General features: G+C 44.7%; 3 protein-coding genes and 1 long non-coding RNA gene across 8 annotated transcripts; 2 read left to right on the forward strand and 2 right to left on the reverse strand.

The window, feature by feature from the left end:
- The first annotated feature begins 20,994 nt into the window (after positions 1 to 20,994).
- On the forward strand, positions 20,995 to 41,430 carry C2H4orf54 (chromosome 2 C4orf54 homolog). The gene is given in 4 exon segments (XM_055796748.1): positions 20,995 to 32,650; positions 32,652 to 35,888; positions 38,370 to 38,488; positions 39,792 to 41,430. Coding segments are annotated over 2 exon segments (4,563 nt in total). The 5' UTR covers positions 20,995 to 29,275; the 3' UTR covers positions 33,840 to 35,888; positions 38,370 to 38,488; positions 39,792 to 41,430.
- A 5,658-nt stretch (positions 41,431 to 47,088) lies between these two features.
- On the reverse strand, positions 47,089 to 75,411 carry MTTP (microsomal triglyceride transfer protein). Of its 2 annotated transcripts, XM_027787686.2 has the most exons (19): positions 75,244 to 75,358; positions 72,300 to 72,463; positions 70,341 to 70,528; positions 69,823 to 69,966; positions 67,714 to 67,821; positions 66,860 to 66,976; positions 65,405 to 65,544; positions 64,413 to 64,563; positions 60,890 to 61,047; positions 59,860 to 60,028; positions 59,208 to 59,315; positions 58,020 to 58,232; positions 56,793 to 57,004; positions 56,079 to 56,176; positions 55,856 to 55,977; positions 54,853 to 55,080; positions 49,845 to 49,969; positions 49,337 to 49,507; positions 47,089 to 48,713 (listed from the first exon to the last, which is right to left on the reverse strand). In XM_027787686.2, the coding sequence occupies exons 2-19, from the start codon at positions 72,364 to 72,366 to the stop codon at positions 48,545 to 48,547; spliced, it is 2,688 nt and encodes an 895-aa protein (XP_027643487.1). In that variant the 5' UTR covers positions 72,367 to 72,463; positions 75,244 to 75,358; the 3' UTR covers positions 47,089 to 48,544. The 2 variants fall into 2 exon arrangements, with proteins under 2 accessions (XP_027643487.1, XP_005238120.1); XM_005238063.4 differs by lacking the exon at positions 72,300 to 72,463 and having other exon boundaries at positions 75,244 to 75,411.
- Positions 75,412 to 79,738: 4,327 nt separating this feature from the next.
- On the forward strand, positions 79,739 to 96,480 carry TRMT10A (tRNA methyltransferase 10A). 4 transcript variants are annotated; one of them, XM_055797022.1, is made up of 8 exons: positions 79,739 to 79,859; positions 81,209 to 81,510; positions 82,524 to 82,686; positions 84,588 to 84,659; positions 85,181 to 85,255; positions 86,493 to 86,642; positions 87,862 to 87,967; positions 95,130 to 96,480. In XM_055797022.1, the coding sequence occupies exons 2-8, from the start codon at positions 81,236 to 81,238 to the stop codon at positions 95,360 to 95,362; spliced, it is 1,074 nt and encodes a 357-aa protein (XP_055652997.1). In that variant the 5' UTR covers positions 79,739 to 79,859; positions 81,209 to 81,235; the 3' UTR covers positions 95,363 to 96,480. The 4 variants fall into 4 exon arrangements, with proteins under 4 accessions (XP_055652997.1, XP_055652996.1, XP_055652998.1 ...); XM_055797021.1 differs by having other exon boundaries at positions 79,798 to 80,106; XM_055797023.1 differs by having other exon boundaries at positions 79,798 to 79,908.
- A 2,632-nt stretch (positions 96,481 to 99,112) lies between these two features.
- LOC129783897 (uncharacterized) lies at positions 99,113 to 100,279 on the reverse strand. The gene is made up of 3 exons (XR_008745988.1): positions 100,235 to 100,279; positions 99,640 to 99,721; positions 99,113 to 99,226 (listed from the first exon to the last, which is right to left on the reverse strand). It is a non-coding gene; the product is annotated as an uncharacterized LOC129783897 (long non-coding RNA).
- Positions 100,280 to 129,828: the final 29,549 nt, after the last annotated feature.

The following is a 129,828-nucleotide window of genomic DNA, read 5'->3' on the forward strand; positions in this document are numbered from 1 at the left end:
GCATCCTGCAATATAGATGACTGAAATATAAGCTGCAATTGAACAAAGAGAGAATTTTTGTGTGACCTAAGATTAAACTGGTCAGGACTTTCTGGTTGAAGAGGAAGAATTATGGAAATTGATATTTGAGACAGACCAAGTACTGTAAAGAAAACTGAGGAGACTTTTAGAAACATGGAGGTTGTATTGTTATTATGGCCTGGTTTGGTTTCAGGAAGTTAAGAGTCTCCTCTTTGAACTCAGAAATTCAATTTGCAAATGTAGTCAGTCAGTGAGTCTGCTTTCTTTCCCAGTCCTGACAGACTCTTAAGATGTGATACCTGGAATTGGAATTTGGGACCTTTTGTTGCCCACCTTCATTTCTTGGTATTTCTCAAATTTTTTACATTTAGTGCATGAATGGGTTGAAGAGGGAGTTGTTTATATGGGGGCTCCCAGGAAATCCTAAGTTTGAGACAAGGAGTTCATGAGGTGCTAACTCTCAGCATCATTATTTTTATGAATGTTAAAATTTAATGAACTTCTTCCTTGCTTTGAAAGCATTTGACAGTCCAGGGTTCTATTTGCCAGAGGTGGAATTAAACCAAAAACCCACGGTCTGTAATCTATTGAGAGGTGTAATCATATATAAAGGCAAAAAAAGCCCACTTATATCCAGGAAATTTTAGTTATTTAAACTATATGTATTTTCTATAATAATCCAGATCTTTGCAGCCTTAAAAAACCCCACAGACTGTCACTTCTGTCCAAAGTAAATATGCTATACCCACAGAAAGCATTTTACTAACAGATGTAAAAATTAAATATTGCACATGTGTGAGTTATTACAAAAAGCATACAAGCTTCATATACTAAGCAGAAGACTTCCCTGCCATGTTTCTGTAAGGACCAGAGGATCCTGCCCATGGGAATCATTCTTGCAGTCCTGAGAGCCAGCTGCAAGTCACACTCTAATATAAGCAACAAACATACACAGAAGCGAAGAGCTGCAGAGGCCCATAGCACTTTGTCACCTAAATGGTGCTGGTTTACTTGATAGACCCAGAAATGTGCCAGCTGAGAGTTTCACAGGATGTGCCATTGTCAGACTGAGATCTGTGAGCTTTCTTGCTTGTGGCACGGTTCAAAGCCACACACAACCACACCAGATACTGGAGATGATGCATAGTCAGAAGTCCAGATGAACTGTGTCGTTTGATAAGGCTGAGCAACCTGTACCATAGCTGGGAGCAGAACTCAGGTGCTTTTACAACTGAATCCATTTCTGTATCACTGATGGAAGTTTGCAAATCACTGACTTCTGGGAAGGAAATGGTATGGCAATGAAAAGTATTAATGAGATTGAAACTATTTTTAAACTGCTAAAATCAAGCTCATTTTTTTAGGAAATGCTGCTGGAATTCATAGTTGCTTTAGTGCAGGTTTAATAGCAGTTCTGAGGCTTACAGAAATAAATCGAAGCTCTGTAAATGAGAAGTCCATCGAACAAAAGCACTCTGAATAAATAGATGCAGAACTGATACAGAGATCTCAGAACAAAGCAAAACGTTTATCTGCTTCAGGTAGTGAGAATTATTTTGACTTCTGTATTGGTCACAAGTCATGTCAGAGTATTTCTGACAAAGCTGCAAAGAACTTACAGAAATTAAATCTGGAGGTAAAAAACAGTATAGCCCCGAGAAGCTGGACAGCATTTAATCTGTGGCATATTTTACAGGGGATAAAAATCCATTTTAATAACAGATGCATGTTCATAATCACATTTGTCAAAGGAGAGCTGCTCATCCAGAATACCTTGGAGATGTCTCACCAGTGCATAAATAGGGATCATACTCAGCATCTCCAGAAAAAAACCTGTGGAGTCAGATGCAGGGGTGGAGGTGGGGGCAGTTTAGTTGATGCCAAGAAGGAAAATGTCACTTTGATTCTTTGTTTGATATCAGGGTTACAAGAAATAACCTAGGCAGCAGCAGTCCCTGTTAACACTTTGAAAAACAAACTTCTACTTGTTTGGGATTCAAACTGAAAACTGCTTTTTGGGGTTATAAGCCATAGGTTCTGCTCACATTTTTGTGCTGCTCCACACTGTGGGGAGCAGGCTCAACTGGCTGCTCTGTGCTACCAGCACATATTGAAGTACTGAAAGCTTCCTTTAGGATCTACCCTCCTTGCAGCCTGACACCAGAAAACATCTTATTTTCCAGTCCTGCTCTTAAATTCCATTTTTCTTTAACATTATAAATGCATAGAAATACAATACATTGAAGCAGACCTGTCTCAGGGATGTCCAAGCACAAAGACATACCCTGTTGGCAAGTAAAAGCAGCAGGGGAGGAAAGAGGAAATCTTATCCAGAAGGAGCTGGCACATTCCTGTTACTGTCGGTACTGTCAGGGCCTTCAGACTGATACACAGCCACTATTATCTACAGGAGTGTACCTAAGGAAAACTGCAAGAAAAATAAAGGCTGCATCAGATCTTCCATGATCGAAACCAGGGAGAAAATGACTACGACTGAGACATTTTGAAAAGGTATCATGTACTTGCAGAATATAATTGAGCATGCATTGCAATCAAATCAAGGCAAGGCAAAGCAAGCTGGCGCTGCAGCGCATTACTCAGAGTAGTGGGCGAAGAAGGTATCCGTCAGAGAGCTCTTCCCAGAAGCTCTCTCACTGCTTGTATGCTGAGAAGTGAGGGCCTCACATAAAGCTGGGCTTGATTTTGCCTGCCTCGGTGACCTTCTACTGAAGAGCTTGGAGTGCCAAACTGGCAGGGAGAGAGGGTCCTTAACCAAGCTGTTAAGTGAATCAAGCCAGGAGACGCAGCTTGAAAAATGCTGTTCACAAGAAGTAGTGTCCGTGCGCCCTTCTGAATGAGTGGCCTTGCAAAGAGATGTGTAATGCTTTCCAGCACTACCCAAGTTGAATGTTTCTTTTGTAAGGGCAGAAATAGCCCGAATTAGTCAAATGGTAATAATTCCATAAACCGTAGGTAAGTTTTGCACTGTAAGTGCAGTCCAATCCACACCTCCATTTCCACTGCTGCAGGCAAAAAGGGGGTCTCAAATCTGATCTTACCCTCCCAAATCTGATTTTACCCTCAGAAGCAATTCATTCTAGCATTCCCAGCCATGCAAAGGGCTCTGAAGGCGTGAGAGAAGGTAGTTGCTGAGTATGTAATGTGCATGTTGGGTGCTGCTGAGAAGTCCAGCTCCCTGCAGAGTGGTGGAGTCAAACTGTTCTTGTAGGAATCACAGCAAGTAGGTAAGCTGCTGCATCCGTCACATTACTTCAGAAAAAATACAGTATCCTGAGTGGAAAAAATGGAACAAAGTGCCCTTGCTTCTCTAGCAAGGAGGGGTACTCAAGTATTGCTAGACTAGATGGGAAGAAGCTCCCCTAACCCAGCTATGTGTTTGCAAAGCTCTGTTGCAAATTGTCTGTTTGTATGAGGAATTCTTCCTTGCTTATATTTTATTTCAAAGGTTTCATCTGGGAATAGAAAATTTTGATTTATTTATAGAGAAGAAAGAAGTTAACAAGCAAAGCTTGGAATTCAAATTCTCACTGATTTTGCTGTGGAAAGGTCCTGTTCAGTCAGCTGAAAATATTTGCCTCTAATGTATGTTGGGAAGAAACTAAACATGTGACTGAAAGATTCACATCCAGGAGTTTTTCTTAAACAACCATTTCCGTTTCCCTTGCATTTAAACAGGAGTATGTTTGAAGCTGCCATCTTAAAAGCCCTGTGACTGGATTTTTGGGTAAGAACAGGAACCTCTCCTCTACTTCTGGCACAGCCTTGGGCCTGCTGGGACAGTGCAATTTCCCTTTGAATGGATGTCCCCATCTGTAAGACAGGGATGACAACTCCAACCTCATCTGCTGAGTGCTGCAGGTTGGTGGGCATGAGCAAAATCATCCCTTTAGAGGAAACAGTTTAGTATTTATTATATTTTATGTAGTAACACAAAGTGCTGTGGTCAGATACTCAGATGAAGAACCTCATGGGCTCATGCTTGGGGGAAGAAAAATCAGTTATTTTAACCTTCCCAACCTCTACTCCATGGCAACCTGCTGCTGAGGACAGCTGAAGGAGATACACTGAATCAGCATGTCTCCCAGCTGCTTTGGCCACTCGCCCTCGTCGCCCACTCCTTGGGCTTCCCTGGCTATCACTCGGTCTGTATTTATACTGCACTCCCCAGATACTGCAGTGGTTGCTGTGGTATAAATACTGCTAGACAGCTATATATCACTTCTGTCATTGAGAGGTCTGAGCATGGTATAAATATGATTTAGCAATGGGTTTCTGTGGTGGAAGGAAGGGTTTGGGGCTGCTTTCTGACACCGTGATTTCTTCCATCACTGAACTCCTGCCTTGCGACTTCATGTCTGCATGTATGTTGGGGGAGGTTGGGATAAACTTGGGGCAAACCACTTTCCTTAACAGCAGCATCGTTTTGAGCTATGCCTCGGTAGACATGAACTGTAAGGCACGCTGCTCCTATAGCATCTTTGCATTGCAGGAGAGCACAGGGCTTCATGGGCTTGCTAACATAGCTGTTTAGTTTTGGGGCCAAAACCAGAGCCCCTCCAGGTGGTGCAGAGTGCAGGCTTGAGACAGGCCTGCTTCATTCACCTCTGCTTTTGCAAGTGCACACCTGGGGTTGACCAGGGAAACCAGTCACAGCCCAGGAGGAAGGTCACAGGCTGCTGTAGGGGTGATGGCGGTGGTGATGGTCAGGGCAGAGGAGTTAAGCAGAGTGTGCTCTGCTTTTAGCTGCATTGACACTGCCTTTCTCACTTGGCAGGTTCAGGGTATGGAGAGATTAGTAGCACAGGAAAGTTTAAACAAGTATGGTGCACATTGCACATATGCTGAGCTTCTCATCTTATTTTGTTTCATTTTCCAGAAAAAAACCCTAGCATCTTTTTCCATTACGATATATGTGTGTAACTTGGAATAGCTTTTTCAAAATGCTTAGGCTACTTTAGGAGTCTCTACATAGGAAAACATGTGTAAAACTTGGAGTTACAGGAGAAGAAGTAACACGGGGTTCTGCTTTAAATCTCCAAAAGTGTCCCCAAGGGAGGTAAATATAAAACACTGATTTTATTTTGGAGAAAAATTTCAACATCAGAGCTGTCAAAGATGAGAATTCAGGAGGTTGATTCTTCTTTTACCATCTAAAAGTCTGACACTCTTCCCTCAAATGTCACTAAATTTGGTTGGTTGGTTTTGTTAGTTTAGTTGAGCAATTATGCAATTCAGGAAAGGAACAGAAGCTATATTTAGTGAAACTAATTTTGATGAAAAAGCTAAAATTTCTTTTAGCCTTTCAATTATGAAGCCAAATGCAAAATTGCAGGAGTAGATCATCCATTTGGTTTTGCATTGAGGCATCTGTGGGGGCAAGTTGGAGAATAGTATTTTAATTTCTGGTCTCTGAGCTCCTTTTTTGGGGGCACTAACCAGAAAGGCAAATACTGTATACACAAATGAAGGCACTTGTTATTTTATGAGTAATCCTGAATATAATTTTAATGTAGTTATATGGAATAAAAGAAGTCTAAAGGGAGAAAACCGAGAGTAGAGGTAACAGTGACTGTTTATAAGTTCTGTGAAGGTTATGAAAGAGTACTGAAACTCTTCCAGGCAATACTTAAAGGCATATCTACTAAGCAATTGTTCTGAACCCCCTCCCTTCCACTTGGGATAGCCTTGCAGCTGTCCAGATGAGCCATCAAGGTGGCCTGTCACCTAAATTTAAAGACCAGGTTTAAATTTCTGCAGCTGGGGTTAGCACACGATATCTGAAGCCAGAGGAGTGGAAAAATGGAATTGTCCTTGGTAGGGCTTTGTCCGGCAGCTATGGAGTTGCCCAGTTTTTCTCATCATCTAATCTGGATTTATTTTTGTTTGTTTGTTTGTTTTATGTTTTAAAAAGGAGAGAAACACAGATGGGATTTCAGCTAGCAGTTTAGCTCTTTGTGCAGTTGTCATATATCAGGATCCTCACCTCATCCTGGCATCATGTGATCAGGAAGAGAAAATAAAGGATGCATACTGCATATGCATATAATATATGTAATGTGGCTGACGTTACTCTTGACTGCATCCAGGCCTCAGAGCTGCCTTGCTTTGAAGTCTGGGAGATGAGTGAAAAGAATGAGAGGTTCAGATGGTCACATCCATGTGTTGAGGATTAGCCAGGGACTTCTGGTTTGCCTTTTTAATGAAAGGTGAGCAGCTCTGTTTGCACCAGGCTGTGCCCATACCTTTTCCCCAAAGGCAGGATAAAGTGTACCTTTCAAGTCAAGCCACCATAAGTCATTCATCAAAAACTGCACAAGCACCAGCTTTGTTGAGAAGGGGGTAATGCATTACTGTCTTGCTCTTGCACATCAATTTTCTTAGAAGAAACTACCTGACAGGCATTTCAAGAGTCCAGAAAAGAGCAGCAACTGGATGCCAGCACGGGATTCTCCATTGTTGCTTCCTGCCAGTCAGTGGGGCTCGAAGGAGCCTTTCTCTCTTTCCCTTGCTCCCTGTAAAGGTTGCATGGGTTGGCATCTACAGAGAGCCCAGGAGTTTTTGCTCCCTCAGCCCTGTGGAACTGAGTTGGCTGAAGGGGCACTGTTTAGAGAGAAAGAGCAGGAGGAACTGAATTCAGAAAGATTTTTCATCCCACTCACAGTTTACAGTAGCATACATCTTTTGATTTTTTAAAAAAAGGTGGTAACATTTTTACTTCTTCTAGCTTCCAGTTTTAGCTTTAAAAAACAGTCTTTCCCCCTAGCTGAAAAAAATGGAGACATTATTTTGCACTGAAAAACTTTCTTCCAAATGCCTTCTCACTGGTTCTGTTGCTTGCCCTGTGGGCTCACACTTTGTGAAGACCCTGCAAACATCTGCAGCCTCATGGGCTTATGGGTGGTGCTACTACCTTAAAAACCAACCGTGTTTTGAACCGTTAGCAGAGTCCAGGCCTTTTGAAGCCAAGAGTAAGGTGTTCTCCTCAGCTTGTGTAGATACACACCATAAAACAACAAAACCAAAACCTTTGAGCACGTCCGTGGCACTAAGAAAAGAAGCCTTTGGGATACCATATGGGGAAAGAGCCTTTAAATCACCAAAACATTCAGAGGTGAGGGGTGGCAATGAGGCTCTGGAGATGTGTTTCCATAATGCCAGCAGAGCAAAGATGGACCAGAGCAGCCCCAGGTGCTGAAGCAATGCACAAGCTTGCTCACGGAAGCAAGTTGTGAGTTGGGGCTTGCATAAGGGCAAAGGAAGGCTGAAGTGTTTTCTTCTAGAATAGGACATGCACTGTCAAACTTGCAAGCAAACGGGCAGGAGCCAGACAACCTAGGGAAAGAGTAATTACAGAGTAGATAGGAACTAAAAGTACTGAAGAAGGAATGATGGAAGAAAGAAAAAACCTGCAGTGGAGAGGTGAAAAGCAGGTTGCAATAGAAGAAAGCCCAGAATCTAGCTGTAGTCCTAGCAAGTACTTTGGACTATAATTAAATAGCTTTCACTATCTGTGGGTCATGATATAAACAGCTGGCTCCTCCTCAAGGCTAATGTTAATAAGAAGAACAAAATGGGAATTTGTAAACACATGTCAGTCTGGAGGTTTCTAGTGCACCTTGTATGTTAGGAATATCAAATGGATTTGCTTCTAGTTTTGAGTAGGGATTAGTATTACCACTTCCACAATGGCAATAGGGAATATATATTTTTGTTAGAATGAGAATAAAAATCTTCATTTTAGGATTAATTGGAATGAATTAGCTCTTTAATCTTAACAATAAGCGTCTCTGTAGCAGTATACTATCTGTGGCAGAGAAACTGGGCCTCCACTGCAAATTCATAGCTTACAAAATGATGTTGTATAACAAAGAAGTCCCCATGTGGGTGTGTACATGTACATGTATCCAAGTGGAGGAAAACACCAGTAGGCAAGGGCTATGGGAAGCTGTTTGAAGGTAGATACAGGCATACTGGTCTGCCTGCAAGGTGCTGCCTGAGTGCTGAGGCGGTAGTAAGCTGGTGGATATTTAGAACATGAGAATTTGCTATTTTTAGATTTTACATGCCAAAAATGGACTATGCCTTGGAAAACACAGGGACTACACAAAGCTTTATTGCTTGCATGGTTGGGAAGCAGGGCAGGGATGGCATTAGCTTAACACAACATGAAAATGGTGTCCATAATCCTCTGTGTCACACTGCAGAAGGGCACATCTGGGAGGAACATTCACTTTTAACAGATGGAAGCAACCCTCTTGCTTTTCTCAATAGCTGAAGTGCAAATGGCTTACCTCTGTTGTTTTATGGATCGGAGCAAAAGGATGAAGGATTACAGTAACGTGAGGGGGCCAGATGTACTTGGATTCTATCAGAAGTGTGGTCTGGAGGCCACTGACAGCTGTGGTGTGTGGGATGTGGAGTATGAACACAAGGTATACAATGGCAGGGGGCAAAGCAAGCTGGCAAGACCCTGCTCAACACTTGTTACCCCAAGCATCCACCCATGCTGGAGAATTGCATCACAGGTAGGTGTGATGATGCACAGCAGCACCTCAGCGAAGGTCCTTGCCCTGCAAGGAGAAAGCAAGGCTCAGTGTGTGGAGGACATGGTTCTCTCTGTGGGTCATTTCATCCCAATAGCTGCCAAATCTGTGTGTCCATCCTCCCAGATGCCACCGCTGCTGAGCTCCCCAAGGATGGGGCTTGTGTCATATTTAGAGAGCAGCATATCGCCTTTCCTTAGAGCTTGGTCTGGCAAGGCACAGGAGGTGATCTAGCAGAGGAATTTCAGCCTCCAAGGCCTGTCTGCCCTGTGGGGGTATTTCTGTTTGGGTGAACTGGCATGCAGAAGAGTAATATTAAGTGCTGGCATATAAGTGGACATAGTAAAATGTCATAGGAAAATTGAAGTTGGGAGTGGCCTCTGGAGATCATCTAGTCCAACCTCCATCCATAAGGCACCATCTGTGCAGCTACCAAGGGCTCTTATATGAGTTTTTCAAAACAGTTTTTGTCTGCAGTAATTACATCATACTTATCTCATTATGTATCCATAAAAAGCACAGATGATGATAAAAATTGGAAGGAATAAGAAGAAAAAATTACCTCAGAGCTCTTAACTCCTAATTCCCAGCAACACTTGAGTTAAACCAGAACTCTGAATCCTTAATGTTACCCACCGATGTGTGCAAGTTTGCATCTAGCCTTTTGGCTGAGTATTCAAAATATGCTATGTATTCAAAATCAGTTATGCAGTCAGAAAGCGTACTGCCTTAGTAAGCTAGTACTTGTTCACACTGAATTTGCAGACCTTTTTTCCAAAATAGTGAAGAGCATGTGGAAATTTTTTTGTGTGTGTGAGAATAGTGAAAGCGTAACTGCAGAACCTTGTACCATGAAAAATATTATTATTTTTGGAAAGAACTGAGGGTCAGTCTTTTAAGACAGGAAATGTGAGACAACAGATAACCAGTACTGTTATAGCATATGACAGAAGAACAAGAAAATATTATTAAGGAAGTTTTGCAGAAATGTCTTTCTTTTGACATAACCCTTTTGTTTGTATACACATATGTTCACACATGCTTTTCTAAGGCTCATGTGTTTGCTGTGTAGTACAAGCTTTGTTGCTGATATAGGAAGCTTTTGTTTGGGTTTTTTTTTATGATTTGTGCTCCATCGTCTGTCATGAATTCTATTAATCTGACTGGGATGCTGATACCTGAAGGAGCCTTTGTGTGTAGAGCAGCAGGCTGTGCAGGACCCGGGGGTGAATAACGTCACATGGCTTTTAATGCAGACATTAGTGTGGTGAGGAGCCAGAGCCCGGCAGCTGGAGCAGAAGAGGGCTCAGCATGGTGCAGTGCTGAAAGCAAACTAGAAATAAAAGAAGCCTCAGAAAATAACCTGAGCAACAACCAGATGTAATTCAGACAAGCCCAGTGCAGACCTTTGTGTCCCTCCAGTGGCTATTCCCCTACAGAGGTTAAAGAGAGCTGTCTGCTTGATTTTGCTGCATGACTAGCCAGAACTGCCGCAGCAGGATCAAGCATCCATCCACCTAAATCCCTAATACGGCCCCTGCACTGCATGCTTTGATAGCCCTGAGGCCAGTACATCAATTCCCTTCCCTTCTGCACAGTCCTATTCATCCAACAGGGAAAATGTTTAAAATAAACAAATAAATAAATAAATCATACCCTATCAGGGAGCACAGAGTACTCCCTGGGGAGCTGAAAGTGTGGGATAGGAATGTGCCGAGGAGCAGAGGGCTGCAGCCCCACTCCTCCATATTTGCTCTTCCCTGCCCAACACCTCTCTCCCAGTAAGTATTTTGATCCTTGAGAAAGCAGGTGGTTTGAGATGTAAATTAAAGTTCGGATACTTAATAGCACATCATAGCTCGCCATGTGGCAAGGAACAATGTAGCCTTGGATTTGGGTAGCTAGCCATTTGAAAAAGCACTGTAGTAAGCTCTGTGATGGTATCAGCAGGTAGCTCTGATTTATGTGTGACATAACCAGTTGTGGTTTCTTCCCAGAGGGGTATCTGTATCTAAAAATAAATGTGGCACAGTTTGTGTTTTTGGCAAGATGGCGCAAATGCTTTTCAAATTACTCTGTTCACTAGAAAACAATTGTGCTTCGTCCTCTGACAAGTGCCAGCACCTGCTGTCTGCTGAAGTTTATTTGTAGCATGAATCATCATCAAGGCCTTGAAGTGCCATCGGTCCATGTTAGGTCCTGGAGACCTGGAACACATGAAGACCTGGCCTTTTATGGACTCCACCTGGAAGCCCATCTTCTGCTGTAGCATCTGAATTTTTGTTTTGTTCCTTGCCCTACATCCCTGCCATGGGAAGGGAATATAACCTGCATATCCAAATGGTGGAGTGCATGCTTCTGTGATTGTAGTTTCTGTTCACTCAAGGGCAGCGAGGTGCTTCATTTGGCTCTACCTGTCTAGGTGCTGAGGACCTAGCTTTCCAGCTTGTCATCTCCCTGTGCAGAAGCCAAGCACCAAGCAAACTTTGCCACCCTGTTGTCTGTAAAGGAAATGAATGAAATGTGATCACATACACGATCTAAAGGAGTGAAAGAATGTTTCTGTACAAAGACCTACAAGCTTTTCTTATAAAAAACATGCTGAAAGCTGGACTATCCTGTTACTTTCAAAGGACTTGTATGTGTTACATTATTCCCTGAACTATGCCAGTGGCTTTGCAGCCATAATCTGGCCTTTAACTCTTTCTGCATGCATTTCACCATATTCAAAAATTATTTACAACATAGAGCTATGAGGATCATAAATAGCTCTACCTCAGAGCTGCAGAAAATCAATACTTCTAAATGCTTTTGATGTGAACAATGCTGTACAGTAGGCACTAAATGTTACTATAGTAGCATTTACTCAGCTAGGTTGACCTGCTGAACAAGGGGCATGTTAAGAAATATACTGGTACTATGAGTTCCTTAGAAAAGGGAGTGGAAGGCAAGTCATAATGTGGTATGGTTTTCCAGGCTGTAGGGAGAAAAGCTGCATAAACTCCACGTGTTTGTGTGCCTGTCTGTGGCTGTTTGCATTGGCAGTAAATTCAGGGTTTCCTACAAGCAAAGAGCACATGCAAGGGAACAGGGTGTTGAGCTACTGAGGTTAACACCAGATAAGCTAGCTCTGGAGTCAGAAGCAACATAGCCACTTCACCAAAGCACTGTGCTGGAGGTAACTGCCTCAAGTGAGATGCATGCGGTTACTGTCCAATGCGGTCCTCGCCTCTGGGGTCTGTGCTGCTGTACAGCAAGGTCATGAGGTGTAGAGACCTGTAGGGATTGGGGAGGGTCTCATCCTGCACTGCCTTGCACAGATTGGGCATGTTCTGCGTGTCCTTGCATACCTCTTGTTATGCACAGTGTTCCTGTGTCCAAAGCTGGAGCCTCTGAAATAGCTCCCTGAGAGCTGTACATGCACCCTGTGCTCCTGTGCTGAGACAAGACAGCTGCCACTTGTCTCTCTTCCCCTTTGCCACCTAAGGCAGTGAGGCACAGCTGGCAAGGGTTTAGCTCTCCTTAAAATTCCCAAATGTCCTCTGTCTTGAATGAACATGACCCATCTAGATCTCGATTAGGCATCTACCGCCCCTGATCCTCTCGTGCACAGCATTTCAATATGATTGACTTAAACCCTGAGGGCTTCAAACCTGCTCTTCCTGACATGAATTAGTGCTGCTAAAACATGGGCACAACAGATGTCTCTTCCATCCCACAGATGCCAGTTTGTCCCTTAGATGCCCCTAAGTGCATCTCCCTTCTTGTCATTTAGCAAGGGATTCTGCAAGGTCCCTCCAGACACTGGCCCCATCTTGGAGAACAGCTAAAACTCTGGGGTTAAGTGTTAGTTGATCTAAAATATGGTTACAGCACTCAATATTGCAAGAACTTGCCTGTGAAAGGCAAACACCTAAACTGAACATAAGCTGTAAATTTCAGATGGGAAACAAGACGGTGCTGGAGAAATCTGCAACAACCTGAATTTCTCTGGGAATTCTTATGGGGCTATCAGATCAGTTTGAAAAAGTTCAAATAAAGCAAGTTGCCATCCTTACCCAGCAAAAGCAAAAGGAGCCCCGCTTTGCCTCATTGTAGGCAAAAGTACCTGAGCTTTTGGGCAGAGGTCACTTTTAATCCCTCAGTGGGAAACGGTGCCCTCTGTCTTTTTGTACTGTATGGAAAGTTTTAAAGCAATCGAGCAAAGGACTCTAATTTAGCACCAGCACAGCAGGAGGATAGTGACTGGTTGATGAAGGTTGATGAAGCTCCACTGGGAGGGGCCTTCTTATCTAGAAATGTTTCATGTGCCTCTGCTCTGTGCCGCTGCATGAGCAGACCACACAAAGGACCCAAGTACAGCCTGGCTGTGTTCAGGTGAGAGAACAAGACCAGCCATGCTCACAGTCTTCATCAAAATCCACAACCAGTGGTAACTGTGCTAACTGCCCCACTGCTGGAGGTGCACAGGCAGTTCCCCTGTTCCTGTGCCTGCTGGTGTTCATACCAGAACAGGTCCTGCTACTGTTTATAGATGCAGATGGGGTTTTCTGGATGAAATTTTTGATCATGGAAATGTGCAGAAAGCTTCAGAATCTGAGAAAATTGTGTTTTGCCTGAACATAATATAAGTTATTGCGGTCTGCTGCTCAAACCAGCAGAATAGGTTTATTTACTTCCAATGGCTTAAACAAAACTATGTTTCTTTTTTCTTATAGACTTAACTGAAAATTTCAAAGGGAGGAACTGGGTCAGATAAGTTAAAGCCAAATTTAAAATGCAATGTCCTCAGAGCTGCCTGTTTGATATCTGCAGTCTAGCAGGACATGTGCCAGGTTTACTCTGATCACTTTCTCTCCTTGCTGCCTCCATTTTAGCCCCTCGAAGCTTTTGCTATAGCTCTTCTGTGAGGGAGGTTTGGACGCTGATTTTACAGCACCTCGTGCAGCTGGAACCCTGTCCTGAATGGACCCTTTGGCAGGGACCACAGTATGAGCAAGGACAGCTACAGCAAGGCACCTGTTCTGCTTAAAACAGCTAAGATGCTTAATTTTGGAGGTCTGCTAACTTGCCAGTGGTTCATCTCACGTGCAGAGATAGTACATGGGTTTGATGTGTTGCCATACAGGTAAATAACCTGTGGATAACCTATATAACACCTATAATAATAGGTGTTGACAAAAAAGGAACAGAAAATCCTATGTGGTGTTTTGCAAAAAGCCAAGTCTGCATTTTGGGCATCACAGAACCCAGAGCTATTTGGAGCCAGGATTTTAGTTGGGTCCCTTTAGTTTGGCAGTAAAATTCTTCTCATATTCCACTCCTGACCCGAGTCCTAGGAGGTGTTTCAAATTAAATCTTGAAATTCTGAAATTAGGTATCTTGTTCTAGGCTGCCTTCAAGTGCAGGAGGTTAATTTTATCAAGATTCTGGTAAAGTGAGTTGCTCCTAGCTCAGGGTTCTGCGAATGTCTAATGAAGGTCAGAATATTCTCCCTGATGGTTATCTGTGCTGCTCCTCAGATGTAATGAGAGATTAGCGAAAGCACAGACTCTGTTCTGCTCCACATGCTAAACTGAGAGCAGGGAAGGTATTGTACTGGATATTTCCTCCCATCTGGCAGCTCTGAGAGCACACTCTCTGTGGAGATCTCACTTTCCATATAGAAAGGTCACATGAACTTCACACTTACGAGATTTTATTAGCCAATTTTTTACATCCTTCCTGATGGCTGTACTGCATGGCTTGCTTGAGCTCTTCATCCTTCATTAGCGGTGATAATGATGTTCATTTTCACTCTTTGCTCCCAGTTGCTATGAAAAAACTTTGACCCTGTAGATGCCTGATGACTGCTCAGCCTGCAATGCTGATGCTTTTGTGCAAACATGGTACATATACTTATCCTGCAGATTAAAGCACTCTGAAATAACTTACTGCTTAGACAGTTCACCCTGAAAATTAGGTGTCTTCAGCACCTGTAGATACTAAACAGGACTGGGTAAAATAAACCCAACTTCAAAGATAAAACAAACAATTACACTTCTATACTGACTTAGCCAAAACTTGCTTTGGGAGTATTTTGCAGTCAGACTCTCACCAAAAAATGCCTTATTTTGAAAGGTATACTTTGTATTTCTACTTTGTGCTTAAGCAAAACCCCACAGCTGCTTTGTAACTTTGCCACAACAGTGGCAGAGTCGGTGTTCTGTCTTGATATGTGGGTTATTTTTCAGTGTCAGCTTTTACTAAAATATTAACTGTGATTTAATAGCAGAATTTGAGAGTGACCAATAGAGGCTCCAAAACAGTACATCTAGCTACACTGTTTTAAAAAATTTAATTAATTTTGAATTTTAAGTGTTGGGATTTGGAATACAATTAACTTTTAATCTAGTGCCAAGAATTTAACATGTATATTGTCTGAGGTGGTGTTGTGAATTATTGACAGCATCATGACCTTTGTCTTGCTTTTTCCACACTTCCACGTTTTAAATCGATACTGATCAAAGCTGGAAGCAGCCAGCAACAGTCATACTGGAACAACAATTAGCTTAATGACTGGTGGATCCTCTAGAAAACCTCAGCAATTCAGGGCTTTTATTTTTGGGTTTCTGCATTATAGTTCTTTCTAATGCTCCAGCTTCTTTCATTGAAATTTTTGCAAGTAACCATTGGAGTACATGGCTGTTCTGATGGCTGTTCTTAAAACATCTGTTGATCTTTATACAGTGCCTCTATAACTAGACAGTGCAGCTATCACATCCTTGTCTTAATGCTTATGTCAGCATTAATGTGACAAAACATAATAAAGTGTCTGTGGAAGATACCAGGTTCTTAAGGCAAAAAAATTCAGATGTTTAACTTCACCTTCCTGTTTTCTACTGGGAAGTGTTCTAGTCCTGTCCAGCTGACAAGGGAAGATTGCTATGGTACGCTGCACTTAAAATCAGGATGAGGAGAGCTGTTAAAATGCTACCTGATCAAATCAAAACCAGCTTGGTACATTGCCACACTCTTTTGTTTAGAAACTTGAAATCCTCTTCTGCTTTAAGGAGGTTAGATAATGTCCAGCTGGGAGGAAGTCTCCATCTTGTGCCTGGTGAAAGTGCTGGAGCAGTGCTGCAGGTTGTTTGGCAGGTGGAGTGAGCCTTTGATTCTGCTTTCATGCTGGTGTAAAACTGGAGATACGCTGTGAAGTCAACAGGCTATCCACTCCTCTGGTCAAAGGTTCACCTTACACTGATGTCAGGGGCACCTGATCAATGGGAAGTACCCAGATATGAGCCTAGGACCTAGTTTTATTTCTCTAGTTTTGCAAATAAAAAAATCAGACAAACTTTTTGTTAAAAGGATGTTGCCTTCTCCCTGTGTGTTTCACTTCTGTGCCTGCAGCCAACTGTATGTTATTTTAAATGTTAATTTTTATTAACAACTCAGCTCTTCTGCTCTGCCTTGCTGACCAGATGCTACAGCCATAAAGTACTGACAACCACTTTGCATTAAAGAAGATCAGATAATCCGTATTCTGGTAGGTCATCTGATCCATCAGGAAATTATAGCCTTATTCTCTCAGAGATTATTAATACTCATATCCAGGAAAACACTCTGCACAGGAACAGCAGCAAGGTTATACAATTTCAGAAAATTTTGTAAAGCATCATCAGGAACATTAATAGTGCTGCTGACTTTTCTTATTGCTAATGAGTTGTGTGTAGATGTGTGTCCCTAAAACAAAGCCACAGTATTTGACTTAAGTCATATACTATAGCATCCTCCGATAAGCACAAAAGAAAAAGCTATTTCTTGAATTTTCAGTGTTTTCCTTTTTGAGATGCTCTTTTAACACAGGTACATTTTAAATATGTTCTTACTAAGTATTTGTTCACTACTTCCAGCACATAAACTTGTAAACATGGTATCTGAAAATAAAACCTGTGCAGAATGTAGTAAAGGACAAACATGTCTTCATGCCTTGCAGCAGCATACCGTGACAGTATTGAATTTTCAGCTAGCTGGGCATTTCCTGAGTAACAAAGCTTGAGAACCAAACTAATTTGTTAAAAAGGAGAACGTAATGAACTTCCTCCACACTCATACACAGAGACCTTTCTGTGAAAGCCCAATGTGACTTGTCTTCCGAGGGCATTAATACATGTGGGGGTGAGAAAGCTTTTGTACATGTATCTATGTCTTGTCTGTTTGGCTTTTGTGCCAACTTCAAAGCCATCTGCTCTGAGGTGGAAAAGCCTGCCTAACAGACGAAGGCAGCTGCCATGGAAGTTTTTGCATGCTGATCTCTTAGCTACTTCTCCCATAACCTTGGATGACCATCTTTTCTAGGTAAAGAGAGAGAACATGAACCTCTGGGTTAGGATCTGATAAATCGTGCCTTTCCCCTCAACATACGTGATTAGTTATATTGCTCCTGGTAAGCAACAGACTAAATCATGTAACTTGAGAGCCTCGCCGCGTACCTTAGAGATCGGCATTGGTCTGCTCAGCTTGATCTAAGGGCTATACTCTCTCTGTCACTGCACAGCTCTTCTCAGGTTGCCATCATATCCCCGTAATTGTTTTTTTGCTGTATCTGATCACTAAAAACAACTGTACAGCCCAAACAGGATATGTGTTAACTAGGGCTTTATCATCAAGTGGTGCTTGACTTTAGTCTGGATCACTTTAAGTGCCCACCCTCTTCAACATACTCACAGGGCGAGATATGGAGGTTTCAGCTTAGAGCAGTGATTTGACCAAAAAGATCAGCATGTGCTTCCTTTTACCAGCCAGTGATATAAAATTGTTGTTCAGTGTTCTCTGCCTGCTTTATATTGATTTCATATGACTTACTGCATGGAAAGTCAACTGCCTTAGACTGCTGGTGTACCAGAATAAGACCTTGGCGCCTCAGCTTTTTCCAGCATGGAGATGAGCATGCACTAGTTGAACGCATTTGAACCAAGGCTCAGGAGTTCATTCAAGCTAAATATATCCCTGCAGCGCTGTTTGAGGTGTCAGGCGCTAAGCTTATATATAATTACTTTTTTTCCATACAAATCCACTTGAATGGTTTGACACCATTCACAAAGCCAGCCCAAAGCACAAACTGGTTTTTGGTTGCTTCCTCTTTAACTACACAGGCTTGGTGAGACCACTGATCCCAGTTCAGGTGGAGCTACCCATCTAGCAGATCTTTTTACTGAAACCCAGCAGTGGCTTCCTAGTACATCACGTACCTCTCTGATTGCTTAAAAAAAGACTTAGGGCAGCAGTCCCTCTGGAAAACCCCACCTACTTTTCCTTGTAAATGGGAGGCAAGGCAGTTATGTTACAGCTAGATGGGGAAGTTTGTGCTACATGCCTTTATGCACCAAAGTGACTCGGCTGAAGTAAGAAGCTGACTTGACTGTAGGCTAATGACAGAACAGCTGGGACTTTAGGTGAATTCCCTCTCTGCTAGCCGTACAAGGAGCCTATGCTTCGTATCGGAGCAGCTCGACCAAGTTCCTGGCATGAAGTGGGATGAATTACAGATCAGCGAACATCAACATTTGGCCAGAAAACCACTAAAGTGAGGGAGTCTCCCTGGAGTCTTTTCAGCCTTAAAAATTAGACTGGGAGATTTCTAAGGCCATGTTGCCTGTTGCCTGTTTGTTTTGTATCAGATGATTTTGGATTTAGGGTGTTGGAGAGGTTGCTGTTGGTTTTGGGTTTGTTTTCTGTTTTTTAAGGTTTGAGAAAAAGTCTTATTGTAGAAGCTTTTTCTCCCATCTGTGCCTAGTCCTGGTGAGGTCAGGAAACAGGAATGAAAATACGTATTTTTCAAGGGAAAAACTCAGATAAAGTTTCATTTTTCCAATCTTGTAAAGCACAGAGCAGCAGGTGAGAAGCAGCTTTTGTGAAAAAATCTAGGCTTTTTTTTTTTTCCTTGTTCACATTGCAAATGCTAAAACAAACAAAATGTCTCTGTTGAGGAGCACGTTCTCAGGTTTGGCCCATGAGGTTCTTCACTGTTGCAGAGGGGACTGTGATGCGGTGATGAGACAAAAAATGCTCACACAAGCACACCTAAAGGCAAAATATCCCAGCCCAACGTAACCTTTCTGCTTTTGCAGATGAACAAATTGCCAGCATCCCCGCTAGCCCATTTAAAGCTAGCTCAGCTATCTCTGTGCTACATGCTACCCTGCAGGCACAAACTAATATAGAATCATAGACTTGGTTAGGTTAGAAAAGACCTTTAAGATCGTTGAGTCCAACATTTAACCTAGCACTGCCAAGACCATCACTAAACCATGTCCCTAAGCACCACATCTATGTGTCTTTTAAACACCTCTAGGGACGGTGACTCAACCACTTCCCTAGGCAGCCTATTCTAATTCTTGACCACAATGTTTCACTTTCAGTGAAGAAATTTTGCCTAACATCCAATCTGAACCTCCCTTGGCACAACTTGAGGCCATTTCCTCTTGTCCTATTGCTTGCTACCTGGGAGAAGAGACTGACACACACCTCGCTACAACCTCCTTTCAGGTAGTTGTACAGAGTGGGAAGGTCTCCCCTGAGCTTCCTTTTCTCCAGGCTAAACCACCCCAGTTCCCTCAGCTGCTCCTCATAAGACTTGTGCTCCACACCCTTCAGCAGCTTTGTTGCCCTTCTCTGGGCACACTCCAGCACCTCAGTGTCCCTCTTGCAGTGAGGGGCCCGAAACTGAACACAGGATTCAAGGTGCAGCCTCACCAGCGCTGAGTACAGGGGGACAATCACTTCCCTAGTCCTGCTGGCCACAGAGTTTTGGATACAAGCCAGGATGCTATTGGCCTTCTTGGCCACACTGCTGGCTCATGTTCAACCAACTTTTGACCAGCACCCCCAGGTCCTTTTCTGCCAGGCAGCTTCCTAGCCACTCTCCCCGAGCCTGTAGCGTTGTGTGGGGTGGTTGTGACCCAAGTGCAGGACCTGGCACTTCTCCTTGTTGAACCTCATATGGCTGGCTTTAGCCCATTGGTCCAGCCTGTCCAGACCCCTCTGCAGAGCCTTCCTGCCCTCAAGCAGATCAACACTCCTGCCCAGCTTGGCATCATCTGCAAATTTACCGAGGGTGCACATGATCCCCTTGTCCAGATCATTAATAAAGATATTAAACAGGAGTGGCCCCAATACTGAGCCCTGGGGAACACCACCTGTGACCGGTCACCAACTGGATTTAACTCTATTCACCATCACGCTTTGGACTTGGCCATCCAGGCAGTTTTTTACCCAGAGTCCAACCATCCAAGCCATGAGCTGCCAGTTTCTCCAGGAGAATGCTGGGGGAAATGGTGTCAAAGGTTTTACTAAAGTCCAGGTAGACAACATCCACAGGCTTTCCCTCATCCACTAAGCAGGTCACCTTGTCATAGAAGGAGATCAGGTTAGTCAAGCAGGACCTGCCTTTCATAAGCCCGTGCTGACTGGGCCTGATCCCCCAGGGTTTTTTTTGCCCCAAATTTACCCTGCCTCCTTACCAGGATGAGCAATTTATTAACTGAGAACATCCATGAAGGCAACACTGGAGGATGAAGTTGGTGCATGCTGCAAAGGGAAGGATTCACAGGAGGGCGTTGGGGGAGATGTAGTCAATGTCTGCCTGGCCTGGGGATCTGAATTGCAGGGATTTCAGAGCTCATCGCTTCCTGGGAAGCACTCAACACCTCACAGGATCAGGCCTGTGTGCTGGATGCAGAGAGCCCTACTAAACCCCACGCTCCCGGGTGCTGAAACACCACCTGTGTTTTCAAAATACTGCAGTAAAGTGAATAGTAGACCTAGTCAGAGAACCTTGGACTGCTTTGAGAAAAGAGAGTAGTCAATATTTATAATTAATTTTTTCCTATTTTTCCTAAACTACTGTTGATTAAAGGAACTGTGGGAAACACAGAACTATATAAGCAAAAACCTAGCATAGCTGTACATAGATACTGTACGCTTTGAGGCTGAAGCTTGAAATTGCAGTTTAATGAAAACTGCATGACACTTCAGCATGACAAGAACTGCCCAGTTGAAGAATGTGTCCAGGGGCTTGCAGTCTTCTAGAGGTGAATTAACTCATTGCACAAGGATTAAGACAAAGAAAAAAAACAAACCCAAAACAAAAAACACCAACACCACAACAAACCAGGTGTTGGCACTGCTTTTTGAAGAAACAGTATTAAGATGAGAGAGGTTTTTACATTGCAAATGAAAAAGTACTTTTGCTGTGGTTAGATTCACAAGTGCCTATTCTTCAGGTGCAGAGCTAAGGTTGTGCAGGCTTCGCTTGTATGCATCTCTGTTAAAAGTATACATTTGACTATAAGCTTTTCTGGACAGGTTGTCCTCATGTACTACAACAGAGAAATGCAGTTAAAACTGTGTTAAAGATTGTGTAACAACTCTTACTATTTCTGTTTCTGAGGCTAGCTATTAAGAATTGATTTTTTAAATATTTTTTTCAAAGTATAGACATTACATTTTTATAACCTTAAATTATATATACTGCAGAAAAATATATAAAACTTTTGGAAGATAAGATTATAGAATAATGCTTCACTTACATAAATAACCTTTTCTTAACCTCAGTTGTTCAGCTGAATGTGGGGGGCTACTTACACAAGTAAGGATTTCTCATCTCAGTGAGATTTGGCAGGATCAAGGACAAAATTAAAAAAAAAAAAAAGTAGTCCAATTTAAATAAATCCCTTGCTCTAGTATTACTCAGCTTCAGCCAAGCTATCATTTTTCAGCCTCATAAAACTGTCATGTCATTAGCATTTTGGGATGGTCTCCTTATAAACCTGACCTTTACAATGGATTTTACACCTGGGTTTAAAAATCTTAATTCTTACTTTCCCCTAGAGTTGTTTCGTGTACTGACTAAAGGGGTTTGTCAGATGGGAGGGAGCTAGTTGGATTTATAACTCCTCATTACGTAGCCAGCTTCTCACCTGTAATTCTTTAATTTGTAAGCTAAGCGAGCCAGTGGAGAAACATATATAAAAGTATGTATGTGACCTTAATTCTGGGCAGGCGGATCACATGCGGTTCATAATGGTGTTTATTGAGTTCCCCTATATATAGAAACTCCAGCCTGAGAGAAGCTTCACTCAGAGGGCTGCTTGATCCTCCTCTTCATTGCCAGGCAGTGGGAGACACTTTAGCTGGCTTTTACAGTAAGCCCAGTGAGAAATACTCCCAAGATGTTTGCTGCACGAACTCCAGTTCAGTGACCAAACATAGGCCCCATGGCTGGAAGGTGTGCATAACGAACAGGGATCACTTTTCACGTGGCCCTCCGAACATTATTTATTGAACACTGTGAGCAAATTAATCCCAATCCAACACTGGCTGCTCTTCAAAGCATGGCAATTTCATGTTACAGTCTTGCAGTACCAGATGCACAGTTTATTGCTTGGGCACACATTCATCTGTAGGAGCTCTTCTATGTCAACAAATTGTTGCAAGAATTCAAAACCGCTCTGTGAAGCAGTTGATTGCATAAAGGGATGGTATTATCCAATATAAAATCCAACCCGTCTGTTTGCATTTCTAATTCTAAAGTACGTGAAAAGCAATGGTACTGTTTTGTGGTTTCATGTGATGGCCCCTGGCCAGTTAAAAATAAATAAATTAAAACCAGATTAAAATAATAAAACCAGATTTCATAAAATCTATTAATAAAAATAATAAGCTAATAAACTATGAGAAAAACAGTAAAAATAATTGAATATAAATAGCAAAATATATTGTAAAATATAAGACAAAACATAATAAAAATGTAATGAAAGATAATCCAGTTACATTCACATTGCTTCAAGTGATCATTCCTTGTTTTCCCATGTCCAAACACCCTGACCTATGAAGAAGACAGGTTTTGAGCCTGAACCTTTCAGCTCAAGCCTACCTCTATAAATAATCAGTTTCGTGTAATTTTAATGAATGGTCATAAATCAGCTCTCTTGTCCTGCCACCAGCTTGGCTGATAACACCTCAAGGAAAGGTCATGGTTTCGGGTTTTGTGGCAATCGTCTCCACAGTTCCAATAATCAGATACATCTGCAGTTCTTGGGTTACCTGATAATACTGTACAAAGAATAGCATCACTGTGGAAAGTTCATTGCCAATGGCAGGCCCATGATGGGAGGCTTGAACGGACCCAGTGACCTGGAAGAGGTGGTCTTGGGAAGAGGGACCTCAAGAGACCTGGAGGAAGGAGCAGCAAAGTTGAGATCAGTTGGTATAGCTTCCATTCCTGGAGGAATACTGGCATAGATGTACAATCTGTAGGCCCTTAAAAGATAATGAAGAGATAAATAACAGCCAGTGTGAGTTTGATAGGGTTTGTTCTTGCAAAGTCCCTCTAACTTCCTTCTAAAATAGGGCAACGGGCTTTGCAGAGAGAGCAAAAATGGCATTTGGCTTTGGTATAGCATGATACTCTTTTTTTAGCCAGCTAAGGAAGCACTGTGCAGGTGAAATTACAAGGTGAGAAATGGCTGCTTGGGTTGTGCTCGAAGGTCAATTACAAATACTGCATCATTTGTATTAGTAGTGAATTTATGGGGAGCAACAGAGTTGCATTTGTCCAGTATTTTCATACTGGAGGGTGAACGGAAAACATGCTCACAGTAGGGCCTGAGCTGAAGGACATGGTCATGCCAACATGAAAATAGCGAATGTTACTCAGGGGTTATAAGCTGGGCCCAAAGTCAGCCCTCCCTTCTTCTCACCAGGGGTGAGGCTCCACCTTGCACCTTGTGGCCACTTCTTTGCCCTGCACATACATATGTGCTAAAGAAAGTCTGAAGAGCGGTGATGGGAGATCTAGTAGTTATGTCCTAAGGGTGAAGGTTAAGTGAATTAGGGCTGTTAGGCCTAGTGAAAAGATGGAGTGAAGGAAACACACTGGTCATATGCAAAAAGCAACAGCACAGACTGTGGGAATCATCTCTTCTTCCACCCATGGCAGAGATAACAGCTTTACAGCAAGGAGGAGACAGATAGACCTGAGGACCATCTCTCTGTGGTATATGAATAATCAGGTAGCAGGGAAGGTGGCCTGGGGAAGCTGTGAGGTTTTTGCAAGCAGAAATTTGCCACAACAGGATGGACAGGCACCTGTAAGGATGTTTGTGAAAGCAGTAACATAGTCATAAATGGTTTTATCCAAAATGTTCCCGCAGTCTGCGTGTGCTATTGCTATCTATGTGTAATAGCCACCAGAATATCCTCTTGTACCAATGACATTGTAGACACTGTTTAACCTGATTTACAAAAAAATCAGCAAGTATTTATTTCGTCTGAGTAGCAGACTCCCCATATAAATACATGTACTCACATTTAGACTGTATTTGCAACATGACTGAAAAGCACCGAAGAAATCTAAGCTCGTTCTGGGATTACGTTCCTGCCTGTTTGTTTTGGCATGAGATTTTGGGGTCTGGAAAAGAAGGATGGGTAGTGAGGGGGAGGATCTGTTTTAAAAATATATGCATCTTTTGCATACCTTGTAAGGCATCCAGTGGGAGCTGCTTATAGCGAGGGCCATAGTGAGCTGTGGAGCACGGGTTGTTGTTTAACAAGCACTTCAGCCACCGATTCTCACAGGGGCTCAGTTACATGGGAGTGCGCTGGGGAAGTGTAAAGCAATGGCCAGAACATGATCCTGTCCCATCCTGGAAGGAAAAGTGGCCTCCCATTCGGAGGCTGTGCCAAGGCCTTTGAATCCTGCAAGCTCAAGCACTCAGGTTAGGCTCTTGAAATCCACTAAGCTCCAGAGTTTCTTTCCTTCGAAAGGTCTGGCTTTTACTAAAAGGGAGAGGTCTGCCAGCAAAGAGCCCACATATGGTTTACATTTGTAGGTTGAGTGTTTAGAAAAGCCCCTCAATCTCTCCAACAGGCTCAGGATGGAAAAGGAAAGATCCCTTCAGCTGGTGTAGTCTTCTCGGTGTAAGAAGGGATTGACCCATCCAGGAGTTGGTTTTTACTTAGGAGTCAGTACTTTGTCAGCAGGCCCTTGCTAAATCCCAGAAGACACACCGTTTTAGTGCAAGGCACAGAAATATCATTTTATTTCCACTTGGGTTTGTTTGGAAGCTTCCATACCAATGTGCATGTGTGGGTATTGTATTTCCTTCCAATGTATCTGGTAGCTCTTGGAGATTTATGATGTGTGCTGGGCCTCACTGTTATTGCTAAACCACAAGTCCCCTTCTCCTTCCCCAATATGGCTTTTGCTCCTTCTTTCTTGGCTACTAGTCCTGAGGGCAAATCAGGGTGCTGTTTTCAAGTTTCCTTTCTCCTTAACAAACATATCTAAGCTAAATATTTATTTGCTTTGATTTCAAAGACCATGTCTACCACAAAGCTCACTTTGACAATGTGCAATGTTATCAAAAAACTACTGAGAGAAAAATCAAATCTAACAGTATTCAAATATTGTTCAAAAGCAACTAATCAGCCAAAACTAAAGCTTTTTCCTATGACTGTATCATTCTTCATCTCTGTCTGAACCTATAGCGAAACAGTCTTTTGCTGTGTGCACAGAATGCAGCAGAATCCTTCTGCTGTTTCCTTATTTTCTGCAAAAAAAATCATTTCTTTCCATGTGAGAAGTATAACGTCTCCTGCAGGCCGTCTTAGTTACTGGAACCACATCTGTCTTCTTGTGCAAATAATATTTTGATTTCCCTTCTTAATGGCTTGATTTTATTAACTGTGATTTTTATTCCTACTTCAGTTTTTAAAAAATGTGACTCAACGTTGTAAGAACTAAAATGCATAATGCAGTATTAACATTTCTTACTGTTAGTTAACAAACTAATATTTTCCCTTTCCCTGGTCAGAGAAAGCTCAATCAAATCCTTTCCCTCCTGCTATTCCTCCACTAGTTGTTCACTTTTCTGTCCATGTCTCAGTTAAAGGAAAAACACCCTATGCCTTCTTCTGCATGGTCTCCTATGCAGAGTATAGTTGCAGTCTCCCTAACCTCATCCTTAATGTCTTTATTCTGCTTTTAAGTGCCTCTTCTCAAAACCCTTTTAAATCCCACCTCCCTGCTACTTCCATGAGTGATTATTTTAAGGTGCACAGATAATTCAGCCTATCTCTATTTTTCCCGTCACTGTTAACAGTCTGATCTAACCTTATATTAGCAAGGGGCAGAATGTGGCTAAACAGCATGTGTTATTTTTAACAGTTAGAGCTTATAAGTAGAGTACCTATTACATTACGAAAGGCATTAAACATACAGATTTTGTGTGGTTGTCAGGACAGCTTCAGTAACACTTCACGAGAGGTTAAGATGCAGAAATCTTAGACATCGGCAGCTTTAGTGAGTGAGAGATTTAAAGGTGGAAAACACAAAAAAGTAATCAGTGTTAATGAACACCTCAGCCAAGTATTGCTAGGATCATAAGGATGATGTGTTAGTCACTGATATCTGACAGTATTAAGTAAAATCACATTGATCTGATTATTAATCAATGGAGATGTCTTGCCAGCGTAGAGCGAGAAATTGTTATTTGCAAAGAAGGTGTGACGGAGCCACAGTTTTCCTGTGTACTTTTGATTAGGAGCAAACAGGTCTATCACTTTTTGCTTGCTGTAGAGTTCATCTAGCAACAGTAACAGATAATAGAAAAAATTGGGGAAAAAAAATTCTACACCCTTGCAAAGCTGTTGAAGAATTCTGATCCTTTGTAAGGCACCCCTACAGGGGAGCAGTCCTGGGGAGTCAGTCCTTGGGTTCAAGCTGTGTGCCCAAGCTTTGGATACGATACATGGGGGTTATTAGGCACCTCTGAAACAGGCTTTACAAAAGTTGACATTAAAGTATCTAAGAGGAAAGGCTGAGGAGAAGGAATTAAGCCTAAACCTCTGTGGAATTTTACACTTTGCTCAGGGCCAGACTTGCAGCAAAGCATCTCTGAGGGGCTGGCACCACATCAGTGCAGAAATTTCTGATACAAAAAAAAGAGGAAATCCTTCTCATTTTTTCCCCCTTCTCTAACATACAGCATATGCATACAGCAATTAAAGAACTTAAGCTGGATATTACAGATTCACTTTTTTCAAAAGGCATTAAGATTTGGGTGGCTCTGTATGCTGTAGCAACCTCTTAGTCCCATGGGAAATACACTGATCTGACTGCCTAAGGCATGCAGGCCTCCAGGGCTAGCCATAACTGAAAACGGAGAAGAACAGGTGTGGATTTTATGTATGTATTTTTGTCATCAGGGGCATAAATTCCCAGTGGTAGAGACATAGATATGTTATAAACATACATATATGAGTGTTCCATTATGGTGTCAGCCTCAGTTGTGAGAGTCATTGCCTGGTTTTGTAAGATTGAGCAGATTCAGTTCAAGATATCACCCAAGGGAAATAGCAGAAAAAAACATCTCTGGACCATAGCTGCAAGCTAGACTGTGGAAACAGATAAATAAAGAGTCAAGTTTCAATGCTCATTTTGGTGGGGTTCTTGTCTGGGGATCCTGGCAGGAGTATATGAACAACTGTTACAACTTAAAAACCCCAACAACACTTTTAATTGTGCATGTTTTGGGAGAAAAAAATTGATTTATTGTGTATTCTTAATGCAGGAAACCCAAATACTAGAGGAGAGCAAGGTGTGAGAGACTGACACCCAAGAGCCTGGTTTGGGGGATCAGAGGGTGGGGGCAGTGAGAATGTGGGGTGGAGACCTCATTTGAAAGGAGGCATGTGGTAGAAGAGAGGCAGAGCAGGAGGCAGGGATGCTGCCGCTGCCGGCACTCACCCAAGTACAATGAATGATCAGGGTTTAAAACCTAGTATCCCTCTGCATCCCAAGCGTTTGGAAAGGACTGTATTTGAGGATATACTCTTGTCCCACTGCCAATTAACACCAGAATGTCTCCTTAATAAGGTGCTAAAATATTATCTTTCTCTAGTTATGTCATGGTTTTGTTATGGCTGCTTGGGACAGAGGTGCAAGTCTAAAATGTGTGTGGAGGGGACACAAAATCTGGTGAAGTTGTGTTTAGGGAATGCTAATGCTATTTACCACAGTGGAGGTACTGCACAGTTGTAGCATGTACAAGGAGAGCTGAAGCCACATGAACGTGCGCTAAGGAAAGATCAAGGCTGAGTAAGCCTAGTACTCCTGAGGGCTGGTGCCCAGCTTCACACTAAAAACACACTGGAGGCAGGACAGCCTCAGCAGGGATTGGAACCAGTTATCCCTACTACACGGGGAAAGTCTCACTGCACATTGACCCGATTTGCTCCAAACCCTCCAAGTTTGGTGTGTCTTTCTGTTAAAATATCACCTGGTACTTCAGCAATGGTTTCCATGCAGTTAGTCTGCAGCCCAAGAAACTACCATGTATTTACATAGGTTACGCTGCAGCCACCTCATTCATTTTCTTCCAGGCAGTAAAGAGACCCTTCTCCAAAATAGGATATGAAACCTGCCATTGCTGCAGAGACCCTCACAAGCTGCCACTGGGGTTCAGTAAAGGATGGAGGATGCTTTTCCTGGAGGCTGAGGGAATGCTGCAACTCCACAGAGAGGATGGCAGCAGAGCAGCCTGGCTGTGTGGTGGGGTGAGGTGCTGGGAACGCTGGGAAACCCATGTTTTAATGTGGATGGTGCTGGAGATAGGTCTGGGATGGTGCCTGCTTCACTCTTGGTCCTGCATCTCCGGTAGAGCCACATATCACACCCCTCATGCCAGTGCATGCAGCTGTAAGGACAGAGATCCCAGTACTTGCTTTGGGGTGTCCACAGCCCTGCTCTGATGAATGTCTGATGTTACCAGCTCAAGGTCAGCTTGCTCACCCAAGCGTGCAGGTGCTTATTTGTTTTTTAACCTGTAAATTTAGGCTGTTATCTGCATTGCATACGTGAGGGCTGCTCCTCAACTTGCTTTCCTCCATGTCTACTCAGTATTTAACAGTTTGCCCTTTTCTTCCATGGCTCTGGAGTGGGTTTTGGTGTGTCATGTTGGGGACCGCTCAGTAAAGCCTTCAGCCACCAAAGGTCAGGCGTGCCATAGAAATGACTATTAATAGGTCTTAGGTGCTGGTTATGTCTAAACTGGCATCTCCTGGAAAAAGGTAGCTTGGGTACCCTGGCCAATGGCTCTCTGGACTGCTGCAAATGTGCAGGGCCAGGCCAGCACCCACGGGGTGCCCCTCCACAACACAAATCCTGCAAGCAGGAACATAGGATGCAGGGGGGTAGTTTAAGGAAGGAAAACGCTGTTTAGCCACTGCTGCGTGTGGAATGAGGGCGCATTTGGTGCAGGCAAGCCCGTGTGCTTAGCGGGTGCCCTGGGAGCTGCCTCTTCCAGCCGGGGGAGCCGGCGGCAGTAGCTCTGCAGGCAGGGGCGGCTCCCCCCTCCCAAGGGGTGTCCGGGCGCCTTTATTCCGGCAAACACTGGCATTTAAAATAGGACTTTGCTCAACCGGGGTAAGCGACTTCGGCTCTATTGTATAGTCCGCGCCGGCCAAGTGACGCCCCATCTTTGAAAACGCCCGAGCGACCCGGGCCCGTCCCGGGATCCCTCGCAGGGCGACCAGCCACCTCCTCCCGGTGGCCAAGCGGGCCTCCGCTGTCCCGCGGCTGGCTGCAGTGTGGGGAGCGCCGAGCCCAGCCCGGCCCGACCCGACCCCTCCGCCCCCCGGCGGTGATGCCCGCCCGGGCCGGGAGCCGGCGCGCCGGGCGGAGGAGGGGAGGGAAGGGGAGGGCAGGGGCTGGGGCTGGGCGGCCCGTTGCGCCCCCCCGTCCCCGCAGCGCTGCCCGTCCCTGCCGGCACATGCCTGCCCGCCCCCTGGGGCCACTGCCGCGCCCCGACGGCCCCGGCATGGACGCGCCCGGCCAGCCGCCCGGCGGCCCCCGAGCCGGCCCCGAGGGCGCGGCGGCGGCCACCGAAGAGGAGGCGGCGGCGTACGTGGAGATTCGCGGCTCGCCGCAGCGGCCCGGGGAGAGCCGGCTGCTCGGCGAGCTGGCCCCGGCCGGCGGCGCGGAGCGAGCGGCCGGTCCCGCACCGGGAAGTGGAGCCGGCGGGACCGGGGATGTTGGCGGGTCGGCGAACGGCGGGCCGCCGGGCGGGGCCGCGGGGCCAGCATCCTCGGACCGCGGGCGGGATCGCCTGCCTTCCCCGAGCGCAGCGGCTGAGGCGGGATGCGGCGCTGACTCCAGCCCCGGCTGCGGGGGGGCGGCAGGGAGCGGCGGGCCTCCGGAGGCGGGGGGCTGCCCGGAGTCCTCCTCCTCCTCCTGCCCTTCGCCGATGAGCAAGGCGAGTGGCTTTCCCGCAATGGGCGACCCGGTGTCGACGGAAGGCAAAACCTCCTCGTCCTCCTTCGGCTACGAAAGCGAGGAGGACGAGGATGCGGGACGCAAGGCAGCCGCCCCCGGCGCCCCCCCGGGCATCCCCTCCGGCGGCGGCCGCGACGAGGCGCACTATATCAGCACGCAGGAGATCCAGCTGAGCGAGGTGGACCACGACATGGATTTCGACGCGGGGCTGGCCGCCCGCTGGGACTTCGAGGACAACAACGTGATCTACTCCTTCGTGGACTACGCCTCCTTCGGGAGCGACGAGACCCCGGGGGACACACCGACGGAGGAGGAGAATAGCTGCTCACTCAGCACGACCACCAGCGACCCTAACAACCAGACGGACAGCATCGAGAACACCAGCAGCACGGAGATCGTCAGCCTTACCTCCGAATACGACACCCCCGGCGGGGCCAAGCGCGCCAGCTCGGGGGAAAGCCGGTCCAAGCAGCCTGGCCGCCCCGGCGGGAGCCCGGCCGCCCAGCTTCTCCTATCAATCAAAGCCGCTTCCCGGGCTATAAATGAGTCTAGCAACGTGCGCGGAAAGCAAAATACTATTTACGCTGCCAAGCATGAAGGCGACATGAGCCTCCGTGTCCCCGCGGCTCCTGAACGCAATGCGAGTTTAAAGACGGACGCGGTCCGCGACCACGCGAAAAAATTCATCGCGGTCCCCGCGCGGCTGCAGACCCGGTGCGGGGCGGCCAGGGCGGGGGAACACTCGAGCGGCGCCTCCAGCGCCGTCAGCGAGCTGGACGATGCCGACAAAGAAGTGCGAAACCTGACAGCCAGGGCGTTCCGCAGCCTGGCGTACCCCTACTTCGACACCCTGCGCCCCGGCTCCCGCGCCTCCTCCGCCTCCCTGCCCGACAATGCCCTGGGCATCAATCGCTGGTCCACCTACCTGGACCTCAAGTGCGGCAGCCTGGGGCCGAGAGCCGAGCCCAGCCTGCTGCGCTCCGGCCGGTCGCAAACCAAAGCCCTCGAGTTCGTGGTCAGCAAGCTCGACGGGGAGATCACCCACGTCGAGGCGCCGCGGCGGCTGCGGCCGGGCTCCCGGGTGGTGACTCTGCTGGACCTCGGCGATGCCCCCGAGGCCGGGCCGCGCCCCGAGGCGGGTGGCGGGGAGCCGCCGGCGGCGGAGGGCGGTGGGGGGGGCTCCAGCAAGAAGTCCAAGTTCGCCTCCAGCCTCCTCAAAAACGTAATCTCCAAGAAGATGCAGCTGGAGCACGAGTTCAAGATGGAGCGGGGCGAGATCACCGACACTTCCTACACCGGGCTGGGCGCCGGCCGGGACGCGGAGGCCGGCGGCGGCGGGCGGGAGCGGCAGGGGGAGGGTGGTGTGCAGCGGCAGAGCTCCCGGCACTCGGAGGGCGGCTCGGACTGCACCGCAGCGACGGCGGAGGAAGCGGGCGAGGGCGGCGGCGGCCGGTCGCCGGTCTCCAAGGCGTCGACGCCCCGTGAGGGGAGCCGCAGCCTGGACCGAGCGCTGTCGGAAGAGCTGTGCGAGGTGAAGCGCAGCGCCTCGGAGGCCATCAAGGCCACCTTCCTCCGCAGCCAGAACAGCGCCTTCAGGTCCTGGAAGGAGCGGGAGGCGGAAAGGAAGGAGGAGAGGGCGCCCGTCGGCAAGCTGAAGCTCTCCCCCAGGCTCGACTGGCGAGCCGACCTGGGCGAGATCTCCGCCGGCAAGTCCACCAAGATGTCCCGCCTGTTCGTCCCTGCCATCCAGCACACACCCCGGGAAAAGGAGACCGGCAAGCGGGCGACCAAGTGCTCTGCCGCCGCCGCCTCCTCCTCACCCACCGCCGCCAAGCCCAAAGCCCCCGAGATCAAGATCAGCCTGGGCAGCCTGCAGCAGCCCCGGGACGCCGCCTTCAGCATCGCCCAGCTGCTGACGCCGCAGATCGCGGGCCGGCCGCCGGAGGAGGGCAGGGGCCAGCATCCCAAGCCGCCCAAAGTCGGTGACGGCCCCGACAAGGTGCCGCAGTTCCTGGTGCGCGACGTGAGGGACGGCAAGCACAGAGCCCAGGGGCCGCTCCACCAGGTGCGGGACGTGCGGAAGCTCATCAAAAGCTCCTACAGCTGCGACTCGGGGGACAACAGCAGCGACAAGGGCAGTGTCGCCTCCGACCAGGGCGGCCCGGAGCAGAAGCCCCGGCAGCAGCTGGTCATCGCCGGCGTCCCCAGGTCCCTCTCCCCCGTGGTCATCACCTGTCAGTCGGTCGGGCACGCCAGCTCCAAGCCCACCGAGGCGGGGCCCAAGGCGGCGGGCAGGGCGCCGGCCTGTCCCCCGGAGGGCACCGTCCTGGTGCACCGCACCTCGGGGAGGCTGCCGGTGGCCACCATCGCCCCCAACAAGAGCGACCCGCGCCAGCCGGCCGTGCTGAAGATCGTCTCCAAATCCGCCGCGCCCTGGCGGCACCAGCCCCCGCCGCCGCCGGTCGAGAGGGGCCGGGGGCCGGAGGAGGACCCGCGGGAGGAGGGCAAGGCGGCGCCGGTGCAAAACGCGCTGGAGAAGCTGACGGCGGCGGTGCGGAGCATGGAGGAGCTGTACAGCTTCAACAAGCGCGAGTGGAAGCGCAAGAGCGACCCGCTGCCCATCACCGACAGCCACGTCCTCTCCCTCATCGCCAGCCAGGAGCGGGACGCCGGGCCCCGGCCGACCCCCCCCCGCCGCCGCCGCTGCGCCCCCGCCGCCGGCGGCAGATAAGGCGGAGGAGCCGTCGGGCAAAGGGGCGGGCAGCGAGCGGCTGTCCCGCCGCCCCTGCAGCAACGCCGCCGACAAGGTCTCGGCCAAGGCGGCCGCCTTCGAAAACCTGGCCCGGCAGCGGCAGCGCGGCCCGCCGCCTCCCCGCGCCGAGCCCCCCCCCGCCCCCCGCGCCCTCCTTACCCTCCGCGGAGCCGGAGGAGCCGGCGCCGGAGCCCCCGCGCCGGGCAAGCCCCGCTCCGAGGGCGGCCTGCGGGGCCAGGCAGCGCCGCGCTCCCCCCGGCTGCCTGCGGGCGGCGGCGATGCGGAGCGCGGGCCGGACTGCGGCAACTACCTGGCCCTGCCGCTGAAGGCGGCCGCCGAGCCCGGCTCCCCTCCCTCCCCGGTACCGGTGTCGGGGGCGGGCGGCGGCGTCCGCCCCAGCCCCGTGTCGGCGGCGGCGGCGGCGGCGGCGCTGTGCAGCCTGCAGCCCTTCGGCACCGCCAAGCGCCCCGGCAGCCCCGGACCCCCGCCCGCCCCCCCGCCCGCCGAGGAGCCCGCCGCCGCCGCTCCGCCGTCCGCCGAGGGTCCGCCCGCCGCCCTCTACCGCCCGCCGCTGCCCTACGCCACCCTGCCCGGCGCCGCGCCGCCGCCGCTGCTCTGCTTCTCGCCCTCCGTGCCCACCGCGGCGGCCGCGGCTGACCCCTTCCCGCAGACGCAGCGCAAGGTGCTGTTGGACGTGAGCACCGGGCAGTACTACCTGGTGGACACGCCAGTGCAGCAGCCCCTCAAGCGGCGCCTCTTCGACCCCGAGACCGGGCAGTACGTGGAGGTGCCAGTGCCCCAGCAGCCGACCGTCGCCCCCGTCCCGCTGCCTCTCCCGCCCCTGGCCCTCAACGCCGGGGCCTATGGCGCCACGTACATGCTCTACCCCGGCCTCCTGCCCGCCGCCGCCATGCTGCCGGCCGGCGCCCTGCCGCGCCCGCTCTCCCACCCGGGCAGCGACGCCAGCGCCCCGGCCGAGCCAGGCAGCCCGGCAGCGGCGGAGGCGGCGTTCGCCGACAGCCCCTACTACGTGGCTACCGGCAAGGGCCCGCCGCCCCCGCGGCGTGGGGCAGCCGAGTCGAAGCCGGTCATCAGCATCACAGCGCCGGCCGCCGGCCCGCGGATCGTCGCGCCGCCCTCCTTTGACGGCACCACCATGCGCTTCGTGGTGGAGCACCGGTGAAGAGCGCGGGTGAGTGGGTGCAGGCTGCCAGGCATGCCGGTCGCCAGCGAGGGGTGAGGGCCACCCGGGTTACCCTCCAGACGAGGGCTGTGCTACAGCTGCTCCTCGAGGGCGGGAAGTGACGGGCCGGGGGCCTGCAGGCAGGCCCTCACTGTGGCTTAAAATACAGGGATAAGACAGAAACGCAAAGGTTATGCAGGCCCATCGGTGCAGTTTGGTGTCCCTCGCAGCAGCTAAGTGCCCCCTTTTTTGTGGCCCAGAGGCAGTTTCAGTAGAAGCACACTATAGTTGCTCCTCATGCAGCCTGTATCTGTGCAGCCCTGTGGCTGGGGGCCCTGTCTCAGTGAGGTCCCCTCGCTTATGGGGAGGGGAGTGTGGCTGGGCATCTCCTCTGGACCCACCTTGCAAGCCGTGAGATGGCCCCTCCACCTCAGCAGCACACCTCCCCTTTCTCACCTCTTGCCTATTTCTCCCAAGGGGAGGCGAGTGCTGTCTGGCTGCCCTGAGCCCCTGTTTCTCTCCATCCTCGGAAAGTGTGGGAAAGGGGTCTGATGGAGGCAAACCCTTATTTCAGGTCCATGTCCTACTTGTTAGCAGGATGAGTGAACGGGGTACGTGGGGTGAACCCTGGTGTGCTCCCCTGGTGCCATGGGGCTGCTGGCAGGAGCAGCGGCACCCACAGCTGCCTGCACTGCAGGAGGGCTCCAGCAGAGCCTGCGGGCACCACTGCAAATCACGATTTCACACCGCTACCCTGAGCCTGGCCTGCCACAGTCCTGCCATGTCTGGTTACCTGGGCCTGTAACCCAGGGCCAGCCTCCCAACTAGAGGATGCACGTGCAGAGCCAGGAGCAGGGCATGGGACTGGATGTACAGCATGCGTCAAAAACGCAGTGCGGGATGTCTTGCACAAAATAATAAAGGAATGATGGCATTTTGTTTTAAAAAGTGCCTTCAGGATGGGTGTTGCTGGTCCTTTTGCCTCTTGCATAACAACATACATCTTTATCAAGTGCAGTATTGGGCAGAGCTACCAAAGTCTTTTCGTGACTTACCAAAGACTCATGAGGTTTGTTCTTGGTGTGTATCAAGAGGCAAAGAGAAAGAGTGGCAACAGTCAGAGGTTTGGGTTTGTCACTAGTTTGCACTGAGTTTTGTCCAGTTACATGTTTGAGGGTCAGTTTTTTCTTCCAGCATTTGGGTTGTCTATTTTTGCTTCCATAGTTCTTTTAGTTGGCATCACCTACTGCTGCATGGTAGATTATTTGTTGAATGAAACCTTACTGAAGTGATTTATATACTTACTTCTTCTCTGCTTGTAAATACTTTGTCGTGAAAGTGCCATTCTTTTGTCCTGGATATAAATGAAATTGTTGTCATTGGCCCTTATGGAGCCACTCAAGACAGTACTCATTGAAGTTGGGCTCTGCTGTGCTGCTTGAGTTGATTCTGTCAGTAAAGTCTTGATAGAATATCTAGATAAAATGGCAAAACATACATGTTTCCATTTGGTCTATAGGCTGAATTCAGACTGCTAGCACAAGGAATTTTTTAGATTTCAGTTTAGGGACTTGATGTTTTTGAAAAGGTGTGGTATATAGTGCATGTATTTCTATCTTACAGCAGCTATTTAAATTAAAAGCTCTAGCTACTATTATATTTCTCTTTAAAAGTGAAACCCATCATTTTTCCTAATGTGATTTACCCTTTGTTTCCCAGGGGGTTATCCTGCCGTGTCATGCAGCTGGTTTGCCTGTGATGCCTGGTGCATCGTTGAGATGGGCGATTCTCTCAGCAGATTGCTTTCTCATTGGTTAAGTTAATAACTGCATCAATGCTCTGTCTTTTTGTGTTATGTTGGAGCGCTACCATTGCAACACAGGTGTGAAAGCTGCCCCCAAAGACTAGTGATGCAAAAACTTGCATACTCGTTACAGAAAGTCATTCAGCAGTTTGAAGACTTTCACCTTTTACTGTTAATGATGCCAAGATGCGTGTTGTCTAACACAGACAGGGCTGCCCCCTCCCTGCCGTCTCAGACCCGCTGAGGTAGGTGTCCTGCTGGTGTATAATGGATGCAGTGTGAGGGGTTTCTCAATCTGTTCTGAGAGTCAGTAAACCAAATCATTTTAATTGCATGCTGCAAGACACGTCTAGCTTGTCATCAGACTTCGGTTATTCATATAGCTCTCAGTGGAAAATGAGGTATATGCCCGAGGGGAATTGCATCTGTAGGCTTCTTCCTGTTATTCTGTTCTCTCCTTGCATCTACTTAGCATTTTCATTTACCTACATAACTTTAATGATCCTGTGGATAATGTTTTCTCTTCTTTTATTATCTGCTTTTTTTTCTTTCCCCTTCTTTTGCTGTATCTCTTCTGTTTTTCTCTTTCTAATTTAAAGTGTTTGTTTGCTTGGGGTAGTTTTTCCCCTGCCAAGAACAGGAGTGTAATTTCATATGAACTGGAGGGTCAACTGTTGATCATTTTTTTAATTCCAATTGCTTTCACATCAGATCAGGGGTTTTTATTGATTGCAGCGATGCTGTGCAAATCCTAAAATGGATTTTAAACCAGCCAGATTACATCACACGACCATGGGATTTGAACAAAATACTGTCCTTTCAGGTCCCTTTTATTTACTAGCCAAAATAAACTGAATGAATGTTCTTTCTTTCCACTCCTGTATTTCTTTCTGCACTGCACATAATATCATCCTCCCTTCTTTATTCTTATTTTTTTTCACATCTTCATTCACAAACTGTGTCACCATGTCAAGAAGTTCTCCATCTTGGTCTCTGTCATCTCTTGGAGATAAGCATGATAGAGCTGACTTGAAGCTCTAGTGGTGGTGTGGTACCTGTGGCACTGTTGGTACTGAATCCTGTGCACATCTGCAGCTCTTCCATCTTTTCTTTCCTTGGCTGGTGCTGTTTTCTGCATGATCACTGAGTGAAATGGATCCTATCAATTTGGATTCTGGCAAAATCTAAGATGACATTTCTGAACAACTCTTAAATTTTTGATATACAGCAAGTATTGGAGAATATGTACGTACTTCTGAGAGATATCATGAGGTTGCTTTCCTCGCTCCTCTTCTTTGCTCACAGTAGTTGGTGAGCTTTTAGCAATGTAGTTCTTGCCTGCTGTACTTCTTCCTTCATATGAAAAAAACCCAATGATGCTAGTTTTCCATTCTAGTGAACTTGCCAATCTGCAGTCTTGCATCCAAACCTAGACAGCGCCAACCTGTAGTGAGCAGACTGACTTAAGGGAGCTCATTCCCATCCTGAATGTGTGTTTTTAACTTTTGTATCTGTTCCCACATTATACTCTGGGCAGTTTCTGCCTTGTGTTAGGTAAAGAAATGAGAAAATAACATGTAGCACAGTAGAAAGTAACTGTAGTAAATTGTACTGCCTGTATTAGAAGAGCGTTTTTCCTTGCTTTGTTCAAATATGTGCCTAAACTGAAGCCACCTTATTGTTACAGGAATGCATGGGGTATTTATTCATGTGGTGAGAGTAGGCTAAATCAAATGTAAGCAGTTCTGTCACCAAAGCATGCAAATATACCTATTAGTTGTGTTTCTTCCTACTTGCCATCAGACAATCTGTCTGCCTTTAAAAATTACTTTTGTGTGGATAGCATATATGAATGATTTTTTAAAGGCTCATAAATTGATATTTTAAAACTCTGTTTTAGTTGTGTCCTGTTCAGCAGAATGTATAGTCTACGTTAGGTCAGACAGTCAGTTTAAATATGCAGTATGTAGAATTTACTTATGCTGATGCCTTCGTTGAGAATTTAGTAAAGCATCCATCCAATTTTTGTGGGAATTACAGGAATATTCCAAGAACTAAAAGGCCTGCAGTATTAGTTCTAGTAAATCAGTCTACAAATGGAGATAAGCATGAGCTTGTGTTCGAATCCGTAGCTACTGAGGAGATGTTTAAATAGCGCTTAAGCTTGATACCAATAAAAGTTAACGGTGAACTTAATGACTTTTCTTTCCTAGGATGCTTTCCTGAGACAGTATTTAGGTCTTAACTCCTTGGAGCACATGATTACACATTGTTTCAATTTTGCTTACGTATGCCATGCTGGATGCTGTGTTGGTAAAGTGCTCAGATCTGTAACTTAAGTGGATGGATCACTTAAATCCTGGATGGATTTCTTTGCCCTCTTTCCACCTATGTGTGTGGGGTTCCCCAGGGCCAGTCCGTGGGAAACCACAGGATTGTAAGGCACTACACGTTTCAGACATTGAGCAGCAAGGATCAGTTTGCTCAAAAAATAAGTCTGCCTGACCACTGTCTTGGATTAAAAAGTCAGGTGCTATTGTCTGATTCTTGGGAGTAGCTTAGGAAATTAGCAAGAATAGTGTGACAGCAAAGGAGATCCTGTGCACTTTGGAGTAGTAAGGATTGCTGAAATGATTGTGGCAGCTCTCTAACAATCCACTTTTTATTAATGATGCCTTTCTGTTTGTTTTTGTTGTTGTTGTTGTTGTTGTGTTTTTTTTTTACAGGGGTAAGGAAGAAGAATCACGCTCCTTTAATCTGAAATATACTTGGTAACTCTAAACATTCATCCTAAAAACTGCTACAGTTTTCTCATTTTTTTTGCTTCATCATACAAAACAAGTGTGTAAGTTTCTTGTTTTCTCCTATATACCCCCCAGCTGTGGAGTATGCATAACTTTAATTATGCGAGCAACACTAAATTACTGCATTGTTTTCTGCAAAGTTGTTTTTATATTGAAGCCAGTCTGCTTTAGGAGTTGCTTCTGTGCTGGTGGCTAGCAGCAGTAGTGCCACTACAGCTGTTTGTAAAATACAGGGTGTAAATGCAACAGTGTTTCGGTGTGGACCGATGCACAGCTTCATTCAGGTCCCTGGAATGTGTTGTGATGATCCAGTGCAGCCCAACTCTTTAAAGCCCTCGGGTCCCTCCCATTGCAGTTAAATGAGGGTCTTCTCCATAGGTTTCGGTGACTATTTGCAATCAGATGTCTATTTTGTACTCTATACTTCTGCACCTGGAATTTCAAACGGAGAGGTCTGTCATTTTAGGATTATCTTTAGTGTTTATTTTTTGGCATGTTTCAAAACAGATTGTGTAAATGTCAGAAAACACATTTGATTGCTTTCTTTTTTGTTTGCTCCTCGGTACTGTGTTAATCATCACAAGTTGCCTTAATTATGACAGTGTTTAAGTACTGGAAAGCCAGAAATTGAATGTAATATTTTTTAGATCCTGGTTGTAATGGAGAGAACAGCATTTATTTTTCTTTAAGACTGCAGTCTATTCTTCCTTAAGTTGCAACATTGCTGAAAACCTAATCCTAGTGATTCCCCTGTGAGAGGAGTTTTCTGACGTTACAGCCCCAGTAACATGCAGTCATTTCTGTAGCTGTTGTTTGGCAAGTTTATCTGAGGGCTATATCCACACCATCTGTATTTGCTAAGAAAATATTTATCTTTTGAACAAGAAAATATAAAATAAGATCACTCAAGATACAGTGACACATATGTCCGTGTGTTGAACTCTGATTCTTTTGTTGCCAGCAGTTTGTCTCAGCAAAAGAGAATTGTTGTCATGACAGTAAAACTAAACTCCAATAGTGTTTTCCCTGCCCAGAATTTCAGTTCAGTTAAGCACTTTGGGAAGCCAATAAATGTAAGATAACTGGTAACAGGTTAGAAATTTAAAATCTACATGCAAAACCTGAAAGTCTGAATGTAAGCATTTGCCCACAGATAGGATTTTCCTGCATCTGTTCTCAATGTTTCCTGCTGCTAAGGAAGTTTCGGGGTTTTCCATTCTTAAAGAAAGCCCTAGGTTTTCATTTTCCTGAGTAACTCACAAGATACAGAAAACTCAGCTACAACTACAACTGTCTTAACCATATTTGTGAAATTGTATTTCAATGCAATTTATTTGTTTACAGGCACAAATTGAAATTGCCCTCAGGATGAAATGCACTGCAAGTATACAGATAGTGAGTGATTTAACATGTCTTCTCATTTATCTTCATCGTTGTGGAAATCCAATGAAAAAGTATTATTCTAACCCTTTGTAAAGAGCTTGGCGTGCCCAGCTAGAGCATATAGCATTTAAGCTTAATCCCTGTGCTCTTCAGTTGTACAGTCTATAGTCAGAAGCTTTAACTTCACACTGGGATTTGGGCTGAATGCCTCTTAAAGAAAATGAATGCTTCTTCACTGTTTTCATGACTGATAAGTCTGTAGACGCTACGACTGGAGTATTGGTGTTAAACAAAACAGTACTTCGGACTGCAGGACAGTGCAGGTACCAGAGTAGATTGTCCACTGTGACATACATGTGTACGGTATGTACATTATAATACTAGCATCCATGTTTAAAAATGTTTCTGTCCTATCTTTTTCTATATCGGTGCTCAGAGCAAAGTTTCACGTTGCAGTTTACAAGATACGGGTTTGCACACACAAACTCAGGGTTTACAGTTTCACTCAGTGTACTTGAAAGGAAAAAAACGCGTAGAAAATAAGTGCCCAGGATTTCAACATGTATTTGTTGGAGGAAAATTTTGCAGTTTTTAACTGCCTGTGGAGGTGAAAGCAATGAAATGAGGCAATACCAACAGCTATTTTTTTTCTCAGGGGAGATTTCTTCAGTGGAATGTGTCAATCCTAATGTCAAACAGTGTTTGCTTAACTTTGTCTATTACTAAAGAGACTCCATGTTTGCATCAAGGGGTCAGTTTTGCAAGGAGCTTCGCTTCACAGACCCAGTCCAGCAAAGCCTTCACATGCATCTCTAACTTCAGATATCTAAGCAGATTCCTGGGAACTTCAGTGGAAGCGCAATTTTTTTTTTTTTTTTTTTTTTTTTTTTTACCCATCAATGCAACGCTTTGCTGAACTTGGCCCAGAGCACTGAGTGCCTTGCAGACCCGAGTCCCAGGTTTTTCACTTTATATGAGTAAGACTGGAGCTCTGGGCTTGTGTCTAGCTTGACCCAGCAGATAATACCACAAAAGGTTGCCAGAAAAAAAATCCAGTAATATGGTGCTCCTCCATGTATACCTAGTGGTGATTTCTCCAGCCAATGGGGTGATGTGTAACCACATATCTTGGATTAGAGTCAAGCCCTCCGCATCAGGGTTCACAAGCTGCTAGTATTATATGTTTCATGGTGCAGTCATAGTATGTTACAGCTGAAATTCACCTTGTGTGCAAAGCAGAGCAAAATCCTGTGCACCACTTGAGTTCCCTCCCAGCCCTGCTGTCAGGGTTCGGGGGCTGCAACAGCCAGCCAGCCACTTCCATGTGGTTTAGGTCAGAATCCAATTAAAAGTTTGAGTGGGACTGGAGTGATGCATGGATGTTCTTCTGGTCTTTTGCAGCAGGGTTGGTTTCACTCAGTTAAGTTTAATCCTTGGTGAATCACTTGATGAATGATTTAAAATGTATTTATGGGTTGTGTGGGGTTGGTTTTTTTTTTCCCTTGTCTGCATTCAAAGCTACCTTTATTCTCTAGTGTTGATGGCCAAAGTGTCATTCCTTATGCTTATGAATTACCATTAACTTGTGGCTACCTGAGAACACATACTTTAAAAATGCTTGTGTTTCTTTCCCCTTTTTTTGTTTGTTTTTTTTTCTTCTTATTTTTTTATTTTTTTCTTTTTCCTCCCTTTTTTTAAGGGTGGGTGGGTGGGTTATCAGTGTAAAGATATTTAAAAGCGCAAATGTGAAGTAAGGATAATGATTGCTAAGAGGATGTGGGTGGTATGTCTGATGAGAGCGGTGGGCTACAAGGCAAAGGGGAAAATGCTGTGAACACATTGTGTTGATGACTGTTGCCTGTGTGTGGGGGAAATAAAAAAAGATACATAACTGAAGAAAATGGACTCTGAGCTGCTCTCAGCGTCGATGACACTGTGGCAAGTGTGTAGCCGAAGCCCGAAGTGATCCCGCTATAGAATGCCATGAGCCTGGGATTGAAGGACAGTGGAGTCACTCTGAGAATTGCACTAGCAGCGTGTTGCACGTCGGGAGTGCTTCAGTATGTCACGACCATGTGAGAATGGACTGTCTGAAACCACTGAGTACCAAAGTTTGTAACTGAATGAGTTAGCATTTGTATTATGTTGGTTTTTTTTTTTTTTTTGAATGTTAGGATAAATAAAATGTATTTTTCAGTAAAAGACACACTGCAAGTAAGCCTGCAGTTCCCTGCTTTGTCCTGTGTTTGCAAATTATGTTCACTGTTGCGCAGAACAAGTGATAACAGAGGCATTGCTTGGTTCAATGTGTAAACACTAATAGAAGATTTCACCGGAGAGCAGATCCAAAACCCTGCACTCAGAGCCTCTCCAAGTTTGTGCCTTGTTGTAAGTCTCTTTCTGACCGGACCTCACTGTTTATTCTGCCCTCTTAGGACAAAGGGAAGTTGGGGCCATTGCTTCATTTGACTTGCTTTGATTATTTTTTTTCCTAGCTACAACTTAAATGAAAGAACTTCCCAGTTTCAGTGTGCTAACTTTGACTGGTATATGGGTTTGGGTATCCAAAGAACTGCATCTCTGTTTTAATGTTTAGAGAGAGCATTGATGGAGTGAATAACTTTTTTCTGCTCATTCTGTGTTATTTTGTGAAATACTGCGATACAATCAAAAATAGTGTTACTTTGTTAGTGGATAGCAGTATTGCTTGAATTATTGCTAGGAAAAGCCTTTTGCTGCTTTCCTGGGTTCCTTCTACCCTAATGGAGATTGAGTAGCTTTCTGATGTTAAGTGAAGTCCAAATGTTTAAAAAGGCACGAGTCAAACACCAAAAAATCACGTAATGGACTTGAAAATGGAAAGATTATGTTTGCATTTTAAAAGAATGCTTTCACTTCTCAGTTTTCAGTATGTAAGTGGCATATTATAATGATCTTCTTTTTAATCACGTGCCCTAGATGCTTAAAGGAAAAGAGATGCCCACCTCATTATTTATCTGCAAGTAATACAACATGAAGATGGCCGTATTTTTCCAAGACATGGCTACACAGTCTTCCTACCTTATTGGAAGCACAAGTTTCCTGGTAAAACAGTGGTTTGGTGTTTGTGACATTCTCTCTCTCTTTCTGGATTCTTTGAAATTGGTACCTTAGCACTGCGTTTAGCATAGATGTTGTCAGTGACTTCACTGCCTGTGTATAGTTAGTGATTCCGATACAGAGATACAAATGGATTAATTGGCAGACCCCAAACACAAGTGGAAGGAGAATAGATGTTGAAAGGAAGAATTAGGAAAAGGGGGGAATGAACTGGGGGACAACACAGCCAGACAGCCTTAGCTTCATGAGAACAAGCTGGGTGGCCACAGGAGATCAAAGGATGACCACAACAGAACCAAATTAATAGTGGGTGTGTGGAGCAGAGAAAAAGGCCTTAGATCACTTTGTTCAAACTAGAGAAGCTGGAAATTGCAAAAGGACCTGGGGTTGTCAACAGGAAAATTTGGGAACTGGTCCTTTACTTTTCTCCAAGAACAGCTCCTGGAGCCTTATTTCAGTGGACCTCTGCAATGAGCTCTTCACAGCACTGCTGGTTTCTCACAGTAGGTGGACATTTTAAGCTGAAACCTCTACAAAAGAGAGGTGAAAAGTAAATGCAGTGACGGACATGGCCTCTCACCTTCCCCTAAGGGGTCCAGTCTTGCAGCCAGTGTTTGTCCAACAGCGATGCGCCTTACACTACAAGAATCCACTGAAATTAAAGTGAGAGGGTTTCTTAGGATACCTTAAATTAAACTGAAAATTCAGGTGGAATTATCTGGGATTTTCAAGGATTGGTGGAAAAAAATCTTACGAGTTTCTAAATAGTCTTTAAAACATCACTGGTAGGAATGAGACCAAAAGTTAGAAATGCAGCACTTTTTTTCAGGAGTGGGAACAAAGCAAAATGAGAAGCAGATAATTTCCTGATGTCAGATGTCAGCAAGCTATCCAGGATAAAACAAACCACTTTTTTAAAAAAAAGAAAAGGCAACTATTTAGGATTGCTGTCATCTTGGATTGTTGCTATTGAGAACATGTAATCTGCTTGCCAAACCCAAACTGTATCCCTAGTCTAGCCAGCTGTTTTGTTTTTGAGGAACCTATCATCCAGTTACCAAATGTGAACCTAATACTGCAGAATAGTGGCTGCCAGCCCAGCTCAGCCACTGCCCTGCTTTCCATTGACCTCTGCTGGACAAGGCACACAGTTCAAGTTGAAAATGTGATTAAAAACCTTGCAGAACCAGGACTTCTTTTTATTTTGCTATTTTTAACAAATCCTCCTGTGTTGTAAGATACAAGTGCAGCATGCATTACATGGGCTTGTAGCTCCTAAAACATGTCCGTATTTAAAGACTGCAGTTCCTTCTGTGAGGTGTAGCCAGACAAATTCTCTAGAAGATGCTCTCATTAAGTCAGAGTTGACTTTATAAGTAACATGTATTCATTGGAAATCTGGGCTAAGTATTTTACAAGTTGTTGCATGTGTGTTAACTCCTGCACCTTTCACTGAGTATAAATTAATTTTATTAAAAGTAAAATAATTAAAATTATAATCTTGTTCCCACTAACAAGGGGAAAGGAAGATGCTGTCAGTGTGATTGCAGGCTATTCTGAGATCATGCTTAATTATACCCATGCAGCACTGGTTGGTATCCATTATTGGTAGGAAATGATGCATTTTACCAGCATTTTATGGCCAAATGTTACAAAATAAAGATGTTTGGTCCCCATATCTGCTAATCTGTATTGCACTGATGGCTTACTTCATAACCTTGTGAGGAGATCTGCATTCCAGACCATTGATCTTTATATTTCCTTGTGCTTTCTGCGCCAGGATATGTTTAGAAGTGAGAAACTGAATCCTGAAATTTGAATATTTTTTAAGCATATATGAAAAATACTCTTTAAAAACTAGCACTCTTTGAAAGTTTTAAGGGGAAAACTTCAGAATCTCTTTTGCAGGTTGGTTGTTTTTTGGAGTTAGCTGGATTATCATTGCATTGTTCTTTCTGTGGCTTCTGGTTAGAAAGGACCGAGCATTTGTTTGCTTCTCTACATTTCACACATGAATTACTGCTTAATTGCAACCATTGCTGATTATTTAAAAGTACATATAATAGCCATCATTAAAGATGTATGTTGCACATTTGTGATTAACCTCCCCTGATTTGATAAATGCTCATAGTGTTTGCTTTGGTTGTAACCCTGAGTGTGTTTTCACTTCAAATGCAGGCTTAAGCAATATATTAATTTCACCTTATTTTTAGAAGATTGTCAGTTTTGTTGTTTCTGTAGCTATGGAGCCCACATAAGGAAGCCATGGCCTTCCATTACCCAGCTGTTGGACTAAACCCCTTCTGGAATCCCCATTATGTCCAGCTGTTAGGGTCAGATGGCTTCAGAAGCAAGTGTATTGCTGTGATACCAGGGGGTATCCAAAGGACATGTATCACTTCTGAAGGAGCAACGTTGGCCTCAGAGGTTCTGTTTGATTTAGTTTCAAGGGATGTTGGCAAAGATGTGGAAGCCCCAGAGTTGCCCTTATTACAGGCTGGTTGTCCCATTCTGAAAGACTGGTTTTCAAAAGTGCAGGTGAGCACACAATTTTCCTCAACAAGCTTACTTGATGAGTAAATAAAAAAAGCAAAAGACACAGATCAGTATCTCTGGGAGACTTGATGTATTTATGTTAAACAGACCTCTGCATTTCACTTGAAAGAGAAGCACACCTGGTGGTGTTGGGCAGATACTCAGCAATAGCCAGTTTATCTTTTGTAATCGGAAAATATGTTATGCTTTTTTAAAAGTGAGCACAGATAGTACATTGTTTTTATGTGCCAAAGGGCTCTGTTTTATAGGCACACATTCAGAAAGCTCTTAGAATTGATGATTTGAGAGGGGGTGAGCATTGCAGTGGGATTGCTGATATCAGAGAGAGACCATACCGATAGAAATTGCATTATCTAGAACCTTTTTATTCTGATTTTGGGTTGTGAAGTCATGGGCGAGCCTGGCAGAGTGTTAATGCAAATTAGGATATGGACTGAGGTCATCATCTGATGATATCTCAGTTCCCTACAAGTGAAATAGTGATGATAGCTATTTCTTTGTGCCACTCTTTGTCCACCTTTTATGTTTAGGGTGTCATATCACTGCAGGAGGAGACTGCCTCTTCCTAGGCGTGTGAATACTTAGCTCTTATTTTTGGCTTATATGATACAAATACCAAGTATTAATAACAAATACAAAAGCTTGTCTTCAGTTTCAGTTCCTAAAACAGTAGTGGAGGTATCAAACAGTGTCTAGAAAATAGAGGGTGCAGGCTTTGAGCGTGGATGTTGAGGAGAAGAGACAGCTTTGTGGGAGCCTTGATGAAAGAAGAATGGCTGTGTTTGGGGAGTGGGAGAGGAGGCTTGGAAGGGAGGAAGGAGAAACTGCCCCTTTTTGAGGGAGGAGGAATGCCTGGGGATGGGGTGTTGTGTAAAATCTTCAGCAGAAGAGTGAAAGAGAGCATTTAAGGCTGAGAATCAGGAGCAGGTTTGCTAGCAAGGCTAGCCATGTTATCTTAGAGGCTGGTGTCACTGCCAGCAGTGTTGGTATCACTGGCCTCTCATTTCTGGTGAGTGTTGCCACTGAAGAGGGGCACCTAGGCCTTACCTTTCCTTTGGGCAGAAGATTTAGGCAGGCACCTCCAGCATGTGGTGCATCCTGCTTGGGCTCTACACCAGATGGAGATACCTCTGCCTCCTGACTAGAAGGAGAACCTAGGACAAGTGAGTGTTTGTAGAGGAATGAAGCTGGGTTAATTAGCATTGATAATATACATCTGTGGGTTGGTTTCAGGGGCGGTGGGTTGGCTGATGTAGATAAGGTGCAGCTTTGGCTGATTCTGTTCAGTGATTGAGAGCCAATGAAGAGAGAGCAGCCGAGGAAGAAGCAGAGAAAACACATGTCCTGGATGAGGTGAAGGCAGCTGAGGGACTGTATGAAGAGTATGCTGGTATGAAGTGGTAAAAAGACCTTGTCACAGCCTGATAGTTTGGAGAGTGCTGTGACAGGTGTTCAAGTTACGTTATTGGTTCCTGTGTGGTGGTGAATTACATGGTTTCTCTTGCTCCTATCAATACCATTCCTTGCCCAATGAAAGGCTTTCCCAACCCAGAAGGGAACAGACAAAAACCAAGAGTGAAAAGAAAACCAATGTTTTTCACACTGTATTTTTACCTGTTTTATTTATTGTTTGACTACAAGTGTGTCAGCATTTTCAGGAAAGACAACCACCAGTCTGTTTCATCCCATTGATTGTTTGATTTTTGCAATTTCTGCACTATTGGTTTTTCACAACAGAAAAGAATGTGCATTTTTTTTTTATTCTTGTAATAATTTTTTTTTTTTTATGGCAGTCGAGTTTTTCCCACCTGGTTTTTGGTTTTTTGAAGAACAGTTGTTCCTGGCTTTTTATTTTACATTTTTGTGACCAGAACTCACGCACTTTGTCGCATAAAATTAAATCAGATGGATCATGTCAAGATATGAGCTAAGCTGAACTATATTCTTTCTTAATCTGCAATGCTGTTGTAAATGTAAAATGTTGGGTTTGGTTTTTTTTTTTACACAGCTCCTATGAAGACACTGCTTGAACGAGCAAAAAGGTGTAAGTATTTTAATCAGAGGACTTGTATGAATAATGAATACTTTTTTACATTGAAATATGAGCCTAACTTACTTAGAAGAAAATATTCTGGGTCTGTGCAGGCTTTGCTAGACTGTGCATTCAAAATGGATTTCTTTCAGGACCTTTTCCTTCGTAATAGTTCAGAATTGCCTTAGTGGGTGCTCATTTTTTGAAATACACCTGCCTTGATTACACACAGGGACACAAATTTTTAGGAGCCAAACTTGAAGAGCAACCAGTGTTGGCTTAACTCTGCTGATGGTGATAACTACAGAAATTATACCACTGATTTCTGAATTTCAGAATTAAGGGAACTGTAAGTACTTCTGGAAATGTTACCACACATTTTTAATCAATTATATTTAACTATAGCAGTTAATAAAAAACCCCAAAAGATAAATAATAATAACCAAGCTCTTACTGCTTAAAAAAGGGAAAAATCTTTTAAAATCTTGTAAAATAAAACCTGCTTTTTTTGTAAACAGGCAATACTGAGTAAGCAGGAATTCATGGTCCTATTTAGATGTTAATTGTACTTGAATATTTGAGTAAGGATTAGTCATAGGCCTAAAATACCTAAGTACTTTAAAATATGTTCATAAATAATCATTCTTTGTACATCATAATTGTTCTTACTGCATGTCAAAAACATGGACTTCAATACTCCCCAACAAAGAAAAATGAGGGACTATTTTTGCTTTTGGCACAAAAAAGTGAAAATAAAGAACTAGCACCACCCTGAAGGGAGTGCATGGAATACTACCAAATTGGTCTTTACTTGCCTTGGCTTGTTTTTATACAAAAGTCTTAAATATAGGTTAATATGTAAACACTGTGCAAGCACTGAGAGTTTGATCCTGGCTTGTTGAAATCAATGGCAAATTTCCCATTAACTGCAGTTTGCAAGATCAAGCTCCAAGTTGGTACGGTATGTACAAGCCTAAGTCATTGAGGGAGCCATGGATTCAGGGCAGCAGAAGCTCAGGTGCTCATTTCAAAACCAGTTGCTGGAGGAATCAGACTTTGTGTCGAAAACCTTCCTGCACATGTTGGAATTTTCTTGATGGAGAGGGTATTCATTACCTGCCAACAGTTCTGCTTTCCCTCTCCTTGCAGTGTACCGTCTGCCAGATGGTAGACTTTCATACTTAGTCACATAACGCCTGTAAAGACACAACATGGTGGTCTGGCATTAGCAAATTTGTGCAAAATCTGTACCCTGTGGGTGAGGCTAGAGAGAGATAAACACTTTACATCCAGATAAGATTACACTTCCACAACCTGTAGGTACAATCAGAAGATGTTCTAGTATCTGCAGAATAACAGATACTGTTTTCTTAGGATTTTCTGAAGATCCTCAACTTCATCCATTCTTCTCAGGCTTACCATCTTCTGGATCAGAAAAGCCTGAATGGAAATCTGGCACAGGCTCTGCAAATGTTACTACCCTTATGTCTTAGCAAATAGGGATTAGGAGGAGTAGTAAACCCCGCTTCTCACATGGCAATGCAATTACTAGTCTTTGGCTACTGGAAAGCATCTTTTTTTACCTTATTGCACAGTTGTTTAGCCTTCAGGAAAGTTGGTGACTTAATAAAATATGGCATTTTATTAGGCTGAAAACTGGCTGGCAGTTAGGCAAAAATTAGGCAAGAAAAAAAAAAAGGCAATTAGGCTGAAAGTTGGCCTCTGTTGTTAATCTCTTGTGGCTGTGAACACCAAAAAGCTCCAGATTCAGCAGCTGGCTGGAAGGATGCCTCAGAAATTGTGTGCTCTTAGTTCTTACCTGAATGGAGACTCGACTCTGTCCATCTGCATACAGACTAAAAATGGGTACTGTGAAAACTGCACCGTGGAGATGAAGTCTAATGCTGTTTCTACTTCCAAAGTGGTTTCCATACCAGTTTTTACAAAGAAGGAATCCACTTCAGTGTTACCAGCTATAAACATGGTTACCCTGCAGATAAATTCAGGCATTACAATTAATTAAAAACTCAAAGAAAGAGGAAATTAAACTGCAAACAGTTCTACCACCCATACATAAAAACTGCCCTCAAAGGAGCCTGTTCTTCAAGTAAAGGTATATAAATTCAGGTGAGACCAGTGTGAACTGGTAATAACCAGATGGAATGGAAAAAAGGAGCACAAATGTTCTCCCTTGCACATAACCGTTACAATTTTAACTTATCTGCAAGGTCTTTTATATTTAAATTCTTCTCAATGATGCTATCGGGGCTCTGGAGCCTGAGCTTTCTATAGACCACAGCTACAGCATGTGCTGGGGAGTATCTCACCGGTTCTTGACGTTGGTTTTGGATTCCCTGTACCACAGGCTGAACTCCATCCCTCCTGAGATGTCGATAGCCAGGCCACCCAGGAACTCTGCGCTGGCCCTTGGCCCGGACTGCAGCTGAATCTCCTAGAGGCATTAGAAAGCACAGGTATCCCCCCATTACTGACTGCAGACCTCAGTGGTTTCCTCACTCCCTTCTGCGCTGTGATCATGCTGCTTGTCATTTGCAGGAACAAAAAGGAATAGAGGGCTTTTCTGAAGGGATGGAAAAAACACCCCGAGGTATCTTGCTCCTTAGAAAATGGGATGAAGCTAAGGCAAGGTGCTTTCCCCTCTCCCCTGTGTGCCAGCTGGCATTAATTTCTGCAAGGAGTATCACTGCAAGGAATATCATGGTCTCTGTCTCCCAAGATCTGCCATGCAAGCTTCATGGAGGCTCTGCTGGCAGTCCAGCTAAATCAGATTAAATTCCGTGCTGGAGCCCCAGCAATGGTGCAGTGCATTGTGGCTTCTTCTGCACACCCAAAGGCAGCCCTGTAGTGCCAGTAGGATGCAAAGTGCTGCAAGCAGTTTTGCAGTGGGTAATGGCTCTGACCTCACCGTATGGCAGTAATTATGTCTTCAGTGTCTGGGTGGCGAAACTCACAAACTAATGTGCCTTAATTGTCCCTGTGAATTTGCATTTATTGCATTTTCCATCAGCTGTCAAGTGTGTTCATGGCTTCTTGAAACCTCTATGGCTGGACTGGAAACAGATCACGTGGAGTCTGTTTCGGAAGTGATAATATAGCTCAGGCTCATGACATTACTTTTAAGTTTTGACACACAGCCAAGATTGTAAGGTTCACTCAGCTTGGCGATCTTTATGTAGGTGTCCTGCTTCCCTAAGAACTAACGGATTAATTCACTGTTTTAAAAGAACTGTTAATTTGGGAAAAGTTTATTTTGATATTGTTCCTTGTGTACAGAACCTCCTCTCTCCCAGCTGGTATTGCCCCTCCTCCCGGGTTTCTGTGCCTGTGATATTCTCAGCACCTGTAATGCTGCAGGCATTTGTAGGATGTGTGAATATGCAACTTCCTTCCCCTTTTTGATGACCAGGCACCTTAAAAGTCCCTATTCTCTTCTTAGCAATTCAGTAGCCCAGTGGTTCCAACTAATTCTGTCTCAAGATTTAAGAAAGAAACAAGCAGAGACTCTCTGGCTTGCTAATCCCTATAGCAAGAAGCAATATTAGGGGAGGTTTTTATTCAGAGCATTCAAGTTTTCCTGCCATAATCAAGAACTTGGATTATTAGGTTGGCGTAATAATATACATATACATAATGTATATTATTGGCCCATTTCAGTCAGTAGATATAGTATGTAATGGCGTAATAATAATATACATAAAACCATACATATTCACCTTATAGAGCAAATAAGAAAAACTCTGGAACAATCTTGGCAGAACCAACTTGGCAGTCAGTTGCTGCTGAAGTGGGCTTGAGGTTTCATGTAAGAATGCAGTGGACTCGCTGTGACTTATAAACGCACATGCCCCCAGCAAGTGTGGTCATATTGTGCTCTGATTTCTTATTTTCGCCAAGGTAAAAATAATGAGTTGGAATTGTTGAAATCAAATTAGAATTTGATTTCTTTCTGAAATCAAAGGGAGTTTTTCTACTGACTGCAATGGGCCAAGGAATACTTCCCTTGTCAGTCTGTTCAGGTGTGGAGACAAAGCTTGTTTTACTTGATTTTACTTCACTTTTAATTGGGACTGAATTGGATGGGTTAATGAGCAAGGAGGTAACAGTATACAATCTGGCAGAGACACGTACACAAAACCAGAGGAGCAGATATTTTTAGATGCATTGTCAGATTGCACTTAATAATATTAGAGTAGGCTTGGTTTGCAATGGCTGCACAGTTTAAGGCTTTAAAGGCTACCTAGAATTAAGTCAGGTTTGTCACTGAAACCAGCAAAGCAGCTAGGGAGCACTTGTCTTCTGTTTTACTAGCTCATCTATTTCCTTATTTAGAGCTCAGTCCTGTCCTTCACCTCCTGCAAATCCAATCCAAGCTGATGGGAGGTGTAAATCGCAGAGACCCAGCCTCCTCAGGAGCAGTATTTTCCTTTCCCTTCCTATCTTGAGCTTTGTGTGCCATCTGCAGTGGAAAATGTGATCCCGAACGATCAGAATAGGTAGTTTGCTACTGTTTAAAATGCTGAAACATGCTATGTTTCAATAAAATATAGTTTCTTTTGGTACTGTGCTGGCAGTGTTACTGTAATGCAATGCAGAGATGGCTGGAGCGGGCACTTCTTCTGGAACCGGCTATCTTCCACTGGGGTCTGGCTTTCAAATAGTTTCTCTGACCTATTATTACAGTATTTAATTTCTCTGTGCTTCTGGCAGGTGTGCTGCCTAGGAGAAATACTAACACTACTGAACTTTAATGCAGGTGACTTAGGAGTCTCAAAAACTGTTTTATGAGAGCTGTTTATTTTATAGAGGGAATTTATAACTTCTGGACCGTTATTCTTAGCCCTCAAACAACACTGTCAGAACTTGCAATGGCTGTAAAGTACACTGATTTCAGTTTGTGGAGTTATGTGAGAAAAGATGTTACAAATGGTGCGGGGCAGGAGTGTAAGCTTCAGAAGAAATATTACCAACTTGGGAATCACCTCTCCAAAACGTGCCTATTGCAATTACTTCAGCCGAAAAATTAATGAAAGGAAGCTATTTTCCAGGGAGGGAGTTATTTAGGAGATTTGACAGAACTTTTGAGAACAACTCAGTTTTGGTCTTTCTGTGCAAAAAGATCCTTATAAAAAGCAATAGGGGAGCAAAACTTTTCTAATATTTTAAAATCACTTTTCTCAAAATCAGGCTGCACCAATGCAAAAATTGCAACTCAGATACATACGTTCTTTTCTAACAATTCAGTTGCCCTATTTTTAAGTTCCAGTCTTGGCTTCCAAGCTATCCTTTTGATGTTTGATCTCAACTGCGCTATCTGTATCTCACATTTGTTTTTTGCCTGTTCTGAAATCACACTGCAGCCAGCTGTGGCACACTGAGTTTCAGTATCATAGAATGAGAACTGTTTCGCATGCCTGTTCTTCTTCTTTGAAAGAAGATAAATCCATGTTTGGCTTGGTGGTCAACAGCATGAAAAAAAGGGGCTTATGTTCTGGGCAAGGACTGTTCATGCTGGCCAGGGAAAGTGGAGGTAGTACTCAACTACCAAGAAGCTAGATTAATTCTTGCTCTCTTGCACTGTTTTTCCTCAGTTCCAGTATTACACCATTCATACTTCCATTCTGACAGTGTTTACTGGTACAGTTGTAATCACAGTTCAGGCACTTGACAGTTGAAAGCATTTCCCATGAACCTTGACTGGGTTGTGTGGCCAAAACTGTGTTGGTGGTGCTGTTGACCTGGAACGTAGCTGTAAATCCATTCTTAGAAAGATGTACTGTGTTTAAAATGCATCTCAGCCTGAACCTGTGTTCAACAGTGCATTAAACAATTTTTGGCTTTGTGAAGTGTCTAGGTAAGAACAAGTGCCTTTTTGGTTGTGAACACACGCTTTTGGTTGTGTCCACTGTTTGAGTCCCAAAGAGCTTAGGCAGCAACTGTGATAGTGGCAACACAAGAGAGAAAGCAGGGTGGGGGTCCCATCTCATCACAGTGCTGCCTGGGCTTCCAGAGAGTCAGTGTCTGAAAATGTTACAGCCTGATGTTGTTAAAAATGGCATGCAGTCTGAGCCCTGGTGTGCCCCAGGATTTTGTAAGGTTCTCCCTCCAAAGATGAGGAGTAGAGAATCCAGTGGCTGGCAGAGCTCTTGGGGTGCCTAGCCAGCTGATTCAGGCAGGGTATGTATGGAGCTTGGTGCATGCACAGCAGTTGGAAATACTTAGTTCTGTAAAGACCATGCTTGTATACTCCGGACTGGACATGATCGTCTTTCTCACCTCTGCAGTCTGTTTGTTAAATAGGTCATGGTAAAGTTTTTGCCCATAATCTGCGTGTGAACTGTAAATCATTGTTGGAATGAGCTTTAGTTAGCCAATTTGTGCACTCCATGGGAAGCCCTGTAGCCTTACAATACCATTACAAAGGGGCTGAGCTGAGTTCAGGATGGGGAAAGCTGTCATGCAGGGGATGTTTGTAATTTTGATCAGGGTGGATTTTCTCATCATCTGCTTTTGGCATCTTTTTTTGCTAAGAATTAAAGCAGAAAAGTAGAAAGTAAAATCTGAGCCTGCAGATGTTTTGTGAGCTGAGTGCTGCTAGTGCTGCTGTTAAATCCACAGGTTAAGGAGATCTTTGCACAGGAAGCACAAAAATATCAATCCAAATGTGGGTCTTGCACTTTCAGAGAGATGTCTTGGTTTTTAGTCCTCCAATAATACATTATGTAGCCAGTTGTATTTGTATATGAGTCTACATTTAAGCATAAAATTAACTGACCATTTGGGGTGACAGTTGCATAAAACCTGTGTAATCCTCATTTTAATCCCTTGTTTTGCCTAGTAACAAGCATTTGAAATTTGGACCTCTTAGCATTGTTCTTTGAAGGTTAGCTATCTAGGAAAGTTTGAGTACCAGTGATGCATTCATGCAGCACCTGACAGTTCTTGCCAAATTGGACGTATGGTCTCTAGAAAGCCTGTGAAGAGGAAGACTTAGGTGGTCCAATGGGAGAATACTATATCACAAGAAATTGTGTGAGGGGAGGCCATAGCTGATTGCAATATGAGTTTTCTAGAGGAAACTCAGTTGGATTTGCTTTTATTCAGTGTCACTTTGTTTTCTAAAATGATACAAGTTTTCAACTTTTTTCTAAATTTCTTTTCATGTAATTTTATTCTGTTTTTTAATACCTGTGACTTTTCTATTGCTCCCATAGTAAGAGAAACCTATGTAACTTTGATCAGGTTTATCAGCGTTGAAAAGAAAGAAAATCTGTGCTTAGGAGACAGAAAAAGAAGCAAACAGTGTGCCATTAGTACCTGTGAGTAATCTGTCAGGAGGATAAGTCCTTTCACCACGTTAATGGGATCTCCAGTTGCTGAGAGCATTTTAGACATTAAATCACCGTACCCTTGGAAAAATGTAACTGGCCTGAGTTGGACATCAAACAGAATGGCTGACATGCCAGCAAAGGAGTCCAGGTTTTCCTCGCCTTCATCGGGAGTTGCAGCTATTATGGACTCCAGACCTTGAGCTTCAATCACCACCTAAGAAGCGACAGTGATACAAAATCAACAAAAAAACTGCCCGTCCCAGGCTGTTAAGAATCCTACACATTTTCTTAATGTCTAAGAACGTAACTCTTATTTATGTAGTTGTGGATGAAAAAGTATGAGGTTAAGACTTAAGGGAACTAGGTAGAGCAGCTAGAAAAATGGGAAATAAAATAATCTCATGGCATGTTTTTTCCCTTTAGATGTAGGCAGAATTTGCCCACATACAGATCACAGTCCCAAGCCTGCTTTTCTTTCAAACATTCTTTCCTTTATTCATATGATTATTTTCCACAAAGTTGGGAGGAAACCCCAAAGATGTTCCACTGCACAATTTTTGTGCTGCAGAAATTTAGGTTTATAACATTTAATGTACTTGCCAACATTATAGAGAGTCCAAACCAGAGGCATCTTATTTAAATCTCTTTGATTTGTGCATTTGATGTTCACCCTGTATTTCCATTCAGTGTTATATCCGAAACACAGGACTTGATTTTACAAACTCATCAAACTTTTACTGATTACATCAGATAAACAGCATAGGCTTTAACCAGAGACAGAACCTGATATATGATACAGAACAAAACATCTGTCTTTTGGTTAGGGCAAAGGTGTGCCTCATTGGCTCTTGTGAGTTTCTTTTTCCCTTTACTGGTTGTTCTCTCCCCAGTGCAGCAAACCTTATGGTCTTAAGTAAATGAATTGATTGAGAAGCTGTAATAAGAGGACCATTTACTGGCTTAGTTTTTATGCACAGTGTGGCAGTTACCTGGCTGGCATGAAGTTCAGCATTTCTGTCGAAAATACGGATATTCATGTTACTTCTCCTTAAAATACCAGAGCCTGAATAGAGAATGTCAAGGCTGTATGTGGATGATACATCGGGACCACCTTAAGTAAAAAAGAAAGAAGGTACCTGTGACTAAACTAGTGGATTAATCCAATGTTTGGGAATACAAACAGGGTTAAAAGGCAGTTTCATGGTTACATACGTGTAATATAGCCAGAGTAGGCAGAAGAAGAGCCCATCTTGGAGAAGCGATCATAGTTATGAGCACGCATGTCCTTCAGAACTTGCCGAACAGTTTTGCTGTGATATTTATAAACAAACAAACAAACCACAGAGACACAAAAATGTTACAGTACCAAAGGTATTACTGTTTGTAGAAATATCAAATTTGAGAAAGGGTGAATTTGCCAGTAGCAAAGGAGGTCTTCAAAACCCTTACATTTTCCCACTAAAATTCAGACTTAACCTTTCTCAAATTCAGCTACTCCCTACAGCCATAGGTAGAAAGGCAAGCAAAGGTCTTGCTTCAAAATTAATGGTGTTGAGAAGAAGAGGTATTTTGATTATTTTAATTCTAGTGCTGTGATGTTTAAAATTGTTCTTGTTTGCTGGTTCTTAAAATATAAAAGTGAGTGCCCCAATGAGATAATTAAAACTAACAGATAACATTTCTTACAGTAATGCAAATTTGATGACTAATTCTTATTTGTACCTCTGAAAATGTGAATATCTATTAAATGAATGTCATCAAAATGCAGAGATTTATTCTGAAATACCAGTATCTGAAAGTGACACAAAAATCAGGCATCCTTTTATTTAAATTTTACAGTAGTAATTATTGAGAACCTCTGTGTTCTTTGGGTTTCTGCGAAGAAGTAAGGATGAGCTATATTTATTTATACTGAACTTAATGTACCTGGAAGGCATTTCAAAGTGAACTATATCTTGGATCATGGAGAGCATGTACTTGTTCATTTCCAGAGGCAGTTCACCAATGGAGAGCAGGATGTTTTTCACTTCCATGTAGGATGGGTTACTGTTTAAGATGATAGCAGCTGCAGTGGTTCGCACTGTCTTTTCGTGGACTTTACGATTCTGGTGGTATATCCTGTTCATTGTTTCCTTCACCTGGTCAGGAAACAGATTCAGTTAGTGCTCACACAGATGACTGGGCAAAGTACAGACTGGAATCTTGTTTATAATATCAGCTTAAGCTAGCTCCATAGCTAAGGCTAATACATAAGGATATATTTTCAGCATCTTGTTCTTCATGGTCCTTTTGGAATGTACGAGACATGTATAGCTCAGTGACCACATGGGCAAGTGGGGCATCTGTTATCTTCTCAGCCACAGTCCAAATACAGCCTTCCACACTGATTTTCACAGCAGGGTTGTAAATAAGTAGCAGCACTAAGATCAAAACACTGTGGCAGTGGTAAGGCCAAGAGAGAGATTTCCTTGACTGTTAAAGGAATATGTGCTTTAAAAAAATCAAGAATCTTGCAATTTTAATTTTCTAGATAATGCCTGTGGTGGCCTCACATCCCTGAGAAGGTTGTGACACATCTTTGTTACAGGTAAGTCCATGGAGAGCCGCTGACCCAACAGCTTCCAGCATGTTCATTGCAGAGCAACACCCTGACAACCTTAGTCACAGCTGCCAGCAGTAGGCATGAAATTGATTGCAGGGTAATACAGCGAAGGCAGGACCACACCTTCTGCTTTTGTACTTCTCTTACTCACAGAGGCTGCAAGGTAAGATGCAGCTATTTTACCCTTCTTTAACTTCATGCATTCTTTCTGGCTATGTGAAAGTACAAGGAAGAACAGGGGTTACACACAGGGAAGGCAGTGCTCTTGCAAAGGGAGACCAGTTTTCCCTAAAGACTGCCTGCCATCTTCAATGGCTGTCTGTGAATGAGGCTGACTAGCACTGGCAGACTGGCAGCTAGGATTTGGCAAGCAGGAATGTGTAGAGTTTTTTGGCTTGAACCGAAGTGTGTATAATAATTTTCTGGAGGTAAAAAAACGTATGTGGGGCATCTTTAAAAAGAGTGGGACTGACAAATGAACTCTGTTAACTTATTCTTTACATTTAATGCAATGTCTTGCACTTCTTTTCTTGGGCAGTATATTTTCTTACCTCCTTGGTGACAAAAGAAGGATCGTATCTCTGTAAGGTAGTGGCAGCAAGATTGCTGATGGACCCTTCTTCTGACTCAGTGTACTTCAGCAGCAGCGGAATTGCTTCAGGAAGCAGTGCATTCTTCAGTGCCAGCAAGTACATCCTCACATTGTCATCTTTCTTAGCCTTTTCCAGTCTACTTAAAATCAGCCTTTTGGCTTCCACAACAGCCTAAAGAAAATCAACAGCATGTTTAAATGGTGATCATAAACCTACCTTTTTCCCTTGCAGAGGTAGGAGAGGCAGGCTGGGTTCTAGCATGTTTTTGTTTCAAAGCATCGTTGCACAGGGTTAGCAAAGGTGTCATTTGTAAACTGCATGTTGATGGCTTCTTTCAAGCATAACCAAAGCGGCTATAGTCACAGTGGCACCTGGTCCATAGACTTCTCATTTGCTAGCTGCACCTGCTCTGATTTGGGGACTTCACAGGTCTTACTTATGGGGCCAACATGTCCCCACAAACAGACAAGGGAAGTGTTCTTTAGTGCTTCATAACATAATGTCATAAGAGTGCTTGGCAATTAACAGGGGAAGGAAAATGGGATTTCTAAGGGCCACTCAGGTGCTCTGTGTCTTTTCAGCACTGTGCTGCAATCCCAAACAGCACAGATCCAGCAGGCAGAAGTGTCCTGTCTGATCATTCTCATCCTCTATCACCAGCATTTACTTAGTCTATGATCAAGGTGATAGCCTTCCTTCTGAGCTGTTCTGTGCATCTTTGGAGCAGAGCTGAGTACTTGAATTTATTTTCTTCACAGAGCTGACATAAGCTAAGGGGATTGCAAATATTATATAGATCCTGAGTTTGCTAGTTTCTCTGAGGACCTGCAAAGGTTTTGCACAAGGGAGCACAAGTACTGCTTCTGCTGACAGAAGTGAGAAAAAGTTCTGTCAAAAAAGGACAAACTGGGACATATCCACAGAAATGGAAAAAAGCCAAATTAAAACCTAAAGCTGATGAAGTAGATGTCACTGTTAAAAAAAAAATAATCTCCTCTCTATCAAACATAGGAGTTTGTGGGCTTATTTTAAAACAGGGGGGAATATCCTTCCCATGTCTCTCTTGCTCTCCCAGTAACATTAGCAGGGATCATTTACATGCGTTGCAGACCAGAATCTGGCCAGCACTGAACAGCAGATACTCACTGGAAGCTTGCAGCCTTCTCTGTCACACAGCTTTCTGATGAGTGCTCCCATGACAATGACAAGAGTTTCTCTGATTTCTTCATTTGCGATATCACCCTTGAACTTAGCCTGTTATGCAAAATCAATGCTGTTAGTTTCTCTGTCTAGATATGATGAACCATAGTTCCTCACTTCCTGTGAACATTACTGCAGTGCAAAGGTATTAACCCCAACAGCCTGGGCTCAGGCTAAGCAGAGCACTATTTTGTCATGAGATGTAATAACTGATTGCCATTTCCCCCTTGAGTTACATTCAGTGTCTCATATAGTAGGTTCATTCTGAAGCTATGTAAAAAAAACCCAACAACGAGTACTAAATGCTTACAGGTTTTGAATAAAGAAACAATCAAACAATCCTGAAATTGTTTTGCTAATGCTCAGTATTATGTTTGCTTTCCAAGGAGTAGATATTGATAACATTTTGCAAATAAGTCTGGACCTACACATTTTTGTTGCTTCCAGGCTATATGCTATTTGCAAACTTAAAGGAAACCCTGGAAGGGATAAAGAAAGGAAAACTGGAAACGGCAACAGTTCTTCTTCCCTTCCCCTTTGACAGGGATGAGGCTCAAGAATATTAACTCTGTTGTATTTGTTTTGTCTTTTGACTTACAGTTAAAGATTTCAAGAGCATTTCACTGGGGTGAGAAGCAAATCCACAAGCATACAGGAATCTCTCCTGCAGGGTAGAAGTGCTTGCATCCTTAAAGTCAAGAAACTCCAGTATGGCCTCCAGTGATGCTGGGGTCTGAGCAGAGGTTACGGCATCCACTACCTGTGGACTACAAAGAAGTGGAAATGAGTATATCATCGTAATGAGCTAGAAAACACTGTAAAGACTTTGCTGCATGTAGAAAGAAAAGCTAATGTGCTGAAAGATCTCTTAATTGCAGGTATGAGACAGAATTTTTTACTCTTGTTGAAAAGAACTGAGTCCCTGAATTCTTCCTCCTCAAAATCATATCCATGGATAATAATGTTTGAATTTATGCAAATATGGGACAAAAAAAGTATTAAAAAACCAGAACTGTCTAGAGTGTCTTAAAGTTTACAGGACAAGGTTCTAAATTGAAAGAAGTGTTTTATTTCTGCATACACAATGACAGCTAGAGAACAGGCTTCCATGCTACCCGAGTTACTCTCAGGTTTATCTCTGTTGTTAACAACTGCTATAATTTGTTTGAAAGATCATGACTCTATGGTGTGACTTGGAAATGCTTTCCAACTCCCAAGTCTAGGTGCACATGCTGTTCACACCCAAACTCTGATATTAGCACAATATCCAGGCATGAATCATCCCCTTCTTTGCTGTATTTCCATTTGAAGGACACAAATGGGCAAGTCAAGAACAAGTTACAGAGTGTTTCAGAACAAGCAGTCAGGTTGAGAACCTCTGGGTAAGTTACAAAGCACGTTTGTTTTGCATTGTAGATACAATCTTGGTGGCTGATCAGTGTGCTGCAAATATACTATGAGAACACACACAGCTTTTAAAAAAAAATCCTTTTCCTGTAGAAACTACTGAATACTGTTTTTGCATTGCTAGGACATCACCAGTAGAACTGAATCTGTTTGCATGCAGTTTGCCCTTCTGCACTTTTAAGTAACTTAAACCTTTTGAAAGCTTGTTCATGATGACTTACAGAAGTTCTTTATTTTCACTTCTAATAATCTGCAGTATCTCCTCTTTCGTAGCTTTTCTGATGTTCTGAATGAAGGACAAAAAGCTTCTTGCTGCTTCAGCTTTGGAAAGTTTTTCAGGATACATATGTTCTCTGATGCTCTGCCAGTGTTCAGAAAGCTGCAAAACAATTCACATTATGTTAAATATCTCATATTGTGGTTTCAGTTCTCCAAATCAAATTTACTAAATGCAGATATGTGGGCCACCTGTTGCTCAAATTAGCTGAAATCCAACAGATTGCTGATCCTTTAGCTAAGTATTATTTAATTTGTGACATCCCAACACAAATATCTTTGAAACCTTTCTATAACTCTCTTCCAACACTTCAGTATTTTCCTGATAATGTACATTGCTTTATATGCAATCTATTTTGGAATAAAACATGATTATTTATACTGTAACTGGAATAAGGTGAATTATCTTCTCTGAGAAATTCACTGTGCTTTCTGGTGAATACAGTGTTTGCCTTCTGTTCCCGTTTTCTCCTAAGAAATTTTTTTTAAAGTGGGGGTTGCACAATCTGCAATTCACAAATTAATCATGTTTTCTTAGAAGATGGTAATTTTGTGTTTAGTCTGGAACAGGAGTGGATGCTCCATTTCTTATTCATAAACCTGCGTAAGATGAGGAGGGATTTGTGGTTATTGTACAAAACTATAGGTAAGATGGTATTAGAACAGGTATCAACTTCTTCAAATGCTGTTCCTGCATTTATTCCACACACCACATTTTTGACCTAAATGAGCCAACATGATAAAACCTGTATCTGTCCTTCCAGATACACTCCATAAGAAACTGGTGCAGGTATTTTGACCTTTCCTCCCTCGCCTTTGCCTCTGTTATGTCAAATTACTAAGAACATTCCTTGGTGAAAACTCAGCTGTTCTTTGCAGCAGTGTTTACTGCAGTTTTCCCAAGTGGGAAATAAGACTAGCACCCATTTGACCCTTACTAAAATACTTCCCCTCTTCATGGGTTTTGTACTAGGCAATAACGCTGAAACCTGCTGGCAAATATAAGTATCGTTCAGCAGTACAGAGTACAACTTCCATCAACTGTAACAGACAATAATTAGGCAACAATGATTGAGACATAGGATATTTCCTGAGGATTAATGACCAGCTGGGAGGAGCTCGTGTTCTGAGGCACAGATGGGTCTGTTAACCTCAGCTGGTGATTAGTGCTTAGCACCAAGGTCAGTGTGGCTATTATAAGCTGAAATTGGATAAACGTATGGGGCACTTTCTATTCCCCCCTGTTAAGCTGCACCATAGCCCAGCAAAAAATCTCTAACCTCATTAATCCTGTATTTTCTCCTGTGCAGAGCCCAGCTGTGTAGGCTGGTCTTAGCTTAGCACATACCCTAGAGACAAGCAAGGTGGGAGCTGGAACTATCTCAAGAAAAAGAGAGTGGAAACCAAGTCTTCCTCTTTGGGGGTGTGCTCTAAGCATTTGACTGCTACAAGGAGTAGCTGCTGTCTCCTGCAGTGACCATGATTTTAAAAGCCAGCATTCACAATTGACCTTTGCAAGGAGCCTTATTCTCCTCATGTGAATTTCAGGAAATTTGGTTTGAGTGCTCCAAGGATTCAGGCACAGATGCATACACTTCCACATGGCAACTCAGCCAAGCTCAGACAAGAATCTCTGTGTCTGACAGATCAGACCAAAGGTCTTGTGGGCACTCCAGGAGAATTCAAGCCAAATCAAGAGGTCCTAAACAGAGCATAAGTTGGTTTAGAATGCTAGTGTGACAGCTGATTTACCAGCCTACAAAGGCTGGCTGCACATGATGGAAAAAACACACCTCAGTTTCAGAAGAGGCATCCTTTTTCTGTAGGAACCATAAACATAAAAAAAAAAAGGTAAGAACTATGAGCTCTTCTGAAGATAGCATGCTTTATGATGTCTAAACACAGAAATCTAGGCCTAAATTTAAATGTAAATGATGGTTATAACCCCACAGAAGCTAGTGCTGCCATGTGTGAAGTGGGTTTGTAAAGGTTATTTTACCAAATTCATAAAGATAGAGGTAAGACCTATTACGATTTAAAAAGGGTCTTGAAAGCGTGAACTGTAGGGCATATCATGTCAGCATGGTCTTAATGTATACCGTGATATGTAAGTACCAAATGTTATGTTGCTGCTTTGGATACAGTGTTCTGTTTACAGACCCCCATCTTTTCATAGCAGTTACTGTAAAATACAGTAAGAAAGTAGGACTTCATTCTCATCATGCCATTAGGTTTATAATGACATAGCTCAGTCCCCAGGCAGTGCTCTGGAATTATACCCTATGTTTGTTATCTTGGTCTGGAAATTATCTCTATAACTATTATGACAAACTCTGTTCCAAGTGACAAATTGATCAGCACAAACCCAAAGGGGCAGTCAGGAAAAAAGCACCTGTCCCTGCTCTGTTTAAGATCCCTTGATGTTCTCTGCTCAGAACTGCTCCAGCATACATGCAGCATCATTTCTGTTTCATTTTCCCCCACCTATTTTTTATCTTCTCTGTGGCTTAACAAGCATTAGACAAGATAAATTATTACAGTGCAATGCTACTTCCAAATAACTAGCACAAGTTCCAATATAGTAAGGTATTTGTGCTCATAAGGAGTATCTCTGGAGGATTAAAAGTATGTGTGCTGAATAGAAGCCTTATCTTGCTTATAAAAAACTAGCAGATCATAGAAAATGGGAACATTAATTTAAAAATTATTGCTAAATACATTCCACAATGGTAATAGCATTAAAATTGTTTGCCAACAATCACTGCAGTGATTTATATTAGTTTATGATGAATAGCATCAGCAAAAGAAAAGATGATGCATTTACAAACAAAGTTCTTAGTAGTCTTCAGACATCTTAAATATAAAAAGAACAAGGTAATTTTTTTTCCAGGGGAAAGATGAGAACAGTATTGGACTTGTCAAGAATACTAAACCCTCATTTTATACTTACAAAATACCTATAAAGTCTTTTATTTAAAAGACTTACTTCAGGGTCAGGTAGTAAGAAGAGGCTAGATATGTTACCAACAAATGTTTAGCTTGCCTAAGGAATGGTTAACTACCTTTAATTTCTAGGAGCAGTTCAGCTCATCCATCACAGAATGATTTATAAACATTGGCCAACCATCCCACTCCATTACCCAGAGGAAATAAGCTCCTGCCAACTCAGGGTTGGCAAAGATGAGAAAACAAAAGGTTATTTTCTTTTTCAATGGTTTTGAGAAATACTGCACTCAGTCTTTGAAAGAGAGCAAAAAGGTTGGTACTTTTAGAGGTAGCTTTTAGAACAGCCTTGTGTGGTGGAGCACCACTGCACCACCACCATGCTCCCCACTCTGGGGTATATTTTATATTGCTAGGTTAGATGTCTCCTCATGGGGTGCTTGGACAGAAACTTCTTTCGTACTTGTTGTGCTCAGCTAATTGACCAGAATCCCAATGACTCCCAATGAGCCTGTGTTTACTTACTGAGGGACACTTTTTGCACTCAGATTTGACTGGCTCTGCTACTAGTGGCACGGCAACATAACTGGAGTCCAAAGTCTTGATAACACCGGTGACTTGCTTGCCAGCGATCAGTCCAGGGCCAGCTTGTACTGACTTCAGTTCCAGCCTCTGCCTGTGCATCCATACAGTGAAGACACCGTTAAAGCAAAAATGCAGAAATCAAAGCAAGAGGAAACAAAAAAATCCTCCACAGGCCCAAACCACAGAACGCAGACTTAATGAAGTCTTATTTTAAAATAGACTTGCCAGAACATGGCAGATCTACGGCATTTTTAAGGTAACAGAAGTATCTGATACCAGCAGAATTACTACTGAGAGGTATGTGGCATAAAATACCTAAATAATAGACTTTCTAAAGTATGGATATATCGCTGGTAAATAGTCTTCAGTAACCATATACATTCTGAAATGTTTCATATATCTGTTGATAAGAAGATCTGGAAAGTGAGATTTTGAATGTACATTTTTAAAATATCATAACAGTGAGGAGATGCCTGAATCATTTATCTTGCATGAGTATCTCCAAGCTTTCAGTGTTTTGGAGTCTGGGGTCTAACACAGATTAGGTTTCAATGTTATTTCCTTCCTATGCAGCAGATTTTTTTTTTCCTATACTTCTGAGCTTTCACATACTACAAATGGAGATCTATTGGAACTATTTCTTAAGAAATGAGAGGCCACGGAAATGGAACACCTACAGAAGTAATGTGTTGCTTAAAATGTTTTGGCCATTTCCAGCTGTTTTCATTTCCTACCTTATAAATGATATTATTTATTATTTGCATACAGCCCCTAATCAAAGTTGGACTGACTATCATATGGATACAAGAGACCTATATCCTTACCTGGAGAGTTTAAAGCCTTAGATCTTGATGCTATAAGACATACATATATAACCTGACCTGAACCACTGGTCCTGCTACCATCAACGACAGTCAAATTGCCCAACTTACTTTGAAACTATTTTGGCACCTGTTTTTCGTCGAGAATTCAGAAGCACAACATAATTTTCTTCTGCCTTAATGGATTTAATGAAACTGTCTTCCAGCACATAAATTGTGGCAGATGTGGCTTTTGAAGTGACATCTAAAATCTGAAAATAATTAAAAAATAAATCAGAAAAAAGGTTGATCAATAAACAACAAAATAGGAAAAGAGCTCACAGTTTCAAATCAGGGCAAAACTCATAATGAAATAGAGCCAAATGCAGAAGGTGCATGTGGGTTGACAACATCTCAAGCTAAGCCTATAAACCAGGTTCTCAAAAATTCCTTCTGCAACAAGCAGCCACTGACTTCTGCACTGTATGTGTCAAATTCAATATATATTGGAGGGAAAAAAAGGCAGAGGAGGGGAGCAAGTTATGGAGCAGGCCGCAACTAAGAAAATACTCAGTACTTCATTTAGTTAAAAATACATTTAAAATAAAATGAGAAACTTTTCCAGGGAAATAACTTGTAAATAAGATTGTTATGTTCACACCTGTGAAGCAAAGCCAGCCACTTTGCTTGATTTGTTTGTAAACAAGATGAAGTCTTTGTGGCAAGTGTTAAAATCAGGAATACTGTCAGTGTTGAGGTGTTAACAAAGTATGTGCTACCTTTGTACTTCTCTGAGCTGAGAAAGGTCAGTTTCTAATGCAGAGAATCCCAATCCCTTCAGCATGTGTCCAGCCTGCACTCAGTAGTAACTGCTTAGAAAGGCATTTACTAGTAGTAGAGAACCATTAAGGCTATAGTAGGGCTTCAGCTACCTCTACAGCACATCTTCTACATTACACCTGTGCATTAGGGAAGCCTTTGACCTTCCAAGCAAGCCTCACTGGGCTCCATTCAGGAATCAGCATCTTGCCTGGCATTTATTGCATATGCTAAGTGCTGTGACTTAGCAGCTGGGGAAAAGGTTACTATTGTGACTGTATCTAGTATTTTCCTCCAAAGAAAGAAAAGCCTCACATCGATTAAAACTTCAGTACAGCCAGGACAAAAGTGCTGTAAATCTGCATAGAAACTAAAATGTGTTATGGATGAAGATCCAAAAGTTATACAAATTGGTGTGCTGTACTCAATGTCAGCTGAGCCAAGGTGGTTTACACAAGAGGAGAATCAATTCCCTGTTCTCCCCATCGGTACTACATATGAAATTTGTACTAGTAATAGTACAAAATATACACGTAGAATTTGCTTTCTGTAGAATTTGCTTTCTGTAATGCAAGAAAGGACTTTTGAAAAAATGTGTAATAGCTACTAAAAAGCTTAGCGGCATGGTTTAGTGATGGACTTGGCAGTTTGGGGTTAACAGTGGGGCTTGATAATCTCAAAGGTCTTTTCCAACCTAAATGATTCTATACTTCTAAGAATATATTTTAAATAGGCAGAATAGATTTTATTTTGTTAAAGAAATCATACCTGGTTGTGGCTGGTAAATCCTTCTTTTTCTATTTCACAGGAGTCCAGGGCTTTTATTTTAGTCACTTGATCTTGCCGCACATGGTAAGTAGTATTGCATTTCCCAGATATGTCCACCTTGGAAAAAAGAGTTAATTAGGACTTTTCCTGAATTTATCTTGGGGACCCCAGAACACTTTCCAAAGATGAGCCATTTTCTTCACTGCTTAAATCCTATATCTGATATGTTGCACTGTTTGGGTTTATTTACCAGTTTGGAAGGTATCAGTGTTTCTAACCACCTGCTTTGGATTGGCAGGGGTACTTTTCATTAGATGGCTGTGAAGGAAAGTTTGTTTAAAGAAAAAATTTAGGAAACACCTGGCAACTGGCACTATACTCATGAATTTAAGTTAAATTTCAGATTTGCTCATGTGGACAGATGCAGAAATTTAACAATGTAAAGCAGGTTAACCGGATGCGATTAAACCATTGCTAACTTTGCGTGGATATTCCGATTTAAAATGGCCTAATCCATTGAACGGAGCTTAGGAATCTACTGACTTTAAACATCAGTATAATCTCTTTTATACTGACCTGGTTTAAGTTGGTTTATTACAAATTTTTGCTAAATTGATAAAAGCATCTTAAATCAATTGGATTTCACCTAGTTCTTTATGTTAATTGCAGCAACTTATTTCACCGATTATTCAGAAGACTCTTTATGTCCCCAGCGTGAAATGTGATCAAAGGGCTGATTTCTGTCACAGTTCACTCCTTCTGAAGTCAGTGGGAGCCAAGGTCTGCCTTTCTGAGCAGACCAGGCTCTGGCTGTTTCTCTGATGATGATGATCTTGCCAGATATAGCACCATACCTCATGGGCAGCACCAGAGTACAGCTGTAGCTGGAAAAGACTAGCCAGACCTCTCTTAATATTTTGAGTAAACCCAGGCTCATTTTGATATGAGTAGAAGGTTTTGACCTGTAGGAATAAAAAACAAGTATATAACAAGTCTGGTTAAATAAGAAAGGAATAGATAGTGTGGGTCATCTCTGTAAAAAACTCCTTTTACATTTTTCTGATTGGGAAGCTGAATTTGGACCTGTTGCCCTTATTTAAGCAAACTCCAAGGGCTGCAGGGCCTGTCAATAACAGTACAAACAAGTTTTGGCCTTCAGCTGTACCTAAATGCAGTTTCAGTACAGTGAACAACTTTCTGTTAATTAGAGAGAATTTAGAAAGGAAATGGGAAAAATTACATAATTTCACAAGTGACTAATTTTTCTGCATAATCCTTAGATAATCCTTCCCCACTGGGGCATAGTATCTGTTGCAATTTAATCACAGGTTACAAAAACTTATGAATGAATCATAAGTAAATCACAGTTAGAATGACTTAAATGACGTGTCAAACATATCACAACCTTTGCACTTCATGGGCCAACTGTTGTGCTTGAGCCTCTCCTCTGGTAACAAGACTTTGCACCTCCACTTTGCATTCAAGGTGCTTTAAAAGTGCACTTTTTTTCAGCAACTCTAAGTACAATCAGAGTGTTATCTCAGGGTAACCCTGGAAAGTGAGGTCACTGTACCAGGGATGAAAGTATCATACCATAGAGAAATCATAAAAGGAGTGTATAGACCCTGTTACCTGAGAAAACCCCCAAATTTTTAATGCTACATCTCAGTCTTAGCATGTGAACTGCTTAATGCATTAGAAGCAGATGTATTTTGACAGTGTTCTTCCGATACCTCTGCTCTCCTTCAGGGATGCGTACAGCTGGAAGCCAGTGCTGTTCTGTTTCTTTTTATGTTGTGTAAAACTGATGACAAGGCCGAGTCTGAAAGTTACTGAGCAGGCCTGATAACAGCTGCAATTCAGTAGGCTGAGCTGGCAGCCAGGGTATGTGCTCTGTGCCTATTTACAGCAGGAGGTAAAGATCTGCTGGGGTAGGGTATCACAGCCCTCGCTCCACTCTGCAGAAGAGAAAAGGGAGCGTGACCTTCAACCTTCCTTCTTTCTCACTGTCCCTCTGCCCATGTCCCACCTGCTGAGCACTGCTTGGTCTGCAGAGGGGAGAGCAGGGCTGTTAGCCTAATGCAGAAAGAAACGAGAGGGTGAAGGAGCATGGAGAGGGGGCAGGAGCAGCCATGGCTCAAGCCTTACCACTCCCTGGCCAGAGCAGTAGGCTGAGCACAAGAGGACAAGTGGGCAGCTTCTCAGGGAAAAAGAGGGGGAGCTGGATTTACTTGAATCCCCTTCTGACCAAAACTGGAACTCTGAGAGCTACAATTGGACATAGGTGCTCCTATGGTGGGACAGTGTTTTGGTGCTCTCTCAGGGCAGGCCATAAAACCCAAGTACGTGCTGAGACACACCTGCTCACCATCCCTTCTCTTCTGATTTTTTGAGACAGTTTCCCAGTAAAGGAACGCCATCAAAGGGTGTAGCTCTTTCAGCATCAAGTTCATTAACTTGGGACTGTTGAAACTGCAGGTGACACTGAAGTAAATAAGCAAGCCAGAAAGGAGGGAAAGCAGTCATGCTAAAATATTTGGTAAGGGTTTATAGTGATTAACAGTGTTCCTCACAGATTCAGTATAACCTCCCTCGTGACAAACTGTATCTTCTTTTCTGCCTTCAGACCTTGGATATAATCTTGGCCTCACTGAAGTCAACAGCACAAATCTTACACAGCAGTTGTGCACATGTGTAACCATATGTTCATGGTCAATCTGCTGTTTACTTCCATACTGTATGGTGTTCTCAACACACAAGAAGCTTGGACTGGAAGGGCCCAATTACAATTTACAGGTAAATCACAGTCTGTTTTAAACTACTGCATTTCACATAGAAAGATGGAACACAATGCCATATTAAGACCACTGAGAGGATAGTGAATTGATAAATTCTCCAAGTCTGTAAGAAAAGATTTATATCAGGTTTCCTCAGGGACTGAATTTTAAAAGACAGGGTCTTACTTTTCCGCGGATTAGCTCAAGAACTATGGGTCTCTGTAAAGCTTCCAGATATTCTTTCCCAATTATCTTCTCTGTGGTTTTTCCTGTGAAGATGTTTTTAGCAGCTGGACGTTCATTCACATTTTCAACTTGAACATCTCTTATCTAGCAAAGTAAAACCAGAGAAAATTAATGTAGAGAGCAGTCTAGCATTGGCCTGGGGTAGGCTGGATAGACTAAATCACCTAATACTTCTTTTTAATTTCTTCATTTCTGGTTTTGATCATTAATATTCCATGATTACTAAATCTATGCTTTCAAAAAAACCCCAGCACTCACCACTGGGGAAATAAGTGGCAGAAAAACTCACCATAAAGTTAAGTAAGTACCAATCCCAGTTTGTATTTAGCAAATAGGCTAGAGAAGAATAAAAGATTTAGCTCATATTCTGAAAATCAATTCCTCAAGATTAGATTAGCAGTTAGATAAATGTAGAAAAAACAGGGATTTTTTTAAAGTTGTCTGATGACATTAATTACCGTAATTTTGATTAACTGGTCGTCGTCATTGTCAGGATTTCTCCATAACAGGTTAACATCCACACCAGAAGAAATCCGGTATCCTGCACTTTTCTGCAGTGATGCTTTCACCCGATCAACATACACTTCAGCTGAGTAAGCAAATTTATATAGCTTGTCATTATTTAAGCTTGGTCCAGTAGTGTGCCCTGTTTGGAAAGCAAAAACAAACAGTGTTTTAGAATTGACTAACTCACATAATCTGTCAATTTCTCTATAACATACCTTTATAAAAATAAAAATTTAATTGCCAATGAAAATTATCAGCCAACTGATCCTGCTGCCCTTGATTACAGAGGCTTTCTCAATGGAGCAGCTGAAGTTCTTTTGCGATTAAGTTGACACTGATCTCATATATTTAAAATAAGAATGTCCACAGATACTTTGTTCTAGCTCTACACTTAATAGAACCAAAATCTTTACTTTGGATATGTTAGCATTCAAAATTAATCCCAAATAATTTGCAACTCAAAATACTGTAAAAGTATTGTAATTAATCATGCAATTTGTGTGCTTAGCAATTTGAAAGGCACTGATATAATTTGTTGGAGCCAACAGAAATTTTTCTCTGCATCTCTTGCACATTTATTGAGAATCTTTCCATTGAGAGCCTTGCCCAGGGGTGACGTGAATGTAATGAAGACATTGGGAAAATATTTTTTGATTAAATAATTAAGCCCTTGTTCTTTAAACTAAATAATTGTCCCTATAGCTGTGCCTCTGCTGTTAATTGATGCATTTTAAGGGTTATAAAAGCCAAATTATAGCATAAATGCAACTTGCCTACACAATTTATGGTGCCATTTCCATCTGCATTAACAGCCACTCTGAAATACGTAGTATACAAATGGCTTTCATTTTTCCTTTACAAAACTACTTACTACCACACCCTTTCCTTTTTTCTCTTTCTTTTCTCTCATGCACAGCCATGTGGGGAATGTGTGGCACCAGTGTCACAACTCTATATGCAGCCTCAGGCACAGGAATTAAGACCATGCCTCTAAAATCTGTGGCTAAGGTAAATCAGTTTCTTCTTGTATACCCTTTAAATATTTTGTCACAAAGAGTATACATTACATGCCTTTTCAGTGCCTTTGAGGGCTTCCCTCCTCTTGTGTGGATGGCCCAAAGGTCTCTTCCGCACAAGAAAAACTGATGAAGTCAGTTAGTAGAGGGAAGGGAAGGGAGGAGAAGCTGGCTGTACACAAAGTGCTCTTACATCCACAAAGCAAATACATACATACAGTGACCTTAGGTGCTACCTGTAAGCAGCACAGTACTAGCCTCTCAGACCCAAATGCTGCACCACTGAATCCATTGGGAATATCTTCATGGAGTTCAGGAGGTAAAGAACAGAGACTACAACCTCACAACAGAGTTAATCTAAGAAAAGCAAAGTGCTGTCCTCAGGGAGATGCATCTCAGTCTTATGACAAGTACAGGGGGAAAAAAAAGAAGAAAAATCTATCAAAACATCTCAGATAAATTCTTAAGCATACTGTAATGTAATCAGTGTGTTCAAAGTCCCTTGCAGAGAATCAACAGGCTATCTTGATTTACGTCATGTCCCTCAGCATTTTATTTGACTCTGCTAAATAAATTTCAAATCACTGCATTGGTAAAAAGGAAAACCAAAGTCTTTTCTTTCTTTGCTCTCAGATTTTAAATCCCAGTTAGGTACGTACACAGTGTAGTTCCATCATGGCTGGACAGATATATTGTGTAGGACTCAAAGAATCAACACCCCCCCCCCCCCCCTTTTTTTTTTAGGTTTTGCTCACTTCCTTCCCCTGTTCACTCAGGTGGTATAGCAGTAGATTAAGATCAGCTTCAAAGAATGTAAGGAAAATGGTGACCCCACCAAGTTTGGTCTGCAAGTTGTGTAAATTGGCAAAGCTACACAGAACTAAACTGACTTACACTGTACGCCAGCTGGAGATGTGGTGCAGCAAGTCTGGTCATCCCAGGGGGAGCAGCATGTTTGCATGTGAGAGCTCAAAGCTGTAACTTTTTTTTGCAGGGAGGCTGAAGCACTAACGTTGGCATGATGGGGCTCTTCTGGCTTTGCATGTCTTGTGTGTCTGCTTCAAAACAAAGTCACCAAGAGGTGTACAACCCTTCCTTCATGTTTACTGTGAACTTCCTAGCTACTTCCCCAGTTCCCGTCACTCCTATCAGCTTTGATGCTACATTGCCCTTGAGAGCAGACTGTGCTCAGTGCCTGCCCAGAGATGGTTGCACCTCTCAGGGGCACCCCTGGTTCCTTGCAGTACCTCAGAGCTGGCTGCTTCCTAGTTCAAAATGTCCTTCATTTGTAGCAGAAACACCAGTGCTAATGATTTAGTATCAGCTGAGATTTTACAAATACCATCCACTAGGTGTTTTCTAAACACAGAGGGTGACACAGTCTCATCTAAAGATAAAAGGTGGGAGAAAAGCCTGTCTGAGAAAAATGATCTGGGTACTGAAAGACAAGTGTCTTGTTAGTTAAGGTGGATGTCTGTGGTTTTGTTGTCCCTCTCTTTTCAGTTAAAAGCACCTTTCACCTATCCTCTTCCTTTTCACACAGCTCAACCCATACATCTTTTTTCCCTTTTGCAAGAGTTCTTTCCCTCTTCCTTCCATTTAGCATTTGCGTGTCCCCGCATACAAAAGAGCTGTTCCCTCCTGAAGGAAACAGACAAGCAAATAATGCAGCAGCTTCTTGCAAGTGTCATGAGAGATGAATAATTGCGAAGTATTTCTGGGAGCTAGAAGAATATTAGGTTCTGAAAGCTTTCACCATTTCATATGTGGAAAACACTGCAGAAGCCAGGGCAGAAGATGGCTTTAGTTGCAAGACTGATGTCACTGATGGAAAAGGGTGAGACAGCAGTCAATCATGATGAGAGAAGCAGCAGGAATGAGGCAGTATTGAAGGCAGTCCCAAGGAGTTAGCACTTACCCCAGTGGAAATGGGGAAGCTAAGAGAGACAATTGGGTAGCACGGTCAGTTTGAGAGGCAAGGGGGATATCGGTGGCTGAGGGACAGAGACACTGTATCACTGCCCAGAACCAGTATTCAAAACAGCATAACTAAATTTTCATGTCATCTTTCATGAAAAAAATATTTGAAAAAGAATATTCCTACACCTTTCTGATAGAAACTTTTCTTAATAAACCCCCCTGCCTTTAGAAGCTCTTTCCTTTGTATTCAGCACAGCATTCTGGTCCTTGTTGCCTGTAGAGCTATTGCCATTACAGCTGATGGCAAATGTCCCACTGACTGAGAAAGGAGAAGAGATAGACATAAAGACTGCAATCGACCATGCTCTCTTGGGGTCAGAAGTGCCTGCTTTCAAGGTGGAGTGCATAACACATAGTTTGACTAGTAATGTTAAGTGTCTGTCATTAAGGCTAACATGCCAAGTCTATAATTAAATCATGATACTGTATAATACAGAAGGTTACACTGCATGAGTAGAGACAGCTGTCAAGTCCTGTGCCTTTTATTAATACATATGGCATGCATAGCATGTGCTTCTCTAACTGCTTGCTGGTTCTACCTTCATAAATTATATTTGCCACTGTTTCTGATACTGGATAGCTTTAAAAAGCAAACCCCATCCACTTCTTTGAAAACATTTTTCAAGTGGAACCACAGTAGGAAAGTTTCACATGTGCTGATCTATCTGACTTAAAAGAATATTCCTTCAATATTTCCAAAAGGCAGCATGGCCTGGTGGAGAAGTAAAACACTCATCCTAATCCCAGCTCTGTCACTGAGGTCACTAAGTGGCCTTTGGGCCAGTAATTTAGCTCTCAGTCTCTCTGCACAAGAGAGAGACAACGCCTGGCAGAGCTGAAGGGGAGGACTAATTAATGAGAAAATGCTTGCTCAGTACTCTGGGGATATAAAGTGACAAGCAAATATTACCTCACATCAAGAAGGAGCTTTGCTTAGTTGATATTAAGGAGAAGCTGGGAAGAGCAGACACCAGAATTGTGGCACATCGGTATCTAACCATAGTTACTCAGCAGTCTCATCAAATACAGTCACAGCTAGAGGAACTGCCTGCAAACTTCTTTGCTTTATAACTCTTGGTGTAAGGGGGTAGGGAGGAGGGTTGCTGCTCTGTGCTTACACAGATTCAGTGTCCTGGATCCCTTGCAGGGAGCAGGAGGATCATCGTGATGAAGACATCTTCATTAAACTGAAAACTAGGTGTTGGCTCCTGTTCTAATGTTGCTGCTCCTCTAAATTTGAAATCAGGTTGTACACGAAGGACGATTACTAAAGACACATTTCCTTGCTTCATATACTGGCACGGCTGAAGCAGGCAGCCTCCAGATTTCATACCCTTGACCTTTGCCAGGACACCTGAGTAAAGCCCTGCTCCCAGAGCTTGTGCAGACATCCAGGTTTTCATGAATTATTGCAGAGCAAGCAGTAAGAAATTAATGGGATGCTTGCTAGTGACTTCAGTGGTAGCTGAGTCAACTGCTTAGAAGCTGAAACCTGGAGAGCCCTGAGCACTTCCTGGCTCTGCTCCACCAGAGCACTTCTTTCTGTTTCTTTTGAGCATGTGAATAGTCCCTTTCAAGTCAGTGCCCCCACAGCATGTCCTGACTAAGCAAGGTCAAGATCCCCTGTCTCCTGGTTCACACTGCTGGCCCCATGCACCAGAAAGCATTTTCTCCTCCATCCCCTCTGCTGATATGAATGCCACAAGTGCTTAAACCTTCGTAATTACTAAATGCATTTTATGTTACTGAAGGACAGATGAGTAAAGATGATAATGTTTGATGCAAAACAGATCTGCATACAAACACTGGTTATGCCTTTGCTAAGCCAAAAACTGAACCGAGCCCAGTACAGACCTACCTTTAACAGAGGCTGAGTAGGTGGAAATGATGCACAGGAACAGCACAGTAAGAAGAATCATGTTGGACTCCCCTGAGCTCCTGACTGCAGCATGAAGTGTGAGAGCCTCCAGGAAGTGAACTGCTGAGAGCAGAGGGGCGCTTGCAGAGAGAGTTGCCGAGTCGGCCACACTGTTTATCTAGATGTAGTAAAGGTCAGATTCCAAATTCCATGCTCAGGTACTAAGTTCATCAAAGGACTGCCAGTTAATTATTAAGAACTAAGGTAACTGGTGGTTTCTACCCCATTTTATCGATCATCTCGGCTTTCATTTTTTGAATACTGACCCCACACTGTCACATTCTGAGTAGGGAAGCCCACCTACAGTCCTGGCAGGACCAGGAGATCCTGCCACTCCTCCTGTTTGAACAAAAGGGTGACTGGGTCTGCTGCTCCAGGGGCCAGATCCTGACCACTGTCATTGTCTTGTGAGCAACCCCAGAGACAGATGCTTTTTAAGGGTCTTCCTGGAAGCAGAAGTACATGAGATTTACCAGTGCCATCCCCAAAAGTGATGCTACTTTGTCAGTTCATACCAAATAAATTATCTTTCTTTCAGCAGCCCCAGTCCCCATCTTCATCATTGCAGTGGCAGAGGTTAGAGACTGAAGAGGTGAAATAAACCAGCTGTTCTGTCCCACCTCAGTGAAGAGTACCTACTTGGCTGGGTCTGGGAGCAGAGCAAACCAAGCACTCCTTTTCACCCCTATTTTCCCCTTTTCTCACGCTCACTTCACCACTTCCCAATAAGCCCCCAGCTGACTAACCTGCATGTTTCCCTGATTCCTGTGAAAGTAAATCCCAAGCCATCTTGCACTCAGCCTCATGGCCACAGGCCTTGCTAAAGGACCTCCTTGTCCATCAGGTGATGGTGAGGCAGTAGGGCACTCCTCAGCATTCCTTGGCACACCTTGGATGTCACAGCCTATGAAGAGACACCCTCTTCCTGGCATACAAAGCCTCCCTGGATCTTCAAGCAGGGAGGATATGGTCCTGCTTGTAGAGGAGGCACACCCGTGAGCCATCACCACGCTCTTTCACTCCACTTTCAGGAGCTGCTTTAACGAGACTGCAAGCTACAAACACCCCTGATGAACCAGTGCCACCCCAGGCTGTGTTTAGCTGCTCCAAATGGGCCATTTCTGCCACCAGCTCCTCTGTACTAGTAAGGAATCATAAGGTGAGAACAGCCTTCGCCTTGAGTGGTATGAATGCCACCTCTGTTGCCTTGTGCCAAAAGGGAAGCCGAACACTGTGCATGTCAGTCGTTGCCCAGCAGTGGGGAACAGCAGGTCCATGCCAAAGCTCCTCACTCACACTCATCTCTCTGCACCTTGTGGAAGTCCCACTGGGAGCTCTTTGTGTGCATGTGTTGTGTGTGCATGTGCATGCACGTGGGAGGGAGAAAATTAGTAGGAAACCCTGGGGACTGGTACTGCTTCTCCCCAGTTTGTGGTTATTTATGCTGCTTCCCCTGTGCAGGCTTTGACATGCTCATGACAGAGAACTCCAGCTGATCCTTTTGCTGCATTTGGTTAACATGGAGTTTGTCAGGCTTTCTGTGTTTTTTTGGAAAAAAAAAAAAAAAAAAAAAAAAAAAAAAAAAGGACACTATCTGTGTGCAAAACAAACTCTGGCTGGGGAGAGGCCAGTAGTATGGATCCTGCTTTGGACATGCAAAATTCACACTTCACTCACAAGGAGGAGTTGATGTTGGTCTGAAATCTGGAGAAGAGCAACTGTCCTCTTCTTATGTTCCTGGGACACAGAAAATGTATTTCTTCCTTGAAATAAAGTTATTAAAAAAAAGGGCCTCTCTCAGACAGTAGAATATCAGAGGCCAGATCCCCTGCTGAGGTGTATCAGCATATCTCTTTGGACAGCACTGTAGTAGTGCTAATTACAGAACTAAGGATGTAACCATCATGTAGAGAAATGGTGTACAGACATTTCCATGTGCATATATATGTATACACCTATATACATACCCATAATGCATACTTGGTGTATTCTTGAAATATTTTAAAAATAGGAGGTCTGAGTCTCTCCTCAGTTATGGCAGGAATAAATCAGCCGTTATGAAATTAGCAATGTGCCCACCAAAGTCCATTACACACAGAGGTTGCATGATCAGCCCCTAATGTACGTTTCACGCCATGCTGGCATATGTACTGGGGTCAAAGTATTACTGTTGCTGCACATTTTCCAGAGTCCAAACTATAAGGCTGATATCTTTATACAACCTAATAAAACTAATGAGATTTCCTCACATCTTCTGAGGTCAACAGAATGTTTTTTTCTTCTCAAGCAATAGTGTGAAGATCTCAATTTTAAACTCACAGCTCTGCGCACCCAAGTCCATCTTTGGCCTTCAGCTGGTGCCCATGTGCCCCAGCTCCCACTGTTTCGGTGAATAAGACACCCCATTTCTGCCACAGGGGACAGGGGGAGGGAGATGCCCAACCAAGCCACTGGCTAAATGTGAGTTGTCTGTGCCACTCGTATCCTAAGCCTCACCTCAGGAGTGCTGCAGTCAGACCTGGCCCACGGAGAATGATGTCTGCATCCACACCTGAGACTCCACCGAGTATCTTTTTTCTTCTCTTCATACTCTGTCTCTTGACTTGTAGTGCTGTTTGTACAAAATGCTTCAATACACAGTTTTAAACAATGGTGTGTTCAGTTTGTTCTGCTGCTGGGGAGAGCTCGCCATTTGAAGGAGCATCTCGAAAAGTCATGGTATGGCTCTATCAGAACGATGAAATTCAATCAGACAGCTCTTTCTCAATATTTGCAACTCCTCAGATCTTCATTTTGCTTTGTCACCACTTGGCACTTGGCAGACTTCAGAAAACACTGCATTACCCTCTATCAGTGTCTGAGGACATAGGAGTCTGGACAAGCAATACTGCTGCTTTGGAAAGTGCAATGTGAGAAAAACAGATTTGTAAATCAAAATGCATAAGAAGTTTCTTCATTCTAAGAAAAAGCACATCTGAGTATTATGTGAATTTTTTAATGCTTTCTGCTTTTTTAAAAAAGCAAGCAAGCAAGTAGGCTTCTATTGGTAACTGATCTGCAGCCTTTTAATGACCAAAAGAAAATGAAGGATTCTTCACAGGGACTTCACTTGGACTTGTGCGATGCTGGTGTTGCAAAGCTAGATATTAATAGTAACATAAGTGAGGTTTTAAATAGATGCTAGCAAAAGCAAATGCAAATCTAGCTATTTTTAAAGTAATGCAGGGAATAGGAATCACAAATTAAATATTAAATACCAACAGCAGTTGTAGGTCAGCATCTTACTATAGTGACACCACACAGTTTTGTGACTTTAACATAGCCATAGCAAACCTGAAACCAGCACTAAAACTGAAAGGGTGTGTATATATGGAATCAGTGAAACTTGAGATAAACATGGATGCAGATGAAAAGGGTATTATGGTAGCATGCACTCGTATGTTTGCTAACTTTGTGTGCCTCATTAACCAGGGGTGAAGATATCCATATATTTAGGCTGCCCAAAATACATTTTTCCTCATAAAATATACACCCAGTCTCCAGAACTGACTCCTGTACCAGGGCAGCATTCTTTCATGAAGTTATATGGAGGCAAAAGAATGTCACCCTTCATTGAGTACTGACACTAGAGGTCAAAAAGCTAATTGGCAGTAGCCTTTAAAAATACAAAGCATGAAGGGAGCAGGGAACACAGCTCTGCTGAGGGACCTCTGGAGCTAGAAGTCTGCTCTCAGGAATGTCACCGCTTAAAAATACTTCACTGGCCCCTGTGTGAACTCAGTAGTGTCATCAAAACTATCAGATAAAAATAAGGTTTTCTTACTTTTCACTGCTCTTAATCCCGTGGAGTCACCACAGCCATAAGGTGGGGGAAAAACAGCTTTCTCAGAGGGGCACTGGCACACCTGTTGGGACTGCCAGCACGTACTCCTGCTAATTTCAAAGCAATTGCTCCTCTGCGCACCTGCCTGCAAGGGCAGGCCTTGAAGCCTGGCCACGGCCGCATCCACCCTCACTCACTACCGCCCTGGTAGGGGCGGCGGCAGCCACCAACAGCCTCAGCTTGCCAGTGTCTGTTACAAGCATTGACACCGAACGAAAAACCCACCCACACCGAGGCTGATCTTCAAACGCATTTTTTATGCTTGTTGCTTTTTAAAATATATATAATATACGGGGGTTTTTTGGGTTTTTTTGGTTTGTTTTTTTTTTTTTTTTTAGTTCGGCTGCAAACTGTTCCAGGTGAAACCAGAGCCGGCTCCGGGCAGAGCCATCAGCGTGGCTCCCCCCCCGCCGCGCCCGGCAGGACCGGAGCGAGCGCAACTCTCCCTCCCCGCCGCAGCCAACAGCCGCTCCTCGGGGCGGAGCGGGGAGCTCGCCTTGGACGCGCGTGCCGGAGCCCGCCCCCTCAGCGCCGCGTGACCGCCGCCCGTTGCTCGCCGGGACTTGCAGTCGTGGCCGGCGGGGAGGTGCGCGCGCGGGGTGGGGTTTCTGCGCCGCCTCTCGCCTCCGCGGGCCCCCCCCGCCCGCGGCCCTGCGCGTGGGGCGGCTGGCGGGTACGTTGCTGCCCGGGCTCTCCCGCCGCGTCCGTTACCCCTTGAGGCGGTGAGGGGGAGCGGGGAGCTGGGGCTGGGGCTCGGCTTTGGCTTTCCTCAGATGGCAGGAGGAGGAAATGGCGGCCTCCCAAGGGCCTGGGGAGTGTGACCCCCCTGCCCACGCCCGACTGGAGCTGCCGCCTGTGGGGGGATCACGGCCCTCGCGGGCTCCTGTGGGCGGGGGAGGTTGGTCCTGTGGAGTTATGAGGTACTTTGGCGCGTGAGCAGAAATAATGGGTGTGTTTCTACGTATATAATGTGTGTATACAGAGATATGCGTATATATAGTTGTATGTGTGTATACGTATCTATATATATGTAAACAGATGTATGTATAGAACGCAGTATCTGCGGGGCGTGCGTGCTGTGGTGGTGGCAGACTCATGCCACGCGAGGCCATGGTGTTTGGCACCCACAGTCGTCTCTACTCCCTCGACCTTCTGTCTTAACACTGCCGTACTGGGCCATCGGGGTGTGTTAACCAAACCTTACGGTTTTCTGCTGCTCTGAGTTTTCTGGCTCTTCTGTTACTGAAGAAGCCAGGGCATTGTTTCTGCATGTTGGCTCTGTAGATGCAGTGTTCTCCAGTGAAGTAGTTATCTTTGGAAAAACTGTGCCACCATTGAGTACAGGGGCACATTAGTATGAAAAAACAACACTTGCCATTGGAAAGGTACATTGGAAAGGTATAATTGTATTTGATTCGAACGGAGAGTGTTTTGCTGAGTAACAGTTTAGGTTGTTCATTCCCTTATTTCCTGTGTTTTGTCCCCTGACAGATGGCCAATGTTTCTGGTTCTCAGAAGAAATAAAAATTAGTTTTTGGAGGGGTACAGCTAGTTCACACACACACAACCCCCTTCCTCCCCCCCACCTCCCCCCTGGGCTTTAGTCTCTTCAAAATTATATTTCTCTAACATGCTGCCATAGTTATATTGAAAGATACCTCTGATTTTTTCTGTTTGAAAATAGTTTCTGTACACACAATAGTGCTGCTTATGCTTTTTGTTTGACATTTAAGCCAGTACGCTTCCTGACTTTTAGGCAGTTGTGTTTTCACAAGATTTTTAATTGCAAACTCTGGAATAGCTGTGGATGTAGCAGGCAGAGTTTTAGACATGAACTGAACACAGGTTATTATCTCTGCAGTATTTTATGTGTTACTGTTTGCAGAGACACTAACCTAGCTTTAGACAAAAAAAAGCTGTCTCTTATTCATTATTGTTTCTTTATTCAGGTTTATGGTAGGTGCAGAGTGATACTTTATGCGAGCTTGTTAATAACACTCGTACTATTGTTTTGTCTTACAGAATTGGTGAGGGAAAAGTTTGCTTTTCATGACACATTTATCACGTGTTAAGAAACAAGTTGGTGAACCTGGCCAAAAGCTCATGTCATCAGAAATGCCAACAGGAAGGCCAGAGGTGCCAATGGAAAATGCCATGTCCCCTGACGGTCCTGATGTGGAAGGAGAGGTGAAGTCAAGTGACAGTCCAGTAGGGAAACAGGAGGCAGGCTCAGACAAGGAAGAATGCCTTGAGCCCGTGTCCAAGAGGCAAAGGAAGAAGCTTCTGAAGCAGAAACAGTGGGAAGAACAGAAAGATCTACGGAGGTACGGTTTGCAAAATAGCTTTCCAAGGACATTTTTAGTGTTTAGTGCCAATAGTAACCATGTGTCAGCAGAATTTCTGTGTAGGTTGCTTTAGCAAGTCAAGGCAGTTGAACCAGTTTTCTCCCGTGCCAGGTTTAAAGCAGGCTACTCCACCTGCATATGAAGAAGGTATAAAGGTAAGCATCCCCTCTTCATACTGGAAGTGTTTCTCAGCTTGCCGAGGCTATCAGGAGAGGTTCAAACTTGCGTGGTTTTGGTTTGTCAGAAGGGAGAAATAGCATGTGGCCTTGTGCCTTTCTGAATGGGCTGTGCCCTCTTTCCATGGCGCTGGTACTTGGTGAATCTTACAAAGACTGTGAATAAAAAAATTTCTTTTGACACATGAAATGCTGTGCTACAAGTTATGTTGGTTTATGATTTGTTAACATAGTTTTGGAAGATGATGAGCTTCTGTTTTTTTCTGTTGAGAGAGTGCGTTATGTATCTGCAAGTGGGCTGGTCGTAGTTTATCCTTGATGTGCTGAATGTGAAGTGACTTCCTGAGGCAGTGGTTGTTAAAGTAGCTGTCTCCAGAATGTGATCTCCCGACTAACTGCCTGCTCGCACTGGGGGAGCAGGAGGAAGAAACAATTGCTTCGGAAGCCTTTTGAAAAACTGTTCAGTGGAACAGGAGGTAAATTGCCTCCCACATTCTGACCCTGATACTGCAATTTTGACAATCTTTTTGATTGTTTCTATTCTGAGACCTGACTCAGAGCATCCTTAAATCCATGACTTCCACTATTGAGTTCATTAAATTTGTGTTAGATGCCTGTCTTTGGAGGTACACACTCAGAAAGATGGAGTGTGTGTTTCATGCTGGCATCAGCTTAGCACAAATGCAAGCAACAGGATAAGTTTAAACTACCACAGTCAGGGGACAGCCACCTTGATATGAAAGTATGCATTTAGGTGCACAACACATACCTCAGCAGATTTGGCACTGTTTTTTGAAGATTTGTTTGTTTATTTAGGCAGAAACGAAAAGAAAAACGCCAGAAGAGAAAACTAGAACGTCAGTCAAAATTGGACTCCAATAATGAAGGGAATGTCAGAAAGCGTATGCGAAGGGAAGTTGTTCCTAGTACACTTCGCCTCATTGTGGACTGTAGCTTTGACGATCTGATGGTGCTGAAGGTAAAAGGAACTTACCCATCACATATACGTGTTGAAAGAACCTCTGGTGACAGTATTGGTGCAATGTCAGAGCACAGAAACTGGAGAGCAACTTGCAGAGGACAGTTAGTATGTTTCAGATTGTGATGACTCCCAGACCTGCTTATGTCAGTAGCTGAATTTTTTAGGGTTTGGAATGTTACCTTTATTTAAGCTTGCCAAAGATTTTGTTTGCATTCATGGAGATGCAGTAAGTTGATTTGATTCCAAAACCAGGAATATGGAAACAGTTTGTGCCGTGTGTTCACCATGAAGTTAGATGCAATTCTGCCTCAAAATAGTTTTGCTAGAGGGGCTGCAAATGCCACATCCAGTTACTTTCTCTTTCAAAGTAGATGTGAGGTTCCCAGCCGTGTTAGTAAGTATCTGTGGAAATGAGAATTTTGAGCGTCATGATGATACTGAGCTTTTCTTCTCAGTCACATGAGAAGCAGTTGGGACAGGAGGACGCTATTCTGCTCATACCTAAAATTTTAGAGTGGATGAAAGGATGGGTGAGATGATCACAGGGTAGGTAAATATCAGAAAGTTCAGCATGATATATTCAGCCACTGAACAAGGCACTTGGTGTGGTGTTTTCAGATCAAAAAGCTTTAACTCTACTAGGAAAGTATGTTAATCTGCAGCCTCCTCTAGGAGTGCAGCCTTTGGTTTCTGAGGCAGACCTCTCCCCTCCCTGTTATCCTGAGCCCTGCTGCTGCCAGGGACTTTGCTGTTCTGCAGGACTGCTTGAATTCAAGCTTTTGCAAAGCCAGTCTGGCTACTTGTTGAGTGTAATGCCGGGCTTGTATAGCACTAGCGGAGGCTTTTGCTGCCTCGCTGCAGAATTTTTGGGAAGCTCCAGATGGCATTTTGGAACTTGGTTCCCTGAGGAACCCTTCAGCAGCGCTCCAGAAGAGACCAGAGAACCCCCTTGATAGTTTTGGAGATGCTGACTGGGCGTTTCTTGCTGAGCTTTGTCCTTCGTGAAACACATTTCCCTCCTTGGTCAGGCAGGCAGAGCCCCTGTTAAATGTGATCTAAAAACTGGCACTTGTGCACATGTTTGGCAAGGCTGAAGCATTGTAAGCGAAGGTGGCTGTGGCCTTTGGCAGTGGGGTTAATTAAATGCTTTGCTAGTGTCTGTAAAAACTTGCATTACAATACTGTAATGATAAAGTCTAGTTTACAGAGATAACAAAACATTCTCAAAGTACTACATGAATCAAAGCAATATAATGATATTTCATTTTAAAATGGGAATCAGTTATACTTACAAACTGCTATTTTGGGGGCACTGAGAATAAAACTGTGTAATATACCATACAAAAACCATAACTAGCTGAAAATTAAGTCTGTTGCCTTTTAAGTAGTACTGGTTACCTGTTTCCAATTTTTCAGGTCAAAATGCCAGAGCCGGCTACTAAATTATTTGTATTATTTGGGGCTTCTTCACGTTAATTAAGCAAACGCAGTTTTCTGAAATATGAACTGTTATGTTCTCAGGGTTTTCTCATGTATTTCATGGGTGTTGTCACAACGATAAATCTGCTTGATTCCTCAGATAATTTTGAGTATGTTATTACATATGATTAAATTCCAGTGATTTTTTTTGTTTTGTTTATTTCCTAGAATCATGCAAATCAAGCACACATGTAGAGGTGTCTCTAAACACACTTTTGTGGAAGATGTGTTTCCTTGTCAGCGTAATCCCTTCACAATGGCTGTTTTTTTCTCAGGGTTTGATGTCCACACTATCAGTATCGCTTTTGCCAGTTAAAAGCTTCCTTTTTCCTCTCTTTAGCTTCTGACTGGCTCACGGTAAAGCATTTTGTGGTGCTCTGTCTGAAGGACTATGTAAAAACAAATTGTGTTGTATACAGGATGTTAAGAAGCTTCACAAGCAAATTCAGAGATGTTATGCAGAAAATCGCAAAGCATTCCATCCTGTGCAGGTATGTTTAAACAATCTGAGCACTGACTGTATTGCCATGTATCAAGCATATGAGAAAGGTAGCTGTGGCTTAAGTGGTGAGAACTGTAGTAGAAAAAAAATCTGCCTCTTTTAGTGAGAGAATTATTTCTATTGTAGTAGGTTAATTTTCAAGCCACATGTTACAAAATTCTCCATATATATGAAAAAAAGTGAGTGCATGCAGATGAAGAGTGCCAAATACTGGCATGCCACTAAGATACTGTGATGCCCAGTATTATCTTCGACAGATGGAAAAAAAAAAAAAGTGACTGTAAGTGCATATTTGTCTTTTAAATATGTATGAATATGGTCTTAGTACCACTTCATCTAAAGAATTATTGGTTTTAATACTAGCAACTAGAACTAGCAAATACCAGCAAAAAAACCCCCAAAACTAAACCCAGCAAATAGTTAAGGGTAGAAAGTGTGTTGTACAGAGAGGAAACAGACTGACGTGTTAACATTTCAGTATTTTGTACCTCTTGTTTGTTCTTTTCGAAGTTTTATTTGACCAGCCACGGGGGACAGTTGAAGTGCAACATGAATGAAAATGACAAAGGATGGGTGAACTGGAAGGTGAATAATTGACTATTTCTGTAAAAAGAGAAAAAGTCGTCCTGATTATAGTTGCTAACTAGGTTGTTCGTTGTGAGGGACCTGTGCTTTTTCCATGTGGGTTTTTCTATGACGTCAGAGCAGTAGCATGTTAGAAATGGTGTGGGTCTTTGTGTTTTTAACTACTTTAACTTAAATAAGCCAAAGACTGCTTGTGTTGAATCTAGATTTGATTTTTGCTTGAAAAACTCTGCACACATCTATTTTATTATTAAATATTATTATTTATGTTTATTATTATTATTAATAATAATTGGTTATTATAATAATAATAATAAATATATATAATATATATAATATATAATAAATATAATATAAATAAATAAATAATATAATAATAATAAATATAAATATAATAAATAAATATAAAAAATAATAAATAATAAATATAATAAAAATAAATTAAATTAATAATAAATAATAAAATTAATAAATTATTATTATTAATAATGTTATTAAACAGTTTCCGTTCTCTGATAGACCAAGCAAGACTGCTTGATTTCGGCAGTTCTGACAGTCATCTGTCTTAACAATGGGGTTTTTTTTCTTGGCAAAAAATAAGGCTCTGAAGTCATGATGTGATTCTCTTGTGTGCACCTTCACTTCAGTCATGTTGCCTCTCAACACTAAAGTGGTCTTTAGAGAAGTGGATTGTCTTATGGTCAAACTCATGTTGGCTTTCTTTGCGACTTCCTGTTAAACCAGTATTCCAGCAACTTCAGATGAAGAGCACTCTGTGTAAAGAAGAAGTTTTACTTTTAGCATGTCTTCTGCGATAGCTGCTTTGCAGAAGCATAGCATAAACCTCTCTGATCAATGAAGTAATGTTAATTAAGCATTTACTTCTGGTTTGACTTTTTTTTAGGAAGGTGGACTTGAAAATTACTTGGATCCCTAGGAGAAATATGTTAACATTTGAAAGGAATCACAAGAACTTAAGGATTCGTAAAGTTCTTTTGGGGTTTCAGAAAATTTTCTGGTGATTTTTACAAGTCAGTGCTGTAGGACCTGTGAGTTACTTATGCAGAAATCGATCTGCACTGTGCTATGGCTATGCACTTAAACATGAATGAGGGGTGCGGAATGACTACATACTATTGGATTTATTTTTGCTGGTTCCATCTCGGGTCTGTAAATCTTGCCCAGCAATTAATCAGAAATAATTGAATGTAACTTCTTTCAACTACCTTTTTTTCAGGATATCCAAATTAGAACAGAGCACTACAGTGAGCTAATAAAGAAAGAAGACCTAGTATATCTTACCTCAGATTCCCCAGATGTTCTCAGTGAGCTCGATGAGAAGAAAGCCTATGTGATTGGAGGACTGGTGGATCACAATCACCACAAGGTAAACTGTGGGGTCCGTTTCCTTAGAGAGCCTTTTTTTTTTTTTTTCCCTTGCACCTTATTTGACATTAATGCTGTTCCTGTGTGAGCTAACAAAAATAAATAACAAGAAAAGTTATTCAAAAAAGACTTAATTCAAAAAAGTTTTGAAGAAATGGGGAAAAAGACTTGGTAGTTCTGGTAGCTATAAAGTAAAACTTGCTAGCAATAGGTTGTGTTCCAAAGTGCAGCCATGCTGAGCTTTTTAGGTAGGATTTTATTTTTTAATTTTAAATCTAGGAATGGAATTAATAACACTGCTCAGCTTACTGAGGGTTCTACTTTCAGACAAAAGGGTTTGGTTTCTGTTCATGTACTTGTGTGTCTGTGCATGTGCGTGCGCTTGTATGTGCATGTGCCCAAATACAGATGAAGAACAGCGCTTGAATCCTGGATGTCTCAGTTTAATGCGTTTGCTTGTCAGGAGAACTTGGCTAAGTAACAGACATACCTTTGGCATCTGGTTCCATACCTGTATGTGGGATCATGCTGTGTGGACCTGGAATGTCACAAAGACTGCAGCCAGGAAATTAAAGCACTGTTACTGCTTTTTCTTCGAAGATACTTTTATGTAGTTTCTGGTGACATGTTTAATATTGCAATGTGATGCTGATATTTTCAATGATCCCCCAAAAAGGGATGGGTCCTAAACCTTACGAAGTGGTACCTCAGCAACTAGTCCACAGCTGAAAGTTAGGAGAGAGCTAAAGCAGATCCTTGATATAGTCATTATGGTATAAAGTGTTTGCACAGTGTTAAGAGGTCTTTTTTTCCCATCTTGGACACGGGAGTTGCCAGGTTTAAAAAAGAAAACAACATTTCTTTTTCCTTTACTCTTCCTCTGGAAAAATACCTGGTTACTGCGATCTGAGTAACTTTGTAAGATCACCTTTAAAGCAGGCTGTGGCTGACACTTTCTAGAACTGTGGCTGCATGCACCAGTTTTGTTTATGATCCTTTTGACAGTACTCACAATGTGTCATATATTCAAAGTATCAAGTTTTACAGAGGTAGCCCTTGAAGCAGGTACTGTGTAATCAGGGTAAGTTTCTCTTTTGTAATTATCTCCTAAAGGAAGATTGTGGCCAAAACTCGTGCCAGAAAATGTAATTGTAGGAAACTGTATGGGCTGCTCTGAAACGGTGACTCTCATTCCAGTTGTTTTGGTGTCTTTCCCACAGGGAATTACTTACAGAAAAGCTGTAGAGCAGGGAATTGGTCACGCGCAGCTCCCGCTTGGGAATTTTGTCAAGATGAACAGTCGGAAAGTGTTAGCTGTCAATCATGGTAAGTTTTAAATCACAAAATTATGACTTTATTCTAGAATATACTTGTGATATTCAGCATTTGAACCTTCAACATGTGCACTGTGCTGTAGATGCCTACCTCTTACTTGGTGATGTTGATAGGACTTGAATCTAGTTGCCTTTGGGATACAGTAATTGACCTGGCCTTTAACTGTTTTAGACACAATTAAATGTAAAGGATGGTGTCTTAGCCCCTTAAAAGTGCACCTCCTGTTGTGTTGACACGTCCCATGAGTAATTTTGAGAGTCATACCATCCTGGCCTTGTTTCCAGGCTTAATGTATAAGTGAGTAAAATGCTGAAACTTCCCATGTATTTTATCCCAGGGAAGGATAAACATTTGTAATGCTTTCACCTCTTTGGACAGTTTTGTTCAGCAGTAACTCCTTAGGTACCTGTAGGCTCGCCTCATTTGTTATCAGCAGTACTCCACCGACTGAGTTTTCATAGCTGTATCTGCACCTGCTTTCTTGGTTCTGATTGAAGTATACAATTGCTCACCCGAGTCTTGAATCCTACTCCGTTTAAACTTTCAGTTCTACTATTAGATTACCTTTCCCTGTCATTAAACAAAAGTGTAGGCAAAATAGAGCCTACTCAGACCTTTGTGGAAGTTTTTGACATGGTGTCCAAGCCTGTTTTGCCCCACCTCACATTCTTTTATCTTACCTTAGTTTATTTTAAGTTTATTCGATTCTGTAACACATTGCTTGTTGATAACTTTATTTTCTTAAAGTGCCGTTGGTTGATGAGGTACGTATTTGCATGCTAGTAAAGATTATTTACATGTGGAGGAGAATATAGTATTATCATCGGAATCCATGTCTTTGTTAAGATTTTACATTTCTAAAACTTGATCTTTAGCCGTAGCTTTATGTAGGCAATAATAGGACTTTATGGGTTACTAATCCAAAGTTATCCCAGCTATAGCTTTGTGCTGGAGTTTTCCTGCAATAATCTTATACTGACCTCTAGTGTCAATATTTCTGAAGGCTTTCTTCTACATGTTTAAGGGCTGGATATACTGGGTCGCTTAATTGATGCTTTCATTTATCTGCTTTATGGTCTTGTGCATTTTTCTGGTGCCAGGTATTTAAATAGGCATTTGATTTCACTGCACTTTATTTGGCGAGCTTTCATTTTGCGTGAGCTTGTCTTCCCTTGCCCTTCTCAAACATTTTCAGATCACGGCTGAAAGGCTCTTAACGCGGAGACACTTCGTAAGGCAAGGATTATACTAGAGCAGTGTTTTGCTTAAGGTTTCTGGGCAGGAAAGAAACACAACCCCCCCACCACCAAAAGCAGAGGTGCCTTTACTAGCTGTCCCAAAGGCTGTTGTATATTGTAACCCTGATAGCTTACAAGCTGAGCCTAAAAGACAGCTTTCAGGGCAGTAAGGCATGAGTAAGGTGGAGAGAATCAAGCTGCCTCTCCAGTCTCCTGTTCTAAATTTTGTGTAGGTGAGGAGAAGGACATTTGCACCGAGGTTTTTGTGTTTTGCTGTGAGTACATCCACCGCGCTGCTTAGTGTAACTGCACCATTGCTCGCCCTTTCTCTTTTGATTTGGTAACTCTGGCCTCGGTGCAGCAGTGGAAGCAAGCCGAGGACGGTACGGGGCTCAGCAGAGGAGACTGCAGGGCCTGCCCTGTCCCTGGGGAGCTTCTTGTGACAGGTGTGAATTTGGGAAGTCCTGTAGAAGGAGAAAGTCCTTCCGAGCGGCCTTGTCAGGCTTTGAAGCGCCTTAATGAAACCGGCCGTCTGGTGGTGGGAGACTGGCGGCGTCAGTAACAGGGCAACTTGCTTGTTGCTTTTTGCTTATTTACTTAGAATCCTCCTCTCTTGGGATTGACTCTCCATGCATTTCCACGGGCAGTTCGGTGCCTGCATTGCCATGTTAAAAAGGCATGAGGGAGACGGGTATGTGTGAAATACTTGATGCCAGGAAACTGACACGGTGTAAGAGGAGACTTTTCTTTTTTCCTTGACTCGACCTGGAACTATCAAGCTTGGATGATCTGAGATCCATGTAAAACACTGTGTTGCAAAGCACAGCTGCAGGTGTAGCTGGGAGAGTGTGTTTCCTTCTGTTCAGTTTGTATGCCAAGGCTAATGCTTTGTAACGTACGCTACAAGACGGTGTTGCTTCATTCCAGCCTGCAGTGGAGGCTGCCGGCTGTTCCCACTGCCGCCTTGTGTCCTTGCACAAGACTGTTGCTGCTATCGCAGCCCATCCAAGGAGCCTCTGTTCTCCTGTGGAAGCCACTGTGTTTCCATCAGTTCCGTTTTTACTATGCAGATAAAGGAAGTTCCAAGGCAAGGGAGAGGAAACGTGCTCCTTACACTCCTCTTGTCTCTTCAGCCGGCATTTTTGCCACAGGTGCTTTCTGCAGTAACAGCGATAGTGATACAGTCCTTGGAGAGCTCATGCCTTCACAGTACATTTCAGGTGAATAGCCTGCTTAGTGAAATGGCCAGCTCTTCAGTATCAGCGTCCCAGGGAGCAGCTGGCTGTCCCGTCAGCCTGGGTGCAGGAAGCCTCTAGTAAATGTGACAGTTTTCTGTAACTTGGCTCTCGGCGAGTATGAGATCCATGCTGCTCCCCCGTTTCTGAATGCCTGCCTAATTCTCTGTCAGGCTTTTTTTCCCTCCAGGGCTCCTTTGAACCTTTCTCGTATGCTGTCGCTCGGCACTGAGGCTGCTTGTGCTGCGGGCGTTCTTTGAAGTCAGCATTCTCCGGTGGTGTCAGCACTATTCCTGTAGCCCCAAGCCAGACGAGCCACCCCTCTGTCCCACATTTGTCATCCAGGTCTGGCTTACTCGCCAGCCAGAGGGCCTCCTGCAGCCTTGCCTGCTGCTGCCGAGCCACAGTCTGTGTTGAGTGGGTTTTTGGATAGCCTGGGGTTGTTCTAGGCAAGAATCTGCCAGTGAGGTTTGTATGTAATGCTGTCTGGGGTTATTGTCACTTAGGGAAAGTTTTAGGAGCTGAAACAGGAGGAGGAGGAGGAGGAGGAGGAGATGGCTGTTAGAGTCAGCATCCTAGAAACGGCAAGAAGGGGTCATGGAGTTGGAGACTAATAAGGATTTTTGCCACAAGCGCAGGTGGAAAAGTAAGAGGAAGACAATGACGGCAGGTTTCAGGAAGACTTTGAGCTGCGCTTATGTTAGGAAGGGGACCAAGTCCTTGTCAAGGTGCATCCACAGCAATATTCCTGTCAAACGAATGTGGGAAAGCATTAGTGCCTGTATGAAGGGCAGTGGTGAGAGCTGCAGTAGTGGGGGGCCGTTCCTCTCTGTCCCCGAGGGCAATTAATTCAAAGTGGAGCCGCTGCAGGAAAGTGCTGCGGTAGTAACTGGGGGCTCACAGTGTGCTTGGCTTTAGGCTGCGGCTGTAGCAGACTTGCCGTGTGCGCTTCTGCTTGTGCTTCACCAGATTTAGCCTGAAGATGCTGCAAGCGAATGCATGAGAAGCTCTGTAAGGATGGATGTGGGAGGTGGTGCTATCAGCAGTTCTTTTACCTCCTTGTTGAAGAGCTGGTGGTCTTTCTTGATGTTGCAGTGTTTGAGATCATCCTGGCGTACCTGGAGAAGAAAGACTGGAAGGACGCCTTCTTCAGTGTCTTGCCACAGCGGAAAGGGGCTGTTGCATTGGGAGAGGCCGATGATTCGTCCAAGCGTGCTCTGTCTGGAAAAAAAGATGGAGACGATGACTCGGACAGCGACTAGGCTTCACAATGAGACGATGGGAAAGATGGGATACGTAGTCCGTGGGATGAAGTTTGGACGTGAAGTGGTTCCGCTCCAAAGACCATCTGCTGCCCTTGTGACACCGGATTGTCCCAATGCTCGATAGTTCCGTAGTTGGCCCAGAGCTGTTCCTGGACATGAAGGGCAAAGATAAATGTGGGTTTTTACCTTGAAGCTTCCGTATTAATAGCTTATTTTTGTAAAAAATAAAGTAATGGCAAATGTAGAATTTATTTTGTTTCCCAAGGATGCGATTGCATTCCTTTTTTTTTTTTTTTTTTTAATTCTTTTAAATGTGATTTTTTCTACATACCAAGTTGGGCACGTTACCCAAGAGCATTAGTAGATGCTATTTGAATGGATGCCGCCTTCTCTGTTCCTGCCCTAAGTTTTCTTGAAAGCGGTGAATGGTGACCTCACAACCTGTTCCGCTAGTGCCGTTGCCAAGTGTGCATGAACACTCGGCACAAACAAGCAGAAATTCTAATTTTCCTGAGCTCTTCAACAGACAATCACCAGCAACCAAACTGCCTTCCATCAGCTGAGCCACGCTGACTTGTATACCATGCGCAGATAGCTGGGGTCGGTAGATGAGCTACGAGCGTGGGGTTACGCCAATGCTTTAGACTTCAGCTTGAGCAGGATGGACGTCTGCGCAAGCGCGAATCACGTGCCTTGGTTGGCACATGGTGCGCATGGAGTTGAGGCGTCACGATCGCTTTTGGTTACTTCTCGGTCCTCCTAGCAAAATTGATCACGGAGCCTCAGAACAGTACCAGGAGACAGGAGCTCTCTCTTTCAAGTCACTTACTGAGTTTCAGTAGGTCTGATTTATGACATGATCCTGCATGCATTGTTTTCTCTGTCAAATATTTTTCCTTTACAAAAAGAGGCATAGTCTCAGTTTTGGCTGGATGTTCTGGTTCCACTCATTTCTAACTGACTGAAGTGCTCTTGCAAAGGACGGAAACGGAGACCGTGGAAGCGTGGCTTCGCTTCAGGCTTGTGAGCCTGCCCCATCCCTTTCTCCTGTAGGGACTAGCCAGGTAACTGCAGCTTCTGAGCAAGTACAGCTTCCGCGCGGGTCAGCTGAAGAGCGTAAGAAGACGTCATCGTAACTGTTGTTCTGAGCTGAGCTGGAATCAGGGGGCTGACCCAGGCATGGCTTGGCTTGTATCCATTTTCATTCCTCCCTCTGTTGTTACTGCTTTCAAACGGAGAGTAGAAGTGGGATCCCCACAGGCCTGTAAAGGGTTGGCAACCAACAGGTTGTGGCTTTCTACAGTCGGTGCGTTTCTGTCTGTTCTTTTTGAATAGCCGTAGAAAAGCCTGTTCTGTTAGAAGGGTGGCTAGTGGCTCAAGTAATGTGGGCTTTTTTGTTAGGCTTTACAGAAATGTGATTGCTTTTGTTCCCGAAACGAGATCAGCTTTTTCATGAGAGTATTGCTGCTCTTATTTCTGTAACAAGAAGTGCAGCGTGAGTATGCCCACCGTCTATTACACTGATTCTCTGATGTAAACGTGCCAAGCAATGCAATTACAAGGAGCTACATCGTTACAGCTGAGGTTCTGCGCGTTAATGCACATAGCACCTATTAAACCTGATCTAAGGCTCTTCAGCCTCTCTAAGGTTTCCTTAAGATGGTTTCGTACACGTGCCTCATCTCCTCAGGCTTGAGAGTGCACGAGCAGTTGGCACAGACAAACTGGGGACTTTGGAGACTTTCTGAGTGGGTCCGAAAGCCTCTTACGGCATTACGCAGCCTGTCCTGCATCGTTGCCAGTGAAATGAGGCCAACGCACCCGCGCCGTGCGCATGCATGTATTTTCAGATCAAGCTGTTGCAAATCTGAAGCTTACCTGCCTGTGGAGAAAGAGAAGGAAAAGGTGCTCTGCGGTATGTTGCTCTTAGCACCGGGAGCCTTCCAGCTCGGCAGCATCACAGCAGCTTGGGGACCGGCTGTGCGGCCTCTTTGTACACATTGCTTGTCTCAGTCGCCCGCTCTTCCTGTCCTCTCGCTGGCGCCTTAGCCAGGAGTTGGGGCATTGCTGCTGTTTCCCTTTGCTCTCTCTTTGTGCTAAGCTCGTCAGGTGATACTAGGCTGAAGTTCATGCCTGTGGTCATGCGTCGTCTCTCCCGGATGCTGTCCTCGGGATGTGTTAACTGGCGAGATAGAACAGCAAGCGAGAGTAGACTGGGGTTTCGATGGGCTCAGCCCTCTGGCTGCTGCTGCCGTTCTCAACCTTTCAGCGTCCTACAGTTCTGCAGCCACCTAGAAGAGGCTGTTCTTGGCGGGCCTGGACTCACACCGATGTGCGCACTGACCCTTTTCTAAATGCTTCAGGTGCCTGGCTGTTCATCAGTGTATTCACCAGCTGTAGACACGATCCTAAGAGAGTAAAGTGGTGATTTGCTTTCAGGCAGCCGGTTGCGGCTATGTGAAGCGACGTGTTCAAGAAGCCCCAAAGGGCCCATTCTTGCAGTGAGTCCAGTGTGAAGTTACTGTTGAAAACAGCCAAATTAGTTGCAGCACATGAAAATTGCCCCAGCGTCAGGTCAAATGCGAGACGCTGAAACCTTTGGCTTTGGACGTTTGTGAGAGGTTCTGAGAGAACAGCTTGTAAAAGCAAGCGTGCTTGTGCGATTTGTGACCCCTCCAGCGCTTGCCATGGTGCTGCAACTCCTCCTGAGAGAGCAGGGAGGCAGTCCTCCTGTCTCACCAGCGTCTTTTTGCAGCATGAAAGCGGAGGCTGGTAGGCTGGCCATGGACCGACACGCCTGGGAAAAAGCATGCTGAGCGGTCTTGGCCTTGTGCTGTATTTTGCTTGGGTCCTGATATACGTGCCGCCACGTACTTCACATGCTGTGTCCTGTGTCTTTGTTTAATGCCCGAGTGTCTGTGGCTGCCTCTGTGAAGAAGGTCGCGGACTCGCCAGGTAGTACGTCCTACCTCTGCAGCAGTGGTCAGCTGGTTGAGAAGTCAGGGGGCCAGCAATGCGTATTGGGGGACATTTGAGTGATTCAGTATTTTTAATCTCATCTTACTTTGTTGCAGGGAACACCTGTTAGATATTTTTTCTTGTCTTCTCTTGTAGAAGGAGAGTGGGTGTGCGCTGGGGAAGTCGGTTACCCTGGTGTGAATTGTAGAATCCAGGTGTGCGACATGACTGACTTTCTTGCGAGGACACTGTTAGTGCGTTTCTTCTGGCTTCCTGTCGTTCTCAGATAGAATTGAAGTGTTCCTTTACTTAACTACAGCGAGTAAGTTACAGAGCTGGTAATAGTCAGTGTTATTCTAATGCATTTTATTCTACTTCTTGACTGCTTCATGACATTGTTTGGAACGGCTGCACAGGTAGCTGAGTTTAGCGCTCTGTGTTTGTTTTTGTTTTTCAGGAGGCTCTGAAAACTTGGCCATATTCAGTCATCACGATCCAGTGCATAACTCCTGCTTACTTCTGCGTTCGCTGTGCACTCCAAAGAGTTCACGTATTTCTCGAGTGGGCCAGCTCTGCAGTGATAAGATTACGTCTCGGGAGAAGGATAGAAAGGAGTACTTGCAGAAGAAGCTTAGTTTGCAAGCTGGGGACTTCACGGAGCATTTAGCAATAGTTGACATGGATGTGTGACTGTTGAAGTCAGGCTACTACCCGAACCTTCTCAGTAACAGCAGACACATCCTAAAGACTAGAGACTCCCAGCTTTTTGGGGTAGGGACAAGCAATAGTTCAGAAGCTGGGACATCTAATTTTATCAGAGGACACAGAAACGTCGCTGCCTCACAGAGCAGCCTTGAGAGTTACTCTGCCGCTGCTGCACCCTGACGTGATTGTAAGAATCTGCTTCAGCTTCTCGTGCTAGTGAATCCAGGCCTCTAATAAGGCAGGCAGGTGGGATCAAGGATAACGTAACACAAACAGCTTTAATGCTTATCTTGAGTCACACGTTGAACATAACCTTGTTCTTCTCTTTATTACTAGGATGGGTGAAGTGCCCTTGAGAGAGCTTTGTTGTCAGACGTCTAGCAAATACAGTCACGGGTGCTTTGGAAAGGGAAATGGGTGAGAAGGTGCAATTGATTGTAACTATCCTTGCAAACTATTGCCCTTCTGGCTCTTACCACGTTTGTTCCATGACCTGTCAGCTTCAAAGTTCATGGAGGGAATGCAACCGTGCTGTTGAAAGACTACATTAATGTGGTTGCTTTAGTTTTGGTTCTGTTCAGTAGTGATCCTGTGAGGCCTCTGCGATGTAATTAAGGTTTTCAGGCTCAGCTGCTGCAGCATGGTGCTGAGGGACAGCTGGTAGGAAACACTCAGGACAGAGATTTGAATGGGATTAAGACAGTCATGAGTACAGCCCAAAAGCATGTGGTCAAGTTCAAGTGTGGCCCGTTCAACAAGTCATTACCACAGCCCTGTCAGTGTGTGGTCACTTAACCCTGCTGTCTGGTTTCCAGCTGACTTTGTAGTGTTTACACCTAAGACACCAGGGAAGTTGCAAAGCACTGCCAGCTCCTGTCCTGCTAGAAGCTCCGTCCCCATTTACTGCAGACGGCAGACTCCTACTCTTGTGCAGCTGTACAGAAATTACATATCTCGGAAAATGTTCCCCATTTACATGGCTTTGTGCGAATGAGTTTCTGCCTCTGTGGTCTGAGTTGGCAGGCAGACCTGAGTAATGCCCACTCTGTGTGACTGGCCTTTGGCCAGCCATTCATAAAAACTCTGTTTCCTAAATGTGCGGCCACACGTTCCTTCAGCCTTACCAGCCTGCTCCGCTGGGGGCTCTAGCACAGCTGGGCACGTGCAGCAGTGAGTGAGCAGCACGAGAAAGCCGAGCTGAGGTAGGCCACCAGGTCTTGGCATACTCCTCTCCTGCAGCGGGAGATGGGAATGGAGGTGGTAGTTGTGACTATAGTAGGCATGATTTGAAGGCAGGGGCCCTTGGAAAGAGAACACTGAGCTCTGCGCTGAGCTAAGCTCCTCCTTCTTTAACGCTGTGCTGCCAGGGTTTCTCTCCTTCCCCGCAAACGGCCAGATGCCTTGAGTGAGCTTGTCTGCACCGAATCATCTGAGTCTGGAAAACAGATGGGAGTAGGGTTGACTTGTCACCTTGCCTTGTTTTTGTGAGATTTAATTGGCAGAGGTATCTTTTAGATGGGTAAGCCCCAGTTCTTCCGCTTTCACAGTCCACTCACAGGGCCTGAAAAAGGGCCAGATGCATTTCTGTCCTTGTTGGCTGTATTTCAACAGCTCGAGGTTTGCACGGTGCATTGGAAGGCTGGTTTTGGTCTCATCCTGTCTCGTCTGTGTCTCCCCCCTCCGCATTGGATGCTACAGTGTGTGCTGCTTCTCTGCCAGTCGTGAGAGCTGTGAAAGCAAATTCCAGCTTGCTGTGAGGCAGACGACTGCAGTCATTGTGCAGGCCACATGTGGCAAGTCCAGGGTCTTTCTTTTTCTTTTTTTTTTTTTCTTTTCTTCCCCAGTGCCTAGGGCTTGGTGTGCATCTCTGCAGACAGGGTGTGCGTGCCCCTCTTCCTACCCCAGTATGTCTGTGACTGCAGAGCCAAGCCTACACACAAGAGCTCTTTGTGCAGGCCTGGCTGAGTCACGCAAACAGATGACCCTGATGCCAAAAGGCGTTGCCTCTGTCCCTCTTTTCATTTAGCTCGCGTCTCATGTACCTGTGCAGCATGGTTGGGTTGAATGACTTGAGGACAAAATACAATGAACATCAAATTGTTTTATTAGGAAGTCTGAACGCCTGTCTTTATAATCTAAGTGCTCAGGTCACATATTTCTGTATGTGAAGGTGGCTGGGAGATGCTTCAGCGGCTGTGAATAGGGGAGGCCTCCGCTGGAAAAGGGATATCCGTGGTTTGGGGGCGGCTGTGGTACAGGTGAGATTTCTGGTAGAGTGTGAGTGCAGGACGGCCTCTTGTTTCCACCACACTTTCTCAGCTGTAGCTCTTCCCTGGGAAGAGCGTGTCTGCTTGCGCTGGACCTCTCTTTCTCAGCGTTGCGAACAAAAGATGTTCTTTCTCCCTTTCTGGAAAACATTTTGGAAAAGCAAGCTGTATATTACGAGGCTAGGCTTAGGATGCTGTTAGGCTTGTTTGGCTTTGTTCGGTACGCAGCTGAGAGTATAGAAGCACATCTGCTCTTTGGCAAAGAAGCCTCACTGGGCACCGCTGTCGAAAAGCAGAGGTGCTTGCTTTGGAGGTTTCCTCTTCCTCCTTCTAGTTCTTAGGTAAGATTCCTCTTCACCCTCTCCTCCAGCTGAGTTCCAAGCAATAGTAAATGCTGGCAGCGTCAGAGCTGGCATGAGTGGCTTTGTTAAAATGATCACGTACGCTGGGACTGGCTTGTGTTGCCTCCGTGTGCTTCAGAAGGGGCACAAAGAGGTGACGGTGGCGTTCCTTGGCAGCGCCAGTATGTTTGGCTTGCCCTGACTGGGTAGAGGGTGCAAGAGTGGGCTTTGGTAGCTGGAAAGGTCTGAGGAGGCCTGACGTAGCCTGCAGAGAGTGAGGGCGAGATGTAGATGAGGGCGGATGCCAGAGTTTGTTGGCAGAGGGAGTTTCAGCTTGCGTGTGACTTACAGGAGCAGACCTCAGAATGTCACAGGCTCACGGAACGGCTGGGGTTGGAAGGGACCTGTGCAGGCCATGTCGTGCAACCCCCTGCTAAAGCCGGTTTGCCTCGAGCGGGTTGCACAGGGTCGCGTCCAGGTGGGGTTTGAGTATCTCCAGGGAAGGAGGCTGCACAGCCTCTCTGGGCAGCCTGTGCCAGGGCTCCGACAGCCTCCAAGTGAAGGTGTTTTCCCTCACACTCGGATGGAATTTCCTGTGTTTCAGTTGGCGCCCGTCGCCCCTTGTCCTGACGCTGGGCACCACTGAAAAGAGCCTGGCCCCATCCTCTTGACACTTGCCCTAAAGATATTTATGTGCACTGAGGAGATGCCCTCTCACTCTTCCCCAGGCTACACAGGCCCAGCTCTGTCAGCCTGTCCTCGTAAGGGAGATAGTCCAGTGCCCTGATGGTCTTTGTAGGTATAAACCGTGCACCGCAATGTAAAAGGAGGTTGCTCTCCAAGGGGTTTCCAGTGCTGCTAAAACTTGGTACTTGTCTCAAACTTGTATCAAATGTGATACACGTGTAACTACACTTGTATCAAATTGCCTGGCGTGGCTTGTACTTAGGAGCATTTTTGTCGAAGGCTGGCCATGATCAACTGCAATCACAAAGTTACCTTTTTCACAGGAGGAGAACCCAAAAATTTCTGGTTGTGGGGTTTAGCTTATCCCTCATTGTGGCAACCTCCCTGCAGGTTTTACGTGGCCGGAGTCATTTCCCCGTCTAGGCTTCTCCGATGTGGAGGGAGAGGCTTCAGCAGAGTCGGGCTGTTGATGTTCTCTGCTGCACCTTCCTCAGATTTCAGCACGTCTTTCTCAGTCAGTTCTCAATCCACCAGACTGAACACAAAGTCTTTCTCTGAAACGTGAAGGTAGCAGAAATTTTGTTCAAATTCCCACTTGCTGCTGATCTGGATGTTTGGGGGTGAATTCAGGAGTTCCCTTACCACGTTTTCAAAGGGCTTAAAGACACGAGAGAGACATTTTGTTTGCTTTCTGCCCGCCCCCAGCCGCCCAGAGCCCCAGTGGGAGAGCGCGTTTTTCCGCCCCGCACCAAACCGGAGAGCGCTGAGGTGTGAGTGACTGCTTTCTGTCTGCTGTCACCTGACTGCTCAGCGCAGCCACAGCTGGGCCCAGCGCACTTTGCTGGTCCCAATTCCTTCCACCTCGGCAACGCCACTCAGCTCAGGTCGATGAGAATTTCAGGGTTTGATGTGAATGTACAAGAGCGCGTGCTTCTCAGAAAGGGATGCAGGTGTGTATCTTTGTTACCTTGTTTACTTGCCCTTGCAAACCATTCTTGGATCTTGGTAAGGGAGTCTGTCTCCAAAAGTTGGCTGATTTTATCCAGCACCTAGAAGACGTACGGGATAGTGACCATGAAAGAAGAGAAGCTGATTCGTGACAGTTTTTGCATGTGTTTCCATTTAGCCCTAGCTGTGTGAGTGTGGGCTTTATGGCCTAGCCCAAGGTGTCCCATCAGGTTTGCCACAGTGTGAGCAAAGGACGCCAGCCTGCAAAAGGTGATGTTGCATGAGCGCCGTGTACGCGGCACTTCAGAGACACCGCAAGGAAACGCTAAGAGTGTTTACTACGCGGAAAGCCCCTTGCATGTGTCATGCCAGATTGACAGGCTGCTTTTTAGAGAACAAGTTTCAGCTGTGTCGTTCCACCAGTGATTGCCCATAGCAACTTCCAGGTAGGGGAGAGCAACTAAGGAGTAAATGCTAAATACGAAAGCCAGTAGGCTCCCCACGGGGGTGGTGGCGGTGGGAAATCTGGCCATTGAAGTCCCACACCATCCTCAAGAGAACTAAGAACGCATACCGTGATAGGAATCCATGTACGGTAGCCCTCGTGTCTTTACCTTTTTTTCCTGATCTGTGTCACCGAGGTCAGAACTCCCCTGGACACGAGTACGGTCACGTGAGCTGACGGATGGGGAGGAACGCTGGGTGAGAGGCGTGTCCTGGAGTCCCACTCTGTGTGCAGGTTGTGCAGAGGCTTGGAATTGTTTCTGCAGAAGCTTTCCAAAAGAGAAAGCAACGTGTAAAGGAGTGGCTTGACTCCATTTCTGCAGCGCTTAAAGGCAGTGTGAAACGTAGGGCTAACACTAGTCCCCAGCAAGGGAGTGCAGCAGAAAACACATCTGAAACTGTCGCTCGCTTGGACAGGAACACCTGTAGGTTAACTGCTTTAGGTTAACTGTTACAGCTTCTACTACACATTGCCGAGATTGCAGTACATATCTACGGCAAATGCGTAACGCTGGAGGAGAATGAGAGTGATGCCGGGTAACTAGTGGTGGAAGTCAGGTGAGGAAGCCATTAAGCCTGCAGCTTGGGGCTAAAGAGTTATGGCAGCAGGAATCCTTTACTGGAATTTATGAGCACAGCTGCAAAGTTGGATCTGAACCTCAGTGTGTTGCTTCTAGAGAACGGTGTCAGCCCAAGTAGAACTGCTGGCAGTAAGTAATCTAAAGAAGCTTTGTGTGTGAGGGGAGGAGGCTTTCTCCTGGGCTTGCTTGTTGTATAGCATGATGTTTTCTCCCCGGCACTACCAAAGCAGAGTAGCGTTAAATATCTGAACACGATACGGTTATGGTTTAGCTGTCGTACTGCTTGACACCATTTCCCTTCCAAGCTCTCATATTCTACATGTGGGATGCTCACATCCCTCTTTTTTGTTTTGCGCTGTCCTCCTTAGCAATCGGAGACCACCAATTCAGGTTACAGTGTTGAGAAGTGAGGGAGAATGTGCCGCAGTAAAGAGCCATGACTTCCCCTCCCCTACCCACCCCCCACCCCCTTACCTTTCCAGGCACAGTAGAGTTCTTCCCAAGCCTTTCGGGAACATCGGCACGTCCTTCTGGGTGTCCTCTTGGCAGGCTGCTGCTTACAGCACAGACCAGAGTGTTGTTTAATCCTGTGCAAGAAACCAAAGGATACAGTCTTTCCTACAATAAACACGCGCAGTTAACTTGGCAGGTGATCTCCAAGGAGAGTCTGTGCTGGAAGGATGGAAAAGGGAGGTATCGGACCTGAAGTTTGTAGGCCCTGATACAGGGCTGATGGAACGGTGTGTAAACCCTGGGTAAACCTGGCATACCTGGGTAGGTGGCAGAGGGCCGTAAGCAGCCTGTTAGGGAGGACGGTGTGACCAGCCGCTACCTCAACAGTAATGGTGCTCCAGGTACGACCTGGAGAGTGGGCAGGTGGGGTGAAGCCCACTCCCTGAGCGGTGCCAATCAGGAGAAAAGTGTCGTTTGTCCGTGTGTCTTCAGAAGAGGCTTGTGGTTTTCAATGAGAGCCGCGGCATTTAATGAAGGATTGGAACCCTCCTTTCTTAGCCAGGCTCAAAGGGATTTCTTAACGAGCCGCTGTTTTTCTGGTGGAATACCAGTCCAACTGGGTTTCACATGGCAAAGCAGCAGTGCTGCGAAGTAGCTGGTGGAGGATTTTCAGCACCTTGATTCTGTTCACATACTAAGCCGAAAGCAGTGACAGCCGAAACAGTTACTTGTTGTCTTGGTGCAAGAGTAGTAGTTGCACCTTGTAAAGAGTTTAGCGTGGCTAAGCTGAGGTTATTGCTTGCTGAGGACAGGTAAGGCTGCTCAGTCTATTGAAATGAAGGCAGCAGCTTTCTCTGCGGAAATGCTCCTCTTAGAAATGGGAAACGGCAGCAGTGGGTATTTTGGAACAAAATGGTGGTTACGCTCACATTTCTCTCTGTGCGTGCCAGGGCAGTTGTCCTGGCTCTCTGTGTGGTCTCTCAGCAAGTCTTACCTGGTATGTGGCGGACCATCCGAGGATGGGGGATGTTCCTGGAGTGATGGTAGTAGTTTTCGCCTGAGCAGCTAAGCTGCGAGTCACGCCGGTTGTTCTTCCCCATGTCGTGGCTCAAGTGAGGTTCACACGTTGACTCAGAATCGGTCTTTGTTGTGTGAACTTGCTGGCCCTCGTGTGCAGCGTCTTTGTTCAGGGCAGGCTGGCTCTTCCGCCGGTGGGCTGAGGCCAAACGCTGGGGGTGAAGTGGAGAACAAGTGAGAACAGCAAAGGAGACGTCCAGGCCTTCTTGGTTTCTGCCTTTCCTAAGGGTTGTGTGCGCAGGGAGGCAGCCTCCTCTTTATATCTCTTTCTAGTTGCTATCTGTTGTTGAGTTTGGGTTGCGAGGCTGAATAACAGACTAGTAGCTGTTATTACCGTTATCCTGTGGGGTTTGTATCCCTTTCCGGTAGTAGCAGTCCCTAATGTTCCCAGTCGTCTTTGCCTCTGGCACTTGCCTGGCACACTCGGTACTGTAACGTCTAAGACTGGGAACATTCCAAGACAGTTGGTTTGTTGAAGGCACCTGGCAAATGTCACACGTGGGGGATGAGCTAATCTGATCTCTTCTGTGATGATCCAGGCTCTAGTTCAACAAATACTCGCTGAGGCACCTGGCTCGGGTGCAAGCGCATCCCCAGTGGAGTGATGGATCTTAGCGTACGGGGGGAGTGGCCCGTGAGCCAGCGAAACCCCCTGGGAGGGCAGAGACCTTCCAGGAGCCAGCAGCTCCCACGAGAGCAGCTGAAGAGGTGTGGGCAGGGCCAGGGGTCCTGGAAGCTGCTCCTCACTCCCACAACATTCAGCCCTGGGGAGCGCTGCGACCGGGGCGGGCAAACAGGAGGCTTTGCAGGGTGGCCGTTTGGGTGGGAGGGCACCTCTTTCAGGGGGAGACATTGCGCTGGCCAAAGGTGAGAGACTTGAGGTACACACAAGCCAGCAACTGGGCATTGTTCTGTGGTCATCTGCACAGGTCAAGGACCATGCAGTGGTGGAGCTAAAGATCCTTAGGGCAGCGAGGAGGGTGCACAGCAAGCTCGCCCCCCTGGGATAGCTAACTGAAGTTTTCATGTGAGAGGGTTCTCTTCTTCACTAAAAACTTTCATGGATTTTCTTTGGGAATTGAAACTGTCTTGTGAAAGAGAAGTCTAGAATCTCACTAGTTATTTAGCAACCTCTTTGTATTATATACAATAATTCCTGGTACAATATGTTTGGGGGATTTTAGGGGTGTTATTCTACCCAAATAGCAACTTACGACATGCCTAATATTGAGATTGGTAAAATTAAATGACAACCAAGGATGTTTGGGTTTTACCCAGTATGGTGCACCAGAATGGTGCTACCAGCCGGCACTGTCATTTTTATATTGTAGATAAAATGACACCCCAAACGTTGATTATCATTGCAGCATGCCATAGCATAGCAGTCCACGAGCTTGTGGCCTTGAGGCACAACAATTTCAGGACATTGCACCTGCGGGTGACTGCTACTCATGTAACTTGTTGTTGGTTTTGTGGGTTTTGCAAGCCATCTTGGGCACAAGAGGAAGATAAAAACTGTGTCTCTGAGGTCAACAATAAATCAGATTTAGAGTTTCTCGTTGTGCTTTTAAGGCCTTTTGCAGAGGCATGGGGCACGCTCTCTGTCTTTGTGTCCTCACCAGGAGTGGGACTAGTGTCCGTAAGAGCTGGAGAAAAGGAGAAAATGGAAGAAGCACGGGCAGATATTTTTTATGCTTGGAGGGCAAAAAGAGGGGCACGTGTGTCGTGTGTGTCTCTTTGTCGTTACAGGTAATGTTTGGGTAACGTAGAGTCTGCGATGCTGTTGAACATTGTCAAGAGAAGGCGTCTGATAGCAGAAGCTCTAAGAAAGGGTTCAGGTAGCTGCTGGCTCCTGATGCCTAGGATGCCTATGGAGAGGTACTACTGCTGGTGCTACAAGATGATGACCTATCTAGAAGGAGAAAGGAAACGTGGATGGAGTCGGGTGAAGGGCAGTAGTGTTAGTTGCCAAAGTTGTGTGATCTGTGAGGTTTGGATACCGTAGGGTTCCCTCGTTCAGCTCAGCCTGTTGACTTCAGTGGAAGGTGAAAGGATGAGTATTATTAAGGCATCCGATTCTGCCAGTACTTCTGGCATTTTGCCTTGACACGCTTTCCTTTCCCCACAGGTGATCCCTGTTTTTTTCACTAGAGTGCTATAAAAATATTAAGGTGCTTTTTTCTCTTTTAAAAGGAGTAGCTCTTTTGGGTGTGTATTTTGTTGCCTTAAGAAAAGCATTTGCCAAGAGTTAGTTGGCGTTGAAACTGAACAAAGAAGCCATCTCGTGTAGCACTCCTGATTTACCTTAATTTCCCGATCCACATCGCAGAGGTCAGAACTCCCCTGGACGCGAGCACGGTCGCGCGAGCTGACGGATGGGGAGGAACGCTGGGTGAGAGGCGTGTCCTGGAGTCCCACTCTGTGTGCAGGTTGTGCAGAGGCTTGGTATCGTTTCTGCAGAAGCTTTCCAAAAGAGAAAGCAACGTGTAAAGGAGTGGCTTGACTCCATTTCTGCAGCGCTTAAAGGCAGTGTGAAACGTAGGGCTAACACTAGTCCCCAGCAAGGGAGTGCAGCAGAAAACACATCTGAAACTGTCGCTCGCTTGGACAGGAACACCTGTAGGTTAACTGCTTTAGGTTAACTGTTACAGCTTCTACTACACATTGCCGAGATTGCAGTACATATCTACGGCAAATGCGTAACGCTGGAGGAGAATGAGAGTGATGCCGGGTAACTAGTGGTGGAAGTCAGGTGAGGAAGCCATTAAGCCTGCAGCTTGGGGCTAAAGAGTTATGGCAGCAGGAATCCTTTACTGGAATTTATGAGCACAGCTGCAAAGTTGGATCTGAACCTCAGTGTGTTGCTTCTAGAGAACGGTGTCAGCCCAAGTAGAACTGCTGGCAGTAAGTAATCTAAAGAAGCTTTGTGTGTGAGGGGAGGAGGCTTTCTCCTGGGCTTGCTTGTTGTATAGCATGATGTTTTCTCCCCGGCACTACCAAAGCAGAGTAGCGTTAAATATCTGAACACGATACGGTTATGGTTTAGCTGTCGTACTGCTTGACACCATTTCCCTTCCAAGCTCTCATATTCTACATGTGGGATGCTGACATCCCTCTTTTTTGTTTTGCGCTGTCCTCCTTAGCAATCGGAGACCATCAATTCAGGTTACAGTGTTGAGAAGTGAGGGAGAATGTGCCGCAGTAAAGAGCCAAGTCTTTTCCTTCCCATTACCTTTCCAGGCACAGTAGAGTTCTTCCCAAGCCTTTCGGGAACATCGGCACGTCCTTCTGGGTGTCCTCTTGGCAGGCTGCTGCTTACAGCACAGACCAGAGTGTTGTTTAATCCTGTGCAAGAAACCAAAGGATACAGTCTTTCCTACAATAAACACGCGCAGTTAACTTGGCAGGTGATCTCCAAGGAGAGTCTGTGCTGGAAGGATGGAAAAGGGAGGTATCGGACCTGAAGTTTGTAGGCCCTGATACAGGGCTGATGGAACGGTGTGTAAACCCTGGGTAAACCTGGCATACCTGGGTAGGTGGCAGAGGGCCGTAAGCAGCCTGTTAGGGAGGACGGTGTGACCAGCCGCTACCTCAACAGTAATGGTGCTCCAGGTACGACCTGGAGAGTGGGCAGGTGGGGTGAAGCCCACTCCCTGAGTGGTGCCAGTCAGGAGAAAAGTGTCGTTTGTCCGTGTGTCTTCAGAAGAGGCTTGTGGTTTTCAATGAGAGCCGCGGCATTTAATGAAGGATTGGAACCCTCCTTTCTTAGCCAGGCTCAAAGGGATTTCTTAACGAGCCGCTGTTTTTCTGGTGGAATACCAGTCCAACTGGGTTTCACATGGCAAAGCAGCAGTGCTGCGAAGTAGCTGGTGGAGGATTTTCAGCACCTTGATTCTGTTCACATACTAAGCCGAAAGCAGTGACAGCCGAAACAGTTACTTGTTGTCTTGGTGCAAGAGTAGTAGTTGCACCTTGTAAAGAGTTTAGCGTGGCTAAGCTGAGGTTATTGCTTGCTGAGGACAGGTAAGGCTGCTCAGTCTATTGAAATGAAGGCAGCAGCTTTCTCTGCGGAAATGCTCCTCTTAGAAATGGGAAACGGCAGCAGTGGGTATTTTGGAACAAAATGGTGGTTACGCTCACATTTCTCTCTGTGCGTGCCAGGGCAGTTGTCCTGGCTCTCTGTGTGGTCTCTCGGGAAGTCTTACCTGGTATGTGGCGGACCATCCGAGGATGGGGGATGTTCCTGGAGTGATGGTAGTAGTTTTCGCCTGAGCAGCTAAGCTGCGAGTCACGCCGGTTGTTCTTCCACATGTCGTGGCTCAAGTGAGGTTCACACGTTGACTCAGAATCGGTCTTTGTTGTGTGAACTTGCTGGCCCTCGTGTGCAGCGTCTTTGTTCAGGGCAGGCTGGCTCTTCCGCCGGTGGGCTGAGGCCAAACGCTGGGGGTGAAGTGGAGAACAAGTGAGAACAGCAAAGGAGACGTCCAGGCCTTCTTGGTTTCTGCCTTTCCTAAGGGTTGTGTGCGCAGGGAGGCAGCCTCCTCTTTATATCTCTTTCTAGTTGCTATCTGTTGTTGAGTTTGGGTTGCGAGGCTGAATAACAGACTAGTAGCTGTTATTACCGTTATCCTGTGGGGTTTGTATCCCTTTCCGGTAGTAGCAGTCCCTAATGTTCCCAGTCGTCTTTGCCTCTGGCACTTGCCTGGCACACTCGGTACTGTAACGTCTAAGACTGGGAACATTCCAAGACAGTTGGTTTGTTGAAGGCACCTGGCAAATGTCACACGTGGGGGATGAGCTAATCTGATCTCTTCTGTGATGATCCAGGCTCTAGTTCAACAAATACTCGCTGAGGCACCTGGCTCGGGTGCAAGCGCATCCCCAGTGGAGTGATGGATCTTAGCGTACGGGGGGAGTGGCCCGTGAGCCAGCGAAACCCCCTGGGAGGGCAGAGACCTTCCAGGAGCCAGCAGCTCCCACGAGAGCAGCTGAAGAGGTGTGGGCAGGGCCAGGGGTCCTGGAAGCTGCTCCTCACTCCCACAACATTCAGCCCTGGGGAGCGCTGCGACCGGGGCGGGCAAACAGGAGGCTTTGCAGGGTGGCCGTTTGGGTGGGAGGGCACCTCTTTCAGGGGGAGACATTGCGCTGGCCAAAGGTGAGAGACTTGAGGTACACACAAGCCAGCAACTGGGCATTGTTCTGTGGTCATCTGCACAGGTCAAGGACCATGCAGTGGTGGAGCTAAAGATCCTTAGGGCAGCGAGGAGGGTGCACAGCAAGCTCGCCCCCCTGGGATAGCTAACTGAAGTTTTCATGTGAGAGGGTTCTCTTCTTCACTAAAAACTTTCATGGATTTTCTTTGGGAATTGAAACTGTCTTGTGAAAGAGAAGTCTAGAATCTCACTAGTTATTTAGCAACCTCTTTGTATTATATACAATAATTCCTGGTACAATATGTTTGGGGGATTTTAGGGGTGTTATTCTACCCAAATAGCAACTTACGACATGCCTAATATTGAGATTGGTAAAATTAAATGACAACCAAGGATGTTTGGGTTTTACCCAGTATGGTGCACCAGAATGGTGCTACCAGCCGGCACTGTCATTTTTATATTGTAGATAAAATGACACCCCAAACGTTGATTATCATTGCAGCATGCCATAGCATAGCAGTCCACGAGCTTGTGGCCTTGAGGCACAACAATTTCAGGACATTGCACCTGCGGGTGACTGCTACTCATGTAACTTGTTGTTGGTTTTGTGGGTTTTGCAAGCCATCTTGGGCACAAGAGGAAGATAAAAACTGTGTCTCTGAGGTCAACAATAAATCAGATTTAGAGTTTCTCGTTGTGCTTTTAAGGCCTTTTGCAGAGGCATGGGGCACGCTCTCTGTCTTTGTGTCCTCACCAGGAGTGGGACTAGTGTCCGTAAGAGCTGGAGAAAAGGAGAAAATGGAAGAAGCACGGGCAGATATTTTTTATGCTTGGAGGGCAAAAAGAGGGGCACGTGTGTCGTGTGTGTCTCTTTGTCGTTACAGGTAATGTTTGGGTAACGTAGAGTCTGCGATGCTGTTGAACATTGTCAAGAGAAGGCGTCTGATAGCAGAAGCTCTAAGAAAGGGTTCAGGTAGCTGCTGGCTCCTGATGCCTAGGATGCCTATGGAGAGGTACTACTGCTGGTGCTACAAGATGATGACCTATCTAGAAGGAGAAAGGAAACGTGGATGGAGTCGGGTGAAGGGCAGTAGTGTTAGTTGCCAAAGTTGTGTGATCTGTGAGGTTTGGATACCGTAGGGTTCCCTCGTTCAGCTCAGCCTGTTGACTTTGAGTATTATTAAGGCATCCGATTCTGCCAGTACTTCTGGCATTTTGCCTTGACACGCTTTCCTTTCCCCACAGGTGATCCCTGTTTTTTTCACTAGAGTGCTATAAAAATATTAAGGTGCTTTTTTCTCTTTTAAAAGGAGTAGCTCTTTTGGGTGTGTATTTTGTTGCCTTAAGAAAAGCATTTGCCAAGAGTTAGTTGGCGTTGAAACTGAACAAAGAAGCCATCTACTGTAGCACTCCTGATTTACCTTAATCTCCCGATCCACATCGCAGAGGTCAGAACTCCCCTGGACGCGAGCACGGTCACGCGAGCTGACGGATGGGGAGGAACGCTGGGTGAGAGGCGTGTCCTGGAGTCCCACTCTGTGTGCAGGTTGTGCAGAGGCTTGGTATCGTTTCTGCAGAAGCTTTTCCAAAAGAGAAAGCAACGTGTAAAGGAGTGGCTTGACTCCATTTCTGCAGCGCTTAAAGGCAGTGTGAAACGTAGGGCTAACACTAGTCCCCAGCAAGGGAGTGCAGCAGAAAACACATCTGAAACTGTCGCTCGCTTGGACAGGAACACCTGTAGGTTAACTGCTTTAGGTTAACTGTTACAGCTTCTACTACACATTGCCGAGATTGCAGTACATATCTACGGCAAATGCGTAACGCTGGAGGAGAATGAGAGTGATGCCGGGTAACTACTGGTGGAAGTCAGGTGAGGAAGCCATTAAGCCTGCAGCTTGGGGCTAAAGAGTTATGGCAGCAGGAATCCTTTACTGGAATTTATGAGCACAGCTGCAAAGTTGGATCTGAACCTCAGTGTGCTGCTTCTAGAGAACGGTGTCAGCCCAAGTAGAACTGCTGGCAGTAAGTAATCTAAAGAAGCGTTGTGTGTGAGGGGAGGAGGCTTTCTCCTGGGCTTGCTTGTTGTATAGCATGATGTTTTCTCCCCAGCACTACCAAAGCAGAGTAGCATTAAATATCTGAACACGATACGGTTATGGTTTAGCTGTCGTACTGCTTGACACCATTTCCCTTCCAAGCTGTCATGTTCTACACGTGGGATGCTGACATCCCTCTTTTTTGTTCTGCGCTGTCCTCCTTAGCAATCGGAGACCATCAATTCAGGTTACAGTGTTGAGAAGTGAGGGAGAGTGTGCTGCAATAAAGAGCCATGACTTCCCCCCCCCTACCCACCCCCCACCCCCTTACCTTTTCAGGCACAGTAGAGTTCTTCCCAAACCTTTCGGGAACATCGGCACGTCCTTCTGGGTGTCCTCTTGGCAGGCTGCTGCTTACAGCACAGACCAGAGTGTTGTTTAATCCTGTGCAAGAAACCAAAGGATACAGTCTTTCCTACAATAAACACGCGCAGTTAACTTGGCAGGTGATCTCCAAGGAGAGTCTGTGCTGGAAGGATGGAAAAGGGAGGTATCGGACCTGAAGTTTGTAGGCCCTGATACAGGGCTGATGGAACGGTGTGTAAACCCTGGGTAAACCTGGCATACCTGGGTAGGTGGCAGAGGGCCGTAAGCAGCCTGTTAGGGAGCACGGTGTGACCAGCCGCTACCTCAACAGTAATGGTGCTCCAGGTACGACCTGGAGAGTGGGCAGGTGGGGTGAAGCCCACTCCCTGAGCGGTGCCAATCAGGAGAAAAGTGTCGTTTGTCCGTGTGTCTTCAGAAGAGGCTTGTGGTTTTCAATGAGAGCCGCGGCATTTAATGAAGGATTGGAACCCTCCTTTCTTAGCCAGGCTCAAAGGGATTTCTTAACGAGCCGCTGTTTTTCTGGTGGAATACCAGTCCAACTGGGTTTCACATGGCAAAGCAGCAGTGCTGCGAAGTAGCTGGTGGAGGATTTTCAGCACCTTGATTCTGTTCACATACTAAGCCGAAAGCAGTGACAGCCGAAACAGTTACTTGTTGTCTTGGTGCAAGAGTAGTAGTTGCACCTTGTAAAGAGTTTAGCGTGGCTAAGCTGAGGTTATTGCTTGCTGAGGACAGGTAAGGCTGCTCAGTCGATTGAAATGAAGGCAGCAGCTTTCTCTGCGGAAATGCTCCTCTTAGAAATGGGAAACGGCAGCAGTGGGTATTTTGGAACAAAATGGTGGTTATGCTCACATTTCTCTCTGAGCGTGCCAGGGCAGTTGTCCTGGCTCTCTGTGTGGTCTCTCGGGAAGTCTTACCTGGTATGTGGCGGACCATCCGAGGATGGGGGATGTTCCTGGAGTGATGGTAGTAGTTTTCGCCTGAGCAGCTAAGCTGCGAGTCACGCCGGTTGATCTTCCCCATGTCGTGGCTCAAGTGAGGTTCACACGTTGACTCAGAATCGGTCTTTGTTGTGTGAACTTGCTGGCCCTCGTGTGCAGCGTCTTTGTTCAGGGCAGGCTGGCTCTTCCGCCGGTGGGCTGAGGCCAAACGCTGGGGGTGAAGTGGAGAACAAGTGAGAACAGCAAAGGAGACGTCCAGGCCTTCTTGGTTTCTGCCTTTCCTAAGGGTTGTGTGTGCAGGGAGGCAGCCTCCTCTTTATATCTCTTTCTAGTTGCTATCTGTTGTTGAGTTTGGGTTGCGAGGCTGAATAACAGACTAGTAGCTGTTATTACCGTTATCCTGTGGGGTTTGTATCCCTTTCCGGTAGTAGCAGTCCCTAATGTTCCCAGTCGTCTTTGCCTCTGGCACTTGCCTGGCACACTCGGTACTGTAACGTCTAAGACTGGGAACATTCCAAGACAGTTGGTTTGTTGAAGGCACCTGGCAAATGTCACACGTGGGGGATGAGCTAATCTGATCTCTTCTGTGATGATCCAGGCTCTAGTTCAACAAATACTCGCTGAGGCACCTGGCTCGGGTGCAAGCGCATCCCCAGTGGAGTGATGGATCTTAGCGTACGGGGGGAGTGGCCCGTAAGCCAGCGAAACCCCCTGGGAGGGCAGAGACCTTCCAGGAGCCAGCAGCTCCCACGAGAGCAGCTGAAGAGGTGTGGGCAGGGCCAGGGGTCCTGGAAGCTGCTCCTCACTCCCACAACGTTCAGCCCTGGGGAGCGCTGCGACCGGGGCGGGCAAACAGGAGGCTTTGCAGGGTGGCCGTTTGGGTGGGAGGGCACCTCTTTCAGGGGGAGACATTGCGCTGGCCAAAGGTGAGAGACTTGAGGTACACACAAGCCAGCAACTGGGCATTGTTCTGTGGTCATCTGCACAGGTCAAGGACCATGCAGTGGTGGAGCTAAAGATCCTTAGGGCAGCGAGGAGGGTGCACAGCAAGCTCGCCCCCCTGGGATAGCTAACTGAAGTTTTCATGTGAGAGGGTTCTCTTCTTCACTAAAAACTTTCATGGATTTTCTTTGGGAATTGAAACTGTCTTGTGAAAGAGAAGTCTAGAATCTCACTAGTTATTTAGCAACCTCTTTGTATTATATACAATAATTCCTGGTACAATATGTTTGGGGGATTTTAGGGGTGTTATTCTACCCAAATAGCAACTTACGACATGCCTAATATTGAGATTGGTAAAATTAAATGACAACCAAGGATGTTTGGGTTTTACCCAGTATGGTGCACCAGAATGGTGCTACCAGCCGGCACTGTCATTTTTATATTGTAGATAAAATGACACCCCAAACGTTGATTATCATTGCAGCATGCCATAGCATAGCAGTCCACGAGCTTGTGGCCTTGAGGCACAACAATTTCAGGACATTGCACCTGCGGGTGACTGCTACTCATGTAACTTGTTGTTGGTTTTGTGGGTTTTGCAAGCCATCTTGGGCACAAGAGGAAGATAAAAACTGTGTCTCTGAGGTCAACAATAAATCAGATTTAGAGTTTCTCGTTGTGCTTTTAAGGCCTTTTGCAGAGGCATGGGGCACGCTCTCTGTCTTTGTGTCCTCACCAGGAGTGGGACTAGTGTCCGTAAGAGCTGGAGAAAAGGAGAAAATGGAAGAAGCACGGGCAGATATTTTTTATGCTTGGAGGGCAAAAAGAGGGGCACGTGTGTCGTGTGTGTCTCTTTGTCGTTACAGGTAATGTTTGGGTAACGTAGAGTCTGCGATGCTGTTGAACATTGTCAAGAGAAGGCGTCTGATAGCAGAAGCTCTAAGAAAGGGTTCAGGTAGCTGCTGGCTCCTGATGCCTAGGATGCCTATGGAGAGGTACTACTGCTGGTGCTACAAGATGATGACCTATCTAGAAGGAGAAAGGAAACGTGGATGGAGTCGGGTGAAGGGCAGTAGTGTTAGTTGCCAAAGTTGTGTGATCTGTGAGGTTTGGATACCGTAGGGTTCCCTCGTTCAGCTCAGCCTGTTGACTTCAGTGGAAGGTGAAAGGATGAGTATTATTAAGGCATCCGATTCTGCCAGTACTTCTGGCATTTTGCCTTGACACGCTTTCCTTTCCCCACAGGTGATCCCTGTTTTTTTCACTAGAGTGCTATAAAAATATTAAGGTGCTTTTTTCTCTTTTAAAAGGAGTAGCTCTTTTGGGTGTGTATTTTGTTGCCTTAAGAAAAGCATTTGCCAAGAGTTAGTTGGCGTTGAAACTGAACAAAGAAGCCATCTACTGTAGCACTCCTGATTTACCTTAATCTCCCGATCCACATCGCAGAGGTCAGAACTCCCCTGGACGCGAGCACGGTCACGCGAGCTGACGGATGGGGAGGAACGCTGGGTGAGAGGCGTGTCCTGGAGTCCCACTCTGTGTGCAGGTTGTGCAGAGGCTTGGTATCGTTTCTGCAGAAGCTTTTCCAAAAGAGAAAGCAACGTGTAAAGGAGTGGCTTGACTCCATTTCTGCAGCGCTTAAAGGCAGTGTGAAACGTAGGGCTAACACTAGTCCCCAGCAAGGGAGTGCAGCAGAAAACACATCTGAAACTGTCGCTCGCTTGGACAGGAACACCTGTAGGTTAACTGCTTTAGGTTAACTGTTACAGCTTCTACTACACATTGCCGAGATTGCAGTACATATCTACGGCAAATGCGTAACGCTGGAGGAGAATGAGAGTGATGCCGGGTAACTACTGGTGGAAGTCAGGTGAGGAAGCCATTAAGCCTGCAGCTTGGGGCTAAAGAGTTATGGCAGCAGGAATCCTTTACTGGAATTTATGAGCACAGCTGCAAAGTTGGATCTGAACCTCAGTGTGCTGCTTCTAGAGAACGGTGTCAGCCCAAGTAGAACTGCTGGCAGTAAGTAATCTAAAGAAGCGTTGTGTGTGAGGGGAGGAGGCTTTCTCCTGGGCTTGCTTGTTGTATAGCATGATGTTTTCTCCCCAGCACTACCAAAGCAGAGTAGCATTAAATATCTGAACACGATACGGTTATGGTTTAGCTGTCGTACTGCTTGACACCATTTCCCTTCCAAGCTGTCATGTTCTACACGTGGGATGCTGACATCCCTCTTTTTTGTTCTGCGCTGTCCTCCTTAGCAATCGGAGACCATCAATTCAGGTTACAGTGTTGAGAAGTGAGGGAGAGTGTGCTGCAATAAAGAGCCATGACTTCCCCCCCCCTACCCACCCCCCACCCCCTTACCTTTTCAGGCACAGTAGAGTTCTTCCCAAACCTTTCGGGAACATCGGCACGTCCTTCTGGGTGTCCTCTTGGCAGGCTGCTGCTTACAGCACAGACCAGAGTGTTGTTTAATCCTGTGCAAGAAACCAAAGGATACAGTCTTTCCTACAATAAACACGCGCAGTTAACTTGGCAGGTGATCTCCAAGGAGAGTCTGTGCTGGAAGGATGGAAAAGGGAGGTATCGGACCTGAAGTTTGTAGGCCCTGATACAGGGCTGATGGAACGGTGTGTAAACCCTGGGTAAACCTGGCATACCTGGGTAGGTGGCAGAGGGCCGTAAGCAGCCTGTTAGGGAGCACGGTGTGACCAGCCGCTACCTCAACAGTAATGGTGCTCCAGGTACGACCTGGAGAGTGGGCAGGTGGGGTGAAGCCCACTCCCTGAGCGGTGCCAATCAGGAGAAAAGTGTCTTTTTTCCGTGTGTCTTCAGAAGAGGCTTGTGGTTTTCAATGAGAGCCGCGGCATTTAATGAACGATTGGAACCCTCCTTTCTTAGCCAGGCTCAAAGGGATTTCTTAACGAGCCGCTGTTTTTCTGGTGGAATACCAGTCCAACTGGGTTTCACATGGCAAAGCAACAGTGCTGCAAAGTAGCTGGTGGAGGATTTTCAGCGCCTTGATTCTGTTCACATACTAAGCCGAAAGCAGTGACAGCCGAAACAGTTACTTGTTGTCTTGGTGCAAGAGTAGTAGTTGCACCTTGTAAAGAGTTTAGCGCGGCTAAGCTGAGGTTATTGCTTGCTGAGGACAGGTAAGGCTGCTCAGTCGATTGAAATGAAGGCAGCAGCTTTCCCTGTGGAAATGCTCCTCTTAGAAATGGGAAACGGCAGCAGTGGGTATTTTGGAACAAAATGGTGGTTACGCTCACATTTCTCTCTGTGCGTGCCAAGGCAGTTGTCCTGGCTCTCTGTGTGGTCTCTCGGGAAGTCTTACCTGGTATGTGGCGGACCATCCGAGGATGGGGGATGTTCCTGGAGTGATGGTAGTAGTTTTCGCCTGAGCAGCTAAGCTGCGAGTCACGCCAGTTGTTCTTCCACATGTCGTGGCTCAAGTGAGGTTCACACGTTGACTCAGAATCGGTCTTTGTTGTGTGAACTTGCTGGCCCTCGCGTGCGGCGTCTTTGTTCAGGGCAGGCTGGCTCTTCCGCCGATGGGCTGAGGCCAAACGCTGGGGGTGAAGTGGAGAACAAGTGAGAACAGCAAAGGAGACGTCCAGGCCTTCTTGGTTTCTGCCTTTCCTAAGGGTTGTGTGCGCAGGGAGGCAGCCCCCCTCTTTATATCTCTTTCTAGTTGCTATCTGTTGTTGAGTTTGGTCTGCGAGGTTGAATAACAGACTAGTAGCTGTTATTACCGTTATCCTGTGGGGTTTGTATCCCTTTCCGGTAGTAGCAGTCCCTAATGTTCCCAGTCGTCTTTGCCTCTGGCACTTGGCTGGCACACTCGGTACTGTAATGTCTAAGACTGGGAACATCCCAAGACGTTTTTTTTAAGGCACCTGGCAAATGTCACATGGGGTGTGAGCTAATGTGTTCTATTGTGATCTAGTCACGAGGTCATCAAACACTTGCCGTGGCAACCGCATTCCACAGTATAGTGGTGGGTCACAGCTTGGAGGTGGGGGTGGGGGGGGTGGTCCGTGAGCAGGGGAAACCCCCTGGGAGAAATAAAACCTGTTTCTCTAACTCTTATTTATATCCAAGCTCAACTGTGGGTCAATCTGTGGTAGCAGCAATTAGAAGTGAAGGTGCAGAGGGCACCTTCCCCACTGAAATTCAAAAGTTAATTTGGGATAATGCAACTACATTTGAAAAAGAATTCAGTCTTGGTGGTATCTAGTCAATTTTACTTACATTGCTGATTAAATTATTAAATTGTTCTTATCTCGACCCTGGACTTTGAACATTCCTTTCCAATTCTCCTCCCCACCCCTCTGGGTGGTGGGCAGTCAACAAGCAGCTGTGTGGTGCTTGGTTGCCGGCTGGGATTAAACCCCAACATTTTGGTACATCATAAAACAAAAACCCCAGCTTCAGCCACCCAAACCACACAAATGAGCACATCACAAATAGCTCTGCTCGACTATCTACTTACTGTGGACCTGTAAGCGTGTAAATGACCAGTATCCTAGTTATGGCACAGAGGCAAGAGGTGAGCATGCCACCACTCTGTGAGGGTAAGAGGAACTGACTGTCATCTTGGGGTGGAGGGTGGTGATGTGCTCCCCCTGTCGCCAGTCGTCCCCCCCCCCCCCGCATTCTAACCTGTGTTGCATCACAATGCTCAAGTGATGACCACCAGTGGTGGCGGTGACGGGCGGCTCTGGTCCTGGCTCACAGTGCGTTCCGGGAGACAGATAAGAGCCCGACAGCCAAGGGCTAGTTTGAACAACGTGCCCACCTGGCAGTGCTGGCCACGGTCTGACTCAGGCCAAGCCTGGAAGAGGCTGACTTCTGTAGGCGGTGTGCAGATGTGACTGTGAGGTAATTCTCTGACTCTGTTAATCTTGGACGGCCCAGGGCCCGTTGAGCTCTGCCGTGCAGCACCAGCTGGCACAGCTCTCGCCTTGAGTAGGGATGCCTCTCTAGGCTATATGCAGCATTTTATCTCTGTTTTGCTTGTTTCTGAAGGGAAAACCTTCATTTGGGAACGCTGAGCACCGTATGAAAAGACCTGAGGCTTGAAATCCACAGCAAAGGCACGTAGTGCTGACCTGCACCCAGTTCCTCGCAGCAGGATGTTGTGCCAGGAGAGGGCAAGAACGTGGGCAGCAACGGGGCCTGCGCCTGTGGGTGTTGATGGAGCCAGCGGCTCGGGCGATCACAAGTCGAGCAGGGTGTTGCACGTGGTAAGAGAGGCGCATCCTCTCGCAGCACGTCTTGCTGACCTACTGAATTGTGTTTTCCCATCAGCTCAGCACGGTCGGCACATTGTCCTTGTTTCACTGTTCACTGAAAGCCATTCCCACAGGTTACCGAGGAGCTGGACTGTAAAGCCAAGGAATCGGGAGCAGGTACAGCCACAGGCAGACAGAGTATGGTTCTTAAGTAGCTTGCACAATGGCATAATTTACTGTCTCCGCTGGGCTCTTGTGAGCGTCAGCAAAGGGATTCAGCAAAGCCTTCAGATTCTCACTGTGTCCCTGCCGCTGAGACTTCAAGAGCCACTGTCCCCTGTTCTCTTTGCAGCTGCAGTGCCACTGGGAGCAGTGGGTTTGGAGGGCAGGCTCCCAGGGAGGTGGGAAGAGGGGAGAGCTTCCAGCCAGGGCTCCGCCGTGGGTGGGATGCGACAAGGGTGGGGAAGAGTGTGACAAGGGAATCGGGGAGGCAGAAGCCCTGCAAAGAGCCAGGTTTCTGCAGGTGGGTGGTTTGTTTTCATTCTAGCGCTTTGGCTGATTAAGGGCGGGACTCTGAGCTGAGAGGCTTGGCTAAAAGGCCAGAGCAGTGCACCTGCAGGAGCACATCACAAGACTGGCTCCCAGTGTGCTGGGAGGGCTTGGGTTATCGGCAACCTGACTGCTTTGCAGCTGAGCGTCTCCTTGGTGCGCGAAGTCAGTGGTGGCAAGATTCAAAATGGGCATGTCTGTAGGAGAAGGCCTCAAGGGCAAGAGTCCAAGTACTGATAGCCTGATGAATAGAGACTCGTTAGAACTTGTAGGGCACAAGCCCTGGGAACAAAGGAACAAGCTAACTGCAGACCCCTGAGCCGTTACAGTTGAGGAGGCAACCAGACGGACAGAGAAACGAGTAGCCAGATAAGGGAACGGAGAGCGCCGATATGTACCTTTGTTAATCAAGAAAGCCGCCCATAAGGAAACCCCCTAATTTTGGAATAGAAATTGTTGCTATGTCAAGGTAAACTAGTAAGTTCCTATTGTTTTAACGGTGTGCCTTAAATATCAACCAATCAGTGTTTTTTACGCTTAAGATTTAAGCAATCAGTGTGTAATATGTAGAAGGTAGAAACGTATATAATTGTAAGACAATCACTAATAAACCGACAACTTGCTTGCATCAAGCTGCGTCCCGTCTCTTCATTTGCCGCAAATTGGTGACCCCGACGTGATCCGGTGAAGGGTCTGACGTGGAGGGACTCTCGAATCGCCTGAGTGACATGCAGCGAATCCCACAGAACTTTGAATGATCCGCTGAAAGGAAGCGGGAGCCGGCCGGCCAGAAATCCCTCCGGAGTTGAGAGGTTGTTATCGATTTGTTAATAAGTTAAGATTGATTGGCTTTATTTGTTTGATGAATTGATTTTATAAAATCATTTTATAAAATCGAAAAATAGAAGGATAAGAAATATTTTTAATGAAACTTATAGTTGCACAGTAAAAGCTGCTATGAGATCTTCTGTACCTCCTGTACCAAGGCTAGAAGAAGGGGCTAGAACCATTGTTAAAACTTAGGTAATAACTTTAGGGTTTGAAAGGTTTCTTTGTATCTGACCAGTCTTCTGTATGTAGAAGTGTATTGAAATGTCAGAATATGAGATTAATGGAAACCGGGGAGAGTCGACTGGAACAGCTTGTAGTTACCTGCCAAGAAATCGTGAACTTTAGTAAAAGGTAATTCCGGCAGGGGGAGATCGCGACCACCGACTCATATACCACCTACCCAAATCGTACCCCAGACCCATTTCTAGACCTTTCTAAGCTCTACTGCGCAGAATCGGATATAGGAGGAGAATATGTTAATGATTTACGGGAAATGTCATGGTTATGCATGAATACTTAATGAATATGTATGAATAAGTTTTATATATGGTGTCTGATTTTGAGACCTGGCATGCGTTGATCGTGAGAGGACTTGCTCACGCACCCGGCCGTTAATAAAGAAGTGTCTGCTTATCTACATCACATTGGTGTCGATAAGTTCTTCATTCCGAGATTTCGGTAACAGTTTTGGCGACCCAGATGGGACCTCACTGAAGGAGACCGGAGGAGTCGGGGACCTGATCGGTTCCAGCCGGCACCGAGGATTTCTCGGGGATACCCATCGATCCCCGATCCGTAAGGCTCTTCGCGACGTTCCCTGGATTTTTGGTAAGACACTTCTTTTTCTAATTGTTAAGTGGGTTGGAGTCCCACTAAAGTAAGTGAGTAAGTGCACTAGAGGAAGTGGGTAGGAGTCCCACTATAATAAGCGTATGGTAAGGAGTGGGATGGAGTCCCACCAGTGGGTTGGAGTCCCACTGAGTAAGTCTGCCTGTCAGATGCGGTGAAAAGCTGCGCAGGGTAGGACTAGGAGTCTGCCCGTAAGACATAAGCGAAAGCTATTGCAGGGTTGGACTAAAAGGATCCTTGTGGAAGTGGAAGCCTAGGCGTCTGCCCCTAAGACATAAGCGAAAGCTATTGCAGGGTTGGACAAAAGTGGAAATAAGAGAAACTATATGCTATAGTGTTCTCTTTAGGTAGCGCCTCTAACAAGAAGTTAGAAGGGGTTTTCGGTTTTTTGTTGTTTTTGTGAGTTTGTGTATTAAGAAGAAAATTAAGAGGTACAATATTGTGTTTTATGTTTGTTTAAAGTAACTGTGGGAAAGTGTGAGTGTGGCTGTAATGGTGAGATGTGCAATTGAGCACGAAAGCGAGTGTGGAGTGTGGATCCGCGGATCGGAGTGACAGAATTGAATAATTGTGTATTGTACTGTGAGTGATTACACCATGGCAGCTAAGTTAACTCGGTTGTTTAAAAGTAAAAGCATGGGTAATCTTGTGTTAAATGATAAAATCCCGAAAAATTCTCCATTGGGATGTTTGTTGGCACATGGGGGGGATTTATATGAGGATTTGCCAAAGAGCCAGATGATCGAGTATTGTAATAATTGGTGGCCGCTATATATATTGGAAAATCAGGAAAAGTGGCCCACGAATGGGACACTGAATTATAACACTATTTTGCAGTTAATGCTGTATTGTAAAAGAGAAGGGAAATGGAATAAAATGCCAAATGTGGATTTGTTCTTTTATGTAAGACAAAGAAAGGATTGGCAGGATGAATGCAAGCTAACTATTAGAGATAATTTGGTAATGGCTATAACTTCTGATAATAAGAAAGTGGAAGAAAAAAAAATGTTCAAATTGTGAGATTGGGAGTGGATACAGGAGCGACATTTTTTTTATTAAATATCTGTAAAGGAAAAATTGGAACAAAACCAGGCCATTCCTGCAACCCCTGGATTTGAAATTTGGAAATAAGATAATTATACATGAATTTTTGTATGTACCAGAATGTCCGATACCCTTCTTAGGAAGAGATTTGTTATCCAAATTAAATGTACAAATTGTTTTTGACAAAGGAGAACTTTTCTTGAAAATACCTGAGTCAAAAACGGGAGATATCCTGATGATACAAGAAAAAGTAAAGGAACAAGAAATTCCACCGGAGGTGGATTTGGCAGTGATCCCTACTGTATGGGAAACAAATATTCCTGGTAAATCGAAACTAGCAGAACCTGTTAAAATAGATTTGAAGGAAGGCGCAGGAACAGTGAGAATTAAACAATATCCAATCAAATCAGAAGTGAGACAGGAATTGAAGAAATTGATTGATAAATTTTTGGAGTATAAAATTTTGGAAGAATGTGAATCTGAGTATAATACTCCTATTCTACCAGTCAGAAAACCCTCAGGTGAATATAGGCTGGTGCAAGGCTTGAGAGCAGTAAATTAAATAGTTAAGGATATTTATCCTGTAGTAGCAAACCCTTATACACTGTTAACAGCATTAAGGGAGACTTATCAGTGGTTTACAGTGCTTGATTTAAAAGCGATGCTTTCTTTTGTATACCTTTGGAAAAGGGAAGCAGAAAACTGTTTGCTTTTGCATGGGAAAATGCTCAAATGGGGCGAAAGATGCAGTTGACATGGACTAGATTACCCCAAGGATTTAAAAACAGTCCAACTATTTTTGGAAATCAGTTAGCAAAGGAACTTGAAATCTGGAAACAGGGTAAATCAAGACCTGGACATTTACTTTTACAATATGTGGATGACATACTGATTGCTACAGAAGAAAGATTTATTTCTATACACGTGACTATCAACCTCTTGAATTTCCTAGGACTAAATGGGTATAAGGTATCCAGGAAGAAAGCCCAAATAGCCTGCCAGACTGTGATATATCTGGGCTTTGAGATTTCAAAAGGACAACGACAATTAGGAAAAATCGCAAAGAGGCTATTTGTGGTATACCTGAGCCGAGAAATATTCATGAACTCAGAGCATTTTTGGGAATGACTGGGTGGTGTCGCCTTTGGATTATGAACTATGGGCTAATAGCTAAACCGCTGTATGAGGCCCAAAAGAACTCTCCCTTTGTATGGGGCCCACAACAACAAAAGGCTTTTGTAGAGTTGAAACGTGCCTTAATGTCTGCACCTGCCTTGGGACTGCCAGATCTAACCAAAGATTTCCAGCTGTTTGTACATGAAAGACAGCACCTTGCACTGGGCGCATTAACCCAGAGGATAGGAAGCTGGAAGCGACCAGTCAGATATTTCTCTAAACAACTGGACACAGCGAGTAAAGGGTGGCCAAACTGCCTTCGAGCAGTGGCCGCAACAGTGATGCTCATACAAGAAGCTCGGAAATTGACTTTGGGAAGAACAATAACAGTCTATGTTCCACACATGGTGATAACTGTCCTAGAACAGAAGGGGGGACATTGGCTGTCCCCCAGCCGAATGATGAAGTACCAGGTGGTATTGACTGAACAAGATGATGTGATTTTAAAGACAACTAACCTGGTAAATCCTGCAGTGTCTTTAAGTTCCATACAGGAAGAAGGACAACTGGAACATGACTGCTTGGCTACCATCGAGTATGTTTACTCCAGTCGTGAAGACTTGAAGGATGTACCATTGGAGCGATCGGACTGGGAATTGTATACTGATGGAAGCAGCTTTATGGAACAAGGAGTCCGATACGCCGGATATGCGGTAACAACAGATACTACAGTTATAGAAGCAGGAGCATTGGCGAGTACCACATCAGCCCAAAAGGCGGAACTCATCGCTTTAATGCGAGCCTTAGAACTAAGCAAAGACAAGAGAGTAAATATCTGGACTGATTCAAAATATGCCTTTGGGGTAGTGCATGTCCATGGAGCTTTGTGGAAAGAGAGGGGGTTATTGTCCTCTCAAGGATCAAACATTAAGCATCAAACAGAAATTTTATGATTATTGCAAGCAGTTCAAAAGCCAGATCAAGTAGCAATCATGCACTGTAAGGCACACCAGATTGGGAATACAAAAATAATAGCTGGGAATAATTTAGCTGATAAAACAGCAAAAAAGGTAGCAAAGAAACAAGCATTGCAAATGGCAATAATTCCTTCTAAAACAGTAACCCTTCCTAGGGAAAAACCGAGATATTCAGAGGAAGATGACAAATTGGGTCAGTTATTAAATGCTAAGAAAAACTTAGCGGGATGGTGGGTAACTCCTAATGGACAAGTAGTAATTCCACCTCTTTTCATGAGAGAGATAATTCAAATGAGACACCAAGAATGTCACTGGGGGGCAGAAGCCTTAGTAACTTCTTTACTAAACAAGTAATAGCAGTTAAGATGTTGGGAATAGCTAAAATGGTAACTGCAAAGTGTGAAGTATGCTTGAAAAATAATCCAATGATTAAGAAAAAGGTTTAAATGGGTAGACTGAAATCTGGTACAGAACCTGGAGATTATTGGCAAGTAGATTTTTCAGAGCTGCCTAGACACAATGGGTACCGGTACATCCTGGTAGGGGTTGATACTTTTACAGGATGGCCAGAAGCCCTTCCCTGTCACACTACACAAGCAAAAGAGGTTGTAAAGTGGTTATTACAAGAAATAATTCTGAGATTTGGAGTTCCTATTGGAATTTCCTCTGACAGAGGTCCACACTTTGTTGCTGAAGTAGTCCAAAGTGTTAGCAAAGTATTGGGTGCTGCGGGCATTTCGGGCGAGCGGGAGTCAGATTCAAATACTCACAGAGTTCAAGATCTGATCCGTTTATTGTACAAACCAGGTAGACTTTTATAAGGCATTCTATAAGCGTGCAATAATGTGATTGGCTATTTTACAAGCGTATAATAATATGATTGGTTAACAATTGTTTACTGGGAAGATTTCTGTTTCTGCTTGTTCTGGCATGTAGGCTCCTTTCTGCGGTTTCCCAGCTCCTCTTATCACGTCCCGTTGGCCTTGGTTTTGTGCCAACATCTGCAATTTGCTCCTTTTTCTTCATCCCACTGTTCTGGCCGTAACCTCGTCTTATTTCTTCAGTATTTTTCCACTTGCTTCAGAGTTCAGTATAATCATTCAATACAGCAAGAGCCCCAACAATTGGGTATTAATTGGGATTTACATGCGTCTTGGAGACCACAATCTAGTGGGAAAGTGGAAAGGATGAATCAAACTTTGAAATGACAAATAAGTAAAATTTGTCAAGAAACCAGTTTAAAGTGGCCTCAGGCACTTTCATTGGCATTATTATGAATCGGAGTACAGCCAAGGAGTGGAACCTCAGTCAGTCTTTATGAATTATTGTATGGAAAAACATATGAGTCTCCAGAACCAAATCTAAACATACATGTAAAAGGAAAACAAGATGTGTATAACTGTTTGCTTTCTCTAAGGAAAACTTTGGCTGCAATTCGGAGTGCAGTAATTTGGAATAGACCTTTATTCCAGGAAAATTCAGTGCACGATTTCCAACCAGGAGACTATGTCTATGTGAAGACCTGGACCTCCGAACCTTTGCAGGAGCACTGGAGAGGACCTTTCCAGATACTGTTAACCACTTCTACATCTATCAAAATTGCAGAATCGGATGCTTGGATACGTTATACTTGAGTGAAGAAAGCACCTACTCCATGGAAGATTGTCAATTGTGACCCAGAGACTTTAAAATTGACACGGAAACATGTCTAATTTTTATATTGGATTTTATTTTGGTTGGTAGTGGTGGTGGGATCATGGGCTGGCTTGGTGGACAGGAACAAAGGACAAGTAGAAACAGAACAAGTGATTGAAATTCCCAAACAAATGGCTGAGGAAAATTTGATGGTAGGATTGACTAAAGAATTTGCCAATCTATAAAATGTCACGCAGATCACTGCTTGTTTGCCAATACCGAGGGCAGTAGGTGAATCTGTTCCATGGGGAATTTAAACCATGAATCTGACCAATCTGGAATATAAAAATGAGACCACCTATTGTGAACAAAGGCCAGTAACTCAATGGTATGAACAAGTAAAGGTTATTAGAAAACAGTGGAAGTCGCCAGTTAAAGAAACAGATTGTAAAAAAACTATTGAAGTATGATTTTATAACAGGATCCCGACCTGGTGCCATAGCTTGAGTTCTTCTTCCTGGGGGTCCAAATCCCCGGTTAGGATGGTGTTCTTATGATGAACAACTTAAAACCAATGTGAGCAGAAGTATCATGAAATGGAAGTGTAACAAATTTGGCCAAGGTACCCAATTAGTAGAACAATGGGACTCTATATGGTCTATGTCCATATTTTCCCATTTTCAGTATACGGCAAGAACTTCTTGGTGTTTTACCTGGGATGGAAAAGTTTTTTCAGTATTACCCTGGGTCAATGATAGGTCAACTTTATTGGGAGAGAAGGAAAATAAAATAGTGCTGTGGTGGAAATGTGAAAAAGTGTATGATTGCAGTAATGCAGACTTAGTAATCCAAAGAATTCCTCCGTTGGCCACTGTTTTAAAATATGGTTGTTTTTGTTGAGGTCTTAAGAACACTCTCAATTTAACCAGCACTTTTACAGTTAGAAAAGGAACTTTGTTTAGTTGTAGAAAAACTACTATTTGAAGTCCAGGACATTTAGTTTGGGCATTAAGTGATGGAACCCGGACCACACATTTACCATTAGATGGTAAGGTGAAACAAATTACTTTAGGCATGCCAACATTGTGTCCAGTTTGGAAGAAATCACCATTTAAAGGATCTTTAGAGAATTTAGAATTGAAACGAATAAAGAGATCTGAGATAAATGATGATATTTGGAATGAACCATTTACAGGAGTGAAAACTGGTTGGGCACTTGAACCACTTTTAAATCCTATAGCTTCATATAGAAACAGAGCATGGCTCTATCAGTTAACTGGTCAAGTGGAAAAATTAGCAAACGTTAACAAAAAGGGGTTTAAGGAATTGAATATATAATTACAGGCGACCTCCAGAATGACTTTACAAAATAGAATGGCACTAGATATGCTCCTACTTAAAGAACATGGAGTATGTGGATATCTCAAGGATAAACTGGACCACTGTTGTATCCACATTCCAAATGTCACTCAGGATGTGGAACATGATCTAGACCTATTAGGAAAAATTGAAAAAGAAACTGAAACAATTCAAAAGGATATGTCAGAGGATTGGCTTGGGAAAAATTTTAACAAATTAGGATGGAATTTGAGCTCTTGGATACAATCTATAATTAAAACTTTGTTTCTGTTACTAATTGTCTTTTTGAAGAGCATGCTAGTATATGCATGTTTGAAGAAACAGTTTACCAATAGAATGGCAGTCAATCGTATGATTATGAGAGAAGTACCAACTATTTTATCAAGACATGAGCCATCACCAAAATATGTTGCAACAAAAGATATATGAATAATGTGAAAGTATTGAAATAATGATTTTCAACACTTTCAAAGGGGGGAAATGTTATCGATTTGTTAATAAGTTAAGATTGATTGACTTTATTTGATTGATTGATTTTATAAAATCATTTTATAAAATCGAAAAATAGAAGGATAAGAAATATTTTTAATGAAACTTATAGTTGCACAGTAAAAGCTGCTATGAGATCTTCTGTACCTCCTGTACCAAGGCTAGAAGAAGGGGCTAGAACCATTGTTAAAACTTAGGTAATAACTTTAGGGTTTGAAAGGTTTCTTTGTATCTGACCAGTCTTCTGTATGTAGAAGTGTATTGAAATGTCAGAATATGAGATTAATGGAAACCGGGGAGAGTCGACTGGAACAGCTTGTAGTTACCTGCCAAGAAATCGTGAACTTTAGTAAAAGGTAATTCCGGCAGGGGGAGATCGCGACCACCGACTCATATACCACCTACCCAAATCGTACCCCAGACCCATTTCTAGACCTTTCTAAGCTCTACTGCGCAGAATCGGATATAGGAGGAGAATATGTTAATGATTTACGGGAAATGTCATGGTTATGCATGAATACTTAATGAATATGTATGAATAAGTTTTATATATGGTGTCTGATTTTGAGACCTGGCATGCGTTGATCGTGAGAGGACTTGCTCACGCACCCGGCCGTTAATAAAGAAGTGTCTGCTTATCTACATCACATTGTGTTGATAAGTTCTTCATTCCGAGATTTCGGTAACAAGGTGAGCTGTGGGAAATCCGTCATGAGGAATCAGGTTTTGTCCCCAGAAAGAGACGTATATGAGCTTATGAAAGGTCTCCTTAACAAACATAAGAAAAGTATTTCTGGGCATGACCTTAAAGCAGTGCTAAAGTGGATGCAAGTAAATATGCCTGCAGTGATGCAACTACAATTTTCATGCGGGAACTTTGGGACGATACAGGGGTGAAATTGTGGGATTCTGTGACAAAAGGCAATATTGAGTCCCACCGTCTGCTCTCTTCGTGGAGAGTTATTTTTGAGACTATGAAAGTACAAAAAGAAAAGGCAGAGGAAGGAGAGGAGGAGGAGTCGCAAGCTCCTATAGCCCTGTCCTTATCAGCCTCTGAATCACAGTGCTCTAAACCCCTGGGTGTTAATGCAGTGGAGTATCCGCCAGAAGAAGACCCCTTTGACCCGGGACCGGTAGGCCCTGAACAAGAACCTGATTTATACCCTCCTGATCTGCGTGATGTGTGGGCAAAAATAAAGAAACAAGCCTTAAAGGAGGGGGATTTAGAAATGGCTAAAACTATAGTTGCTCCGGTCTTGTATTCTCAGGGTCGGGCAGGGGGAGCACGATGGGAGGCTCTTTCTTTTTTGGTTGTTAAAGAACTGCGCCGCACGGTTATGGAACATGGTATTTCTTCTCCCTATTTTATAAGTCCGTTATCTTCTGTGTTTGGTACTTATGTCATGACTTCTCATGATTTGAAGTCTTTAGCACTATTGCTACTAACCCCGACTCAGTACACGTTATGGGAGTCGCATTGGAGAGGGGGACTGCAAGCACTCCTGCTCACGCATGTCAATCATAATGATGCTGCATTAGCTGCACTGACAATAGAGCATCTTACGGGCACCGGGGCACATGCTGATCCTGTAGCGCAGGCTCAACACTGCCCCCGTGCGGCTCTCGAGGCAATTAGAGAAGAGGCGAAAAAGGCTTTTTTCCAGGTTCCTGACGTACAAAAGCCACAAAAAGCTTTTGCTAACATCACTCAGGAGTCTCGAGACCCTTATATGCAGTTTATTGATAGACTAAAACAGGCTTTGGAACGTCAAGTAGATAATGCGGAAGCTCGGGATATATTGCTAACAAAACTAGCTGTTGAAAATGCTAATGCTGACTGTAAAAGGCTATCGAAGTCTCTTCCCAACCCGAACCCCACTCTGGTGGAAATGGTGGAAGCATGTAACCGAATCGGTACGGTTGACCATAAGTTTGAAGCTAGGGCTGCTGCTTTTGCAGTGGTGCGTGGTGTGGGGAATTGCTATGGTTGTGGTAAGCCTGGTCATTTAAAGAGAAATTGTCTTGCTCGGGCTGCAGGGAATAGACAACAACCTCCTGGTCCTGGAGTTTGTCCGACATGTCGGAAAGGGCATCATTATGCTAATCAATGTCGATCTAAGTATGACTTCCAGGGACAACCGATACAGGGAAACTGACTGTGGAGCGCGGGGCAGCGACGCGCGCAGACACAAGTGCCACAGCTGACATTTCAACAACCTCGGAGAGAAGCACCGACACCTCAGGTCCCTGTCCAGCAACCTCAGGCAGCGCCGGACTGGACCTGGCAACCTCACACACAGTAACACTGCTCGATTCCTGGGTTCATTTATTATCAACAAGTGTCAAAGGACCATTACCCCCCGATACACAAGCTCTGTTAATTGGTAGATCTTCCACAACATTGTCTGGTCTCTTTGTTTTACCAGGTGTTATTGACTCTGACAGTGTGGACGAAATCAAAATCATGGCATGGACTCCATTTCCACCTTGTACGGTACCTCAGGGTAGTCGAATAGCGCAATTGATTCTGATTTCGGCAAGGGTAAGCTCTCTTAGCACTGATCATCCTCTGCAGAGGAGAGGAGGTTTTGGATCCGCAGGGTTACCTTGTATTTTGTGGGTACAATCCATTTCTCCACAGCGACCTATCAGTGTATCCTTATTTACAATGGCCAACAAATAGCACTAAATGGGATCATTGACACTGGAGCTGATGTCACAGTAATTTCTCAAGCCAAATGGCCTCCGCAATGGCCACTGACTAATGTCTCTCAGACACTGGCTGGGATAGGGGGGACCAGTAACAGTCATCAGAGTTTGGAACTAATTCGAATTCAAGGACCGGAGGGACATGTGGCTTCTGTTAAACCTTTTGTGCTACCTGTCCCTATGGTTTTGTGGGGACGTGTGTATTGTCACAATGGGGAATGTCTATCTGTACACATTTTTAGATGGGGCTATTGAAGTGCGTGACACCCTAAAAATAACCTGGAAAACTGATGCTCCTATTTGGGTGGATCAATGGCCCCTTCCTTTGGAAAAATTTCGCGCACTTCAAAACTTAGTCTCAGAACAACTGTCCCAAGGACACATTGTACCTTCTACTAGCCCATGGAATTCACCTGGTTTTGTTATCAAAAAACAAACTGGCACGTGGCGCTTGCTCCATGATCTCAGAAAAATTAATGATGCTATGGAAGATATGGGAGCCCTCCAACCCGGGCTCCCGTCCCCGACTATGATCCCTCAACATTCGCATCTAACTGTCATAGATCTTAAAGATTCTTTTTTCAGTATCCCGTCACATCCAGATGATGCCCCAAAATTTGCCTTTTCAATTCCAAGCATCAACATGCAAGCTCTGTTGCAGAGATATGTACTGCCACAGGGTATGAAAAATAGCCCTACAATGTGTCAATGGTATGTTGCGAAAACACTCAGTCCTGTCCGAAATGCTATGCCTACTGTGTTATTGTATCATTATATGGATGACCTTTTAGTGGCAGCACAACATCACGAAGTCATGCAGAAAGCTGTAGCCCTTGTCACAGATGCTGTGAATTCGGCAGGTCTCTGTATAGCACCAGAAAAGGTCCAGAAGTTTCCCCCTTGGAAATATCTGGGCTGGCGAATAAGAGTACAAACTATTGTTCCTCAACCATTGCAGATCAATACCAATGTAAGAAACCTGCATGATGCACAAAAATTACTGGGAACAATAAATTGGGTTCGACCACTATTGGGAATTTCTAACACAGACTTGGGTCCTCTGTTTGAACTACTAAAAGGGGACACTAATCTTTGTTCTCCACGTAATCCTAAATCTGAAGCAGATACATCTTTACAAAAGGTTGCCTCAGCTATCGCTTCTCGACAGGCCCACCGATGGGCTCCTGAACTACCTTTTTACTTGATTATTTTAAACCCTGTACGACAGCCTCATGCCCTGATATTTCAATGGGACCTTCAGAACTCAGACCCCTTGTTAATTATTGAATGGATCTTTTTACCCAACCAGTCTACAAAAACTATTTTGACACAACAT

The sequence above is a fragment of the Falco peregrinus genome, chromosome 2, assembly GCF_023634155.1.
Source record: "Falco peregrinus isolate bFalPer1 chromosome 2, bFalPer1.pri, whole genome shotgun sequence".
Lineage (NCBI taxonomy): Eukaryota > Metazoa > Chordata > Aves > Falconiformes > Falconidae > Falco > Falco peregrinus.

Bases quoted from the DNA above. Each gene is read 5' to 3' on its own strand.
- MTTP (XM_027787686.2), bottom strand. From the start codon at position 72,366: ATGCAAACATGCTGCTCCCCCTGGGATGACCAGACTTGCTGCACCACA. The intron at 56,177-56,792 runs GTACATTAAGTT...TAAATATCACAG, and splicing joins CACTTTGAAATGCCTTCCAG to CAAAACTGTTCGGCAAGTTC. The intron at 49,970-54,852 runs GTACTAATGGCA...TAATGCCTCTAG, and splicing joins TCCTGACAGATTACTCACAG to GAGATTCAGCTGCAGTCCGG.
- TRMT10A (XM_055797022.1), top strand. From the start codon at position 81,236: ATGACACATTTATCACGTGTTAAGAAACAAGTTGGTGAACCTGGCCAA. The intron at 85,256-86,492 runs GTGAATAATTGA...CCTTTTTTTCAG, and splicing joins AAGGATGGGTGAACTGGAAG to GATATCCAAATTAGAACAGA. The intron at 87,968-95,129 runs GTAAGTTTTAAA...TTTGTTTTTCAG, and splicing joins AGTGTTAGCTGTCAATCATG to GAGGCTCTGAAAACTTGGCC.